This window comes from Oryzias latipes, chromosome 7 (assembly GCF_002234675.1).
Source record: "Oryzias latipes chromosome 7, ASM223467v1".
In the NCBI taxonomy this organism is placed as follows: Eukaryota; Metazoa; Chordata; class Actinopteri; order Beloniformes; family Adrianichthyidae; genus Oryzias; species Oryzias latipes.
Window position 1 is genome coordinate 32,454,112 of NC_019865.2, and position 140,000 is coordinate 32,594,111.

General features: G+C 43.4%; 4 protein-coding genes and 3 long non-coding RNA genes across 9 annotated transcripts in view; 4 read left to right on the forward strand and 3 right to left on the reverse strand.

Moving 5' to 3' along the window:
- Nucleotides 1-15,170: 15,170 nt before the first annotated feature.
- Nucleotides 15,171-24,896, reverse strand: LOC111947633. The gene is made up of 3 exons (XM_023956259.1): nucleotides 24,718-24,896; nucleotides 20,222-21,572; nucleotides 15,171-15,843 (listed from the first exon to the last, which is right to left on the reverse strand). Exons 2-3 carry the CDS (start codon nucleotides 21,400-21,402, stop codon nucleotides 15,171-15,173), a joined length of 1,854 nt encoding a protein of 617 aa, XP_023812027.1. The 5' UTR covers nucleotides 21,403-21,572; nucleotides 24,718-24,896.
- A 1,696-nt stretch (nucleotides 24,897-26,592) lies between these two features.
- On the reverse strand, nucleotides 26,593-27,630 carry LOC110014344. Its single transcript, XR_002289448.2, has 3 exons — nucleotides 27,248-27,630; nucleotides 27,120-27,167; nucleotides 26,593-27,018 (listed from the first exon to the last, which is right to left on the reverse strand). It is a non-coding gene; the product is annotated as an uncharacterized LOC110014344 (long non-coding RNA).
- A 2,055-nt stretch (nucleotides 27,631-29,685) lies between these two features.
- mfn2 (mitofusin 2) lies at nucleotides 29,686-46,422 on the forward strand. 2 transcript variants are annotated; one of them, XM_023957069.1, is made up of 18 exons: nucleotides 29,686-30,109; nucleotides 30,757-30,935; nucleotides 31,132-31,267; nucleotides 35,455-35,617; nucleotides 35,690-35,814; nucleotides 35,884-35,992; nucleotides 36,061-36,168; nucleotides 39,349-39,502; nucleotides 39,758-39,825; nucleotides 39,935-40,056; nucleotides 40,148-40,274; nucleotides 40,367-40,471; nucleotides 41,731-41,833; nucleotides 43,101-43,321; nucleotides 44,185-44,340; nucleotides 44,491-44,687; nucleotides 44,760-44,894; nucleotides 45,501-45,650. In XM_023957069.1, exons 2-18 carry the CDS (start codon nucleotides 30,761-30,763, stop codon nucleotides 45,568-45,570), a joined length of 2,274 nt encoding a protein of 757 aa, XP_023812837.1. In that variant the 5' UTR covers nucleotides 29,686-30,109; nucleotides 30,757-30,760; the 3' UTR covers nucleotides 45,571-45,650. The 2 variants fall into 2 exon arrangements, with proteins under 2 accessions (XP_023812837.1, XP_023812836.1); XM_023957068.1 differs by lacking the exon at nucleotides 29,686-30,109 and having other exon boundaries at nucleotides 30,761-30,935; nucleotides 45,501-46,422.
- Nucleotides 46,423-56,212: 9,790 nt separating this feature from the next.
- Nucleotides 56,213-97,536, forward strand: LOC101170725 (paired box protein Pax-7-like). Of its 2 annotated transcripts, none has more exons than XM_023957070.1 (9): nucleotides 56,213-57,168; nucleotides 57,706-57,941; nucleotides 58,015-58,144; nucleotides 58,294-58,440; nucleotides 71,473-71,672; nucleotides 75,128-75,287; nucleotides 78,253-78,452; nucleotides 93,460-93,676; nucleotides 96,046-97,536. In XM_023957070.1, the coding sequence occupies exons 1-9, from the start codon at nucleotides 57,084-57,086 to the stop codon at nucleotides 96,159-96,161; spliced, it is 1,491 nt and encodes a 496-aa protein (XP_023812838.1). In that variant the 5' UTR covers nucleotides 56,213-57,083; the 3' UTR covers nucleotides 96,162-97,536. The 2 variants fall into 2 exon arrangements, with proteins under 2 accessions (XP_023812838.1, XP_023812839.1); XM_023957071.1 differs by having other exon boundaries at nucleotides 58,018-58,144.
- LOC111947687 lies at nucleotides 67,810-70,157 on the forward strand. The gene is made up of 2 exons (XR_002873567.1): nucleotides 67,810-68,520; nucleotides 69,229-70,157. It is a non-coding gene; the product is annotated as an uncharacterized LOC111947687 (long non-coding RNA).
- Nucleotides 97,537-102,953: 5,417 nt separating the features above from the next.
- Nucleotides 102,954-140,000, forward strand: part of LOC101170973 (voltage-gated potassium channel subunit beta-2-like) — a 41,432-nt gene continuing 4,385 nt past the window's right edge. The window contains exons 1-13 of the mRNA XM_023957072.1: nucleotides 102,954-103,147; nucleotides 115,694-116,028; nucleotides 116,837-116,880; nucleotides 117,900-117,937; nucleotides 118,811-118,890; nucleotides 119,304-119,348; nucleotides 119,993-120,037; nucleotides 120,313-120,356; nucleotides 120,428-120,514; nucleotides 121,027-121,112; nucleotides 123,559-123,679; nucleotides 125,296-125,390; nucleotides 139,170-139,290. Coding sequence (XP_023812840.1) covers nucleotides 103,097-103,147; nucleotides 115,694-116,028; nucleotides 116,837-116,880; nucleotides 117,900-117,937; nucleotides 118,811-118,890; nucleotides 119,304-119,348; nucleotides 119,993-120,037; nucleotides 120,313-120,356; nucleotides 120,428-120,514; nucleotides 121,027-121,112; nucleotides 123,559-123,679; nucleotides 125,296-125,390; nucleotides 139,170-139,290 — 1,192 coding nt within the window. The 5' untranslated portion in view covers nucleotides 102,954-103,096. The remainder of the gene's footprint in view (nucleotides 103,148-115,693; nucleotides 116,029-116,836; nucleotides 116,881-117,899; nucleotides 117,938-118,810; nucleotides 118,891-119,303; nucleotides 119,349-119,992; nucleotides 120,038-120,312; nucleotides 120,357-120,427; nucleotides 120,515-121,026; nucleotides 121,113-123,558; nucleotides 123,680-125,295; nucleotides 125,391-139,169; nucleotides 139,291-140,000) is intronic.
- Nucleotides 136,027-136,442, reverse strand: LOC111947688. Its single transcript, XR_002873568.1, has 2 exons — nucleotides 136,216-136,442; nucleotides 136,027-136,140 (listed from the first exon to the last, which is right to left on the reverse strand). It is a non-coding gene; the product is annotated as an uncharacterized LOC111947688 (long non-coding RNA).

Here is a 140,000-nt window from a genome sequence, read left to right on the forward strand (position 1 = left end):
GGGTTTTCTCTGAGGACTTCAGTTTCCCCCCACTAATCCAAATTCATTGTGTTGACAAACTAAATTTATCTACAGACAAAAAAAAATCAGTCACCCAAAATGATTGGTAACAAATTAAAAGAGGTTGAGCAGGCCTGTGGGTTTCCTCCGAGAACTTTGATTTTCCCACACAAATTATTAGTAATTAGCTAACAAACTAAATTTTCCCCTCCCTGAATCGCCACCTTATCGTGGTGGAGGGGTTTGAGTGCCTGAATGTACGCCCTGGAGCAATGTTGTCAGGTGCATTTGCCCTGCTCCTGCAGGACAAATGCCCCATCATGGCAGTGTCGCTCCTGGGAGACTTCAGGCAGGACTAAGGGCGATTCAAAAGATCCTCAGAAAAACAGAAACAGCAAAGATCCAGTTTCCATGTCCTAAACAAAAGTCATCACCAACTCAAAAGCTTCTTTTCATGTTTGGTCAAAAAATAAAGAGACTGATAATGGTATGCCTGCTTTAGCACGTTAGGGTTCGATTCCCTACGGTGCTCTGCCAAATTTTTGGACTTTGATACATGAAAAGATGAGCACTGCAACCAGAAAGCTGGATCAACGCTTATGTCAACCTAAGAATCTTCATGGCTTTTTGTAGCGCTTTGCTCTTGTATACCGTGATGTTGATTTCCTCCAGGAACTCTTGGCATATTAAAGGATATAAATGTTAGCTCCATTCTCCTTTAATCAGCTTTCTTGGATACATATTGGTCACTGAAACATTCAGTTCTCTCAAAAACAATTTCTCTTCTGCACCAATCCTGAACCACGCTGACCCTGAAAAGCCATTTGGTGTAGAAGTGGACGCATCAGAATCTGCTGTGGGTTCTGTGCTCTCATCATTTTCTGACTCTGATAACAGTCATGTGCTTTCTTCTCCAGCAAACTGACCTCATCTGTAAAAACTACAGCATAAGGGACAAGGAGCTACTAGCCAGTAAACTGATGCTTGAAGAAAGCAGGCTTTGGCTCTAGGCGTGGAACAGCCATTCACAATCTGGACTGATCATAAGAACCTCTCTTACCTGAAAGACGGGAAACGCCTAAATCCCCGGCAAGCCAGAGGGTCTTTGTTTCTCTACCGCTTCCCTTTCCCTGTTTCCTTCAGAACTGGAACCAAGAACCAGAAATCTGATGCCGTCTCTGGACAATATTCCATGGACTCTGACTTCCTTTGAACCCATCCAGCCTCTCTCCTGTGTCATTGCTGCATCACCTGGAACACAGAATCAGTGGTGAGAAAGTCAAAAACCACTGAACCCAAAGACCAACGCTGACTTCCAGAAGCTACACGCTCCCTGATGTTGAAGTTATTTTTTATGTCTTCCTGGATTTTTATAATGATGGTGTAATTGTTTGTACTAAAGACCAATTTTCCATAATCTTTATAAAAAATAAAGCAATTATTGGACTTTATTTTGTAAAAAGCTACTTCAATAAAGTGTCTGAGAACATATAACTGCAGAAAAACTATCCTAGATATCTGCCCAGCTCTGATTGTGGAGTTAAAGACATCTAAGCAGACGGGATGTGGGCCATGTGCTGCTGGTTTCATCGTAGAAGAGGAAGTTCATCGCTGTCTGCAGCTCCTCAAGCTCCAGGTTACTCAGGAAACTCCTCTGAAGCTCCGCCTCCTCTCCTTTTCCCATTGCAGCCCTTCAGGAGAACCACAGCAGACTGGCATAGTAATCAATCGGCCAGCTTTGTCATGAATCTATGGTGATGTAGTCTGTCATGTTCTCGATGCCTCTCAACATACTCTGGGGATTATTGGATGTAAAATGTTTCTGGATCCTCTGAGCACATGCAGCTTCCACCCTCTTCACTCCAGTGTGCAGCTCCCTTCTTGCTGCTCTAAATGCCACCTCCTCAAGAGACCGGAATGCAGCATTCCTGGCTTTCAGGAGAGAGCGCACCTCTGCATTCAGCCAGGGTTTCTGGTTAACCCTTGTACTATCCTAGGCACTTTAACGTTGGGAGTTGGGTCATCTAGACCCACTAGACAGTGCCCTGAACCTTTTTTCTTCAATGATTTGTGATCTTCACTGGTGTCCATGGATTACATGAAATCTTTCCACCTTTATCCACCTTTGTCGTGGTAGGAAGAACACGTCAATGGAAGGGGGGGCTCATCTAAGATAGAACAAGGGTTAAACAGGAAATACTGAAATACGAGGATTGAGGTCTGAATTTTCTGGAAGGGTTGATGGTTTTATGAAAGCTGTTGGGGACACACAAAGGCAAGTGACTGAATGCACGGTGCGAATGGACAAAGCAGAGGTGCGTCTCTCCTCTGTGGAGGATGTTCAAACAAGCATGAATGCTGAAGTAACGAAGCTGGTGAAAAATATTTGGAGGAGAAAATAATTGATTTGGAAACCAGATCACGGATGAATAATCTCCGACTTGTTAATCTACCCAAAGGTGCAAAAGGCTCCAACGCATGTGTGTTTTTGGAAAGCTGGCATCTACACCCGGGTCACCAAGTTCCGCTCCTGGATAAAGGAGAACTGTGGATTGTAGCAGCTCCAAGCTGGACTTACCATACGAACTCTGTGCATCCTGGACAACGGAAGGCTTTTGGGAGGAACAAAAGAAAAAAGTAAGAATACTGTCACTGATCAACTGTTTCAATTAAGTTCTATTTGTTCAAAGATGTTATTTTTGCACTCGAGTTGAAAATGTGATGAGTGAATCATTGCCCATTGTTGGAATGTTTGTCTTTCACTACTATGAGGTGCAGGTTTGGAGGTTGGGGGTGTGTGTGGTGTCATCACCATAACATTCAGATGGAGCAACTGTTTGGAGTCATGAGCCTCTTACTGAAGAAAGATGTTTGCTTGTTTGTCCCTAATAAATATGCTAACAGCCTTAATAAGTTGAGAGCCAGTGATGACCCATGGGTCAGCCAGGCTCCAGTCTCCCGCCGTCAGGGTCACGTCTGCTCCAGGTTGCAAGTGAGCTGCAGAAACACACAGGTGTGTTGAGCTTTGTGTCAGCAGGACAAACACACAAATGTCCTGGGACTCTGATCTGTAGGCTTCCTGTGGTTTAGATTCCACAGCAGAAATCTCCAGTTCTGCCCCAATTAAGCAAATGTTTACTATATAAATATTAACTATGTTTGATTCAATATTAATGATAAAAACACCTTTATTGTTGATGATCACTTTAACACAAGTGAAATAATTAACAAACCGCTGGACATTACCTGCTCAAAGGCAGTGTCTTCTTTACAGTTGTTTTTTTTATAAATAGCCAACATTCACTTTCTCTAAATAGTTCTGCTTGATTTAATACATACATTTTATTTAAAATATGTATAAGATAGGATATAGAAAAAAAATATAAGAACCATGTATAAAACAAGACTTTAAATTAAAATTTTAAAATAGGATAAATAAAAAATAAACTAAAGCATTATTAAATGATGTCATAACTACTGAGCTGAACTAGTGAATGATGTCATTGCTCCCAGAATATAAACCAGGGGACTCTGTTAACATGAATGATGTAATCATGATGTCATGATGTCATCAGATGTCATGATTTCATTTGACATGACATCTGATGACATCTGATGTCATCAGATGTCATTTGACATCACACAATGACATCATTTGAAGTCAGAAGGCTTCCAAGAAAACTCTTGTATACGTGTGCTTTCAAGCTTCTAACAGTTCTGAACGAGCACGTGAGAAATGAGCACAAAGATGTCCAACCACACAACAAAGACAGCCGCCAACGTTCCAACCCAGACAAAGAACGGAGAGGCAAAACAGAGTCTGGTCTTCACCAACACCCACTTTAAGACACCGTATCAAACACCAACAATGTCTGCGAACACAGATTTCAAAAAGGTGAACCCTAAGGTGTCCGTTCAAAAGACTGAAAGAGTGGAAAAACTGTCTCCAAAAAAGACAGACGCCAATGTTCCAACGCAGGTCAATAACGGAGAGGTCAAAAAGAAGAAAAAGGTCTTCAATAATGCCAATAAAGTAGTGTATAGTTTCATGTCAACATCTGAGAACAGGAACTTGCTCAGGACAGCCCCGGAGAGGAGCAATCCCTACACTAAAAACAACACTAAACATGTGGAATATTGGACCAAAAAAGAGGTATATCAGCCTCAGAAGAAAATGGAAACAGAGAGTGACCTCCAAAAACAGATCGAGACATTGAAAGAAAAGCTGCAGAAGAAGGAAATGTTTCTGGATCTGGAAGAAGAGAGGAGACGTTCAGCTCAGATAGATTTGGACCTGTACATCCCAGTATTGGCACAGATGGAAAAAGAGTTCCAGGTGGAGCATGAACGTGGGCAGGTTTTGGAGAAGGAAATCTCCAAACATAAACAGGTCATTGGTGATTTCCAGAGTCATGAGGTTGAATTTACCAAAGAAGTTCAACCTACTCAATCCAAACTCAAGAAAGGAAAGAAAATTCTGTGTTTGAATGAGCTCGATGACTTTGGGGAAGTTGAAGAATTAAAAAATCTCAATTCACAACTTGATGAGTTGGTGATCTCCAATCTGGACCTGAAAACCAAGTTGAAGCTGCAGGAAAAGGAAACAAAAAGGCTTCAAGAGCAAGTAACTGAGCTCACCAAACAACTGGATGGGTTCAGCTGTGAATAATTGGGTTGTGTTATGGGGGGTTAGAGTTGAAAGACTGTAGGTCATTCAGCTGTAAATGGTTGGGTTGTTATGGTTACAGGGGGTTAGTTAGAGTTGAAATGACTGTAGGTCATTCAGCTGTAAATGGTTGGGTTGTCATGGTTACAGGGGGTTAGAGTTGAAGTGACTGGAGGTCATTCATCTGTAAATAATTGGGTTGTCATGGTTACAACCCAACTATTGGTTAGGGTTTTAGACAGTTAGGGCAGCAAAGAAAGGTGTGTACTTTGAAAATACTGTAAATCAGGCCTGCTCAATCCAGGTCCACTGGATCACTTTTTAGATCATTATAGATGATAAAACACACAAAGGCAATTTTTTTTACAATTGAGGGAAAAAGAACTAAATAAGGGAAAAAAAGAAAGACTGTTCACTATGGGGGGGGGTTGAAAAAACAGGGCAGCACGTTGATTTGTTTAGTCGACTGAATCACTTGTCAGGTACAGATACATGTCACCACACTAAACATTGGGTTAGATTAAGGATTTCAGAAGCTAAGTACACAGAGATTTTGGCTGTGAATATATAATTGGCGCTTAAAAAAACAGGGCGGCACGTTGGTTTGTTGGGTCAACCTTATTACCTGACAGACCCGTGTCTGTGTGGGTTTTCTCTGAGGACTTCAGTTTCCCCCCACTAATCCAAATTCACTTGTGTTGACAAACTAAATTTATCTACAGACAAAAAAAAATCAGTCACCCAAAATGATTGGTAACAAATTAAAAGAGGTTGAGCAGGCCTGTGGGTTTCCTCCGAGAACTTTGATTTTCCCACACAAATTATTAGTAATTAGCTAACAAACTAAATTTTCCCCTCCCCGAATCGCCACCTTATCGTGGTGGAGGGGTTTGAGTGCCTGAATGTACCCCCTGGAGCAATGTTGTCAGGTGCATTTGCCCTGCTCCTGCAGGACAAATGCCCCATCATGGCAGTGTCGCTCCTGGGAGACTTCAGGCAGGACTAAGGGCGATTCAAAAGATCCTCAGAAAAACAGAAACAGCAAAGATCCAGTTTCCATGTCCTAAACAAAAGTCATCACCAACTCAAAAGCTTCTTTTCATGTTTGGTCAAAAAATAAAGAGACTGATAATGGTATGCCTGCTTTAGCACGTTAGGGTTCGATTCCCTATGGTGCTCTGCCAAATTTTTGGACTTTGATACATGAAAAGATGAGCACTGCAACCAGAAAGCTGGATCAACGCTTATGTCAACCTAAGAATCTTCATGGCTTCTTGTAGCGCTTTGTTCTTGTATACCTTGATGTTGATTTCCTCCAGGAACTCTTGGCATATTAAAGGATAAAAATGTGAGTTCCACTCTCCTTTAATCAGCTTTCTTGGATACATATTGGTCACTGAAACATTCAGTTCTCTCAAAAACAAGTTCTCTCCTGCACCAATTCTGACCCACGCTGACCCTGAAAAGCCATTTGGTGTAGAAGTGGACGCATCAGAATCTGCTGTGGGTTCTGTGCTCTCATCATTTTCTGACTCTGATAACAGTCATGTGCATTCTTCTCCAGCAAACTGACCTCATCTGTAAAAACTACAGCATAAGGGACAAGGAGCTACTAGCCAGTAAACTGATGCTTGAAGAAAGCAGGCTTTGGCTCTAGGCGTGGAACAGCCATTCACAATCTGGACTGATCATAAGAACCTCTCTTACCTGAAAGACGGGAAACGCCTAAATCCCCGGCAAGCCAGAGGGTCTTTGTTTCTCTACCGCTTCCCTTTCCCTGTTTCCTTCAGAACTGGAACCAAGAACCAGAAATCTGATGCCGTCTCTGGACAATATTCCATGGACTCTGACTTCCTTTGAACCCATCCAGCCTCTCTCCTGTGTCATTGCTGCATCACCTGGAACACAGAATCAGTGGTGAGAAAGTCAAAAACCACTGAACCCAAAGACCAACGCTGACTTCCAGAAGCTACACGCTCCCTGATGTTGAAGTTATTTTTTATGTCTTCCTGGATTTTTATAATGATGGTGTAATTGTTTGTACTAAAGACCAATTTTCCATAATCTTTATAAAAAATAAAGCAATTATTGGACTTTATTTTGTAAAAAGCTACTTCAATAAAGTGTCTGAGAACATATAACTGCAGAAAAACTATCCTAGATATCTGCCCAGCTCTGATTGTGGAGTTAAAGACATCTAAGCAGACGGGATGTGGGCCATGTGCTGCTGGTTTCATCGTAGAAGAGGAAGTTCATCGCTGTCTGCAGCTCCTCAAGCTCCAGGTTACTCAGGAAACTCCTCTGAAGCTCCGCCTCCTCTCCTTTTCCCATTGTAGCCCTTCAGGAGAACCACAGCAGACTGGCATAGTAATCAATCGGCCAGCTTTGTCATGAATCTATGGTGATGTAGTCTGTCATGTTCTCGATGCCTCTCAACATACTCTGGGGATTATTGGATGTAAAATGTTTCTGGATCCTCTGAGCACATGCAGCTTCCACCCTCTTCACTCCAGTGTGCAGCTCCCTTCTTGCTGCTCTAAATGCCACCTCCTCAAGAGACCGGAATGCAGCATTCCTGGCTTTCAGGAGAGAGCGCACCTCTGCATTCAGCCAGGGTTTCTGGTTAACCCTTGTACTATCCTAGGCACTTTAACGTTGGGAGTTGGGTCATCTAGACCCACTAGACAGTGCCCTGAACCTTTTTTCTTCAATGATTTGTGATCTTCACTGGTGTCCATGGATTACATGAAATCTTTCCACCTTTATCCACCTTTGTCGTGGTAGGAAGAACACGTCAATGGAAGGGGGGGCTCATCTAAGATAGAACAAGGGTTAAACAGGAAATACTGAAATACAAGGATTGAGGTCTGAATTTTCTGAATATTTGGAGGAGAAAACAATCGATTTGGAAACAAGATCACAGATGAATAATCTCCGATTTGTTAATCTACCCAAAGGTGCAGAAGGCTCCAACGCATGTATGTTTTTGGAAAGCTGGCTGCCTGAAGCACTGGATATCACTCAACTTCTGCAGCCCCTAACCATAGAAAGAGCACATTGGATGGGACCGAAAAGGAGTTCAGACGCGCCAACAAGAACACTGATCATGAGGTTTCATAACGTCAGTCAAAAGGATTTTGTGTCCATAGCAGCAAGATCCAAAAAGGTAATTCTATAAAAGAACCAGCGAGTGAGATTCGTAAACAGTTCGATACCGCATGCCAGCATCTGCGCCAACTTGGACTGGATATGTCCATATTTATGTTATGTTTAATTTTATGACCCACTCTTAACAAAAGTGTAAAGGAAACAGCAGGTTACAGTGATAATAAATACAGTTTGGTCTTAAATACTAGAGTGTGAATTAGGGTCTGAGGTTTATGTTCAGTACAGTGAAAAATATTACTACACAGGCTGTCATTTTATGTTAAACAATTTTTAACACTATTTTAAACACATTTAAGAGTTGTATCTACTTACTTTTTGTTACTATTAACATTGAAAATGGATACATTTACTTTATTTATATTTCATTTTTTACTTTTATTTTATTTTTTATTTATACCTCACACAAAACGGTAAACATAGCATCTGATTGCATTTCTAAAGGATAGAACGAGACTATCAAACTGGTGAATGTCTATGGGCCTAACATAGATGATGACAAATTTTTTACAAACCTTTTTTAACAATTTCTTCATTCCCAAGAAATAGTATCATAGGAGGAGAGTGGAATTGTGACTTGGATCCCTCTTTGGATAGATCACCTGGATCTGACCAAACTCACCACAGAAGCAGTGGCGCCTCCAGAAATTGTTCATGGGGGTGGCCGGTAGGGGGCCACATTAAATCTTGGGGTGGCAAACAAAAACCCTGACCCATATTTTTAAAATTCATTGTACTAAACGTAGTAAAACAACCTTTAGAAAACCAACAGAAAGTTAAATGCCGACTGATACTTTGTAGAACATTAACTTTTAGTAGATACTACTATAGATTCTAGTAGATATCATCAGATCAGTGTTTTTCAACCTTTTTGAGCCACTGCACACTTTAACCTTGACAAAAATCCTGTGTGTATGATCTGCAGCCCCTCCACAATCTCACATGCATTTTTGTGATAATTGTGGTAGAAAAAGATGGAAGTTGCAGCTGTTTTTCTAAAAGATGGAATAAAAGTTAAGTTAGAAGATTTAAAAAACGTTTGATGTGTGTTTGTTGTTTTTTCAAGACGTTACGAGGAGAGACTCATTGTGCGCCGAGATGCTGTCTCTTTAACCCAATGCATCATGGGAGATGTAGTGATGGCAGACAGACTAGCGCCTCTGAGCTTCTTTGTTTTATTCACTTGTTCCACGGTCTGACACCGGATTCTGTGGAAAGCTACACCGCTAAAGACGAGCTTTGGCTGGTATTTTTGTTAGAACTGAGAGACTTTATGAGCTTAATCGAATCAAGGGTGTGAAAACTTTAACCACTTCTGATTGGTCAGACTGAGGACATGTGATTAAGCCTCCAAGAATGATTGGTGGAGACAGTAAAAGGGGCGGGACTTTTCAGAAAACAGTTAATGCTGGAGTTAAATCGTGGTACCGTCATTCTTATCAAAATGTCTTTAATAGAATCAAAAAAACACTAAGAAAAAAGTATTTTACGATCTCTCATATTCCTAACTTCTCAGTGTTTTATCAGGGTTTGTTTGGATGAACACAGAGCTGAAATCCTGGAGATGGGAAATGTTTTTAGATCAGTTAATGAGGGCATCTCCCACGGCACACCTGACCACACTGGTTGAAAAACACTGCATTAGTAGATACTACTATACTGATATATTTTTATTTGTTTTGTTTCTATTTCATGCTTAGGTCTGTCTGCTTGGGGTGTTCGACTTTTGACAATTGAAATCAGTTGTTCTGAAATAAAAATAACAATACCCTTCCATGGTAATTATTAATTATTTCTGTAGACATTTCTTTTCAGGCTAATAAACATAAAGCAGTTTTATTAATAGGGCAACATAATTCTAACTTCACCAGTTGGTCCAGGAACAGGTGGAGCCCCTTTAGCTGAGTTCTGCCTTGCTTCTCTGACCAATGATGCTGACTGTCCCTCATCTGATGCCGTCTCATCTTTGTCTTCCTCATTGTCTTCTGTCATTCATGCTAGCTGAGGATCATGCTGCTCTGTCTCATCTTCTTCCTCCTCACTACTCCTCTGTTGTTCCCCTACAATCTCTTTCCTTCCTTCTGATGTACTTTTCTTCTTAAAATAAGAATACATGTTGAATTTCTCTTCATTCTCTGAAAATTGACTTACACAAGCATCAACTAATGTCTATATGTAACTATGTGGAAACAGGACAAAAACACATCAAAATGTTGCTGTAACACAACAACCAATAGTGCCATGAAATGAGAGGCGCATGTGACAGGGACATCCTCTTTTACGTATTTTTAAAAAGTAATGGCACTTCCACCACTGTTAATGATGTGGCGTATTTGCACCAAGTATTTGCACACAATAAAGATCAGGTGATCTAAAGAACAGTAAACAGATTGTTAAAAGACCCCACAAAAAATAGGTAACAGGCATGAAAAGAAATGTAGTGTTTTGGGATGTGTGATTGTGTGCCTGTATGCGTGCGTGCGCGCGCAAGTGTGCTTGCATTTGTGCTCAAACCGGTGTGGGTACCGGATGTTCTCGGGTTGCCGTATGTTCTCGGGGTCCTTCGGGGTCCTTCGACCAATGATGACGTCACACTATTTGATTGGCTGTAAGTTGCCACGACCAATGAGTTAACGTCGCTAAGTTTAAAAAAAAACTTTATTGACAATTGCGGTATCATACATTAACAATGACATTAACGTTAACAACGAACAATAACAATGTAATCAATATTGCCTAGAAGATCAGTCACCATTGCCAAACATAAAATATTAACATAGAAAATAAAGAATAGAGGGGGAAAAAAGAAACAATGAACATAACACACAAATAAATAAAAACATAAGTAAAATAAAATAAAGGAACATAGAAAAAATCGAAATAGTCTAATACTAGTTAAGTTAGGGGTACTCGTGAAGTTTGTACTTCTGAACAAAACTAAGCAATTTCAAGCCATTCTTCTTTTTCATATAATGAACTGATTGAAAGTAAAAACAGAGCTCTTTATTAAATGTTATAAAAAGTGGTTTGGTCTTCAAAACTTGACCTCACCAAGATGGCGGTGCTCTCCTCGTGATGTCTCCTCTAGTGATATAAGTCATTGGAAGGACCCCCGAAGGACCCGAGAACATCCGGCAACCCGAGAACATCCGGTACCCACACCGGTGCTCACGCGATGCAGGCAGGAAGAGTGGGGAGAGCGCTTTTTTTTTTTTTTTTTTTTTTTTTTTATTTATAGAACACAATACAAAACAATACCAGAACATTTACATAAAAATTACAAAATATGGCGAATACTAAAGAGAATACTATAATTGGAAAGGAAGCAAAAAGAAGAAAAATTCTTATCAGTATGCAAACATAAACCTATTTATATTCATAATCATAGAGAAATCAGGGAAAAGAATAACATAAGAGAACAACAATTTCAGAGTTAGATAGTGTTGCAAAAAGCAGGGGGATACAAAATATAAATAAACTGTCTTAGACATCAGGAATATCACTCAGGGTGTCATAAATTGTTATGGCTTTAGGTGAGTCGATTAACTTTATGGATTTTAAGTATAAATTGACCTCATTATTAAAGAAGTTAAAGCTGGGGTGGCATTTCTGTAACCTATTTTTGTGTATAAAAAACTTGGCTAAACATAACACAGTATTGATACATACATTATTTACATTGTTGTGTAGTGACAGGCCAAAGATTATGACTTCTTTGGAAAAGAAGTCCATGATGAATGGAAATTTATGTCTTAACCATTTGTAAACATCCAACCAAAACACTTGTACAACATCACACAGGAAAAATATGTGGTCGATGTCTTCAACAGCAGTTTGGCAGAAGGAACAGCTGTTGTCATCAATGTTGAAACGTAATCTAAGTAATTCTTTGGAAGGATAGATATCATTCATAATTTTGAAGTGTGTTTCTTTAACTTTTGGGGGAATAGGAAGTTTCATGAAATCGGTTCTTAATTTAATAACAACATTTTGTTCAAATTTCTGCAGTATATTATTTTTGTTTTGTCGACCAGGAAAAAACCTTTCAATGAACCAATTTCTGATAAATGAGTTATTACATTTTCTGTCCATTAGAGGGCATCCTTCAATTGACAATGTGGCTAACTGTGGTTTTATCCTTAAATGTGTCATTGTGTTCCTTGTTAGATATACAAATTCTCGAGGAAGAGAATTGCGTACTTTTAAAAATTCTGAAATAGGAGGATTAAAGTTATGTCTTAAACAAAATTGCTCATAATCTAATAAATTTCCCTCCGTATCCATCAGATCAGACACCGACCAGACACCTCTGTCAAACCATTCAGCACAAAACATAGATTTGTTTCTGTGGAGGATGTATCTGTTGTTCCAAATGATATTTGAGTGTGGTGAGAAATTATGCACATACAAGATTTTCCAGTATAGCAGAATTTGTTTGTGGAACTCTGATAATGCTATAGGGAGCTTATTAATGTCAAAATCACTAATAAGCACCAACTTTAACCCGCCTAATTTGTTAAATAAATAATTTGGGATACAAAACCAGAAGGATTGGTTGTGTTTGATCCACGATTTCAACCAGTTTATTTTCAGGGTTCCGTTAAGACAGTCAAAGTCAATAACTTTGAGACCCCCATCCTTAAATTCTTTGACCATATAGTTTTTTTTCATGTAATGAGGCTTGTTTCTCCAAATAAAGTTAAACGTCATTTGGTTGATGGATTTTATCATTTTGTTTGGGATGGCATTAGAGTAAGATGGATAAATACATCTAGACAAACCCTCCATCTTTGTCAGACAGATGCAGCAGCCATGTGTCTCTTTGGAGCCACATATTCAACCTCGTCTTACATTCATCAAGTTTTTCACCCACATTCCTTGATTGGCTTATTTTTTGGTCTTTGTTGATATAGATGCCCAAGTATTTAATTTCTGATTTAATGGGAATCTGATTGATTTCTTTTAAGGGTGTGTCATGAATAGCCAACAGTTCACATTTCTTTAAGTTTAAGTTTAACCCTGATGCTTTGGAAAAGTGTTTGACTTTTTCAATAGCTGCTTTAATTTGATGCTCATCTTTTAAAAACAGTGTTGTGTCGTCTGCTAACTGGCTAATAATGATCTCTGTGCCCAAGACATTTAACTTTTTGATTTCACTACAATTCTTAATATAAATAGCCAACATTTCAGTAGCTAATAAGAACAGATATGGAGAGATGGGACAACCTTGAGGGATTCCTACATCAACTTTGAAACTTGGGGTGGTGCCATTAGAAAGGATAATACAGCTATTGATATTCTGATATAGACCATAGATCAGGTTTCTAAATTTAGTACCAAAACCAAAATTTTCCAGTGCTGTCATTATAAACGGATGCTCCACTGAATCAAAGGCCTTGTAAAAATCCAGAAAGAGAATAAATCCATTATCTTTTATAAGGTGTCGGTATTCAATGATGTCCATAACCAGTCTTATATTATTATGAATTGAACGGCCCTTCAGAAAACCAGATTGTGTTTCCGCAATAAGTTCTGAAAGTCCCGTCTGGAGACGAGAAGCGAAAATGTACGTTAATAATTTGTAGTCTGAATTTCTTAAGGTGATAGGTCTTCTGTTGTCTATAAGTCTAGGATCCTTGTCAGGTTTTGGGATAGAAACTATAACCCCATGTTTCATTGTGGTTGGAAGTGTGCACGTTTCAAAGATTTCCAAAAAGACTTGATGCAGTAAATTTCTGATATCTTCCCAAAAGTGTCTATAAAAGTCGCCTGTGAGCCCATCTGAACCAGGAGATTTATTGAGAGAGAGTCGACTAATGACAGCATCAAGCTCACAGATTAAAAGTTGTTTATCGCATGTTTGTTTAAAATTGTCGTCTATTTTGGGGATGTGTTGCGTAATCTCTTTTATAAAGTTGTCACAGTCTGTCCTTGAAAATTTAGAGCTGTAAAGGTGGCTATAAAATCTGTAAATTTCTGAGGATATAGCCTTTTCATCAGTAATTTCTATATCATTCACTAGAAGTGACTTTAGGCTGTTCCTTTTTTGCCTTCTTTTCTCCAGGCTGCAAAAATATGCTGAATTTTTTTCGCCTTCTTCTATCCATCTTGCTCTGGATCTGATGTATGCTCCTCGGGCTCTCTGAGTATAAAGCTCATCTAATTTAGATTGTAGGTTTAATATCTGTTGTCTATCATCCTCAGACGGGTTAGGTTTACAACAAAGATCATTCAGCTGTTTTATTATGTCCAGCTCTTTTTTATCCAGATTTGATTTTAACTTTTTACTAAATGAAATTGAGAGTTTACGAATTCTGTATTTAAGGTATTCCCATTTTCTGACCGGGGAATCAAGTTCTTCAGATGTCTCTATTTCTGAAATCAGTGATTTAATTTCTTGGCAATAATCAATATTTTTAATAAGGCTGGAGTTGAATTTCCAGTACTTATTCAAGTACTTTATACTGTTTTTGGGTTTAATGTACAATATTACGCTACAATGGTCTGTTAGCGGTGCTGCTGATATGTTACATTTAACTTCATGACATAACAAGTGATTTGAAATTAACCAATGATCAATTCTTGATTTTAACTTATAATTGGAATTGAACCATGTGAACTGAATTATACCTGGATTAAGGTGTCTCCATGTGTCAGTTAAGCCTTGACCGTCGCAGAAATTGTTAAATGTTCCATTAGGGTGACTAGAATCAAAATTAGAGGGAAATCTGTCCATCCAGTCATCTTGCACTAGATTCAAGTCCCCTCCCACAATGATATTATTAAATGAATATGCTAATCTGAGTTGGTCCAACTGTAATGAAATTTGCTCCAATAAATTTTTATTCTCTTTGATGTTATTGTAGCCATATATGTTAACCAGGATGAATTTTAAATTATCAATATCTATTATGATGATCAGCCAGTGACCGTGTGCATCTGCTATATGGGAAACAATTTTGCCTTGGAAGTTTTTGAGAAGTATAGCGACTCCTGCCGATCTGGAATTGCCATGGCTGAAAAAAACCTTGTCCCCCCATTGCTGAGACCAAAATGATTTATCTTCATTTGTAGAGTGCGTTTCTTGTAAAAAAAAAAAAATCAACATTTTTCCCTTTACAAAACAAAAAAAAACTTTTTCTCTTTGTTAGATCTCTTAGACCTCTGGCATTTAAAGAAAGTAAAGAAATACCTGTTTTAAGGTGCAACATGTAACAAAAAGGTAAACTTAACAGACCTAAATAAGGCTGAAAGTATTACTGAACAAAAACTTTTAAGCAACAAAACCTTGAATTTACAATAACCATCTTAACTAAATAAATCACAAGACTAACTGAAGTCATGGTGTGACTCTCTGACCATTAATGAAAGCATAAGGACCTCGAAACATTGTCTTACAACCATTCTTTCTCGCCTGCTCAACTTTAGGCCACACAGCTTTCCTTGCCTCTCTGTCTTCTTTGATGAGGTCTTCTGCAAAGCGGATGTTGAGGTCTCGACAGACTGGATGGTGTTTAGTCATTCGCCACAGCTCGTCTCTGTATCTCCTTCCTGTGAACTGAATGATGATTTGACGAGGGCGGTTGACGTCGGTTGGGCCCAGCCGGTGTACCGTGTCCAGAATGTTGTCCACTTTCTCTGTCCAGGGTGGTGCGATCTTTGTGATGATATCTGCCACAATTCCTCGAGTGTCTTCCCCTTTCTCTTCTTTAACACCATTCAGTCTCAAGTTCCATCTTCTCTTGTATCTTTCTGACTCCAACGTTTTCTTTTCCATCTCTGATGTTCTCTGCTCCAACTCCACATTTTTCTCTTTCAGATGTTTCACTTCTTCTTCCAACTTTTTATTTTTGTCTTTACATTCTTTGATTTCAGCAGAGTTAAACTCCACGGCTTTGGCGATAGCGGATATAGTCAGAGTGTTTTGCTGCAGCTCCGACTTAAAGTCCGTCATCATGCTTTTGAGGCTTTCAATTGCAGCCAAGATTGCGGCGTTTGAGGCTTCTCCTGGTCTGAGAGAGCAGGTTTCATCTGGTTTTGGCTTCTTTTGTGGCGCTGCTGGTTTCAAAGGTGATGCCACGCTGTTTTTTGTCCCCTTTGCATTTGTTTCCATGTCCTCAGGCGTGCAGTAATCATGTGGAAAAAGCATTTTAGCTCTAGCAGCATTAGCTGTAGCTTTAGCATTGGGTTTACTAGCCATGCTTGTATAGTTGTTGGGCGTTTTAAGGATCTTCAGTTGGCTCAAAGCTTGCTTTATTTTATCTTGACATCCAGTGGAGAGTCGGTTTTAAAAGTATTCCGTCTTAAAGTAACGTTTTCGAGGTTTTGTTGCGCAGGACGCTTACCGGACGTTTGCTCCCATCGCCATCTTGCCGGGACCAGTGGGGAGAGCGCGTGTGAGTGTTTGGAGCGCATACACGCGCACTTCAGTCGCCGTTTTGGACTTAAAGAAAAAGTAATAAAGAAAGTTCATCTTTAGCAACTGATACTGGCTCCTGTGTCTAACCGGCTCGGTGGTTCTGAGGGTTCGAACGCGGAAGTGAACCCCGCGTTGTATTGGTGTTCTGCGTCTAGCGGCACGTCTTTAGATGTATGCCCACTCAAAGACAACAGGGAGGGGAGGGGATGTAGGCCGATTTAGATGATCAGAGCGACTTGCCCGCTTGCTGGCTGTGCATTTGGGATGAAACGCACAACTGATGCTACCACAGCTTATCAGCTTATAGTGACCGTGGGGTGGCCACTGAGGTGGCGCCACTGCACAGAAGTAGGAACGCTGCACAGAAATTCATGAAGGAATTAAATGGTAGATATCTAGCGCCACACAAGACCCAAATATATTGAGTATTCTTGTTATTCTAATACCTATGGCTCATACTCTCGCATAATGTAGATTGCTTTTTAATTTTAGCAGAGTTAATATTCAAGTTAAAACAATGTTTTTGAACAGTATAACAATCTCGGACCATGCCCCCATGTAGCATTTTGTACTCGAATATTAATCTTAAAATGGATCCACCCAGGTGGCGTCTGCATCTAAAATGACTAAGAAATGAAAATTTTGTTGAATTTGTAGGGAATAAAATAGATGAATATTTTAATATAAACACTACTCAAACTTCAGCCAGAGTAAGATGGGAGGCATTTAAAGCTGTTTTAAGAGGGCATAATTTCCTATACTTCATCAAAATCAAGAGAATTGCGCAAAAAAAGAATACAATTAGAAGATAGAATAAGAACAACCAATGAGAAAGTGTATGAAAATGAAAATCAGCAAACTGAAAAAGAACTAGAAATTTTGAGAGCTGAGTATGATAAGGAATCAATAGGTTGTGTTGAGGTTAAATCAAACTTTCTATGAACACAGAGACAAACCTGGAAAGGCCTTAGCCTGGCAAATTACCGTAAACAATTGGAGGCCCAAAAAACATAACTTCAATAATTAACGAAAATGGCATGACTTTAGTGGAACCAAAGGAAATAAATACTCAATTTCAAAACTTCTACTGCAATCTTTATGACTTTTTTGACCATGTAAATAATGAAGCTCATTTCTTGACAGACTGTCTATACCCAGAGGATTTCAAACTGAAGTTAGAGGATGATTTAACTGCAGAGGAAATGAAAAAGGCCATAGAAAATACAAGTTCTGGAAAGAGGGCTGGACGGGTTTCCAATAGACTTTTATACAAAATTAATGTTAGACATGCTTCAAGAATCATTTCATGGTTGTGCCCTTCCTAATTCAATGACGGGTGCCCTAATCATTCTACTGCCTAGGCCTGGAAAGCCAAGTGACAAATGTGAAAACATGAGACCTATAAGTTTACTAAACTCTGACCTAAAAATAGTCTGCAAAATTTTGGCTTTGCATCTGCAGAATACTCTCCCTCGTGTCGTTCATAGGGATCAGAATGGTTTTGTTTTAGGTCGTCAGGGCTTGCACTATGTTCGCAGAGTGTTAAATATCATCCATGCTGGAAGACACTGCAGATCAGGTCCTGCTTTCTATGGATGCAGAGAAGGCCTTTGATAAGGTCGAATGGCCTTTTCTTTTCAGCATTTTAGCAAGCTTTGCTTTGGGGAAACATTTCCCAAATGGGTTCAGTTACTTTACACAAATCCAACTGCTGAAATTTTAACAAATAAAAATGTTTCTGCTCCTATTGAAATTAAAAGTGGGTGTCGGCAGGGATGCCCTTTGTCACCTCTGCTGTTCACTCTAGCAATAGAGCCACTTGCCATGGCGGTACATGCTCATCCAACCATCTCTGGGATTACGATTAGACTCGTGGAACATAGATTGTCATTGTACGCAGATGATATTATTTTATATCTTTCCAACTTAGACTCATCATTGCTCTTCTGCAATTAATTGAAGAGTGTGGTCACATATCCGGCTATGCCATAATTAAATCTAAATCGTCCATATTACTGCTGAACGAGAATCAAAGAGAAACCAGCAGTAATAATGCATTTCAACTCAGTCCAATCGTTTACATATTTAGGTATAAAAAAATTCCAAAAATAGCTCTAACCGTTCAAAATTATGATTCTATAACAAAAGAAATAAATGACAGTATTAATAGATGGATGCATCACTGATCGGTCCAATTAATGTCTACAAAATAAGTTTTTTACCAAAACTACTGTATGTTTTCCAAAATATCCCCCTCCCACCTGACGGTTGGTTCAAAACTATAAAACAAATGATTCTGGATTTATATGTAAAAATAAAAAATCTAGGATACAGCGATCGTTCCTCCATCTGCCTTACAGTGAAGGAGGACTAAAATGTCCTGATATAATGTGGTATTACTGGGCTGCACAGCTTGGGTCAATAAGATACTATTTTACAAAAAAAGATGCCCCACAATGGGCAGAAATGGAAAATAAAACTTTAATCCCATCTTTACATATTTTCCGACTTGGAAGCTAACTTGAACAAGAACACTAATAATCCAATGTTTAAAAACATGATCAATGTTTGGTATAGTGTAAAAGAAAATAATGAAAGAACAAAATAAGCTATTACAGCTAAGCCCCATTTGGGCAAACCAGCATTTTAAAGCAGGCAAAGCAGATGCAGTGTTCAAACAATGGGCAATGAAGGGTTTGGAAAAAAATCAAGATCTGTATCCAGTAGGAGCCTTAGACATGATGTCATTCGAAAAACTACAATCAAAATATAATATTAATAGAAAACACTTTTACAAATACCTACAATTAAGAAACTATAGTAGAGCAGAACAAAAATCTCTTTTAAAACCACAAAAGTCTAAACTAGAAGAACTGGTTGCCAAAGACAGTAGGAGAGGAGCTATCTCAGAATTTTATTATTTGTTCCTTACAAGAAAAAGAAAATGCAAATAAAGTTGATGCATGGAGAAAAGACCTAGGAACAGACATATCAGTGGAATAATGGTCAGAAGCCTGCACAAAGGCACAAAACCAAACAATAAACTCAAGATCGAGGCTTTTACAGTCTAAGTGGTTGATGCGAGTTAACATTATGCCTGTTTCAACATTCCAGATACTTGCTCAAAATGCAATGAAGAAAAAGGAACACTTTTTCACTGTATGGGACTGTAGAATAATAAGACAGTTCTGGTCTGTAATCAGAGAAACTATCAAACAAATTAACTCAAAAGAAATAACCCTGGAACCAGTCTTTTTTATTTTGAGAATCTATCCCAAAAACTATAGATATACTAAATCAGAGCAATCTCTTATAGACATGTGTTTATTGCAGGCTAAAAGGTCAATAGCAATTAACTGGAAAAACTGCACAGGACCAACACTGAAACAATGGACTAAGCTGATGTTAACTGTACTGCCGATGGAATGTAGAAAATTTTTGTTTAAAGGGAAAACTAACGTGTTTGAAGCTGTTTGGAGATCATTTCTAGCATTCGTTGAAGGCATGGATCTGTCCGACAGTGATGATGTTGGAAACTTCAGCCTGAACTGAACTGTATTCTGTATCTCTACCCATTTATCAAAGAAAAAAAAAGTCTCTGCAGAAAGCATTCAAACTCATATTGAGTATTTTATAAGACCAGCAACTTATGGTGTCTGAGAAAAAATCAATATTTATATGTTTTTACATTTTTAAGTTCTTGCTTGTTTGTGAAAGTGTGTTGTAATGCAAAATAAATAAATAAATAAACATATTGTTTGTTTGATGTTATTTGTTTTCTTGGGGGAAACACAGACACTTTTTTTTTTAAACTTTATTAATCAACACAAATAGAACAAATATGTATGACAGGAACAATAGTCATAACAACAACAACAATGTCAGGGGATGGTACATGTATTACAAAAAGATTACATATGCTATGCATTGAAAATATTAAGAGACAGAGAGTTTTCATAAATATGTATAGCTTTTTTTTTAAACTATTAGAAATAGTATGTAAATAAGATTCTAATTCTTTAATTATTAAAGGGAAAAAAAGTTGTGATGAAGAAAATTTTGATTTGTGAATATGAAATTTACCAAATATTATAATTAGATTAATTGCCAATTTTACGTTTGATCTTATATTCTTTTCGTGTAGGCCAAATATGATATGTTCAAATTTTATCTGATATTGTGAGTCTAATTTATAATTTATAAAACGTGCACAATCTTTCCAAAGTTTTTTAGTAGTATTACAGTTCCAAAATAGGTGACTGATTGTTTCTGGGTGTTCTTTACAAAAGGTACAGTTGGGGTCAATTGTCTTCTTATATCTGAGCATGTATTGATTAGTGGGATAGATTCTATGTAGGAGTTTGAAGGACACGTCTCTCATCATGTTATTAATTAATAATTTCTGATGCAGGGTCCAAACATTTTTCCAGGGCAAGTCAGGAATAAATTTTCTCCAATAAAAAACAGCAGAGGAACAGAAATAACATTTTGCTGAAACACGTATGATCTTGTTATTTTTTCTGGCACAGTTGAAACAGGATTTTCCAATAGTGGTGTCACTTAGAGATATGAAGGGAATATTTGCATCAAGTACAGTATTTATAAAGAGTTCACAGATTTCATTAGTGACAGCATCAAAAACAATGGCATACTCTTTAGGAGGAACAGCAAGGTTGTATTTAAGGTTAAATTCTTCATATCTGAGTAATTGACCATTGTGGTTAAAGAGCTGACCCACCAGTAGGATATTATTGTCAAACCAATTATTGTAAAATAAAGAATTGTTCTTGTAAAGGATATATCTATTATTCCAAATAAAAAACTTATGAGGGGAAAAATTGTGTTTATAGATAAGTGCCCATGAACGAAGAGTTTGTCTGTGAAAAGCAGAAAGTTTCACTGGGATTTTGTCGATATTATAATGACAAAGCAGAAGAAAATGGAAACCACCTACTTTAGCAAACATGTGATGAGGGAAAATATTCCAAATGGAGAGTGGATTTTTTAAATATGACTTAATCCAGTTTATTTTAAAAGTATTATTTAAAGTAGTAAAATCAAGAAAATTTAGGCCTCCTTTTTCATAGGAGTTCATTAATACAGATTTTTTTAAATAATGAAAACGGTTTTTCCAGATGAAGTTTAGCAGCATTTGATCAATAGATTTAAGAGTCTGATTGTCCAGGTGCAGAGAAAGAGCAGAGTAAGTTAGTCTAGAAATCCCTTCTGCTTTGGAGAGTAAAATCCTTCCTCTCAGACTCAGGTCTCTCTGAAGCCATTGGTTAAAACATTTCTTGGCTTTATCAATGAGGGGAGTGAAATCTAGCCACAGGGGTTGCAAGCCAGTTGCCTCTGTGCCGGTCCCAAGCCCGGATAAATAGAGAGGGTTGCGTCAGGAAGGGCATCCGGCGTAAAAATTGCCAAAATAACCATGCGAATCATCCACAACACTTTAGACATACCGGATCGGTCGAGGCCCGGGTTAACAACGACCGCCACCGATGCTGTTAACCTACAGGGTGTCGGTGGAAATTTGACTACTGTTGGTCGAAGAAAGAGGGGAGGCAGAAGGGTCCGTTGCCAGAGAGAGAAGGGAAAAGGCAGGAACATAGGTTTGAGAATAGGGACTCTTAACGTTGGCACAATGACAGGGAAAGGCAGAGAGCTGGCAGACATGATGGAGAGAAGGAAGGTAGATGTACTGTGTGTGCAGGAGACAAGGTGGAAGGGCAGCAAGGCACGTAGTATTGGAGGAGGATACAAACTGTTCTATCATGGTGTTGATAGGAAGAGAAATGGGGTAGGTGTGATTCTGAAGGGGGAGTTTGTAAACAGTGTTCTAGAGGTGAAAAGAGTCTCAGACAGGATGATGAGCTTAAAGTTAGAAATTGAAGGGGTGATGGTGAATGTAGTCAGTGGGTATGCGCCACAGGTTGGCTGTGAGTTAGAAGTGAAGGAGAGATTCTGGAGTGAGTTGGATGAGGTCATAGAGAGTTTCCCCAGAGGAGAGAGAGTTGTTATTGGAGCAGACTTTAATGGGCATGTTGGTGAGGGCAATAGAGGTGATGAGGAGGTGATGGGCAGGTTTGGTGTGAAGGAAAGGAATCTGGAGGGACAGATGGTGGTGGACTTTGCGAAGAGGATGGAAATGGCTGTAGTCAACACTTACTTCCAGAAGAGAGAGGAACATAGAGTGACATACAGAAGTGGAGGTAGGAGTACCCAGGTGGACTACATCCTATGTAGACGAGGTCATTTGAGAGAGGTTATTGACTGCAAAGTGGTGGTAGGAGAGAGTGTAGCCAGACAGCACCGCATGGTGGTGTGTAAGATGACTCTGGAGGCCAGGAAGAAGAAGAGAGGGAAAACAGAAAAGAAGACCAAGTGGTGGAAGCTACAGAATGAAGAAACTTGTGAGGAATTTAGGCAGAAGTTGAGACAGGTTCTGGGTGGTCAGGATGAGCTTCCAGAGGACTGGGAAACTACAGCAGAGATTATCAGGGAAACAGGTAGGAAGGTGCTAGGTGTGTCATCTGGAAAGAGGAAAGACGGTAAAGAGACTTGGTGGTGGAATGAGGAAGTACAGGAATGCGTCCAGAGGAAGAGGTTGGCTAAAAGGAAGTGGGATGTAGAAAGGACTGAGGAAGGTAGACAGGAGTACAAGGAAGCGCAGCGTAAAGTGAAGAGAGAGGTGGCAAAGGCCAAACAGAAAGCTTACGATGAGCTATATGACAGGTTAGACACAAAGGAAGGAGAGAAGGACTTGTACAGGCTAGCCAGACAGAGAGACAGAGATGGGAAGGACGTGCAACAGATAAGGGTGATTAAGGACAGAGATGGAAAGGTGCTAACAACCCAGGAGAGTGTACAGAAAAGATGGAAGGAGTATTTTGAGGAGCTGATGAACGTGGAAAATGACAGGGAAAGAAGGGAGGAAGATGTGGTTGTTGTGGAGCAGGAAGTAGCAGAGATTGGAAAGGAGGAGGTTAGGAAGGCTCTGAAAAGGATGAAGAGCGGAAAGGCCGTTGGTCCTGATGACGTACCTGTGGAGGTATGGAAGTGCCTAGGAGAGACAGCAGTGGAATTTCTAACAAGGTTGTTCAATAGGATTTTAGAGAGTGAGAAGATGCCTGAGGAATGGAGGAGAAGCGTTCTGGTTCCGATCTTTAAGAACAAGGGTGACACGCAGAACTGCAGCAACTATAGAGGAATAAAGTTGATGAGCCACACAATGAAGCTGTGGGAAAGAGTAGTGGAAGCCAGGCTTAGGAAGAAGGTGGAGATCTGTGAGCAGCAGTATGGTTTCATGCCCCGTAAGAGCACCACTGATGCCATTTTTGCTTTGAGAATGTTGATGGAAAAGTACAGAGAAGGTCAGAAGGAGCTGCATTGTGTGTTCGTAGATTTAGAGAAGGCGTATGACAGGGTGCCGAGGGAGGAGCTGTGGTACTGTATGAGGTCGTCTGGAGTGGCAGAGAAGTATGTCAGAGTAGTTCAGGACATGTATGAGAGAAGTATGACGGTGGTGAGATGTGCTGTAGGTCAGACAGAGGAGTTCAAGGTGGAGGTGGGACTACACCAAGGATCAGCTTTGAGTCCTTTTTTGTTTGCTATGCTGATGGACAGGCTGACAGACGAGGTAAGACAGGAATCTCCCTGGACAATGATGTTTGCGGATGACATTGTAATTTGCAGTGAGAGTAGAGAGCAGGTGGAGGAACAGCTAGAGAGGTGGAGGTTTGCTCTGGAAAGAAGAGGCATGAAGGTCAGTCGTAGTAAGACAGAATACATGTGTCTGAACGAGAGGGATCAAGGTAGAAGCGCTAGGTTACAGGGGGCTGAGGTGAAGAAGGTGCAGGAGTTTAAGTACTTGGGGTCAACAGTTCAGTGTGATGGGGAGTGTGGAAAAGAGGTGAAGAGGCGAGTGCAGGCAGGTTGGAGCGGGTGGAGGAAAGTGTCAGGAGTGTTGTGTGACAGAAGAGTGCCAGCAAGACTCAAAGGAAAGGTGTACAAGACAGTGGTGAGACCAGCTCTGCTCTATGGGTTAGAGACGGTAGCAGTGAGACAGAGACAAGAGGCTGAGATGGAGGTAGCGGAGATGAAGATGTTGAGGTTCTCCTTAGGAGTGACCAGGTTAGACAGGATAAGGAACGAGTACATCAGAGGGACGGCTCAGGTTGCCTGTGTTAGCGACAAAGTCAGAGAAGCCAGACTGAGATGGTTTGGACATGTTCAGAGGAGGGATAGTGGATATATTGGTAGAAGGATGTTGGAGATGGAGCTGCCTGGCAGGAGGGCAAGAGGACGGCCAAAGAGGAGATACATGGATGTCTTAACAGAGGACATGAAGTTGGCTAATGTTAGGGTAGAAGATGTCCATGATAGAGTGAGGTGGAAAAGGATGATTCGCTGTGGCGACCCCTGATGGGAAAAGCCGAAAGAGAAAGATCAATGAGGGGAGTGAAATTTAATGAGCATCTTTCTAAATTATTTTTGGAAATAATAATGCCTAAATATGTTACATTTTCTTTTACAGGAATGTTGCAGATAGATTCTAAAGCACAATCTTTAACAGGAAGAAGTTCACATTTGTTTAGGTTGAGACGTAGACCTGAGACATCAGAGAAAGACTGAATAAGGCTCAGAGATCAGGAGACTTGACTGCTGTCTCTTAAGAAAAGAGTAGTGTCATCAGCTAGCTGACTTATTAAAATTTCTTTATTAAGAACTGAGATGCCTTTTAACTTATGAATAGTAATATAATCAGCAAGAGTTTGGGTAACTAAAAGAAAAAGATACAGTGAAATAGGACACCCCTGTCTGATTCCTCTATTAAGATTGAATCTAGGGGAGGTGCCATGTTTAAGTTTGACAGAACAATTAGCATTATTATACAGAGTTTTAACTGTATTACAGAAGAAAGGGCCAAAACCAAATTTATGAAGACAGCTGAAGATAAAATGATGATTAACAGAGTCAAACGCTTTGTAAAAGTCTAAAAAAAGTATAAAACTATCATCAGAGATCAGGTCTGAGTAATCTAAAATATCAAGAACAAGACGAATGTTATTGGAGATGTGTCTGTTTTGCATGAATCCTGATTGTGTCTCTGCAATAACTGAGTTTAGAACAGATTTAAGTCTTTTTGCAAAGACACACACAAACACAGACACGCTGTCGAGGTCGGCTCTAGGATGACATCATGAAATGGGCGACACCCACAACGAGAGAAAGGCGGTGTCTCAGAGAACAGGTCGTCTTACTTTTTTAAGTAAGTTATTACTTTTATAAGCTGCTTTCACTGTGGGGCGAGACGAAAGTAATTTAATCAGTGCGATGTCATGTGTATGCAGCATATTTGACAATAAAGCTGACTTTGACTTGACTTTTGGGTTGGAAACAAACTATATATTTGATTTGAAACTATACTTGATAATCATACTTTTTTGTCCAAAGGTAATATATTATCATTCATCAATTCATTCATCTTCTATCTTCTAATCTTCTAATCCATCTGTTTCCTTTCGGGGGGGGGGGGGGGGGGGGGGGGGGGGGTCCTGGACAGGTTGCCAGTCTGTCGCAGGGCCACGATCCTCACCCATGCACACTCACACCTAGGAGCAATTTAGATTGACCAATGAACCTATGAAGCATGTTTTTGATCCAATGTATTTCTTCCATATATGTTATCATTTACATGGATATTGTTTACTATAACAGACTTAAGGACAGCCTGGTATAGATCTAGTCACACTAGTCACAGTCTAGTGGGTCTAGATGACCCAACTCCCAACGTTAAAGTGCCTAGGATAGCACAAGGGTTCAAATGAGGCCCATAGTTTAACAAAAAATGCGCTATAAACTGAGTTTCTGACGGGAACCACAAGAGGGCGACAGAGGGCCACTTTAGGGTCTAGGGTTTAGGCCGGGGGCCTGTTTCAGAAAGGAGGTTAACCAGGGAAACCCTGGGTTTTCCGTTTCAGAATGGGAGGTTTGTTAAACCAGAGAAAGCAGAGTAAGTCAAACCCGTTTCTGAAAGAGAGGTAACTTCTACTCGGAGTCAGTGTCCATGGTTACTTATGGTGTGAACCTAACCTGGTCGGGAGCAGGTTTTATTCTCTAAACTCAAGGTTTCTGCCGGTCCCCTCCCCTTTTTAAAGACGAAGCGGTATTTTTCGCTTTAACCTTCATTGCCCACATTTCCGTCACACAGAGACGGCCTAAGTGACAAGAATGGCTTGTTCTTTTTTGAGGACCCAATAGACGAGGAGGCTGCATTAATTCCTAGAGAATTACCACAACAAGAAAAAAAAGATAAATAAAAAAAGAATCCCACAATGAATAAATTCAAGTCACAATGTATTTGGTCTTCCTTATTTCCTACAAATTGAAAAGCAACAGTAAGAATTCAATATTCATCCAAAACCTTTATAGAATTCACCAATCACAATACACACCATACCTGTAGCTTGTGTTTTAGGATCTCAATTTCCAGATCTGACTTAAGGATCTGTCGATCTAAGTAGGACATCTCTTTATCAGTTTTCTCTATTTCTTTAATAAGATGACGTCTATATAACTCCTTAACTGGTAACTGAAAATACAGTAGTGTGGGGTTAAATCCTGTTCATTCAACATGAATACCATAGAATAACACTCTGGCATTTACTGTACGTCACTGAACTGTGTTCATCCGTGCAGAGGAGTTTGATGGACCTTCCTCCTCCTCGTCCTCATCCTCATCCTGCGGCGGTTGTTCCTCCACACTCTGGAGGGTGGGGACGGGGGGGGGGACAAAAATAGGTTAGTCGACACATTAATGTGAATGTGATTGTGAAGATTGTTTGACATGTACAAACATAAGATTACCTCTATAGGTCTGTCGGTATAAGCAGACAGTGTGTCATCCTCTACATCCTGAGAAGATGAGCGTTTGGTTGAGCACACTTTATAATACTACCTCTGCTAATTTCTGCTGTGTTATGTAGGCTACTTACAACTGCCTGGGGTTCAGTTGTGACAGGAGAGTCTAAAAGGAAGATGTTGCCATCAGAATCTGTTGAGACCAATGCAAAACCCAATGCAATGTTAAAATATTATATATATATTTATCCAAGTACTGGTGCTTCTGAGTGGCTTGAGGCTGGCATTTTGCACATTTGAAGTGAAAATATATATAATGTGTGTGTGGGTGGGTGGGGGGAGGCCTCTTATATTTTATGAAGGCACTTGTGTCCTGGGGAGTGACTGGCTCTGATGAACTCCCTGCAGGAATTCCCTCAGCCACCGGCCTTCCACTGTTCAGACTCAGGGCCATCTCCTCAGCATTTGTCAGAGGTGGGGGTGCAGGGCCTCCCCCTGTTTTGCAAGCCTCTGCCTTCTTTCTGTTGAATGAAGACAAATCAAATGACAGTGAACAATGGAAACAACATTAGATATGTATTGCTATGTAGATGTTTCATATGTCAAATATTGTCAACAAAGCCTACATCCACGACATGCTTAAATTTGACCTGATTGAATTATGCTTTTATACTTCATTTTTAGCTGCTGCCATGTTCTTTTAATTCCTGCAGGATTGTATCTACATGAAAATGAAATCAGGGACATTGAATTAGATTAATGTAACAATTACTTTTTGGAAACACAATTTGCTAGCACTGCTTACTTTCTTAATCCCATAAAAACCTATACCACTTGATCAATACAACAGTAGACAAAAGTTCACTTTTAGAAACACAATTGCATGTATTAATATTAAACTGACCAACGTTTGCAAGAGGGGAAGGTTAACAAAAAGTCCTCTAAACATTACCGACGTTAAATGCATTTTTCCCCAGATTGGTTCTGTACATTATGCAGCATTTCATGCATTTACACCAGGAATAACACTTCAAAAGTACTCCTAAATATCGCCATTTTTTATTTCACACCTTACGCTATTTAAAAAGTTATTACAGCCAATATTTTATAACAATGATTTAAAAGCAAACTTAGGCATTAACTTGAGCAGCTATGTTTTCTACGCTAACTGTCTCTGTTTTGCAGATGCAACGGTGTTGCTTGTCTTCTGGAATATGTGCTCATATTCACTGTAACTCTGCAGCAGCACGTCAAGTTCAGCTGGCGAAAAATACGCAGACCTCTTTTTTCCACGGTTGCCATGGTGACTCGTAATATCTGCGCTCCATTGATAATGGCTTCTTATAGTCGCGGTGCGCACGCTTACCTCCGAATCAGTCCACTCAGAGTTGATTGACCTAACTCGGATCAGCTTCTCTGAAACAGAAAACTCAGAGTTGTTAATCTCCCGATTGACCAACTCAGAGTTCAAGTTTAACCTCAGAGTTGGTTGAACCTCCTTTCTGAAACAGGCCCCTGGTCTACTTTATCATGGTAAAACAGAGCTTCGTCACTTTCAAGGAAAAGTACGGGGTTGCTGGACAAACAGAAAAAAAAATGTCTGGGGAACATAAAAAAACAAAAGAACAACAAAAACATTTTTTTTTTTATAAAAAGAGCGGTAAGTTGCTATTCTGCACATTTAAAAAATTCCAAGGTGTCAAAAGTTCTTATAGCTTTGGGGTTAGAAGAAGATTTTATTGTTTTGGTATATTGGTTTAACTCAATCATAAAAAGTTTGAACATGGGCTTTTTTCCCCCAGAAAAATTGCATTTATCAATATGAAATTTGGATATTATTATTAAAAGATTAATTAAGTAGTATTCCCTTATTAGTGATCTTTTTAACATTATAAAAACCAAATAAAATATCTTCTTATACCAGATTAAATTTTTACTTTTTACATTGAACAAAAGAGGTGAAGTCATTCCAAAAAGTTGCTGTTTGGGGCATTTCCAGAATAGATGTGTGATTGTTTCAGTGTCTGATTTACAAAAGGAGCAGTTTCTATCAATGTCAATGTGTAGTGAGGAAGTGTGATGTATTTTTTTTTTTTTACTTTATTGTTCAAAACAAATATGTATGACAAGAACAATAGTCATAACAACAACAACAGTCCTAACAACGAGAATGCCAGGGGATGGTACATGTATTACAAAAGAAAAATTACAGAATCAGATTGCTATGCATTGAAAATGTTCAACAACAGACAGTTTTCATAAATATGTATGGCCTTTTTGTTTAAGCTATTAGAAATAGTGTGCAAATAAGATTCGAAATCTTTAATTATTACAGGGGGAAAAAGTAGTGATGAGGAAAACTTTGATTTGTGAATATGAAATTTACCAAATATTATAATTAGATTAATTGCCAATTTTAATTTTGATCTCATGTTCTTTTCGTGTAGGCCAAATATGATATGTTCAAATTTAATCTGATATTGAGGAAGTGTGATGTAATGCTGGTTTTCATCGATACGTGACGTCATCACGTCAGGGTTTCGCGACCGAAACGGTGGCCGTTAGCCGGAAACATTTATTCAACTGTTTTGTTTTAAAATAATAATAGGGTTACATTTGTGTAGCAACATCTCCTGTGGCTATACAACAATTTGGATTACATTTCACAGAAAAAAAAGAAGAAAAAAACTAATCAGCTGGACTCATGTACTTCCGGGTCATCTGACGCGCAACCGGATCCGGTTCTTTTCGGGACAATTCCGTGTTTGGACCCCTCGGTGACAGAACCGATTCGGTCTGGAGCTGACTGCTAACCTCTGCGCTTCCGCCACAGACGGAGCTCCAACAGCCGGCTGGCTTTGGTGTAGCGGACCGAACGAGGACTTCCGGGCGTGCTTGACATCACCTTGACTGTGCGGAGGCCCGGCACGACCTCCGACACACGCGCGCCAGAATGCAGTTCGAGCCCCGGCCCTGGAAGACGCTCCAAACTTAAGGTAACTGTCGGTTCAGACCGCCAGAGAAGTCCGAACCGGGTCCAAGGCAGACAGCCCGCTGAGTCAGGGGCGGCTGAAGCTGAGAGTGCCCGGCCCGTGTGCATCATCATGTCGGCCCGGCCGGTACCACCCGCAGGTGCTGCCGGTGACCTCCAACTGCAGTCGGTTTGTAGCGTCCGATACCGGAAAACCGGGAAGCGGGTGTTGCTTCGGTCTTCAGAGTCACCCGGACCTCTGAGTCCAGGCTCCCCAGCGAACCCGGACAGTCGCTGCCAGGCAGAACCAAAGCACAGGGCTTCCTGTCTGATCCGGGTCCATCAGGACAGACCTGTCTGTCCCGGGTTTGCTGTGAGGCTGAGACAGAAGCAGAGGAAGACCCGGTCCAGAGCAGAGACGGTCTCCTCCACATCCGCTTTACAGCCTGACTGACTGACATGTTTTAGCTCTGCTGGTGCTGGTGCTGGTTCTGGTTCTGCTCAGCTTCAGCACCAGCACCCAGGGGAGCTGTCATTAAGAGGGCGTGGCTTCATGCTCCAGGTAAACGTAAACCCTGTCACCACAAGGTCACACGTTGGTTGATGCGTTCGCGGTCACCGCTGCTGTCCGTGGCGTGCTCAGCGCTGTCCGCTGTGCTTTTCCCTGAACAGTGCCATGTCGGTGGCGTTCCCACGAGTCAGCCCCGCCCCGTTTCACTGCAAGGAGAAGAGGACGATGGCGGAAGTCAACGCCTCGCCGCTCAAGCATTTCGTCACAGCCAAGAAGAAGATCAATGGAATATTTGAGCAGCTGGGGGCCTACATCAGGGAGAGCGCGTCCTTCCTGGAAGGTGGGGGTTCACTCTACAACACCTCCCACTGCAGACACACTGAACAAACACTCAGGAACACTTTCTGACAGACAGCCGGTAGTCCCAGCACCAACAGGTGTGGTCTGACACTGATGGGTCAGTCCTGGTCTGATCCAGAGCTGGAGGTCCTCAGATCATCCTCTTGGGTTCACCTGTTTCTCTGTTTACGTCTCAGATGCTCACAGAAACGAGGACCTGGACCCGGTTACCGCAGAGGAGCAGGTCCAGGAGGTGCGGGGTTTCCTCAGCAAGGTGGCAGGGATCGGAGAAGTGCTCGCCCGTCGCCACATGAAGGTGGTCTTCTTTGGAAGGTAAATTCTGCCCCAGTCTAGCGGCTGGAGGGGTTGGGGGTGCCATCACACAGTTCTTGGGTGTTTTACAGACGATCATTGTGTCCCTCAGTGAACCAGCCGCACACTCCACCATCAGACCCACAGCTGTCAGGGTTGACTCCCGGTTCTGTTCTGTTCAAAGTTGTTCATGTTCTTTAAAGATGTAGCCCTGAGGGGGCCCAAGCCAGGGTCTCATTGTTCCGGTCCCAAGCCCGTATAAACATGCTAATCAGACCTCTGATGTCCATAGCGATGGGTCGAGGCCTGGGTTAACAGCGACCGCCATCGGTACCGTTCACCACAAGGGTGCCGTGGGAATTGGACTACTGCTGGTGGAAGGAGGAGAGAAGGAAGGTGTGATTGTAGGAAGAGAGAAGAGGAACGTCTTGAGTGTTGGACTGACAGGAGGGATTTTGAATGTTGGAACTATGACAGGAAAAGGTAGAGCGTTAGTGGACATGAAGCAGAGGACGGTGGACGTACTGTGTGTCCAGCAGACCAGCTGGAACAGCAGAAGACTAAGCTGAGGAGCAGGTTCATGTTGTTCAATCATGGTGGAGATGAGAGGAGAATGGAGGAGGAGTTATCTTAACGGAGGAGTTTGTTAGGAGTGTTGTGGAGGTATAAAGTGAGTCAGATAGAGTGATGAGGTCAAAGATAGAAATAGAAGGTGTGGTGGTTAATATTAGTGGGTTTGCCCCACAGGGAGGATGTTTGCTGGAGGAGGAGACATTCTGGTTGGACCTTGATGAAGTGATGGTGAGGATCACTGGAAGTGAGAGAGTTGTCATTGGTGCAGATTTCAATGGAATGTGATGGACAGGTGTGGTATTCAGGAGAGGAATGTTGAAGGACAGATGGTGGTTGGTTTTTAAAGAAAGGTGGAAACACCTTCCAGGGTTAGATGGAGGAGGCTGGTTCGCTGTGGCAACCTCGACGGAAAAAAGCTGTAAAAGCCAACGGTTTCCTGATGCTGTGGTTGAAGACCAGCTCACTGTGGCGCTCACTTAGGAGACATTTGCTCCAGTTTATGGGCTCAGGTGTGCCTGTGCTGAAGACATGCTTCTTCCTTCCTCTGCTGCCCTCTCCTGTCTTCGTCTGATGAAAAGCTGAAAGTCATTCTCACCCTCTGACACCTCCCTCCCCCACCTACCAGCTCCCTCACCAGGGAGGCGGGACTATGTCAGGAGAAGGTGAGGAAATACCAATGAGTTAAGTCGCTAGAGGAGACACAACCGCTTGGGAAGCCTGGCCACCGGTGGCGGAGCGTGACGCCATCTTGGTGAGGTCGACGGCGCCCACATGACAATGATTTCTATAGCCTTTGGTGGCATCTTAGTAGCTTTTATCTAATTTATATATATATATGTAGGTTTATACATATATAAATAAATTATATATTATACATATAATATTTATACATATACATCATTTGTTGTTGTTAAAGAAGAGAAACTGTCAGCCTTATAAGCTCCAACTTTAATGAAAAATGCATATTTGCAGGACTTATTGAAAAAAACATTATTACAAAGAATGTTTAAAAATGATTTTTAAACATTTAGAAGTTTTAGACCTCTTTGACATGCAACTTAAATTATTTAGAAAAGCCCAACAATAAGTCAATAATAATACATAATAATAATAAATTAATAAAACGTCAAATAATAATAATAAATCAATAATAAGTCAACAATAGGGCAAAATGTCAACAACAGGTTTACCCTAAAAAAGAAAAAGAAAAACAATAGATTTACTGATTCATGTGAGTCATCAATTTGGTGTAACACAGATGTTATGGTGTCGGGTTTCAAGCCAACAGTCTGGCCTCTTATCAAAATCTGTTTCCACCAAATCTTTTGAACATAACCAGACTGTATTACTAGTTGGTACCACAGTGATCCATCTGGGTTAACTCTTTTTATTGCTAAGGCCAACTTTTTCCTGAAGTCTGAATCCATTGGAAACCTGCAAGAAAAGTTCAGTCACTGAGTCAGAAATGTATATTTCTATATTACTGTAATAGCCTAGTCCTAGTATACTGTATAAAGGTTTAACAAAATAAAGTTTACTTTTATGTTGACAGCAAATTATCCGTACATCATGCAGCATGTTGATAAAGGCCCTGCAGCATCATGCATGTCAGCATGTGTAATATTAATGAAGCCCCTGCAGCATTAAAAGAAAACAATTATCGTACCTACATGTGAAATGTTATGCCTTCCTCCTTCGTGGACTCATTTCTCTGATTTTGTCAGTTGGAATTTTGCATTAAATGTGTTCACATGCAATGAACTGCAGCAGTGACTTGACCTCACCAAGATGGCGGTGCTCTCCTCCCATGAGGAACCACGTGATGTCTCCTCTAGCGATAGAACTCCTTGGGTAATACAAATAAAACCAGCAAGATGGTTTTATTTTAAAGCCACAGCCCGCTTTAAAGACCCACTCCAGTGAAAATGATGTTTTTGGACTTTTTAGCATGTTGTGGTATTTTTCTGATAACTGATGCTTGAAAGAAAGAAAGTTCACATTAAAATGGCATTTCTGAGTATTTCTCCATGATTGTCAATCAGGAGCAGAGGAAAAAAGGCCGTTTGAAAAGCATTGTATTTGTGACGTAGTTAATCATTGGGGTACCACAGCGTACTACAGTTTTTAATGTTGATTTCACTCTGAAATAAAAATCTACACACAATTTGCAAAATTCTACTCCAAAGAGCAAAACACTGCCATAGATTAGCACAACATTACACACAATGTCTGCGTCACTCTTCTTGCACAACATTACACACAGTAATCTGTGAAACTAAACAAACATTTCAACACAGATAAGGATTGTGTGCTTACTTCCTGGACATTACAAAGCCCAGGATTGCCAATGACCACACAAATGAATGAATTGGATCCTCACATCCACAAGGTGGGAAAGCACACGTGCTAATTTGAACACACAATCGTCAATGTGCCGGGGCAGCAAGGGGGTAACAACACCTTCTGTGCTGCTACCACACAAAATGGGTCATCCACCACCGCGCAAATCTGGAACCCTATCATGCAGATCTAGTGCTTGTATTTCTTGACAGATTGTACACGAATGTCACAGCATTAAACCAAGTGGACCAGATGCAGGACATTGTCGTTCCGTCAGCTGCTCTGGTCCACAATTGGTTCCATCCTCTCCCTGAATTTGGAGTCCTCTACCTTCCCCCATACCCCCCCCCCCCCTTCCTGAATCCAATGGAAGAGGTTTTTCAACATGGCAGTGAAAGGTATACGACCTGCAGCCATAAGACCGTTTGCCCCTCATTCAGGCCATGGAGCAGGCATGTGATTCTTCACTATGTGAGGGATCATTCTACCAGGTCGGTGAAATGATCCCTTACGTCTGACCAAATTTCCTAAAATGGTTTTTTTTTACAGTTGTGTTTTTTATTTATCACAGCAGTGTGAAACTGTCAGCAATAGTGTTTGATCCCTGAGGACCGTCATGGTTAAATAAAAACTAGCGACATTTTCACAAACATGTATGTTTTACTGAAATGTGTCATTTTGCAAACAGTCTAGGAATTCTGCAAATTGAGTGTTCTGTTTGGATCATTGTGATTTATATTTTGAGAAATGGAACCTGGTTTGCAAAATTGTGTGTAAACAATTGAAAAAACTGTAATTACGTCTCAAATACGTCTTTGTTTTCCTGGTCTGAGCTGGAATCTGGATGTAAACTGAGGAGCTGGATAGCTCTGATATTGCTGCCATTGTTGTTGCACCATCAATGTCAGCTTTGGGGTGTGAGGGCTGTAAGCTAGTAAACTCATATTCAAACTCAACTTTATTTGTTAGGCACTTCTCCTGGTACAAAGCATCTCAAAGTGCTCCCCATAATAAAATAGATATTAGTAAGATCAAATGTAGTAGGGGTCTGGAATCACCCCCGTTTCTACAGACCAGATTAACAGCTAACATTCCAGAAGAGGTTAAAATAGTCGAGAAAACTGATCCACTCTGATCAAAAGATGATCATTGAAAGTTACTCCTGCTCTCAGATCCAGGTACCGTTGTTTTAGCTGGAGGGAGGGGTCTCCTGCTCACACTTTGACCTCTAAGGTGAAAGGAGAAGCAGGCGAGGGGATGCACTGCAGCTAAGCTGTCTCATTTCCGCTCTTTAGGACCAGTAATGGGAAAAGCACAGTCATCAATGCCATGCTGTGTGACAAAGTCCTGCCATCTGGAATCGGACATACCACCAACTGCTTCCTGAGGGTGGAGGGCACAGACGGCAGTGAGGGCTTTCTCCTCACCGAGGGCTCGGAGGAAAAGAAGAGCATTAAGGTGAGTCTGTTGGCGTCATTCATGCTGGCTGCCATGGTGGGGCCTTCCCAGTGACACTCCTGTCTGTGTCAGACGGTCAACCAGCTGGCCCACGCTCTCCATCAGGACCAGGACCTGGACGCTGGCAGCCTGGTATGCGTCATGTGGCCCAAAGTCAAGTGTGCCCTGCTCAGAGATGACCTGGTACTGGTTGACAGGTCAGTTGTTGGCTTGTGGAATGTGACAGGAGGTGGTCTGAGCTGACCCGTCTGCCCTCACCCCCCCAGCCCAGGGATCGACGTGACCACCGAATTGGACAGCTGGATCGACAAGTTCTGCCTGGATGCGGACGTGTTTGTTCTAGTGGCAAACTCTGAGTCCACCCTGATGCAGACGGTGAGACGGTCAGACCCTCTGCCAAATGGCCCATGGTCCCACGGAGCTAACTGTGTGTCTGTCTGCAGGAGAAGTCTTTCTTCCACAAGGTCAACGAGCGTCTCTCCAGCCCCAACATTTTCATTCTCAACAACCGCTGGGACGCCTCAGCCTCTGAGCCCGAGTACATGGACGAGGTTAGTTCCCCTCATGGAAGCCTTTGTTGCCTGGCAACTGACTCCAGCTTTAACTATAGAGGTGGAGAGAAAGTTAAGTTTGAAGCAGATTTCGTCCCGTGTAGATTAAGTGGACGGAGAATCAATGTATGCAACAACAAAAATGACATTTCAAAAGTGTGTGTGTGTGTGTGGATGGATGCATGGATGGATGGATGAGTGGATGGGTGGATGGATGGATGGAAGGGACGATGCATGGGTGGATGGATGGGTGGATGCATAGATGGATTGATGGATGCATGGATGGATGGATGCATGGGTGGATGCATAGGTGGATGGGTGGATGGATGGATGGATGGATGGATGGGTGGATGAATGGATGGATGGGACGATGCATGGGTGGATGGATGGGTGGATGGATGGATGGGTGGATGAATGGATGGATGGGTGGATGCCTGGGTGGATGGATGAATGCATGGGTGGATGGATGGATGGATGAGTGGATGGATGGATGCATGGCTGGATGCATGGCTGGATGGATGGATGGATGAATGGGTGGATGTATGGATGGATGCATGGGTGGTTGAACGGTTGGATGCATGAGTGGATATTAGGGCTGGGCGATATGGCCTAAAAATAAAATCTCCGATTTTATTTTCTTTAATTCGATTTCCGATTTTTTCCCGATTCCCCCCCCCCCCCCCCCCCCACCCTACTTAAGGAAAGCAATAAGTACAAACAGACAAGTTCAAGCAAATGTTGCTTTTTATTTAATCAAATGCAAGACAAATGTAACCCCCATTTCTGAGATGAATAATAAATAAATGAACACGCTCTTGGAATCAAAGTTAAGTATAAGATTTTTCTTCTTACTCCCTTTTTGGACTTGTGTTTAAATAATTGTGTCTTGTTTTATATAACTTTTGTCTTGTTTTTGTCTTATTTCGTTATTCTAAACTTGTTTTCACTTGTCCAAAATAAAAAGGCTACTTCCTTACTTAAAGTCCCAGCTGGGTTTTGAGTCACACTTTGTAGTCTAGACTTAAAGGAGACAAACATTCACCTTGACAGCAGCACCATTTTCTAAAGCAGTGTTTTTCAACCAGTGTGCCGCGGCACACTAGTGGGAGATGGTCAAGTGTGCCGTGGGAAATTGCCCTCATTAACTGATTTAACAACATTTTCCATCTCCAGGATTTCAGTTCTTTGTTCATCCCTACATGATAAAACACTAAGAAATTGGGAATATGAAAGATCGTAAAATACTTTTTTCTTTGTGTTTATTTGATTCTATTAAATACATTTTCATAAGAATGACTGTACCACGATTTAGCCGCAGCTTCAGCTGCGTTAGGAAAAGTTCCGCCCCTTTAACTGTCTCCACCAATCATTCTTGGGATCTTAATCACATGTCATCAGTCTGACCAATCAGAAGTGGTTAAAGTCACCACTTCCTTGTTCTGAATTCTGCTGAAAAAGTCGCTCAGTTCTAAGAAAAATACCAGCCAAAGCTCGTCTTTAGCGGTGTAGCTTTCCACAGAATCCGGTGTCAGACCGAGGAACAAGTGAACAAAACCATGAAGCTCAGAGACGCTAGTCTCTCTGCGTTCGGCGGATAATTGAACTACATCTCCCATGATGCATTGGGGTAAAGCGACAGTGAGCGTCTGGGCGCACGACTCTCTCCTCTTAACGTCCTGAAACCACAACGACCACAAATCAAACAGTTTTTAAATCGTTTGACTTAACTTTTATTACATCTTAAAAAAACAGCTGCAGCTTCCAGCTTTTTCTGCCACAATTATCACAAAAATGCACTGAGATTATGGAGGGACTGTAGATCAATACAGACCGAGTTTCTCCTTTTTTTTTTTTTGAACGCCGGTGTGCCGCGGGATTTTTGTCAAGGTTGAAGTGTGCCGTGGCTCAGAAAAGGTTGAAAAACACTGTTCTAAAGGATAAACAATACAGCTCATATATGGGCTCTAAGGTTCTAACTAAATTAAGAAACCCAGTCTTATCCACGGAGAAGATGATAAGCAGCAGGAGTCACGGGCAAACCCCCCCCCCTCCCCCTCCCCCCCTCGCGGCCACCTCCTCCGAAAACAAAATCCTACGGTGGCCGCGTCGCAAATAAATATACCGGTACAAGTAATAATTACAACGCAGTATTCTTTTATTAACAAATAACAGTAACAACTAACTAACTAATGAACTAACTATACAGGCGTTGTAGAATGAGTATGTGTTTCTGTGTCAGGGCGCGTGCGTGTTTAAGAAGACTGAGCGCGTGCCACGCGAGCGCGCGTAAGAGCCTTTGACTCCGATGGGCTTTAGGCAGCGTGGGGGGGGAGGGGGGTCTCTTCATCCACGTATATGGCAGTAAACCCAGAACAGTTCCAAACAACAGATGATTTTATTCCTTTCTTGGGAACAAACGTCCCACTGTCACCGGTAGCCATGCTGTCGCTAGCTGCTTCGTGTGTCGATTGTCGCGTGTCGCCGTGATACTAACGCTACGGAAGCTCTGGGGAGCAAAAAAGGCGCCACATAAAAACTCGATTTAGTTATTTTTGAAATCGCCCGTAACAAAAAATTCGAATTAATTCATTTGATCGATTTATCGCCCAGGCCTAGTGGATATATGGATGGATGGATGCATGGATGGATGGGTGGATGCATAGATGGATGCATTGGTGGATGGGTGCATGGGTGGATGGATGGATGGAAGGGACGATGCATGGGTGGATGGATGGGTGGATGCATCCGTGGATGCATGGGTGGATGCATAGATGGATTGATGGATGCATGGATGGATGGATGCATGGGTAGATGGATGCATGGGTGGATGCATTGGTGGATGGGTGCATGGCTGGATGGATGGGTGGATGCATGGGTGGATGGGAGGATGAATGGGTCGATGCATGGATTGATGGATGGATGGATGGATGGATGGATGGAGTTATTTGTCATTGTCACTAGTACTAAGTGTGTGTTCTAGAGATAATAATTAGTCAAAGTTTAGTCAAACTGGCTTTAGTAAAGCACCGCCCCCTCCTGTTTGTGAGTCTTGTGACCAGAACCTGCCTTCAGCCTCTGCAATGAGGTCACATTTTAGCACTTTCATGTAGATGAAGGTTTGTTTAAGCCTGCCCTCATCTTCCTCATCTTCATTAGTCTCAACTCTCTCTGCTGGATCAGGTTCGCCGGCAGCACATGGACCGCTGCAGCAACTTCCTGGTGGAGGAGCTGGGTGTGGTTGACCGGGCCCAGGCCAGTGACCGCATCTTCTTTGTTTCTGCCAAAGAGGTGCTGCAGGCCCGCATGCAGAGGGTGCAGGGCATGCCTGAAGCAGGTGAGGTCCGTGTCTGTGTGGATCCTTTTGTGTTCTGGATCATCTCAGTCCAACTGTCAACCAGCGGGACCAGCAGAAGTCTGAGAAGCAGCTTCAAACAGCTGGAAATAACAAAGGATCCCACATCCCCGTCTGTCGGCTGTTGAAAGATGTCCGTTCTGTTCTGAATGAACATCGTTCTCGTCCAGACTCTGCTTGTCTCATCAGATGGGGTGGTTGGTCCTCTCATGAGTGTCTGTTCCGGTTCTGCTGCAGGTGGAGCTCTTGCTGAAGGATTTCAAGCCAGAATGTTTGAGTTCCAGAACTTTGAAAGGCGATTTGAGGTAAGATGTGCTGCTGTGGACCAGTGGCCAGAGCTTTTGGTCTGAACTGGCTACCGTAGTCCTGCATAACATGTGTGTGCTGACTGCTATGCTCGTGGGCTGTGTTCAGGAGTGCATTTCTCAGTCGGCGGTAAAGACCAAGTTTGAGCAACACACAGTGAGGGCCAAGCAGATCTCTGAAGCTCTGCGCCGAATCATGGACTCTGTGCACGTGGCTGCCCAGGAACAGAGGTGGGTCTGTTGTGAATGTAGTATGGGATGCAAACTACACCCCCCATCTATGAATTCCTGAAGCGTCCTGATGACCCGTGTCTGTGTGCAGAGTCTACTGCCTGGAGACTAAAGAGGACCGACAGGACCGGCTGGAGTTCATAGACAAGCAACTTGACTTGTTGACAACGGACTGTAAGAGCAAGATCAAGAAGATCACAGAGGAGGTGGAGAGGCAGGTGAGATCTTCACTGCTGCAGTGTTTGTGAAGTATCATGCTGCCACCTTCAGCATGAAACACGGTCCTGAAGCCTGTTGTTTCTGCATCCAGGTCTCCAATGCCATGGCAGAGGAGATCCGGAAGCTCTACGTTCTGGTGGATGACTTCCACATGGACTTCCATCCATCTGCAGTGGTGCTGAAGGTCTACAAAAATGTGAGTGTGGCTCTTTGAGCCCCCCTCCTTTTGAAGGCTGACTCCACGGAAACAGCGTTGTCGATAGTTAACAACAAAAACCACAAATATGCAGTGATGTCACAGTTTTATTCCACAAAACAGCTCTAAGGCTGTGTCTGAATTCCTTCCCCCCTCACTACATAGTACACTATATAGCGCGTTGCTCCATTTTGTAGTTCTGTCCGAATCTACAATTTCAACATCGAGTGCCCTACAAATGTGCATCGCTGCCATTGGTTATATCCGAATTTCCTTCCCAACTACAAAAAACGTATACGGTCTGGAACTATCTAGTGCCCTGGATTTAGAAAAGATATTCAGGAATTATGCTCACTACATGTTTTTTTTAAACAGTGGATATGACGTCATCTATTTCACAAAGTGAAATTCTAATCAAAATGAGCGTTTTACAATGATTATATATTAATCCACTGTGTTCTGATGATGAATACGTGGATGGTTTATTAACAAACACATTAATGGATGACCAATGCATTAAATACATTTTCTTTGAAAACATTGTTCAGATGCAATGCATTGTGGTCTATATTTAACAATCTAGTGAGCATGGATGCACACTGGATTTGGGAATTATATAACATATATAATTATAGCTTGTGTCCAAATTCCTTCACTACTCTCTAAATAGTGCACTACATAGTGAGTTATCCTGTTCATAGTGCTGTCAAATCTACAATTCAATCTACTAAAAAAAGATGTAGTGAGCGTGGAGTCTGAATTGCTTTTAAAATCCAAGGCACCACATAGAGCCGCACTATATGCATTATAACGTTTTTTAATAGGGAGTAGGGTGGGATTCGGACACAGCCCATGTTTTGAATAAAAGTCCATCCTTGAATCATTTTAATGAGATTACATCCACAGTCAAAGCAAAACATGGGCTGTGTCCGAATCCCACCCTACTCCCTATTAAAAAACGTTATAATGCATATAGTGCGGCTCTATGTGGTGCCTTGGATTTTAAAAGCAATTCAGACTCCACGCTCACTCCTTTTTCTTTTTTAATGGCGGATATGACATCATCGATGAAAGCATTAGATTTAGGCTTTCAGATATTTGGGGTTGCTAAGTAGTTGCTTTTCCAAATCTTGCAGTTGCAATAGCAACCCCTAGCTACCCCCTGTTTGTGAATGAGGTCCCCTACCCCCGTTGAGGATTAGAGGGACACATCTGTTAGCAGTCTTGCTGACTTTGCTCCTTGTCTTTGCTGGTTTCAGGAGCTCCATCGACACATAGAGGAGGGTCTGGGGAAGAACATGTCTGAGAGATGCTCCTCCTCCATCAGCAGCGCCCTGCAGGCCACACAGGCCGACATGATCGGTAAGACCCCCACCTGCTGTCACCTGTCAGTCTCCTTGATGATGTGAGATCTAAAAAACCAGGACCAGAGCTGTGGGGCAGAGGGGAGAAGCCTGGAAAAGCCTGGAATCTGCAGCAGGTTCTGTTGTCCTGCAGATAAAACAGCACGAGGGCCCTGAAAGACTGCAGTTTAAACTGATGCACTATAGCAGTGGTCCCCCACCCCGAGATTGCAGACCGGAACCGGTCCGTGGGACAGTTGGTATCGAACCGCTAAACCAAAACCCCCAAGCTAACAGTTAACAAAAAACAAATGTATTTGGAACTTTTCTTTTGGCAGAAAAGAGCCAGTGAGGAAATGGAAATCAAAGAAATGTTACGAGGATGCTGCTAATGAATTGATGGATTGACCTTTATGATTATATTTAGGAAATAACATTTTTAGTGACTGTTTTGTATTTATTCGTCTCTCCATAGAAGGAAGCTGAAGTCTCCGTCTGATTGTTTAGCTTCTATGTTGATGAGTTCAGTGACAATCTAGATCACATTTCAATGGTTTCCTACATGAAATCTAGAGAACAAATACAGTTTAAAGCAACTGCAGATAGTTTACAGAGGATAAAGATAAACTTTACCCTCAAAATGAGGAACTGGAAGCTTAAAATAATCCCATTAGACACCTCAGCCTCACATAGAACGGTCTGTCTTTCTTTGCTATGTCGCACTTCACCTTTCGCTTTTTCACAGATTATCTTCCAGCGGTGTCTTTCATGCTTTTTTCCTAATTGGCTTTTGATCTTGTCAATCAATCCCTTCCATACCGCGTCTTTGTGCAGTTTGCCAGAGTAACACTAATCCTTGATCGTGATCAGGTCTTTGTCTAAAATACTGGACCTCTTTATCTGGAAGGTTTAAACTTTGAGAGTTTAAACAAGATAGAAAAGTGTGAAAATGTTCTTGTCTGTCTGAGAAAAGTGGATAGTGTGTAGTGAAGAGTTTTGCAGCCTTAAAACATCTGTAATTCTACTTCACAGGTTTCACCTATTGCCAGTTATTTATGGAACGTTTTCCCCGCGATACACAAGGGAACTCTGTATTGACATAAAAGTGGTTTGTGGCCTGAAAAAGGCTGGAGACTAACTGCACTAAGGAACAACAGCAGATAAAGCAGCAAAGATCTGCAGCAGGACTTCAGCTCATCTTGTTCCACAGTGTGGTGTGCACTGGTCCACACTGGTACATAACCCAGGACACCACCCTCCTAAAGAGGTCTCTACTCTTTCCTCAGAGGGTCTGAAGCCTCTGCTGCCTTCCACGCTCAGAGACCAGGTGGAAAAGATGGTTCCTCGGCAGTGTTTCAGCCTCACCTACGACCTGGCCTGTGACAAACTCTGCAGTGACTTCCAGGAGGACATCAGCTTCCACTTCTCTCTGGGCTGGACCATGCTGGTGAACCGTTTCTTGGGCCCTAAGAACACACGGCGGGCCCTCATGGGCTACAGCGACCAGGTACTTGCATCTGGATCAAAGTCTTCTTTGACGCTGCAGGATTCTGTCTCTCAGTGAAGTCAGATGGTCACTCTGGACTGGTGGCTTGCTAACCCGACCAGCCTGTTTGATAACCTGAAGAAGGTTGTCTGGAATCAGTTGATCCAAGTAATGATGCAGCACTGCTGGAGACTAGCGACACTGCAGACCAGGCGGACCAGTTGAAGTTCTCCACCTGCAGGGACTCGAATCCCAAAGCCAAAGAGAGGGCCGATTCAGATCCTCAACCCAGCCCCTGTTCAAAACCAATAATCTCAAAGAAAAAGAAAATTACATCCATGAGCTAATGGCTTGTAGCTAAACAGTTTAGGATGCAGCCCCTTCACTGCTGCAGAAGTAGATCCTAACAGATCTTCTCAGTGCTGCAGAAGTAGACCCTGACAGATCTTTTCCCTACTGCAGATGTAGATCCTGACAGATCTTCTTTCGTGTTGCTTCTGCAGTTCTCCAACATTGACAGCTGCTGCTTTTGTCTGCTGTCCTGCAGAATTCCTTCATCTCCTCACTTACAGATGAGCTCATCTGGATGTTTGCATCGGTTGGTTGGTTTGTCTGAATGGTTTGAAAATGACCTGCAGGTTGATTCTCTGCTCAGGTTCTGCTTACTCCTGTCCATAAACAGGCTCATGTCTCTTCTGACCAAATGACATGGCTCTATACCTCCTTTGAGGGTTCTTTGGTTTGTATTTTTTGCTGTAAATAGAAGGACCGTAACCTCTCTAAACAAACTGCTTTCCTGTTTCATATTCTGATAGCTCAGACTCTCGAGCTGTAGATCACAACCAAAGCAGATGTGTGACCCGACTCTATGCCGCCCCTTCTAGGTTCCTCGGCCCATGGCTCTGACTCCAGTCAGCAGCAGCATGCCGCCGTTTCCACAGAGTGCCATGACTCAGGAAGAGCTAATGGTTTCTATGGTAACCGGGCTGGCTTCACTGACATCTCGTACCTCAATGGGCGTCCTCGTGGTTGGTGGTGTGGTGAGTGTCCCGACCCAAATGCAGGAGGCCGGCTTGTGAACCCAGTGTGATAAAAAAACCAGCTGAAACATGACAGAAAACAAAGCAGAGGATCTGACGATGACGAGCTGAACTCACTCACACACCAACTCTGTATCTTCCTGTATGCAGATCTGGAAGGCAGTGGGCTGGCGGCTGATCGCTCTGTCACTCGGTCTGTACGGCCTGCTGTACGTCTATGAGCGGCTGACCTGGACCACCAAAGCCAAAGAGAGGGCCTTCAAGAGGCAGTTCGTAGACTACGCCAGTGAGAAGCTGCAGCTGATTGTCAGCTACACCGGTTCCAACTGCAGCCACCAAGTCCAGCAGTGAGTCTCAAGCGGGTCGGGGGGTCTCTGCGGCTGACATGAGCTAACCGTGTCTCCTCTTGTGGTCGGCAGGGAGCTGGCGGGCGTATTTGCACAGCTCTGCCAACAGGTGGACATCACCCGCCAGAACCTGGAAGATGAGATCCAAGACATGAACAGCAAGATTGAACTGCTGGACAACCTTCAGAGCAGGGCCAAGCTGCTGCGGTGAGAACCCAAGGCCCGCGTGCAGATTAATGCAGATTATTGGTTAATGTGAACAACAGACGAGTTTTTGAACAGTTCTACTTTCCCAGACATCAGTGTAGGAAACTGGTGATGGGGGGTCTCCCACGGTTTATTCTGACTGCAGACCCCATAAGGTGTTAAGATCCTCTGGGTAGAATCCAAATCTGAATCCTTTGTCGTCATTGTACATATTCATGCAATGAAAGTGTAGCAGCCTTGGAGGCCGTGCTGTAGGTTTTTGTTTGTTTGTCAAATGGTGAACCTGAGGTGAACAAAGACTTTGGGGTTGATGAAGTGTCCTTCTGAAGAGCAGATGTCAGAGGACAGGGGGTCAAAGGGAGAAAATACATCAGTGCTTTTGAGAAACTCACAGAACAAAAGACTGGCATCAGCATAGACATTAATGGATTCAATCTGGTTTCCAATATTCTGACGGCTAAAACATGTCACTGATAAAGAACTACAGGAAAATATGAAGCATAAAAAAGCCCAAACTTCCTTCAGTGATGGTAAAAAGGTTGAGGGTTAAAGCTGTTTGCCATCAGACAGCGCTGTGACTGCTGCTCTGTTTTTGTGCTTTTGCAGGAACAAGGCCGGCTGGTTGGACAGCGAGCTGAACATGTTCACTCAGCAGTACCTGCAGCACAGCAAGTGATGCACCTGACCCGCCTGTGGAGGGGGGCAGAGCTTATTCTGCCCCATCCAGCTTCTGACTTTTGCTCTAATGTAATGCCTCTGATTGGTCGTCTCGATTTCAAAAATAAAGAACCACGATGGGAAAGGTGTATCTGTGCTGGTGTTCCGCCTCACACAAACCATCCTCCTCTGCCGCTGATGTCCTCTAAGGCTCTCAGGTAAAGCCTTAGTCACATGCTAAGGCGTGTGAGAGTGGACCCGTACGGGAGCTGTGGGTTTTTGGGGTGTCTGGGCCTGTGGGGGGGTCATAGAGAGGGGCAGCTGCACCTTAAGGGGAGCGCAGGTGTGTCTTGCAGTTCTCTTCAGGCTCGTACGGCCACCTAGGGACGACATGAAAACGGAACGTACCATTGTTGTGTGTTAAGTGTATTGTGAGGTGTTTGTAAGAATAGTGTGCCTCTATGCCACACTAGTCGTTAGCAAGCTCAATTAGCACCCGCACAGGGTGTGCACGTCATACACAAGTGTATAGGATGCCCACGCTAACTGTACTCTAAGTTGTTTTCTCAGCAATCAAGTAGGAGACCACGCTAATCACATGAAAGCAATCACTTGCATGGTGAGCAAATAGGATCATAAAGCACCAGAAAATTACTGTAAACAATGTAATAAAAGTTGTAGATTTATGAGCATCTTTTGTTCTTCAGAGACTGACAAAGAGCTTTACCTACTAGAACTTGAGCAATATGCTGTGTTCTATCTTATGAATTGCATGTCATAAATGGCATTCTTGCGTGTTCTTCAATGCTGTTCTGTTGCATTAATGTATGAAAATCAACATTTTGTTTGAATTAAAAAGTGAAACCCATGAGTTCTCCTTTGCATAGTCTGTTGGCCTTAAACATAAAACTGACCTCGAGATACTCTTTACAGCTCCACTCTATCATCTTTTGATCCATTGAAAAGCATTCCCATTGGTTTTTGATTTTGCCGTTTTTGGCATTTTATTTAAGCTTTATTTAATAGGGACAGTGCTCATTAATGAACATCTACCAAACAATGATAGGCGTAAACATGCTGGATTATAGCAATGATGCTAATTTGCATCCATAGTCCCTAGGCAGGAAACATAAAACAGGATAAAACAAAAGAGAGTCACAGATACAATAAGAACACAAGAAAGTGGTACATTATGAGAGTTAAGTCAGTGGCTACAGGACTGGTAGGGTTGTGTATCTTTCAATTTGATTTGCATCTCATACAGTGGTGGACAAAGTTGTTGGTACCCCTCAGTTAAAGAAAGTCCACAATGCTCACTGAAATGACTTGAAACGTTCAAAAGTAACAATAAGTTAAAATGTATTGAAAATTAAATCATCAAAATCAGCCATTACTTTTGAGTTGTTGATTAACAGAATTATTTTAAAAAAAAACTAATGAAATAGGGCTGGACAAAAATGATGGTTCCCATAACTTAATATTTTGTTGCACAACCTTTTGAGGCAATCACTGCAATGAAACGGTTTCTGTATTTGTCAATGAGCCTTCTGCACCTGTCCACAGGTATTTTGGCCCACTCCTCATGAGCAAACTGCTCCAGTTGTCTCAGGTTTGATGGGTGTCTTCTCCAAATAGCATGTTTCAGCTCCTTCCACTGATGTTCAATGGGATTCAGATCTGGGCTCATAGAAGGCCACTTCAGAATAGTCCAACGCTTTTCTCTGAGCCATTCTTGGGGGTTTTTGGCTGGGTGTTTTGGATCGTTGTCCTGTTGGAAGACCCATGACCTGTGACTGAGACCAAGCTTTCTGACACTAGGCAGCACATTTCTACCCAGAATGCCTTCATAATCTGGAGATTTCATTTGACCTTGTACAACTTCAAGACACCCTGTGCCAGATGCAGCAGAGCAGACCCAAAACAGAACTGAGCTTCCTCCATGTTTCACAGTAGGGAAAGTGTTCTTTTGGTTGGATGCTTCATTTTTGAGTCTACCAACATAGAGCTGATGTGCCTTACTAAAAAGCTCCAGTTTTGTCTCATCTGTCCTAAGGACATTTCCCAGAAGCTTTGTGGCTTGTTAACATGCATTTTTGTAAATTCCAGTCTGGCTTTTTTATGATTCCCTTTCAACAGTGGTGTCCTCCTTGGTCGTCTCCCATGAAGTCCACTCTGGCTCAAACAAAGACGAATGGTGCGATCGGACAATGAAGTACCTTGATCTCGGAGTTCACCTTTAATGTCTTTGGAGGTTGTTCTGGGCTCTTTGGATTCAGTTCCAACTCTCCGTCTCCTCCATTTGTCATCCATTTTCCTCTTCCGACCACGTCCAGGGAGGTTGGCTACTGTCCGGTGGGTCTTAAACTTCTGAATAATATGTCCCACTGTGGTCACAGGAACTTCAAGCTGCTTAGAGATGGTTTTATAGCCTTTACCTTCACCATGTTTGTCTATCATTTTGTTTCTAATGTCCTGGGACAATTCTCTCCTTGGCTTTCTGTTGTCCATGTTCAGTGTGGTTCACACCTTTTCACCAAACAGCAACATGACTATTTGTCTCCCTTTAAATAGGCAGACTGACTGATTATGGGTTTGAAAACAGCTGTGATGTCAATTAAAGGACATACCTGAGTTCATCATGACCCCCTGGACAATTAGTTCTCAGTCTTTTATGGAGGTCCCATCATTTTTGTCCAGCCCTATTTCATTACTTTGTTTTTTGAAATAATTCTGTTAATCAACAACTCAAAAGTAATGGCTGATTTTGATGATTTAATTTTCAATAAATTTTAATTATTGTTACTTTTCAACGTTTCAAGTCATTTCAGTGACCATTGTGGACTTTCTTTCTTTAACTGAGGGGTACCAAATATCTTGTCCACCACTGTACAAGCTCCACAAATCGATACACAAACGATTTAACTAACTTTGTGGTGATACGATACAGTCCACTTCTACCTGAATGGAAATAATCTACCGTACATATTAATCAATCATTTGGCATTTGAAACTATAAATAATAATTCATACCTTTCATAAGTTTTATTTACTGGCACTTTTTATTTTAATCAGCAAAACTAAAATGTCTTTGACATAACGGCTTCAAACATTAAACATTGTCATTTTGTGCCTTTTAGACTGTTTTGTCCTTTGCGTTTAACAAAAGTGTCAAATGAATATATTTAGATATTGTTTGACGTGCTGAGAAAAAAAGGGTTAACGTTTGTTTAATGAGCACAGCATGGTGTTTTTAGGATGCTCAGCAGATGCATTTTAACACCACCAGATGGTGACCATCCCTTTCCTTTGCATTATTGGTTTTGCCCAGTACCCTTCAGTCAGTAGTTGGATTATGAAAACTATGTAAAACTATACAATGAATTACCTAAGTAGGGATGTGTTTATATGAGCTTGCTTCTTCCCGCTCCTTTTTAAGCAACAAATTAAACTCTACTTGACTTTAGTTAATGATCGCTATATTTAAAGTGAAGTGACTTTTTTATTTTTTGTTTTTTTATCTATGCATTTCATCATTTCTGTAATGAGTTTGATAAATCTGTGTAAATTCTTTATTGCTTTGACTACAATGCTTGAAATAAATCGATCAGTCAATCCATCCTTAGGAAGAAGAGACTTTTGCCGGCACTCCTCCCTTAAGGAGCCCAAGGAGACAAAATTCGTGACAAAGCACATACAGAGCATGAAAACAACATGCAAAGTACTTGCTAAAATTAAATTTATTTGGGGTTTTATTTTCGAAACAAGCTGTGTTTTTCGTTTGAAGTAAAGAAGCGACTTGTAGCTGCGACTTTCCTCTCTGTGTTGGATTATGGAGACCTGTTTTACATGAATGCTTCAGCTCAATGTCTTCGAATGATTGACACAGTTTATCATTCTTCTCTGAGGTTCATTACTAACTGTAAAACAATGACACATCACTGTGAGGTGGATTCTCAAGTGGGATGGCCTGCCCTGGCAATACGGAGGAGGATTCATTGGTACACTTTCATTTATAAGGCACTACATCTGTTCCTTACTGTCACAGAGGAGCGCAGATTCTTATTCTCCTCGTTCACATGATCGTGTGTTGCTCTCTGTTCCATTTGCTTGCACCGAACTGGGCAAAAAGGCTTTTGTCCACTCTGCACCTTATGCATGGAACATGTTGCAGAAGGACTGGATCTTGATAGAGTTGATTTCCTTGAATGCTTTTAAATTTAAACTGAGAGGTCTCGAGGCTGACTCCTTAACATGCACTTGTTTTTCATAATCGGTTTGTTATTTCCTGTTATTTTGATCTTTGTGATTATGTAACAGTATTTTAGTCGCTGCTGCCAATTGGCCAGGACTCCCTTGAAAAAGAGGTTTTTAATCTCAATGGGACTTTCCTGGTTAAATAAAGGTTAAATACAATAAAAAAACACGTAAGCAATGAACACGTTGAGAGCGTGTTCTGTGTGGAGCAAAGCATGTGATGAGAATACATCAGGAACAGGCTCAGACCATGGAAGGCCACGCCTCTCCCGTGGCCTTTCATGGTCCCTGATTGGTTGACATGACTCATCGTCTTTGCCAAAAGTCCGATTTTTTAACTCTAGACACGCTGCAATGCCCAAATTGTGCTGCTGCCCCACTGATGTGCTGCACCTGACGCTGGAGTCACGCTTCAGGACCGCAGATCATGTCTGTACATTGACTTAACATTGAAACTGGATGCATCTGTTGGGATGTGCAGCAGTTTGGTTTTCTACTGTTCACTGGCGCATGTTCACCACCTGCATTTGGAAAAGCTCGGTGTGAAATGTCACAGTGGTGTAAATCTGGTGAATCTTGTGCCAGACTTTTTCTTTCACAGCTCTATTCTGATAGATGAAAAACTTGGTGTCATAGAATTCCATCCAGGCACAAACTGCAGTTAGTCATTTCTCCTCCATGATCAATTTTTTTTAACCGAATGGCACTTCAGTGTTTTGAAAAACGCCCCATCCACACATCACTTCCAGATCCATGTCCCTGATTGGTCAAAGTTTCTACTGTTTGACCTACAACTATTTGAAAGTTCAGGTGGTTGAACTTTCTGGGTACGTTTACTGAAACCTGGTTTGTTAGTAGAGCCTGAGAACGGACGTAAAAACTCGCGTAGCGTCGCATGAACGGTTTTGAACGCAGAAGCCAGAACTGTGGCTTAATGGTCGTTTACATAGACTTTACATTGAAAGTGGCTGCTTGAACGCAAGTTGACACGGCAGGTGGAAGTGTAGCTTCAGAGTTTGTGTATTTTGGAGAGTTTTCCTCTTGGAAAAATTCATTAAGGAGGTAACTAGTTCTGGTGGCTTCAGATCAGGTTCATTGTATTTAAACATTTAGCTGTTTATAGATTTAAGTTGCTGGTCCATGTTTTTCCTTTAGTTCCTGGAGTATTATGACGCTTCTGTCATTATCTATACGTCTTATATGTTTTATGTTTCATGCTCTTCCTGACACTACCCACTGATTTTACCGGGCTTGATGCCGGCACAAGCAGGACTCTGTTGAGGCTGCATTTATTTATTTATTTTATGTAATGCCTGTCTATTTGTCTGTCTGTCCATCCTTATGTTTTTGTCTTTTCTTCAATACATTTATTTTATTTTTTTGTTTAATGAGTATTATTTTTTTGTAGGGGAGGGGTGTAATTTGGGTTCCTTTGGATTGTTGTGGGCCATCACATTTGGGGGGGTAATCTCTTGGACGGGCACGGACACATCTATTAGACATCATGACTGACATCATGTGCTATGCATCTGTTGGACATCGGTTCATAGCGGTATGTTTCACATCGCCGTTTAGATCTCCAGCAGACAACTTTCCCACATCTAATCGTGTCACCATCCCATCATGCCCCGCGTGTTGTAAACAAGCCATGTTGGTAGTTCCTTCCCACCGGACACAAGATTTCTATTAGATAACTATTACACATCTATTGTAGGTGTCTACTGGACATGTCAGACATCTCTATACGGCCTTTCCCAACCCTGGTCCTCAGAAAAAACTGCCCTTCATTTTTAGAAAACAACTCAAACACACCTGCCCTTCATCGACAGATGAGCTGAATCAGGTGTGCATCGGCAGGGCAGCATGGAAAACGTCCAGGACAGTATTCCCCGAGGACCAGGGTTCGGAAACACTCCTCTGTTAGATGTCTACCAATAGCGCCCTGCATACAGAGGTCTCCTACACATCTACCTGTCAACATCTTGTTGTTGGTCACCCTTCGGCATATCCCTTCAGGAGTCGCCACAGTGAATCAGCTTTCACTAATTTGCACTGGAGGTTTGGCAGAGATTTTTATGCCGGACGTCCTGCCTGACACTCTCCTGTATCTCATCCAGGCTGGGGACCGGTACAGGAGGACCCAGACTTGGGCCCCCTTGTGGCTACCTAGTGAGGCAGAAGCGTGAAGGGCTGAAGCTCATCGAGTCCCCTAGGAATTGAACCCTGATTTCCCATGTGCCAGTCCCTGACTGGCCAACTGAGCTATCCAGCCGCTATAATTATTAGATGTCTATAGTGTTCTGCGTATACAGGTCTCTTGCACATTTACCTGTAGACATCTAATCTTTGGATACTTTTAGTTGTCATTTAGAGAACTTTGCGGGACTGTTGTTCCCTGTTTCTGTTGCTCCCAGAAAGAGACATTTGGGTTCCTTTCTAACTGACCAAAACCCACTGAGAGCCAGAAAGTCCCACTTCTCTGTTTAGAAAAACATATAATTTGTTTCTCTGGCCGTTATTCCATCCATCCATCCTCCATCCATCCATCCATCCATCCATGCATCCATCCATGCATCCATCCATCCATCCATCCATCCATCCATGCATCCATCCATCCAACCCTCCATCCATCCATCCATCCATCCAACCCTCCATCCATCCATCCATCCATCCATCTATCCATCCATCCATCCATCCATCCAACCCTCCATCCATCCATCCATCCATCCATGCATCCATGCATCCATCCATCCAACCCTCCATCTATCCATCCATCCATCCATCCTTCTATCCATCCATCCATCCAACCCTCCATCTATCCATCCATCCATCCATCCATCCATCCATCCATCCATCCAACCCTCCATCCATCCATCCATCCATCCATCCATCCATCCATCCATCCATCCATCCATCCATCCATCCATCCATCCATGCATCCATGCATCCATCCATCCAACCCTCCATCTATCCATCCATACATCCATCCATTCATCCATTTTCTATTCATCTGGGACCGGGTCACGGGGGCAGCCGTCTAAGCAGAGATGCCCAGACTTCTCTCTCCCCGGCCACTTCCTCCAGCTCCTCTGGGGGGACCCTGAGGCGTTACCAGGCCAGCAGAGAGACTTAGTCTCTCCAGGGTGTCCTGGGTCTTCCACGGGGCCTCTACCCAGTGGGACATGCCCAGAACTCCTCCCCAGGGAGGCGTCCAGGAGGCATGATTCCATGTATTTATAAAATGTAGTTTATATATATTTACAAAACTAAAGTATTGTTTTATACTTTTTCTATAACAATTTTAACTTTTTTAGCTTATTTTAACAGCAACACATACACGTTCCTTTCAAAATAAAATAGACGCAAATAAGTGAGTCAAATAAGATGTTCCTGCTGCTGCAGATTTGCTTGAAAAAAACAGAAAAGTTCAACGTGTTTCTGTCATTGTGATTTTCATCACAGTCTTCCTTTTTCTCCTTTAACTATCAAATATAAACATGAAAAGAGTGATGCAGAGTCCACTTTTTTCTGTAGACCTTTAGTTGTCTGATTAGGCTATACTCATCCTTGCCCAACAGTAGCTGGATTGGAACCAGCAAACCTGTGAATTTCAGTTTGTTGTTCCACTACTGTTTTAAAAAGTCCTCTAATAAGCATCTTAAAAATTTATAATTTGCTATTTTTCATTTTAAATTTCAAAAAGTAAAAAGAAACGTCTGGAAAAAAAAGTAATCAGCATCATTCTGATCATTTATTCTAAAAAATTAATAAAAAAAATCATCTTCTTGTGGAAGAGTGAATAAAATAGTATACTCTGTATTTTCACCAGCCTTTGACTGCTTTGCTTTCTGATTGGTTAACTGTGTTTTTTTCTCCATTTTCAACTTTAAGCTCCAGGAAAATATTATCTCTTCTGAAACGCTGACAAGTGTAGTTCAGGGCGTGGAGAACATTTCCACCTGCAGGGGGCAGAGCTGCGCACGTGGGTTCTGCATATGTGCATGCTTTTCTCGCAGGTGAGCTTTTGCTGCAGGTTCCCAAGTTTTTTTCTTTTCTTTGTGTGCAAAAGAACACGCATACATGTGCGTGACACATAAACCACCGATGTGTGTCCAAACAGCTCGCAGGATGACAACCACGCATGGGGGGGGGGGTAACAAATCACGCATGTGCACACACTCGAACAGATGCAATCACAGAAACACGCGCTAAAATATGGAAGCGACTCTGTAGCATAATTCAAAATAAAAGTCAAAACCAGAAATGCTTTTTCATTTTCAAAAGGAAGCTGCATCAAATGACTCAAAATTAAAATGAAAAAGCAATCCACCAAAATGCTTTTTCATTTTCTTCTTCAACACAGCTTATTCTGTCACTTAATTAAAATGATAAAGAAAATGGTATTTGACATTTCATTTTCAAAAAATTCTCTGGTAAATGTGTAGCAAAGTACATTTAGAAATGACTAATTTGACCATTAAAATGGATTCACAGACATGCTTTTTAATTTTCAAAATGTAACTGCATCAAATAACTCAAAATTAAAATGAAAAATCAAAACTTCAAAATGCTTTTTCATTTTCTACTTTTAAACCACTCATTCTGTGTTATAATGAAAACGAAAATGCAAAGAGGGGATTGCATTTTCATTTTAACGTCCACCCTGCGAACATTGTTGCTTTGTTCAATTCTAATTAGCATTTCCAGCGGGGAGGCGGGGCGATGAAATCAGTGCTCTCCATGTGTCCGTCTGCTAACAGACACATGCTAGGAGCAGTGTAGCTTTGTGTTAGCGGCAGATGAGACGGCTTTGTGACGATTGTGCACTCCTGATGATTTTACACAGCTTCTCTGGACTACGTAGCAGCATTTCCGCCTTCTGCGGTCCTCCTGACGCACAGCGGTTGGTCGAAACCCCCCCCCCCGGACAAGCTTTTTTTCTTCGGATCGGCAGCTGCCTTCGCATAGCAGAGCGCAAATTCCCGTGACCCAAAACTCCCGATCGGCGAAGGCAGAAGTGCTGCTACTATCTGAGAAACCATCATATGAATTTGTGTTTCCAGTGGTGTCCAGAACAAAATAAAGGATGATGTAATTCCCACATATTTACATCCAAGATGCTCATTGCCCGTTCAGAGTTTTAAGTACCTCCATGGCTAATGTTTTTAGCACATATTAGCCTAATGCTAACCCGTCTTTCGGGTCCTGCTTGCAGCGAAGAAAAAGCACTGACCGCACGGATTTAAAAAAAAATGAGTGAGCAGGCCCTTAATAATAATCACAACAATAAAAGCACATTTAGAAGATAGATGGTTGGACCAACACGCACTCAGCTTCGCGCAAACGTTTAACATGGCGAAATCTGCTATAGCTATTAATGGGACTCCAGCTGTCATCGAACAGCAAAATCAGCGCGAAGCTGCAGGAGACTATCTTCTGAATGTGCTGTTATTACTGTTATGATTATGTGGCTAACACAAATGTACAATGCTCCTAGCATGTATCTCTTAGACGGACTCACGGAGATAGCACTGACGTCATCGCCCCGCCTCCCCGCTGGAAATGCTAAGTCGAATTGAATAATGAGACAATGTTCGCAGGGTGGATGTTAAAATGAAAATGCAATCCCCTCTTTGCATTTTCGTTTTAATTATAACACAGAATAAGCAGTTTTTAAGTAGAAATGAAAAAGCATTTTGAAAATAAAAAATCATTTCTGTGAATCCATTTTAATTGTCAAATTAGACATTTCTAAATGAATTTTGCTACACATTTAACAGAGAACTTTTTGAAAATGAAATGTCAAATACCATTTTCATTATCATTTTAAATAAGTGAAATAATAAGCAGTGTTGAAGAAGAAAATGGAAAAAGTATTTTGCTGGATTGCTTTTTCATTTTAATTTTGAGTCAAAAAATGCAGCTTCATTTTGAAAATGAAAAAGCGTTTCTGGTTTTGACTTTTATTTTGAATCATGCTACAGAATCGCTTCCATACTAAAACGTCAGCGCGAAATAATAGTCAGTCTAAACCATTTGAAGCTTCATCCATACATCTAGTCCATCGGGGGAGGAAGCGTCATCATCTTCATCATCACTTCCAGCTGCAGCATCTGAAGGCCTTCAGCGTCTGCGTCGATGCGGCCCAGAGCAGCTTTACCGGCGCGCATCTCTGTTTCATGGGCCTATTGAAACAGAAACGCTATACAGCCCCCCCCCCACACACACACACACACACGCTCGCATACACGCACGCACACAGATCTTTGAAAGATTTTTTAAAACACTCTTTAGAAATAGAAAAATACTTTTTGCACAACGTTTTTTTTTAAATAGTAACGCAGAAAAATGTGATTAAAATGTTCAATCAGATGGAAACAAAAAGTTCAAGTTCAAAAATATGTATTTTGGACAAGTGAAAACAAGTTTAGGATAACAAAATTATATCAGACAAGAAAAGTGTATAAAACAAGACCAGACAAAATTATATAAACCACCAAAGTCCAAAGGGAGTGAGAAAAGAAGAATCTTATAAACTCTCACCCCTTTTACCTGAGCTCCTTACTTTTCAGTATACCCACCTGTTCCCTAAGTGGACATCCGGTCACAGCTGCACATGTAAGTCTTATTTCCAAAAACACACAAATGAAAAACACAATCTTATTTTCTAAGTACGCAGATTTACAAATGCTGATATCAATGATCATATTTCTATATTTATACTTAAATTCTTTCATGTTCGGACATTGGAAACCTTTATCATCACGCACGAAAAAAAAGGTTTACCACAGAAACAAAGAAAAACCAACACGCACCCTCCCAGGTAACATGCAGTGCAGAGTTTAAAGGACAGCAGATTTGTACTCAGGTTGTCATCATTTTACTCATTCTTAAATATTTACGCAAAAACAGAAGGAAGGAAATGTTTTATGATGACATTGAGCAGGTTTGTCTTTTTTTTTTACAGACTCGCACGTTAAAAGGTTCTTTCTTTGGGCTCGTGTGACAGAAGGTGCACGCGCAGCACAGTTGGAAAGGACCAGGTCAATGTGACCCACATGAAGCGCGTGCACGACTGCGTCAGGGCTCCGCGTGTTCGTGGCCCGCTCTCCTATTGGCTGCTCCAACTTTTCTCACGCGGTTTAGTGGCGCGCGCGGTGCGCTCGTGTGAGGATGAGGTCCGCAGCAGAGTGACAGCTCGTCCTGCTCCTCCTCCTCCTCCCGTGGAGCTGCTCCTCACCTTCAGTCAGCTGGAACATCTGCAGGATTTCTGCCCTCATGTCTTCTCTGCAGGGACCCGAGCCGCGGATGATGCGCGCAGCTCCCGGACACAATTACCCCCGCGCTGGATTCCCCCTGGAAGGTAGGCTTCAGGAGCCGCCGGGCCCCCGCCGGGTCCCCGCCGGGCCCTCGCGCTCACAGGGACGCATCTGTGAGAAGACTAGAAACTTTCACGGTCAGGAGGAGAGGGGGCTGCGGGTGTCTGGGTCTCCGCCCGTCTCTAATTTATTTTATGCAAATGTATTGATTTATTTCTTCATCTGTGAGATTTCAGTCTAATTTGCGTTTATGTAGCTTCAATTTCCTGCTTTAAAGTTTATAGAAATATATATTTAAAATAATGATAAATTTTAGAGGTATTTTGTTCTTGTCTATCATTCTTTATTTTACCCCTTTTCTGTTTGTTGGATTTATGCTTCGTGTTGCTGCGTTTGAAATGTTCAGCAGAATTCGAACATTTTAGAAAAAACGTGAATTTAAGAAGTATCTGCGGAAATATTCCAAACCATGAGGCCTTCCAAGAGGAAACATCTGCTGCGCTCACACTAGTATTTTGTTAGAAATTCCTTTTTGGATTGATTTATTCGTAATAACCACATCTTTCCCCGGAACCCCCCAGTCTCCACTCCTCTGGGCCAGGGTCGGGTCAACCAGCTTGGCGGCGTCTTCATCAACGGCCGGCCTCTCCCCAACCACATTCGGCACAAGATCGTGGAGATGGCGCACCACGGGGTCCGGCCGTGCGTCATCTCCCGCCAGCTGCGCGTGTCCCACGGCTGCGTGTCCAAGATTCTGTGCCGCTACCAGGAGACCGGCTCCATCCGCCCGGGGGCGATCGGCGGCAGCAAGCCCAGGGTGGGTTCCCGTTAATAACACAATGACTCATGATGAGGATGAGGATGATGATGATGGCTCGCGCCTCGCGCAGCAGGTGGCCTCTCTGGACGTGGAGAAGCGGATCGAGGAGTACAGGCGGGACAACCCCGGCATGTTCAGCTGGGAGATCCGGGACAGGCTGCTCAAAGACGGCGTGTGTGAGAGGAGCACGGCCCCCTCAGGTGCGCTCATGCCGGCGTCTGAATGTAGATTTAGAAACAAAAAAACAAAAACAATTTTAGGTTAGACTTTTTTTAAGATAGACATCAAAATGACCGTGAAACGAATGAATAAAAAATAGTAATAATAATAATATCTGCAATACTGACAGTGAGTTCCATCAGCCGCGTGCTCCGGGCTCGGTTCGGGAGTAAATTCGAGGAGTCTGACTTTGACAAGAAGAAGCACGAGGAGGAAGAGGAGGAGGAGCAGCAGCGGAGGACGAAGCACAGCATCGACGGCATCCTGGCGGACAAAGGTGAGAGCCCCGCGCAGCGCGCAGCGCGCAGCGCACAGCGCGCAGCTCCGTCAGGCCTAAACGCTGACAAATTGGGGGTAAACGGTCTGATGCGGAGGACGGTCCTTTGGGACGCGCGCGCGCCCGTGTGTGTGTGGGGGGTGTCAGCTATGTCCCTAAATGTTGGGGTGGAGTGTGCTTGCGCGACACCAAAGAGCCCGAACGCATAGGATCCAGACAGAAAAAAACAGTAGGGATGTAGACAAATAAGAGCCCCCATGAGAAACGGAATGAAGTCTAAAAACGCTCCAGTCTTTCCTAGAACAAATTCCTTCTTTTTTTGTTCAGGAAACTTTCAGCTCCACGTTGAACTGTCAGGTACGCGCGTGCTCAGGTGCGCCATTCTGCGCTCCAGCAGGTCAGGCCTGACTCCAAGGCCTCAGTTTAGATCCAGGCTTTCCTCTCACTGTGAGTGTGTGTGTGTGTGTGTGGGGGGGGGGGGGTGTCTGTGGGTATGAGCCCCCCACAGAATTCTTGCCGGAAAGCTGATCTTGCAGATGAAGCTTGGTGTCTGGCTTCTGGACTTGGCTGAAGAACCCCAGCATGTCCCGGCCTTGTGATTGTGTGAAAGTCGTACGGCTGGTACCACTGGGAGGATTTCAGTGTTTCCTGCTGTTCCCAGGCTTCTCTGGCCATCATATCGAACGACTCACACAAACCACTTTTCTATTTTAATTACAATAAGTAAAAAAATAATCAACTTGCAGCATATTTGGATCTCTTCTAGCTGAAGGACAGACTGCAGAGCGAAGAGATAACTTGGTTTTGATGAAGAAAACTCGTGCATTTCTTCATTTCAAATATGGTAATAGGAGCCCGTAGAAATCCTCTTTAGGTTTTCTATTAAAGCTGCAGACCTGCAGAACAGGTGGACGCATTCTGAACAAACACTGGAGCAGGAGACCTGCAGCTCAGCAGGCAGCAGGAACTTAGTTATTAATAATCATTGTCTCCGGGCATCATCCTCACTTTCTCTGAGTTTTTGTCAGGTTGAAATTGGGGGAAGCTCAAATGTTGGGAGCAGATAACGCAATCCTCACAGGCTTGGTCCGGGGCTGTGCACGGCTTTATTAAACCGGGATTAACCTCCCCCCTCTTCCCCCCGGCGGGAACCAAAAATGACTACATGTAAGAAAAAATACAAAAACTAAAATGAAAACCGGCAGTGGAGGCCTCCACATCAGCGGCTAAGGCGCTCTCTGGAAACAGACAAGCAGCATCAGGACCAGCTGTTGACCGTTCAGGCTCCGTCTTCCTCATCACGCTGCAGGATTTGTTCTCAACGTGTCCACAAATGTGTGCTGATAATTTTAGCAGAGGAAATAAAAGAATATAAAAATCTATAAACTGTTTTTTTAATAAATTGCAATAGAAAAGATTGAATAAATTCAAACAACTGGTGAAAACGCAGAACATGAAAATGTGAGGTTATGGGAGCCGATCACCTAGAACGTTCCAGCGGGGCCTCTGTAGTGACAGGGATTCTTCTCACGTCTCTGTAAGAGAAATGTACGGTGGCCCTGAGGGGCAAATCTCATCAACCAATCACTCCGCGCAAAAACATTTTAAAGATCACAACGGCGATTAAAAAAGCAAAACGAATTTAAAAAAAACAGCATTTTAGAAAGCAAAATGAAATTCCAGAAACCAAAACTTAAAAACCAAAAACGATGCAAACAGTTGAAAAAACAAAATGAAAGGTTAGAAAACCAAAACACAAAGAGAAAGCAGAAAAGGTGTGTGGGGCACATCGCTGATTGGATGATGACGTTTGTCATCATTTCAAACCAGTTATTTGACATGAAGCAATACTGGACATCATCATCCAATCAGCTTTGCTTGTTCAAGTCACTTCAGGGGGACAGGCGGTTGGGGAAATCTCAGCTGATGAACCACAAACCTGCTTCTGAGTCAGAGTTCTTTATTTAGGCAGGAAACTGCTGAAAAATGTGTCTGATGAACAGAAGATGCTTTAATGAAGGAACGATGGTTACTTGCTGAACTGACCTGTTAGTTATTTTTTCTTCAAATGTGCTTCAATCTGGAAGTCAGTGGGCTTTAGTCTTAACCCCCACAGAGTGATGTTCTTGTCTTAGTTTTGGTGAAGCCTGTTACTTTACCAAACTCACAACAGAAAACCATGTGCAGGAAGCTCATGTGATCCTAAAAGTGGATATGGATGCCAGATGGATAGATGAAAGGAAAGATAGATGGATGGAGAAAGGAAGGAGGTTTATTGTAAATGATTTAACGTCTTCACAAATACAAATTAGAATTTAATTCTGGGACTGACATGTAAGAATTCCTCCCATATCGATGACATTTGGATCAAAGGAACAAACCTGCTGGAAGAGGTTCTTGTTTCCACTCTTGCATGAAGACAACGAGCAGAAACGTGAAGCTGAGTGTGAATAATTGGCTATTCTTGTAAGCGCTTCCCCTCTGAATTATTGTTGTATTGCTTCTCTTGCATTTTCCGTCAAATTTCCATAAAGCGGTTGGTGTGGCGGGATTCATCCGATGGCTCGGTCATGGTTCTCCTCATCAGGAAATCACGCTCACATTATGGCAGAAAATGACAAGATCAGTGATGCATGCCGGCCAGCAGTGATGGAGGGGGCCGCAGCTTCTGGGAGGGGGGGTGAGTTCATCCCTTTGAACACAGGCTGCAGCCGTGAATAAAGCCTGCTCAGGAGGGGGGGTCTGCAGACGAGCTGCGGGGCTGCAGCAGTGCTTTCTGGAGGTTTGTGTTCTCCACATCTGGAAGGTTCTGGGCGTGAGCTCCTCTGAGGAACTGTGGCTCTCTGCAGATGCTCTCATAGAAAGAGTCGGGGCTTTCCCTCCCCGCCTGCAGACGAGCAGACAGGAACGGAGCTGGGGGTGTACTTTCACACGTCCATCTGCAACACAAACAGCAGCAAAAAGAGCAGTGAGGAGAATGGAGACTGCACTTGTTTTGTGGTGACATTCAGCGTTCCGGGAGGTGATGAACTCCTCCAGGTTCGCTCTTAAATAAAGAAGAGGATCTGAGGTGGGGGCTCGGGGGGGTTGGACTGACAGTGTGTGAAGTGTGAGCATTGTGGGCTGAAGGCCTGTGTGTGAATAGCTGTGAATAGACTGCTTCAAAGTGACACAAATGAAGCAGACAACAGCAGAACGCCCAAAGGAAAGCCTCTCTCTGGAGCTGCAGAGTTCCTGCTCAGAATGCAAATGGACCTGGGGTGGGGGGGCTCCAGAAGCTGTGCTCCCCTCTCCCCATCAGCGCAGCAGCAAGTCCTGGTTTCTGGAGTTGTCCACTAGAAGAGGTCTGATTAGCGGCTCTTACTCGTGAGTTTATGAAACTCTGGAAACACCTGCTTCAGTCCTCCTTTGCTCCCGTCTGCTGAAGCGGAGCTGAAAGCTCTCAGCCGCCACATGTCAGCTCCTGCTCTGAATTTACTGCAGTCCATCAGCTAAGATCTCAGTATTTGTCTTACACCTGAGATTTTAACTGGGGGGGGGGGGGGGGGGGGGGGGGGGGGGCTTTGTCGGACCCTCTGCTGGAGAACTGAGATTTGTTAAGGAAAGAACTCCTTTCTGGGACCGTCATGTTGTAAACACCAGAGGAGTGGAGGGTCAAACTGAGCATCTGGAACCAAAAGTTCCTCACCAGGGGGGGCTGGGAGAGTTTGAGACACCCTGTGGGATGTGACCTGGGCGTCTTTAGGGTCAGAGTAAGACATGATTTGAACAGAAGTGTTTTTGAGCTGCATTAACACTGATGTCAGCGTAAACCTTAAACATAGATCTGTGGATTGAAGGCGTTTTCCTTTTTTAAAAATTTGTATTTAATTTATTTTTTCTAACGTGTTCTGTCCGTTTTCTGGAGTGAAAATCTCTCCTGCATATTTTTACTGCATGGACAGAATTCAGCTCCATAACTGTCAGTGATGTTGGTTTCTGCATCATCAGATGTTCCTGCTGGACCTGCTCCTCCTCTGCTCCTCCTCTGCTCCTCCTCTGGTTCTCCTCTGGTTCTCCTCTCAGACCTCCTCTGGAGGATCAAGAGCAGAAACTGAAACTGAAGCTTTCATGGAGCGCTGCGGTGCACGGGACAGCGTGTTTGGGAGGTGTTAACTGAGACGAAGGCTGAGTCACAACAATGCCGAGAGTCTGAGAAAGCGATGTGGGGGGGTTGGGGTGCTCGGCTCTCAGTTATCATTTTCCTGTATTTCCCAAGAATCTGGGCAGCTGGAAAGCAGGCGCAGATCACTTTATTTTGCCTCTGGTTTTTAATACCCCCCTCTCCCCCCACAAAGATTATAGCGACGTCTTAAAACTTTTGCAATGGCTGTTCTTAAGCCTGAAGCTGTCCACTTAGGGCTTGGCTGTGTCAACTGGAGCTTAAGAAGGCCTGTTTTTACTGTGTTTGTTCCCACTCTAATCTCTGCAGCACTCACACACTGCTCACACACTGCACACACACTGCACACACACTGCACACACACTGCTCACACACTGCACACACACTGCACACAAACACCCACTGCACACACACACTGTACTCACACACTGCACAAACACTGCTCACACACTTCTCACACACTTCTCACACACTGCACACAAACACTGCACACACACTGCTCACACACTGCTCACACACACTGCACAAACACTGCACACACACTGCACACACACTGCTCACACACTTCTCACACACTTCTCACACTCTGCTCACACACTGCACACACAAACTGCTCACACACTGCTCACACACTTCTCACACACCTCTCACACACTGCACACAAACACTGCACACACACTGCACACACTGCACACACACTGTTCACACTCTGCTCACACACACTGTACACACACTGCTCACACACTTCTCACACGCTTCACACACACTGCTCACACACACTGCACACACACACTGCACACACACACTGCTCACACACTTCTCACACACTGCTCACACAGTTCCATATTTACTCTCATGACAGTGGGTGGTGTTTTCTCATCCTGTGGATAAAGTGGTGCATCTCATTGGCGGATGGAGCAGAGATAAAGGCTGCGTGTTCAGACTGATAAAGCTCTTTGTGGCTTGGTGGAGCTGCAGGGTTCAGTCTGCTGCTTCCTGCCAGAGCACGCCGTTCTGGGTGCTTCCAGCCTTTCGGTGTTTTTGTTTGGGGTCACCTCACTTACCAGCCTTTCAGCTCCGTTTTCCACAGACTTTCTGAATCTTTAGCAAATATTGAGCTCTCAACTTAAATAGTGCCTGCACAGCACTCTTCAACTTCCTCTGTGTTTGCCGTGCCCAAATGCTCTTTTGAGGAGCTGAAAGCCACAAAGGCAGAACAATGGTGGGCTTTGTGAATGGGACAGCATGAAGCCGCAGCTCTTCCCTGCCAGAACCTGAGGCTTTACTGACACCACAGCTCCGGGTGCCAACTGGAACCTCTGTGTCTTCCTCCTGTTCTGCTCCATCAACAGTTTCAAACTCCGTAGATCGGACGTTCAGGGAGGACCCTCAGCTTCCAGCAAGTGTTTGCTGCAGTGAGGATGAGGACGAGGAAGATCCTCTGAAGAGGCCCTGCCGCAGAAACCCTCCGGCTGCTCAGGTGAAACCATGTAGCTGGAGGGAAGGTCATCCTCTGAAAACGACATCGTGTCAGAATCAGAAAGAAAGAAATGTAGAACACCACCCAACAGCAGGATGGGGTGGGGGGGGGGGGGGGGGTAACTGCTCAGCTCCTTTATCAGATATGAAGAGGAGCAGATATTGTTCCTGTAAGTCTCAGTCCTCCTCCACCCTGAATCTTCTCTTGAGGTGGAGCAGGAAGGCAGCCTCCAGCAGGAGGCAGCAGTGAGCTCTGCTGCTCTGATTCTGGCTTGTCCTCCAGTGACTGATGTTTTGGATCTGAAGCAGCAGAACTTTCCGTCTTTCTGAGCCTTTGACTGACAGGCCTGAAAGTGACATGAAATAGTGACACGACCATCCTGAAAACATAAACCTTCAGACCCACTTGGAACCAAACACAGATTTCTAAATCGTTGTTTTTAATGTTTTCAGGAGAGAAACAGCAGATTCACGTTTTATAAAAACATTTTAAGAATAAGTTAAAAAAGTTCCATAAAACTGCAAATTTTGTAAAGAAGAAGTTAAAACAAGAGGATGGAAATAAAATGCAGATCCAAGACAGATAAACATGACGTTTTGATCACGGACTGAAGATGACATGATGAAGGTGATTCTGCTTGCTGGAACTTCAGACTGGTGGTGCGTTTGGCGTCTTCTTCCAGAAACACAAATCAGCTGCGAAAAGACAAGCAAACGCTTGAAAAATGATCTGAAGCCTATTTTTCAATGCAGACATTTCTATAGTTTTCTTGTTTTTGCTTAGAAATCCTAACATCATGTTAATTATTTGACTGCAGTTTTATGACCTGAATGAAGCTTTTTCCAGAACAGGTGACTGACTGTTCTGCAGCTTCACAGGAGCCTCACAACAAAAGGGTCACAGTAACAGCAAGGAATGTCTTTAGTGAAGCAGCACAGATAGAAAACCATGTGCAGGAAGGATGCCTCTATTCCCATGCATCCCTGTAGTGCCCCCCTCCATCCCCCAACCCTAAATCCAGCAGTTTGTGGAAACAAATGGAGTCCATTCTTTGGCAGCAGCACCCCCAGGAATATGAGGTGCCTTTTGGAAACTGATTCCAGCTCACAGCAGCTGCCTGAAAAGTTTTCACGCTGCATTACAGAGAAATTGCTTTGCCACAATCCCTTATCCCCCTCCCTCCACCCTGCACTACAACACCCCCCCCCCCATACACTGAGCAGCAGCGTGCAGGCAAAAACCAGACCGGTGCTCCTGACGAATAGCTGCATACAAATGTGAGTTTTTCTTTAGTTTGAGCAGAAAAATTTCTTTGTGTGGAAAAAAAATACATTTAAAATTAACATGTTAACTGGAGGGGGGGGGGGGGGGGCGTTTTATTCCCATAATTCCTGGTTTCATTAGACCTAAGGGCCGGCAGTGCAGACTGACAGTTTGATGACTTCCTTCTCCCTTCTCTTCTTTAGGAGATGGTGGGGGTGTCCACAGAGCCCCCCTCTGAGGACACCCCCACTCTGAAGCCTGATATAAGAGGGTGTCTGACAGGATGAACTCATGTCATCGTGCCAATGGTGAAGCGCTGGTTCAGGACCATTTTCTTTTCTAACGTGTGCATTTAGACTGAGCGGGTTCCAAGAAAATTTTTCTGGGGGTGGACTGTGGTTCTCCTTTAATCTCCTTAACCTCACACAACCATTTGTATCATATGTGATACATGCATTTATGAGACTCCTATCTCATTAGCATGATCTAAAATATCATTTTAAAAAAACATAGTTTTTCACCTGGTCTACTGTATGTTCTCTGCCCTGCAGTTCATCATCATTCCACTAGAGGCAACAGAAGGGCTTTTCCTGCTCATTTCAAAATGGCTGCTTCCATGAAACCAGAAAAACACTTTTGGCAGAAAAAGGTTTAGCTAATTTTCAAATTTCTATAGTAAAAATAATTCATCTGTCGTTTTTATTTTTTTTAAACAGCTACTTGCTGTATTGAAGAATGCAACATTAGTTTGTAATTACTTCTTTATAATACAGCAGCACCATGATAAAAATGTGTGGTTCAAATTTGTTACAGTGTAACAAAAAATAGGTATTTTTACTGATCACTCATTTCAATGTTTTTTTAATCTTAAACTAGCATTGTTGTTAGTACAAAATTACAAAATCAGCCAACCTATCATCATTGAAACTATCTAAGAAAATGATATTGTAAATGTTTTGCTGATTTTGTTAAAGTGTTATAAAACATCTTACTTACGAAAAAAAAGTGTTTTCCTCCAATTATATGATGTAGTGGGCTTTACAGGGTTAAGACACCATTTAAAGTTTGGTGTTTTTATTCTGAAACAGTTTTTTTCATCATACATGTTTCAGAATTTCAGAATACATCAGTGTTTTTCAACCAGTGTGCCGCGGCACACTAGTGTGCCGTGGGAGATGGTCAAGTGTGCCGTGGAAAATTGCCCTCATTAACTGATCTAAAAACCTTTAACATCTCCAGGAAATCAGCTCTTTGTTCATTCAAACAGGCCCTGATAAAACACTGAGTAGTTAGGAATATGAAATATCATAAAATTATTTTTTCTTTGTGTTTATATGATTCTATTAAAGACACTTTGATAAGAATCACGGTACCGCGATTTAGCTGCAGCTATAACTGTGTAAGGAAAAGTCCCGCCCCTTTAACTGTCTCCACCAATCATTCTTGAAGGCTTAATCACATGGCATCAGTCTGACCAATCAGAAGTGGTTAAAGTATTCACTTCCTTGTTTCGATTTAGCGCCAAAAAGTCTCTCTGTTCTAACAAAAATACCAGCTAAAGCTCGTCTTTAGCGGTGTAGCTTTCCACAGAATCTGGTATCAGACTGTGGAACAAGTGAACAAAACCATGAAGCTCAAAGACGCTGGTCTTTCTGCGGTCGGCGCATTATCGGCACTACATCTCCCATGATGCATTAAAGTGACTGTCTTAGCGGACAATGAGTCTCTCCTCTTAACGTCTTAAAACAACGAACACACATCAAACAGTTTTTGAATCATTTTGACTTAATTTTTAATACATCTTTTAGAAAAAAACAGCTGCAGCTTCCAGCTTTTTTTGCAACAATTATCACAAAAATGCATGTGAGATTGCAGAGCGGCTGTAGATCAATACAGACTATGAGCTTTTGCTTTCTTTTTTTATTTATCTTTTTTTTTTGGATGCTGGTGTGCCGCGGGATTTTTGTCAAGGTTAAAGTGTGCCGTGGCTCAGAAAAGGTTGAAAAACACTGACATAGATACACTATATTACTAAAAGTATTGGCTCACCTGCCTTGACTCCCATATGAACTGAAGTGGCGTCATTATGTAGTCCACCTTTTGCAGCTATTACAGCTTCAACTCTTTTGGAAAGGCTGTCCTCAAGGTTGAGGAGTGTTTATAGGAATTTCTGACCATTCTTCGAAAAGGTCATTGTTGAGGTCACACACTGATGTTGGTGGAGAAGACCTTGATCTCAGTCTCTGCTCTAATTCATCCCAAAGGTGTTCTATGGGGTTCAGGTCAGGACTCTGTGCAGGCCAGTCCAGTTCATCCACACCAGACTCTGACGCAAAGTCATGCTGGAAGAGGAAGGGGCCGCTCCCAACTGTTCCCACAAGGTTTGGAGCATGGAATTGTTTTGGTATCCTGAAGCATTCAGAGTTCCTTTGACTGGAACTTCGGGGTCAAGTCCTGAAAAACAAGCCCACACCATAATTCCTTCTCCACCAAATTTCACACTTGGCACAATGCAGTCCCAAATGTACCGTTGCCCTGGCAACCTCCAAACCCAGACTCGTCTATCAGATTTCCAGATGTAACAGTGTAATTCATCACTCCAGAGATGGCGTCTCCACTGCTCTAGAGTCCAGTGGCGGCGTGCTTTCCTCCACTGCATCCGACGCTTTGCGTTGCACTTGGTGATGTGTGGCTTGGATGCAGCTGCTCGGCCATGGACACCCATTCCATGACTAGGGTTGCGTACAGAAACTGTACCATACAAAACCGCAGTGGCGTTGCAATAGCGTGGACCCAGCATACACTGCTTTGTTTTGATGTGGTCTAATAAGACCATCTGTCTTTTCTCACTGCTTTTCGTGCGCCAGTGTGCAGGGGAGGGCCATAGACATATGTATTACTGGACAGAGCATCTCAGTCGTCACCCATTGACCTCTACAGTCCCCTGCTTGAAGCCTGAATTGTCCCCTCCATATTGGCTGGAGTTTACTCCGCCTGACCTGACGTTCCAAATATCGTGAAAAGAGGCCGGACTGAATACTTTTGTTTTGTTTTTGTTTACGTCCACGGTATATGCCGATCCGTGGTCCCTCCATGCTAACACAGCTAACCGCTTCAGCCAAAGGTCTGCAGCAACGCAGCGGTGGACCAATATTTACATCATGAGTCTTTATCAGTAAGTACTTTACACTTTATATGTTAAGTGGTGCACACAACAATAAAAACATATTTTCTGTATTATGTGTTTAGTAAGAACACCGTCCTCAGAACAAGTTTGAATATGTTATGTCTGTGGTCCTAATATATAATATCAAAGTGTTTTATTTTATTGTAGCCTTTATATTTTTCAAACAATAAATCATAACAGTAATAGATAAAGATAGATAGAATATGTAAACCTCATTTTTTCTCTCACGTTAAATATAAACGTGATATAAAATAAATTTAATAAAAGTTAAATAAAACTGTTGGCATATAATCATATATGATACGGTTTTTAAAGTAAGGAGTTTTTCTTTTTCCTCCTTAGTTGAGTTCCAAATACTGTCATTAACCTCTTTATACCGGAGCTACTATTTGAGCTATCCCTCTACACAAACAGTCACAGGGTCCCAGAATGAACTACTGTGGTAATAGAACCCAAAATGTGATGTCCATGTATGTGGACACCAGGTCTGAGGAGGTGAAACACGACTGATGCTGCTCTGCTGCTGACAGTCCAAGGAAAAATAAATACTGGGATATTCTTTCAAACTCATTCTCTCTAAAGATGTTTGCATTGGAATCTTCAGCATAAACCAGATTAAATATTTTCCTTTGTGTTTTTTGAATACATCTTTGCAAGAACAGCATGTGACCAAAATCTGTTCTGATTTCCTCACAGTTACAGTTTGGATTACCGTTGATGGTCATGTCTGTCGGGCATCAGAAAGTGAAGCTCAACAAACCGTCACAGCCACTTGGACTCGGCATCTCCTGGTTCAGCTGGGCGGACGGCAGTGAAGCGGCCTTTTCCCATTTTTATTTTCAAGCCTACGAGGAAGAGCAGCTTCTCATTATTCCCTCTGGAGGAAGTCACATGGTCCACGTCAGGAGTCTGGAACTGTCAGGATGAAAGAAAGTCCAGCGGGTGCACGTTGCTCACCCCGGCACTTAAATTCTCTCTTTTTTGTTGACATTTTTACTGGAAGTTTTTTTAGTGGGTAGAAATGTACTCTTTAGGATCAATTATTAGGTTTTTAAAATGTCAAGATTAGGCAGTGTAACCATACATGATGCTTTGTAACTATGACAATGGTCACAATAAGCTTTTCCTCTTTTATTCTTTTTACATTTTGCATAATTTTTTACTCAACATTATTGAAAAACAATTCCATCACACCTTTGCTCTGTGGGAGACAGCCAGCATGTCGGGTGATTGTTTCACCCTTGTTCTATCCTAGGCACTTTACCATTAGGAGTTGGGTCATCTAGACCCACTAGACAGTGCTCTGAACCTTTTTTCTTCAATGATTTGTGATCTTCACTGGTGTCCATGGATTACATTAAATCTTTCCACCTTTATCCACCTTTGTCATGGTAGGGAGAACACGTCAAAGTAAGGGGGGGGTCATCTAAGGGTTAAAGAAGTCCCTACTTTCTATAAATGTAGGATAAAATGTGCAGCGCTGTCAGTGATTAATGCTTGTGATGTTTTAACTTATTTGATCTGTTTCAAATAAATACATCTTGTACAGATCTGACTTCGATCCATATTTCCTTTTGTTTTTCGTCCATATTAAAACACAATGTGAATAAACAGAAGGTGACTGAAATGTGCTCAGCTTTCTTTGTATTGAATCACGCACTTCAGCAGGAGTCACCACGACAAGACACAGGCCTAGAGAGGAACATAGAAATAAGCACAAAAAAGAAAAATGACAAGAAAGTAAAGGAGAACAATAAGCAAAAAATAAGTGTGTAAAACTTAATTAAATGTATAAATTAAACTAAATGTTCCTGTTGGAGTAGACTAAACATTTTCTGTGTGATCTGGATCACCTGTGTGATGTCAGTCACCTTACATGAAGAGATTAAGGTGTTGCTGTAGCAAATCTGAATCCTGTCCTTATACACTGACCAAAAATATAAACTTAACACTTTTGTTATTGCTCCCATTTTCTATGGTATGAACTCAAAGATGTGAAACATTTTCCACAAACACAAAATAACCAGTTCTCTGAAATATTGTTCACAAATCTGTCTAAATCTGTGATTGTGAGCACTTCTCCTTTGCCAAGACAATCCATCCCACCTCACAGGTGTGCCATATCAAGATGCTGATTAGACAGCATGATTATTGCACAGGTGTGCCTCATGCTAGGAATAACACGTCAATGTGAGGGTGGGTAGTCCATGGAAAATTGCTCATTCTAAGCACCAGCCTCTCTGGTCAATTGAGGTCCTGCAACAGTTCTGCTTCTTCCTGGTTGTCTTCACCTCCTGCCTGCTAGAGTCAACGCTTGGGGAGGGCCGGCTCCTGCGCCGTGTATTCTGACACATGGAAAACATTAGATGAGCCGTTTTACCGACTGTTCTTTTGGCTCATCCAGTGTTTTCAGACAGCAGGTTGGACGTGTCAGTAAAAAAAGGAAAGCACAAGGACACGATGGACAACAAGTCTGACAAGAATCAGTTCAGAGGAAGAGCAAATTCCAGCTTTTATTTTGGTAGTCCACTATCTTAAGGGGGGGTCATCTAAGATAGCACAAGGGTTAAAGAAATATTTAATTTGGACTTAAAGATTTATTTAACAAATAAGTAAATATTTGTTAAATAACAAATAAATATTTTAGTTACAAAACTTAAGTGTTTAGTTTGTAAATTAAATATTTAGGTCAGATCGAAATATTTCATTAATTAAACTAAACATTTAGTTCGCAAACTAAACATATAATTATAAATAGATATTTAGCTTGCTAACTAAATATTTAGTTAATAAATATAACATTTATAAATACATGAATTAAAAGGTGAAAATATGCATTTGAAAAACCTGTTTTTTTCTCCAAAAATATTGCTGTTCATATTTGACTGCCTCTTTGTACAAGCGGCACCCAGTGAGTGTGATTCCCTGACCTGTGTGCAGGCAGCCAGGCGGATGAGGTGTCAGACGTGGAATCTGAGCCAGACCTCCCCCTGAAGAGGAAGCAGCGCCGCAGTCGGACCACATTCACAGCCGAGCAGCTGGAGGAGCTGGAGAAGGCCTTTGAAAGAACCCACTACCCAGACATTTACACCAGAGAGGAGCTGGCCCAGCGCACCAAACTGACTGAGGCCAGGGTGCAGGTAACACCAGCCCGCCGTCAACCCGTCCATCCGTCTGGAATCTCTGGTTGTGCATGATTCCTTTGTGATCCAACACGAACCCTGAAAGAGAACTAAACTGTTGACCTTTGATCCATCAAGAAGACTGAAAAACTGTTAGAGCAGACTGTTGAACGTTTGCTGTGGTTCATGACCGTTAACAGTAGCGCAGTAAGAGATGCTTTTACATTAACCCAATGCATCATGGGAGATGTGCAAAAATGGGGGACATTAATGTCAGTCATTTACAGATCATCTTTCCGTGGGGAGCTACACTGCTAAACACAATCGTTAGCTGTTGTTTTGTGGGAACAGAGACTTTCTGGGTCATGTTAGCACCAGGAAGTGAGGACGTTTGCCATGTCTGATTGTTGACCTATGATTATTCCTCCAAGAATAATTGAGATAGTTCAAGGGGTGGAACTTTCCAAAATAAGAGCAATCAACCAAAGTTGCCGCAAAATGGCAGTATAGTCATTCTGATCAAACTGTCTTGAACAAGAACCAAATAAACCCAAATAAAGAAGTATTTTATGACTTTTCATATTTCTAACAACTCGTGTGAAACCTTGACCTGTTAAGACGAACACAGAGCTCATATGCTGGACATGGTTAATGTTTTTAGACCAGTTTGGTGAAATTAAATCATTTCCCACAGCAAACAGTGAACCGTGGCCCACTGGTAGAAAAACACTGCTGTGGATAATGAAAACCTAAAGTTCAGTGTCAATGTATGGACTGCTCTGCAGAGGAAGATGAGACACCAGACCCCACCATACAGATGACCTGAAGAAGCAACCTGGGCGTCCCTTCCACATCTGCAGAGCCACAGCATCCATGCCATGAAGCACCGATGCAGTCATTCATGCAAAAGGAGGCCCAACCAAGAAAAAAGTGCAAAGACATAAAGAAACCTAACATTTTTGCTAAAAATGTTCTTTTTCGTTGCAATTTTCAAATTCAAATTACCGGTAAACTTTATTTATATAGTGCTTCTCATACTACAGAGCATCTCAAAGTGCTTCCCAGAGAAAAAACAAGATAAAAAATAGTAGTTAAAATAATAAACATAGTAAAAATAATAAGAATAATGATAAAAATAAATGAATTAATCAAAACGCATAAAAACCCAACGCATTCCACACATTCCACCATTGTAATAAAAAAAATCAAATTAGTTGTTAAAATTTTATAAAGTCAAATAAAATCACGTGGACAAGTAAAAACTATGTAAAAGCTTTACTAAAAAGATGTGTCCTAAGTTTTTTCTTAAAAACCTCCACAGTGGCTGAAGCCTCACGTCCACAGACAGGCTGTTCCACAGGCGAGGCCCACAGTGCTGAAAGGAGGCCTAACCGTGGGTTTTAGTTCTGACCTTTGGGACCACCAGCAGACCTGCACCTGTGTACCTGAGGGCTCTGGGAGGGTAATAAACTAAAAGTAAATCTCATAAAATTGAGGGTATAGTTCTATTTAAACTTTTACAAACTAATTAAAGAACCTTAAAAGCTGACTGGGAGCCAGTGCAAACACTTCAAAATTAGATTAATGTGCTCCTTCTTTCTGGTTCTACTTAAGAGGCGTGCAGTCAAATTTTGCACGAGCTGCAGCCGATTGATAGTATTTTTCTTAATACCAGAAAGAAGAGCATTACAAAAATCTATCCTAGATGTTATAAAAGCGTGGATTTATATTTCAGCACCAGCTTTGGAGAGAAAAGGTCTCACTCTGGCAATATTTCCAGTAACTTGGTTTGCGTCTGCTTCAAAGTTAAGATCTGCATCTAAGATCACACATAGGTTTCTGACTTTACTGCACACATTCAGATTAAAAGTTGATCAATAGGACTGGACCTTTTCTCTCTCAGCTTCAGGACCAACTATTAAAATGTCAGTTTTGTCTTAATGGAACTTTTAGAAGTTCTCTCCCATCATGGTTTTATCAACAGGTTGGGCTCACTAGGAACATGGAAGCTTAACACTTTCCTCTTTTGCTTTTGGCCAAGGAGGCCCTCCACTTGTCCTGTGCTTTAGGACCAAATCACTGAAACATCATCAGAGATGTCAGGACTCGGAGTTGTTCTGACAGTCTGTGGTGCTCAGAGTGTGGGAGCTCTGTGTAATCCTCTTAAAGTCATCCTTTGCAATCCAATCATTTCCAAGCATCAGGTGACAAGGCATCAAAAAAAAATCAAATGAAAATGAAATGAACAACCTGCTCTGTGGAATCAGAAGCTCCAGAGAACAGCTGACAGACAGACCATCTGAGAAGAGGACCTTAGGACAGAAGCCCCTCACAGGACTGAAATCCCCCGTTCCTTCTCATCTGAAGAGTGAAAATAGTGGGCGTGTGTCTTCTTTAGTCCAGAATGACTGGGAGCAGTATGATGAGCTGATAGTTTTACTGTTGTCAAAGCAAGGCAGTATTTCTGACACTTACACACAGGACCATACAATGAACAGAAAAGCAGGAATAAGAGTCGCCCCCTTTTTTTCTTTTCTTTTTTTTAACTTGTCCTTTCCAACAGCTGAGCAGACAGGTAGGAGCTGAAGGTCTCTTGTGTTGGACAGATTTTACTGTTACAACAGGGGGTTGTGGATCTTCTGACACACTAGGTGTGTATTTGTATAAACCCCCTTTTGTAATTTAGGCTAAACTCTATTTAAATTGATCTTATTTGTAACCTTTTTTTGTTGTTGGACTAGACGGAAAAGAAGAAGAGGAAAGAAGGGAGGGATGTTGGAGACGGGGGTAAGGGCACTGAAGAAAGGGGGGGAAGGGGAGTTAAGAAGATCAGGAGGATGTTTACAGAGACCAGGGACAGCAGGTCGGCCCCCCAACGCCAAAGAGCAGGGAGGCACAGGGGCACGGACAGCCCCAGACGAGCCGCCCACCCCCACGTGGGAGTCCCCCCCCCAACCCAGGCACGAGCCAGGGCCCCCCATGCTCCAGGCAACCAACCTCCCACCACAGGGGAAGTTGGGAGAGAGCAAGGCAGGGGCCACCCACCAGGAAGTGGGGGTCCCCGGGGAGCGTAGTAAACATTTCCCGACCAGGTTCACCCAGATTTGCTTTTTGAAGGCAGGACTGCAGCAGCCAAACCAGAGAGGTTGCCTGACTCATGCTCCCTATCTTCATCTGTGTCAGAATCCCATTATCAGTGCGGGGATGGAGGTCGTGTGAGCAACCTTATGCTGACGTTTTTACTTCTACTTGAGAAATAATTTTCAAAGTAAACTTGCTGTCCTTTTTACTTGTGTGACCTTTTTGGAAACTCCACTTACCTCTGACGGCTTCCTGAATGGACATGCATGGCAGGAAAAAAACACATTTCTGTAATAAATTACATCCATTTAAAGATAAGACTGCAAACTAGCTGTCCCTAAGAGTGTGTTTCAAATGTGACTATTCTGATTTTGATTTGTCTTTTTTCAAAGGTTTGGTTTAGCAATCGAAGGGCCAGATGGAGAAAGCAAGCAGGAGCCCATCAACTATCAGCGTTCAACCACCTTCTTCCCAGTGGATTTCCTACAACAGGGATGCCGGCACTTCCTGGATATCAGCTGCCAGAAGCCAGCTACCCATCTTTGGTGCAAGGTAGAACTGATGCATTCTACATCATTGTTGCCAGTACTGGTAGTATCATTACCGCCAGTAAATACTGGCAGAAAACTCAAAGACAGGGTTTCCAATCCAAGACTCCAAGGGTCAATAAACTGCATGCTTGGCTGTAAAATGTTCATTATAAATTTTTAATGTGCTATAGCCCACAAGTTCACCAAATGCTCCATCAACTTTGCCTTTTTATACCCAATCAAGACTAAATTAATTAAAAATGTCTTCCTGCTTCTTATTGCCTTGGGAGAGTAAAACACTTTTTTTAAAATTATGTTTTCTAGGTATGCCCTTCCATTTAATAGGGCATGTAACCCTTGTGCTATCCTAGGCACTTTACCATTGGGAGTTGGGTCATCTAGACCCACTAGACAGTGCTCTGAACCTTTTTTCTTCAATGATTTGTGATCTTCACTGGTGTCCATGCATTACATGTAATCTTTCCACCTTTATTCACCTTTGTCATGGTAGTGAGAACACCTCAATGTAAGGGTGGGGTCATCTAAGATAGCACAAGGGTTAAAGGGTTTTAACAACACCTCAACACTGCAAAGACCATTAATTTAAAAAAGTTCCATCATTTGACAACACAGCAGAGCAACAAAATTTTACCGACATGTCACCACTGCAGGGACGTCATGACGTAGCAACCATGCAACACGTTTTACAACAGGGCAGCGCTCAAAGGTAGAGTGGTAGTCTCTCTACTAAAGGGTTGGCCTTCCAACACTCCAGTTACATTTCAGTGTCCTTAGGCCTTGAGTTCTTAGTTTCCACTGGTGGGTTGAATTAGGTGCCGCAGCCACTCTTCCACAAGTGTTTAAATGTTTAGGTGGATGAGAAACAACATACAGTGGGGCAAGGAATATTTAGTGTACCACCAATTGTTCAAGTTCTACAACTTAAAAAGATAAGAGCAGTCTGTAATTTTCATCATAGACAAAACCTCAACTATGAGACAAAGTGAGAAAAAAAATCCAGAAAATCACATTGTGTGATTTTTAAAGAATTTATTAAAATGATTTAAATGATGGTGGAAAATAAGTATTTGGTCACAGAGAAACAAGCAAGATTTCTGTCTCTCACAGACCTGTAACTTCTTCTGTAGAGGATTCTCTGTCCTCCACTGGTTACCTGTATTAATGACACCTGTTTGAACTGGTTATATATATAAAGACACCTGTACACAACCTCAAACAGTCACTCTCCAAACTCCACTATGGAGACCAAAGAGCTGTCTAAGGACACCAGAAATCAAACTGTTGACCTGCAGCAGGCTGAAAGACTGAATCTGCAACAGGTGTGAAGAAATCAACTGTGGGAGCAATTATGAGGAAATGGAAGACATGCAAGACCACTGATAATCTCCCTCCATCTGGGGCTCCCCCCAAGATCTCACCCCGTGGGGTCAAAGTGATCACAAGAACGGTGAGCAAAGATCCCAGAACCACACAGGGGACCTTGTGAATGACCTGCAGAGAGCTGGGATCAAAATAACAAAGGCTGCCATCAGTAACACACGACGCTGCCAGAGACTCAAACCCTGCAGGACCAGACGTGTCCCCCTGCTAAAGCCAGTACATGTGCAGGCCCGTCTAAAGTTTGCTAGAGAGCATTTTGGATGATCCAGAAGAGGATTGGGAGAATGTCCAATGGTCAGATGAAACCAGAATAGAACTTTTTGTAAGAACTCTACTCGTCGTGTTTGAAGGAGAAAGAATGCTGAGCTGCATCCAAAGACCACCAGACCTACTGTAAAGCATGGGGGTGGAAACATCATGATTTGGAGCTGTTTTTCAGCAAAGGGACCAGAACGACTGATCTGTGTAAAGGAAAGAATGAATGGGGTCATGTATGGTCAGATTTGGAGTGAAAACCTCCTTCCATCAGCACTGAAGATTAAACGTGGCTGGGTCTTTCACCATGACAACGATCCCAAACACACGTTGCCCTGGTAATGAAGGAGTGGCTTCATAAGAAGCATTTCAAGGTCCTGATGTGGTCTAGCCAGTCTCCAGATCTCAACCCCATAGACAATCTGGAAAGTGTGTTGCCTAGCTACACCAATAAAAAAATCTCTGCTCTAGAGGAGATCTGCATGGAGGAATGGGCCAAAATACCAGCAACAGTTTGTGAAAACCTAGTGAAGACTTACAGAGTACGTTTGACCGCTGTCATTGCCAACAAAGGGTATATAACGAAGGATTGAGTTGAACTTTTGACCAAATACTTTTTTTCCACCATAATTTACAAATAAATTCTTTAAAAATCAGACAATGAGATTTTCTGGAGTTTTTTTTTCTCATTTTCTGAATCAGAATCAGAAGCCTTTATTGTCATTGTAACAGTACAAGTACAGGTACAATGAAATTGCTGTGTTTGTAGATGGAGAGACAGGGGGGAGGTAAAATACATAAGGGGGTCAGTATTGGCAAAGAAAAGAGCAAACATCTGTACTCCGCTCTTGAGGGGAGCATAGATGAAGAAAAAAAAAGACCCTGCTATACAAGAGAAAGCACAAAACGAGATCAGTACACGTGATATGAGCTGTTAGGACAGGATATGGGGGAGGGGACCGCTCCAGACTTGCACTAGAGTAGCATGAGTGGGTATGCTGTCAAGACAGGCATGAGCGGGCAAGAGACAACTGATGTTGACCCTTACATCCAACCACATTTCATTCGGGAAGCAGAATTGTTTAGCGGGGGGCCAAGGCCAAAGCGCTGAGTCTCATAGTTGAGGTATACCTATGATGAATCAATCTTTTAAGTGGGAGAACTTGCACTATTGGTGGCTGACTGAATACTTCTTTGCCCCACTGTATGAGAATCACTAAAAGTGTTATAGCCTTAGTGGGGTTGAGAACTTATAAGAGGAGAAAACATGGCTGCAGACAGCTTTCATTGTTGCACTTGGTGCTCAAACATGATCTGCTGTATGCTTACAGATGGTGGCGGAACAGTTCATCGTCCACAACCTTTACCTCAGTCCACAGTGCACCAGGGCGGACTCTGTGGTCCTGACAGCAGCTCTACCTACACCCTGTCCTCAAATCGTCATGGTTTCTCCAACTATCCTGATTCCTTCATGGGCTCTGCTGTTCCCAGCAGTCACATCAACCCCGTCAGCAATGGACTTGCCCCCCAGGTAAAACCCCCAGGATTTCTCACTTTTACTGTGCTCACTGAAATGTGTTAGGAAACTACCAGTCCATTTTCTGGGTTCTGAGCTGCTTCTGTCCTTGCTGACTCAGAGAGTTAAGGACAGAGACAGAAGCTGCTGTCCACGGAGAACTGAAGAGACGTGACACTGAAGGAACTTGATCCCAGAGTTCTGGTCTAACTAGTTGCTGTCCACTGACTGAAAAAGCTTAATTTCATTAATTTTCTGCCGTTTTGTCCCTTATGGGGTCATTTGGCTGCTGGAGCTTATCCCGGCCACTTGTGGGCGAAGGCAGGGTACACCCTGGACTGTTTCCCTGTCTGTCACAGGGCCATAATCACACACCCATGCTCACTCACACCTGGAGACAATTTAGAGTTTCCAATTGACCTATGAAGCATGTTTTTGGAGAGTGGGAAGAAGCCGGAGAGAGAGAACCCACCCATGCACGGGGAGAACATGCAAATTCCACACAGAAAGGTCCCCCATTGATGTTCTGTTTCAAGTCCCCCAGCCGGGACTTGAACCAGGGGCCTTCTTGCTGTGAGGCAAGGACGCCAACCACTGTGCCACCATGCAGCCCTGAATAAGCTTAAATATGGTTCATATTTTAGAAAAAGGCTCTATATTAGTCAAGGAATCACTTTTTACTTTAGCCTGGCATCTGAGCGGCTCATCAATTCAACACAGATGGTTCCGGGGTAAGGAAACAAAAAACAAAACACCGGGGGAATTTTCAGAATAAATGAACAGTATTCATGGAGAGTTCATAGCTTCCTCACTACAGGTCTGACACTACATTTATCTTCTTCTTTCTCTTTCGGCTTTTCCCATCAGGGGTCGCCACAGCGAATCATCCTTTTCCACCTCACTCTATCATGAACATCTTCTATCCTAACATTAGCCAACTTCATGTCCTCTGTTAAGACATCCATATATCTCCTCTTTGGCCGTCCTCTTGCCCTCCGGCCAGGCAGCTCCATCTCCAACATCCTTCTACCAATGTATCCACTATCCCTCCTCTGAACATGTCCAAACCATCTCAGTCTGGCTTCTCTGACTTTGTCGCTAACACAGGCAACATGAGCCGTCCCTCTGATGTACTCGTTCCTTATCCTGTCTAACCTGGTCACTCCTAAGGAGAACCTCAACATCTTCATCTCTGCTACCTCCATCTCAGCCTCTTGTCTCTGTCTCACTGCTACCGTCTCTAACCCATAGAGCAGAGCTGGTCTCACCACTGTCTTGTACACCTTTCCTTTGAGTCTTGCTGGCACTCTTCTGTCACACAACACTCCTGACACTTTCCTCCACCCGCTCCAACCTGCCTGCACTCGCCTCTTCACCTCTTTTCCACAATCCCCATCACACTGAACTGTTGACCCCAAGTACTTAAACTCCTGCACCTTCTTCACCTCAGCCCCCTGTAACCTAACGCTTCTACCTTGATCCCTCTCGTTCAGACACATGTATTCTGTCTTACTACGACTGACCTTCATACCTCTTCTTTCCAGAGCAAACCTCCACCTCTCTAGCTGTTCCTCCACCTGCTCTCTACTCTCACTGCAAATTACAATGTCATCCGCAAACATCATTGTCCAGGGAGATTCCTGTCTTACCTCGTCTGTCAGCCTGTCCATCAGCATAGCAAACAAAAAAGGACTCAAAGCTGATCCTTGGTGTAGTCCCACCTCCACCTTGAACTCCTCTGTCTGACCTACAGCACATCTCACCACCGTCATACTTCTCTCATACATGTCCTGAACTACTCTGACATACTTCTCTGCCACTCCAGACGACCTCATACAGTACCACAGCTCCTCCCTCGGCACCCTGTCATACGCCTTCTCTAAATCTACGAACACACAATGCAGCTCCTTCTGACCTTCTCTGTACTTTTCCATCAACATTCTCAAAGCAAAAATGGCATCAGTGGTGCTCTTACGGGGCATGAAACCATACTGCTGCTCACAAATCTCCACCTTCTTCCTAAGCCTGGCTTCCACTACTCTTTCCCACAGCTTCATTGTGTGGCTCATCAACTTTATTCCTCTATAGTTGCTGCAGTTCTGCGTGTCACCCTTGTTCTTAAAGATCGGGACCAGAACGCTTCTCCTCCATTCCTCAGGCATCTTCTCACTCTCTAAAATCCTATTGAACAACCTTGTTAGAAATTCCACTGCTGTCTCTCCTAGGCACTTCCATACCTCCACAGGTACGTCATCAGGACCAACGGCCTTTCCGCTCTTCATCCTTTTCAGAGCCTTCCTAACCTCATCCTTTCCAATCTCTGCTACTTCCTGCTCCACAACAACCACATCTTCCTCCCTTCTTTCCCTGTCATTTTCCTCGTTCATCAGCTCCTCAAAATACTCCTTCCATCTTTTCTGTACACTCTCCTGGGTTGTTAGCACCTTTCCATCTCTGTCCTTAATCACCCTTATCTGTTGCACGTCCTTCCCATCTCTGTCTCTCTGTCTGGCTAGCCTGTACAAGTCCTTCTCTCCTTCCTTTGTGTCTAACCTGTCATATAGCTCATCGTAAGCTTTCTGTTTGGCCTTTGCCACCTCTCTCTTCACTCTACGCTGCGCTTCCTTGTACTCCTGTCTACCTTCCTCAGTCCTTTCTACATCCCACTTCTTTTTAGCCAACCTCTTCCTCTGGACGCATTCCTGTACTTCCTCATTCCACCACCAAGTCTCTTTACCGTCTTTCCTCTTTCCAGATGACACACCTAGCACCTTCCTACCTGTTTCCCTGATAATTTCTGCTGTAGTTTCCCAGTCATCTGGAAGCTCATCCTGACCACCCAGGACCTGTCTCAACTTCTGCCTAAATTCCTCACAAGTTTCTTCATTCTGTAGCTTCCACCACTTGGTCTTCTTTTCTGTTTTCCCTCTCTTCTTCTTCCTGACCTCCAGAGTCATCTTACACACCACCATGCGGTGCTGTCTGGCTACACTCTCTCCTACCACCACTTTGCAGTCAATAACCTCTCTCAAATGACCTCGTCTACATAGGATGTAGTCCACCTGGGTACTCCTACCTCCACTTCTGTATGTCACTCTATGTTCCTCTCTCTTCTGGAAGTAAGTGTTGACTACAGCCATTTCCATCCTCTTCGCAAAGTCCACCACCATCTGTCCCTCCAGATTCCTTTCCTTCACACCAAACCTGCCCATCACCTCCTCATCACCTCTATTGCCCTCACCAACATGCCCATTAAAGTCTGCTCCAATAACAACTCTCTCTCCTCTGGGGGAACTCTCTATGACCTCATCCAACTCACTCCAGAATCTCTCCTTCACTTCTAACTCACAGCCAACCTGTGGCGCATACCCACTGACTACATTCACCATCACCCCTTCAATTTCTAACTTTAGGCTCATAATCCTGTCTGAGACTCTTTTCACCTCTACAACACTGTTTACAAACTCCCCCTTCAGAATCACACCTACCCCGTTTCTCTTCCTATCAACACCATGATAGAACAGTTTGTATCCTCCTCCAATACTACGTGCCTTGCTGCCCTTCCACCTTGTCTCCTGCACACACAGTACATCTACCTTCCTTCTCTCCATCCTGTCTGCCAGCTCTCTGCCTTTCCCTGTCATTGTGCCAACGTTAAGAGTCCCTATTCTCAAACCTATGTTCCTGCCTTTTCCCTTCTCTCTCTGGCCACGGGCCCTTCTGCCTCCCCTCTTTCTTCGACCAACAGTAGTCAAATTTCCACCGACACCCTGTAGGTTAACAGCATCGGTGGCGGTCGTTGTTAACCCGGGCCTCGACCGATCCGGTATGTCTAAAGTGTTGTGGATGATTCGCATGGTTATTTTGGCAATTTTTACGCCGGATGCCCTTCCTGACGCAACCCTCTCTATTTATCCGGGCTTGGGACCGGCACAGAGGCAACTGGCTTGCGACCCCTGTGGCTAGATTTGACCCCTGTGGCTAGATTTCTGACACTACATTTATCTGTTTAACGTAATATTTTCTGATTAGATTCGCCTTTCTTTAAACTCCGTCATTCAGTTTCACAATCCTCTGTGTTAAAATCTTGCCAGTCACAACAAAAACCTGTGTTTGGAGGATAAGATGCAAAAGAGAATTTAGCGGTGAATCCCAATCTAGAACCAGAGTCACACTGGATCCAGATGTCAGGAACTGGAGGTGTAGCCACCAAAATGCAGGAAACTGGGCTTGGAGGCAGAAACAAACATTTAATCAATAAACAGGAGAAAAAGCAGATGATCTGACAATGAAGAACTGAAAACCAGACACTTCTACTACCTGAAGACAATGAACAGAAATGAAGACAGATGTGGATGATTGACATGAAACTGGGGGGTATTCCAGGAAGCATGTTTAAACTAGCCTGAGTCCTGAACTCTGGCTGAAATCCGCCTGAACTTGCTTACTCTGGGTATGTTGGTTCCAAAAGACCAGATATGAGTTGGCGTAATTACACTCCACTTGGTAACCCTGGGTTAATGCACGTGCACAGCAAGTACATAAAGACATTCTCAATGGATCGCCGATTTCCAGAGTCACCATGGAAACGTGTGGTGAAAAAAAAGAAAGCGCTATACTTCAGTGAGACGGAGTCTGAGATTTTAATGACGGCGTATGAAGATTATACGTTTATCAAAAAAGTAATATGGCTGCATCATCAAAAGAAAGAGTTTCTGCTTGTAGTAGAACAGGCAAAGTAAACGCAAGAGTTCCTGATCTCATTTCTATTTTCCTTGTGACGCATATAGATAGATAGATAGATAGATAGATAGATAGATAGATAGATAGATAGATAGATAGATAGATAGATAGATAGATAGATAGATAGATAGATAGATAGATAGATAGATAGATAGATAGATAGATCTTATCCAATTTCGCCAACTTAAATGAATTACTTCCATTGACAAGTAATTGAGTTAAATTTATTCAACCTAATTTCTTACTTCTATAAAACTTAATTAGTGTTTATACAACTCAAATTTACATACACTGACCAAAAATGTCAATCCAACACTTTTGTTATTGCTCCCATTTTTTATGGTATGAACCATAAACCACCATTTGCCTCATGAAGTGCGACACATCTCCTTCGCATAGAGTTGATCAGGTTGTCTATTGTGGCCTGTGAAATGTTGGTCCACTCTTCTTCAATGGCTGTGCGAAGTTGCTGGATATTGGCAGGAACTGGAACACGCTGTCGAATACGCCGATCCAGAGCATCCCAAACATGCTCAATGGGTGACATGTCTGGTGAGTATGCTGACCATGCAAGAACTGGGATGTTTTCAGCTTCCAAGAATTATGTACAGATCCTTGCAACATGGGGCCGTGCATTAACAAGCTGCAACATGAGCTGATGTTGTTGGATGTACAGGATCTCGTCACGGTATCTCTGTGCATTCCAAATGCCATCAATGAAATGCACCTGTGTTCTTCGCCCATAACATACAGCTGCCCATACCATAACCCCACCACCACCATGGGCTACTCGATCCACAACATTGACATCAGAAAACCGCTCACCCACACAACGCCACACACGCTGTCTGCCATCTGCCCTGAACAGTGTAAACCGGGATTCATCCGTGAAGAGAACACCTCTCCAACGTGCCAGACGCCATCGCATGTGAGCATTTGCCCACTCAAGTCGGTTACGACGATGAACTGGAGTGAGGTCAAGACCTCGATGAGGACGACGAGCATGCAGACGAGCATGCAGATGAGCTTCCCTGAGACGGTTTCTGACAGTTTGTGCAGAAATTCTGTGGTTATGCAAACCGATTGTTTCAGCAGCTCTCCGAGTGGCTGGTCTCAGACGATCTTGGAGGTGGACATGCTGGATGTGGAGGTCTTGGGCTGGTGTGGTTATACGTGGTCTGCGGTTGTGAGGCCGGTTGGATGTGCTGCCAAATTCTCGGAAACGCCTTTGGAGACGGCTTATGGTGGAGAAATGGACATTCAATTCCCTAGCAACAGCTCTGGTGGACATTCCTGCTATCAGCATGCCAATTGCACGCTCCCTCAAAACTTGCAACATCTGTGGCATTGTGCTGTGTGATACAACTGAAGATTTCAGAGTGGCCTTTTCTTGTGGCCAGTCTAAGGCACACCTGTGCAATAATCATGCTGTCTAATCAGCATCTTGATATGGCACACCTGCGAGGTGGGATGGCTTGTCTTGGCAAAGGAGAAGTGCTCACTATCACAGATTTAGACAGATTTGTGAACAATACTTCAGAGAACTGGTTATTTTGTGTATGTGGAAAATGTTTCACATCTTTGAGTTCAAACCATAAAAAATGGGAGCAATAACAAAAGTGTTGCGTTTATATTTTTGATCAGTGTATTTACTTAACTAAATGTCATATTACTCAAATTCAATTAATCTTTTTTCCATCCTAATTTAATATAATTCTTGATCTCTCATATGTCTAAGTTTGAGCTGGCAGATATCCTCATTTTTTTAACAATAAAAAGAAAGAAACAATTCACATGGAAAGCTTACATTCATTTACCAATTTTCCAACATTTTCACTATAGCAGTAGGGGTGTTATATAAACTCATCATTCTCTCCTTCCCTCTCATGGTGCAGAGACTTAAGCAAATTAGGACAAAATAAACACATTTGGTCAAAAACCAACACTTTAACCCAAATCCGTCCAGACAGGCAAAGGGAATGCTATCCCACAATACCTTGCGGTGCCGATCTAACAGCAGCACCAAAGTTACACCTACTTAATTGAATTAATTTGAATGAAAGGAAAATAAATGTCTGAAAACTATGTGTTATTTTTAAACTGACTTAACTAAAAAAATGATTTATCTTAACTGAAGCAATTAATTAAGTTAGATTAATGTAAAAAGTTTCTCTTTCCAACATCCATATGTGGTCTTATCACCCTCTCATGGTGGAGCTTCTTCATCCACTAAATCATCTTGAAATGGACACGCCATGCTGCTTCACCTCTCTGAAAACAAACTAACCTTCAACTAAACCTGCTCCAGACCAGGTTATGTTCAGAGCATGAGTTACTATGGCAACTTGATATACCCTGAAACATACCTCCATTTCTGGAACAGAAAGCTGAGGTTATCAACTTCCTTAGCCTCAAACTTACCGTGGGAGCTAGCATAACCTGCTTTCTGGAATACCTCCCTGGAGTGACTGACAGGACAGAATTTTTGTGTTGCGAGGTTGGTGCAGGATCCAAATGCAGAGACGGGAGGCAGGGTGTTCCAAAAAACAAGGGATTTTTAATTTAACAAAAGGGGCTGCCAAGCAGGAAGACTAGGAAAAACCAACTGACATGTTACACAGAGGACCAGAATAGCAGACAGTATGGACCAGCACAGAGGAAGGTAGTGACAAGACTTGTATACAAACAGGACTGACAAGACACAGGTGAGATCAATCAGGGGAGATCGGGACCAGGGAAGTAAAAATCAAACTAAAACAGGCAGAAAGAAACTTTCAAAATAAGACAGGAAGTTAAATGAACACTAACAAAACCCAAACCACAACAGCACCCCCCTGTCAAGGAACCGCACCACGGGTCCAAAAGGCCAGTCCAGGAAGGGAGGAGGGACCCCGGAGGACGACTTTTGACGGGCAACAGAGTCCATTGAGGCCGGGCTCACTGGCGAGGCAGACAAGATGAGTCTGGAGGATGGCCAGGAGGCCGCGCAGTCCGGCGAGGCGGGTCCGGAGGACAGCTGGCAAGCTAGGCTGGCGGGAGAGGCCATCCTAGCTGTATTTATTTATAAATAAATCAATAAAAAAATTAATCTCAAAAATTATCCTTGGGAAACCACCTTTGTTATGGAGGAAAAAACGCTTTTACCTAATCAATGGAGTCATAGTTAATGTATCAATCTCCCAACTTTAGACTTTTCGTCCCATCAGAAGGGATTTTACAACAACGAGGAATGGTCCAGGATAGTCTAGGTCACTTGGCTTCTAGAGTGGTTGAGTCACCTCTTTAACCCAGCCTTTGGGGCGTTTGTGACCAACTAAGAAGCTTCTTCACCTACCCAGCATTACAACTTTCTTTTGATTTTTGGTCACAAACGCCTAATTAACCAGCTCTTGCAGACTGTTTGTGTTCTCATGCAATCTTGTGTTCTTTATTATTGTGGAATCAGTGTAGCTAAATTCCTGCATCTGCAACAGTGCAAACATGTGCATGCAACATTTGAAAATAAAGCGTCTAGAACAGTAGAATAAAAAAAATGGTCATTTGAATGATTCCAAGAGAGAATATTGGTGTGTGAGCTGGTCTGTTTTTGGGGTTTTGCATTTGCTGTGCAAAAGGAGTTCAGCTCTGCCATCAGAATCACATCTGCCTGCTGTGAATGAGGGTCTATGCCAGGGGTCGGCAACCCAAAATGTTGAAAGAGCCAAATTGGACGAAAAAAACAAACATGTCTGGACCCGCAAAATATTAAAAGCCCTATTTAAGCCTTATAATGAAGGCAACACATGGAATGTGTATCTATATTAGCCTGCTATCTAAATGACTAATTTGCTTCAAACACATAATGAGCATTAACGATTAAATGTTTATTTGCCCTGCATTGCATTCTGCGGAGAACGACGTCATGTGACTGCTCTGTTGTGCAGTTTAACTTCATTACAATATTGTGACGACCCAGCCGGGCCGTCGCCTTAGCGGGGAAGATAAAGCCAAACTGCTAGCATAGTGACTGCATTAGAGAACTGTCCGTGCCCCATTACCAAACGACACCGGACAGACTCAAGCAGAAACAAGCAGGAAATGCACTGTAAATTATTTTCAGCATCAAGCCCGTTTTATTCAAACATGCATAATCAGCCAAAACAGCATGGACCTGACTTCAATTCACAAGACTCTCACTCAAGGTTTTACCCCAAAACTTCCCAATTCCCATGAGCCTTAAGGGCTGAAGGCGGGGCTACCCCCAGGTCGCTGCAATATCAATGAATTATGTTTCATTGCTTTGATAAAATTAAAGAAATGTAATAAAGAAATCCGATTTTTGATGTCACTTTTATTTTGAGGATTCGAACAAAAGAATGCTCCCCTGGCATATCTGAAGTTTAATTTGTAAACTTGTGTTTTGTATTGTACTTTCATTTTGTACAATAACGTTTTAAAAAAAGTAATATTTTAGTGGTGGTCATGTGCATTTTAGGTCTGTTAGCAACAGGGGATTCTGGGAAGCGGTCTCCTGATCTAATTAGGGCTCAGCATGAGCGTTTCTGTTTGCCCACATTTCTTTTCATGTGGCAGTTTTGTTGTTCCACCTTAGTTCATTCTTCCTCTTATGTTGCACCATAAGTGTGGGAGGGGGAGTGGTTGATGACCACTGTGCAATGTTCAATGTGGTGCGTGTTTTAAGTAAAGGGACTTGCAATGCCAGAAAGGAGACTATGATCTTAGCAAAGCTCTCTGCCTGCTCCTCTCTGAAACTATTCAGAGACGTGCTTTGTATGAGACACGGACATTTCTCCAGCACAGCCAATTGATTGACTGCTTAACTCCCAGACAGCTTGGCTACCGTTTTGCTCTCTGCAAGTGACGTACCTGCTTGGCGTTACAAAGTTTTTCTACACATTCTTACAGCATTGGTAAACGTTAAGAATGCTTGTGTCTTTTTTTTCCTCCTACAGAAACCATATTAAAACAAAAAATATATTTCTCTCCCCCATCTTTTTACATTTTCAAACATTTTTGAAAATGCTCCAGAGAGCCACTAGGACAGCACTAAAGAGGCTCCTGAGCCGCGGGTTGCCGACCCCCGGTCTATGCTGTCAATAAGAATGTGTGTGGTGTCTGTGTGGATGTTTGTTTGTGTGTTTGTGCACAATCGACAAAAAAAAAAAAACTAGCCTTGTACTGAGTGTGTGAGTAGGTGCTAAATGAGTGTTTTGTGCGTAAAATAAAACCAGTTAGGCTAAGTGATGAGTTGCTGACGATTCCTCAAAGAGAGGCTTCCCTTTGATAGAATTAATAATGAAAAACCTAAAACAACTTTTTGCTGGGGGGGACTCGTTTTGTGTTTCGCACAAATAAGGTGTTGTAATTAGTCTCACCATCAAAGGGGGCTTAGAAATATGAACTTTGGGTTTCCAAAAAAGACTTTTATGACAAAAACAACGTTCAACACAAGAGACCATCAGCTGCTGCCTGCTCTGCTGCTGCACGAGACATTTCTGCATGTCTAGTGCGGTTTGATTCGACCTGTGGTTGATGATGCTCAACTTTAGTGAGGACATGACTTCTTGCAAGTGCAGAGGTTGACCTCTGATCCTGAATCTTCTTTACAAGGACGTCTACTCTATCCGTATGTGCCCTCCAACCTCCCAAGATGTTCATGCTGTTTCTGCTCACCCACCAGCCTCCAGGTCTCCTTTACATTTCTGACCTGTCTACTGTTTCGGAAAACAGCCTTGGGCTGGGTATGCAGTACTGGACTTCTATGTCCAGGATTCTTGAATCTGTCACTCTCATTTGGAGAGAAGTGGGCGTTACCTCAATGTCTGTTGTTTCAAGAGAAGAAAACCTTCTTATGAAGAGCTGCTGCAGAACCACCGCCTGCTCTGTGGCTGCACGAAGCCTCATGTCTGACTTTAGATAATCCTAAGTCACAAAGGTGCATGCAAACTGTTCCAACTCTTTCAGATCTTTGTGTCCACCCTCTTGTGTGATGAACTGAAGTCAGCTTTTGTGTTGTTGTTTATGAACTTGAACACAGCGTGTCTTGATTAGCTTGAGGCAGACCAGTTTCATTGGGAAGATTGTTCGTTTCCAGAATCGATCAGAGCAGAGCAGCTTTCATTCTTCTGCCTGTCGTCTAGAGTCTGTCCTCGGGCTTTTCCATTACGGGTTCACAGAGGTTGACCCTTTCATCATGTTCTCAGAAATTTACATGAGATAACAATGTAGGTGGATTTCATAAGATCCCACTTCCAAACGGCAGGACACCTGCTGTATGTCTGCCAGCCAATAATTCAATTTGAAACGGCTTTATTGCATTTGCAATGTAATTCATAAGAGGTTCCTCTCTGCTTCGCCTTCACAAATTGAAGGAGAATAAAACTGCAGTTGACTGCAGTGGGGATATGGCACGCAGTCCCGTCCAGCATGACTGACAAAAAGCCGGACTGACAGTTGGAGACGCCTCCATCTCTCAGACTGCAGCAGTCTGTTAGCACGCTCCTGAAATAAAGCGTCTCTGAATACATTTCTATAAATCCAGTTTGCTGCTGGACTGTCAGGTCACACAGCGCTGCTTCATGTGCGACCCCAGCCCATCAGCACATGCCCCCCTCATTCTGACGCTCCTCCAGTTTGCTGGAGAGGAAGATTTAGGCTTGGTGTTGTGGCGGGGTTCTTGGACTCCCTGTTTGATGTAGCAGGGAGAGGATAAAGCAGAGTGGCTTTCAGTGGCGGGGATCAGAGCTGCTTTGCTGCTGCAGCTCCGTCTCTTTGATCCCTATCCCCAGGCCTGCCCGCCTGCCTCGCTCACTCAGGCCTGCGCTCCTGATTCCTGACAACTGTCGGCCTGAGATAAGGAGGTGGAGAAGGGGATTGGGGGGAGGGGGTCTCCTCAACCCCCCCCCCAACCTCCATATGATGCCACACTGCTGCTCTCCTTTGGTTCATAATTAAGATTTTGAAATCAGGGTGAAAATGTGACATGTTGTGTTCAACAACCATGAGGAGGTGCAGAAACAGAAGCCACCCCCTCACTTTTTGAGGGGGGGGGGGGGGGGGGGCTTGACTGTTTTACTGAACTGCTCTTAAATTTTACAACATTAAGCCCTCTGACTGGGGGTGGGGGGGGGTGGGGGGGCATCAGAGTGTCAGAATGAATGCAGAGATGTGCCTCTGTCCCTGGATAAAAAGAAGCCCTGAATGGCGGGGTGGGGGGTGGCAGTTTATCAGAAAACTCTTGATGAAGCCTCATGTAAAATACATCATTATAATAATCATAAATGAACTTTTAATAGATCAAATGTTGTCTCAAAAGTCTGTGTGGATCCAGAGAGATGCTGAGGACGTCCTCAGGGACGGTCCCACAAAACGCCTCAGACCCCCCCAGTGGAGAGAAAGAGCTCACAGCACGCAGCAAGGGGTCAGCTTTTGAAGGTGGTTGGGGGAAAGTGAAGACGTTACTCCTCTGACAGTTTTGAAACGGACACCATTCTGCTTTATATTAGAAATGAGGCACAGGACTCTTAACTTCCATTTAGTTTTCTGATATATGTACGCTTTATGATTTGTTCAAAAGATTTTTAAGAGTCACTCCAATGAAAATCATGTTTTGGGTGTTTTTAACATGTTCTAGAAGCATTTTTCTCATGAAACTGCTTGTCTGAGTATTTCTTTTTTTAAAATTGTTGTGCATCAGAAGCAGAAAAAATGCTGCTGGAAAAAGCTTGTAGTTACGACGTAGAAACTGCGATGGGCGGGCCAAAGTCTCACTGCTCCACTCCGTTATGATGCATCCACTTGTAGACGACTAGATTCATGTACGTCTCTGTTTTCTTCTGCACGGCTGGATAGCTCCAACATTGTTCACTTGAGGTTGTGAGGGGCTGTAAGCTAGTGGGAGACAGTGTAGACAAGGTTATCATGGAAAATAAACAGCCTTGCTTCCACACCACAACAGTCCCGCCCACGGACGCTCAGCGTCTCTGGGGGTGAATGGGGAGTGGGCTGGCCCGAACTCCGAGCTTCTGCGTGATGATTGGAGGGTCTGTGTCGAAAGACTGCATCTCCTTTTGACTGACAGAGATTCTGTACTATAAGGAATCACTGAAGCTATTCTCAGTCCCATCGCGGATTTCTCAAGTTCAGTTGAAATAAAAACTGCTGCAACCTATTTCTTTGATATTTGCTTGGCAAAATTGCTTGATTTTCATTATAAATTTTACACAATTATACACAACATTCCTTTTTTCAGTTTTACAGAGTTTAATTTTTTTTTAAATCTTTCATTCTTCACTTTGATTCAGGAAGACTGAGGTCAGAACTTCAAGTCCTGTATTCAGATCAGGACCTGCAGGGTAACAGGGGAAAGCTGTGTGATAACTTGGTGTTCCGTAAAGACATGGAGTTGGACAGTGCAATGCCTCAGCTTTACAAACTGTTCCCATTAGTGGCAACAATTGGAGCTATATCTGCAGGTGTAGAAAGAAGCTTCCCCTGTTTAGAGCGACTCAAGTTCTACACCCGAGACACAATGGGCCAAGGCCGTTTAAGCAGCCTAGCTCTGCTGGCCATTGAGAGGACACTGGTCAAGTCACTTGAAAAGACTCCTAGTTGGTAAAACAGGGTCACAGACCATTTTCTTGAAAAGGGACGTAGGGCAGAATTTACTTTTAAATAAATAGACAATTTTATGATGTAGGCCGAAAATGAGCTTCCCCTCTCTGACAGACCAGTAGCCGCCACTGATCCACAGGTGTGTTACTAATTAACTCCAATGCTGTCAATAAATGTATCAGGAACTTCCAAAGAGATTCAATTCTATTCAATTTTATTCAATTCTATTCAAAGCCCAAAATCACAACGACAGTCGTCTCGATGGGCTTTGTGCAGATAAATGTAGGGTAAAACATAAAATCAAAAGGATCATGAACACACAATTCAATAGAAAGATTCTAATCTAAACTGACTAAACTAAACAGGCAGAACTTTTTCTTTTAACCCTTGTGCTATCTTAGATGACATGACCTTTCTATGTGGAGTTTGTATGTTCTCTCATACATGTGCAGGTTTTCTCAGAGCACTCAGCCTTCCGTGTGTGTGTGTGTGCATGTGTGTGGGACTGATTGTGTGGCTCTGTGACAGACTGGCGACCTGTCCAAGGTGTAGAGCAGCCGGGACAGGCTCCAGCAACCCTACGGACCCCACAAGGGATACAGAGGGTTAAGAAAACGGAAGGATGGATGGAAGGATGGATGGATGGATGGATGGATGGATGGATGGATGGATGGATGGATGGATGGATGGATGGATGGAGAGATGGATGGATGGATGGATGGATGGATGGATGGATGGATGGATGGATGGATGGAGAGATGGATGGATGGATGGATGGATGGATGGATGGATGGACGGATGGAGAGATGGATGGATGGAAGGATGGATGGATGGATGGATAGAAGGATGGATGGATGGATGGATGGATGGATGGAAGGATGGATGGAAGGATGGATGGAGAGATGGATGGATGGATGGATGGATGGATGGATGGACGGATGGAGAGATGGATGGATGGAAGGATGGATGGATGGATGGATAGAAGGATGGATGGATGGATGGATGGATGGAAGGATGGATGGAAGGATGGATGGAGAGATGGATGGATGGAAGGATGGATGGATGGATGGATGGATGGATGGATGGATGGATGGATGGATGGATGGATGGATGGATGGATGGATGGAAGGATGGATGGAAGGATGGATGGAGAGATGGATGGATGGAAGGATGGATGGATGGATGGATGGATAGAAGGATGGATGGATGGATAGAAGGATGGATGGAAGGATGGATGGAGAGATGGATGGATGGAAGGATGGATGGATGGATAGAAGGATGGATGGAAGGATGGATGGATGGATGGATGGATGGATGGATGGATGGATGGATGGAAGGATGGATGGAAGGATGGATGGAGAGATGGATGGATGGAAGGATGGATGGATGGATGGATGGATGGATAGAAGGATGGATGGATAGAAGGATGGATGGATGGATGGATGGATAGAAGGATGGATGGATGGATAGAAGGATGGATGGAAGGATGGATGGAGAGATGGATGGATGGAAGGATGGATGGATGGATGGCATCAGAAATGTGTTGTAATATAACATGATGGTCATAATGGAGGACTGGAGTCCCTGCTGCAGCGATGATAGGATTCTTCTCAGCTGGTGGGCAACAGCTGGCAGCAGCTGCTTCATCTCTTCCATGTGTTTGCAGGTCATGAGCCTTCTGACCCCCAACGCAGTCTCCTCTCAACTTCAGCAGGACTTCTCCTCCTCGCCGCTCCACGGTGCGCTGGACTCCTCCTCGTCCAGCAGTACCTCAGCCGACGCCGCTGTCAGGACGGGAGACACCCAGCCCTATTGCCCCCCCACGTACAGCAGCAGCAGCTACAGCATGGACCCTGCTGTGGCCAGCTACCAGTACAGCCAGAGTGAGTCCCAGCTGCCTGAAAACACACCAATGTTCAGCTTCTCAGTGTGCTCAGAGCCCAAACTGTTCAGATGAGATCCGTTTCCCAGTTTAAAAGACAATGACAGTAAGTGTGTGTTGTGTGTTTTTGTGTGTGTGTGTATGGGGGGCTTATGCTCCTCTAACAATCCCCACAGACATCACAGAGATGTATGCTACCTGTGGTATATCAGCCTCATCCAGACTGGTGAGTGTGGGGCACACTCAGATCTCCAAACAGGTAGTGATGAACCTGGGCGTAACCCCCCACCCCCACAGCCTTTACCAGAGGGTAGTCTACTCTTCAAGTTTGAGGACCACAGATGGGTTTTACTCTGGAAATCAGCTGCTGACAGGAAAATGCTTCTTTTGAGGCTCATGTCTGTCATATAATGCACCACAAATGCAGCACGAGTCCAGCTCAGGCTGATGAAGAGGAAGAGTCATCCTCTCCAACTCCAACAGGTGAAGAGGGAGTCGTGCGGGTTTGGTGAGCTTCTGCAGCTCAGTCAGACACAGATGCACACCTTGTTTTTCTATCCGCCCTCAGTCAGGTCAGTCAGGCCGTTCCTCACTTGTTCTGGTTACCTGCGGATCTCCTGTCGCTCAGTGCTGTGCTCGCAGTGCATCTGACGGGGGTGCTCACGGGCGCTGGTTATAGCCCCCCCCGGCCCCTGCCCCCAATGCACTTGCTGAGCTGCAGATAACAGCTGACAGTGTGACTGACATTGGTGTCATGAACAGTGTGTGCACGGAGAGCAGCGATCATGTCTGGGCTGAAAAATAAATAAGAGCATCTTTGGGTGGGCAGGTCTGTCTGCCAAGATGCCAGTTACCCCGACAGCTGGGGGAGGGGGGTGTGCATGCGTGTGCATGTGAGCAGAGCTTAGTGTGGCCCTTTGAAGGAAGCTGTTTTTCCTGTCAGCCAGGTTTAACCTTAAATCCGCAGTAAGCAGTCAAAGTGAAAGACGTCTGCCTCTGAGATAGAGCCTGATTACACATGCCAGCCCACGTGCACAAACACGAGCGCACTTACACATGCCACTTCTTCTAAAGGTAGATCCTTTCATCTGTCAGCAGCCTCTGCTTCACAACAACAGAGGAGTCAAGTGTTGGAAGTGAGGAGCTAATTCTGTCTGCAGGAGGAGTTCAGCTCCGCCGTCAGAATCACAAACAGACGTCTGCTTTGCAGCAGGAAAAACAGGACCTTTCCTCTCTGAAAAGACGGACAAAGGTGCATGCAGGGCATCCGAATCCATGCTGGGTCACAGATGGACACAAAGACAGCAGCTCAGTTCAGATTTCACAGAATAAACATTTCATCAGACAGTTGCACCGTTTAGGCCACAGACCGCCCCACGCTTAAATGCACAAAGTCAAACTACATTATTGTGCCCGCACTTCCGTTCATTTACAGAGTCAGTGACAGAAACCAGATCTTAATGTGTGCCGCCCACTGTAATCCAGTTCACTCCAGTTTTGTCCAACTCTCTGTCCAAATTAAATAAACAATAAAACTATTGACTTTTAAAGAGGTGTGAAGAAACAACAGAGAAACTACTAGAAACAACTAGAAAATTTAACAGTGATGTGTGGTTATGACAGCATTATGTCTCTCTGCATGTCATTCCTATTTTTTACTCCTCTTTTCTAAGATTTTGTTCATCATTTTTATTAATGATCCTTGTTAGTTTTTGTTGTCCTTCTGTAATTCACCCTGACTTGAGAGCTGCCAAAGAAAAATTCCATATACTTGATTGGATGAATGGATAGATGGATGGATGGATGGATGGATGGATGGATGGATGGATGGATGGATGGATGGATGGGTGGATGGATGGTTGGATGGATGGATGGATGGATGGATGGATGGATGGATGGATGGATGGATGGATGGGTGGATGGGTGGATGGATGGATGGATGGATGGATGGATGGATGGATGGATGGATGGATGGATAGATGGATGGATGGATGGATGGGTGGATGGATGGTTGGATGGATGGATGGATGGATGGTTGGATGGATGGATGGATGGATGGATGGATGGATGGATGGATGGATGGATGGATGGATGGATGGATGGATGGATGGATGGATGGATGGATGGATGGATGGATGGATGGATGGGTGGATGGATGGATGGATGGATGGATGGATGGATGGAGGGATGGATGGGTGGTGAAAGAACCAGGAATCCTGCAGACTGAGAGAGAGGAATTCTGTTTGAAAATACAGAATTATGAGCTTTTTGAGGAAGATGGCGGTTGAACTTTTAAAGTTTCAATATTGGTAAAAAATGCAAATCTGCATTGAATATCACACTAATTATTGTCTTTCTGTGTTCTCTCAGCTGCTGTGGATTATTTGGCCAAGAACGTGAGCCTGTCCAGCCCCCGCAGGATGAAGCTGGCAGACCCCTCAGCTGTGCTGGGACTGCTGCACATTGAACCGGGGCAGGCCTACTAAAACTGTGGGGACTCTGGCACCTTATCGGGACACCAGGACACTGCAGTGGAGCTCTTACAGAGCAGTGTGCACGCATGTGTGTGAGTGTGTCTGTGAGTGTGCACGAGTACATGTATGTGTGTGTTTGTGCAGGTTCATGGCACGTCTGGCTGCTCTGATCATAGAGGAAGCTGCGTGTGTTGTTATGGCATCTGTGGTCCTCAAACTTTCTTCTGGCTGTAGCTTTAAATCAGAGGGGGTGGGGTCAAACACATCTAGGCCCGCCCCTCCTCAGAGGACTTGAGTGATTGACAGACAGGAATCTGAGTAACTGATCCTGGTGGAGCAAACTTGGGGAAGATGTTTGCTCAAACAGGTCTAGAACAGGGCTATTGGTGTCTGTGTGGTGGGGGGTGGGGGGGGCGCTGTGGTGGGCTTGCACGCCCTGATCCAGGCTGCTTTCACTCACCTACAATCATCTCTGTCTCCGTGCCAATTTTTCCCAGTGCTCAGCGCACTGTGATGGGAGGAGCTTATGGGGATTACACAGAAGTTCTTCTTTTGAGTTTCCTATTGAAGCCGCTTTAAGAGTGACGGCCCTCCAAACAAGGTGAGGGAGCCCTGAAGACATAAGTGTGTGTGTGGATGATTGTGTCAGTGACTGAGTGTGAAGACTGCACAGATGAAATCCAGCGCCTCCCTGACGTCAACGCTGTGTGTGCATCTCCCAGCACCGACCCGCCAGGCCATCGACCTCAAGATGTCCACACCTAATGGACTTTTTCTGAACTTAGAGATGTTTACTTCACCTGAAGCTTCCTTGTCTGACAAACGTAGGTGCTGGTCATCTACAGCACTTTGGTTTGTCCCAGTGCATGGTGAAGAATCATCAGAGTGATCCTTCCGTGCAGCCCTGATGTCTCCAGGAGCCGCCTCTGACAGCACCAAACACACGAAGACGCAGCACAGCAAAGCAGCCGCCTCAGCACAGTTTAACCAATCTAGTTTGATGACTGAGCTCAGCAGCTGGATCACAGCAGCAAACCAGCCAGACTCTGGACTGAGGTCCACTTCTGTTGTGGGGGGTCAGGCCTTGGTCACAAAGCAGGTCTCTGTTTGTGTTCTGGATCTCGAGGGAGAAAACAACGTGACACGAACAGTTCCCTCAGTTTTCCTCCTTCTCTTTGGGTGTTTCAGAATGCTTTAGTGTGACACAGGGGTCTAACGGTCAGCCACTTGTTCTGTTCTAAGTCAGTTCCCGGGAAGACGCTTGAGGTTATGCAAATGTGTGTGTGCGTGATGCTACGGTTTGTGTTGTGTTAGTCTAGTGAGGAGTTTGTGCATTGAACAATAAAACACTGATGTGGTTTTTCAAATAAAACTCTTTAAAAATGTCTTTATTACTCTGAGGTAAATGATAAGGAGCTTCAGATCTAAAGGAAACACGTCAGTTCAAATAAGGTTAATCTGCATGCATTAACCATGAAAAGTCCATCCAGGGAGGCACACCTCCATCAGGCTGATCAGCCTTTATTCTGACCTGATTTGGATGAGAAAAGGGTTTTAACTTTGAAAAAGTGACAAGAGTTTCAATGTTTTAACAAACCTCTGGTAAAAAAAGGATTTGAGAGAAGACCTTTTCTAAACTAAGCTTTGTAAAATCCACTGAGCGCAGAAATTTAGGTTTGGATTTATTTAATTAAGCTTTGCAATTTTAGTGATTAATGAACACTTATCTTTATCATTCAGATTTTTCAATCAGATCCTTCATGTCTAAATTACGTTTTTGCCTCAAGCCTTTATAAAGTATCATAAAGATGCTTTTGTGTCCTTTTTAAAATCATAAGTATACATCTCATTAAGCGTTATCTTACTTTTCATGTTTTTTTCCACTTAAAGCTGCTTTAGCTGCACATTTGGATTATTCCTTGTTACATTAAAACGATTTAGACAATCTCCACTCAAAGCTACAACCATGTTAGTATTGTGAGAAACTCCATTTTTTAAACTGTAAATTGCATTTTCTTACATAGCACTTTACTATCTACCTTAAAGGCCCAAAGTGCCTTACAGTCTCAGTCCCATTAACCCATGAACACACACATTCACACACTGATGGTGGCTCTGCTGCCAAACACTGGCGCCGACCTTTAACCACCAGGAACAATGTGGGGTTCAGTGTCTTGCCCAAAAACACTTCGACACATGGGCAGGCAACCTTGTGATCCTTTGAAAATCAGCAGTCAGCTAATGCAACAAAGCCAGACACACCTGCTTAATCACTTTGGTAGTCAGGGGCAACCTGATAACTACCCCAGCTACTGTCAGGCGGAAGAGGGACAGGTCACCAGTTTGAGAAGCTCTCTTCATCACAAAGTCCATCCATCCATCTTCTGAACCAACTAAACCCTGTCAGGATCAAGGGGTTGCTGGAGCCTATTCCAGATACTGCTGGGGGAAGGCAGGGTACACCGTGAACAGGTCGCCAGTCTGTTGCATGGCGCACAATGTAGTGTATATATATATATATATGAAGAAAAAAAAACTCTCCTCCAAGCTGGGGTCCTCTACCAGAGGCCTGGGAGCTTGAGGGTCCTGCGGTATCTTAGCTGTTCCTGTTCTTTTCTGGACTGAGAGGTCTGAGGTCTTTCCAGGTATCTGTTGTAGCCACTCCTCCAGCTTGGGGGTTACTGCCCCGAGTGCTCCAATTACCACAGGCACCACTGTCACCTTCACTTTCCAGGCTTTCTCCAGTTCTTCTCTGAGTCCCTGGTATTTCTCCAGTTTCTCATGTTCCTTCTTCCTGATGTTCCCATCGCTTGGTACTGCCACATCCACCACAACGGCTTTCCTCTGTTCTTTATCCACCACTACAATGTCTGGTTGGTTCTTTGCCCTCTCATTCTCTACCACCTTCAGAGGTGTTTCCCATTTTGACCTTGGGGTTTCCAGTCCATATTCTGCACACATGTTCCTGTATATTATTCCAGCCACTTGATTGTGGCACTCCATGTATGCTTTACCTGCCAGCATCTTACATCCTGCAGTTATGTGCTGGATTTTTTCAGGCGCCTCTTTGCACAGCCTACACCTTGGGTCTTGTCATGTGTGGTGAATCTACACCTTGGGTCTTGTCTGGTGTGGTAGATCTACACCTTGGGTCTTGTCTGGTGTGGTAGATCTGAGCCTCTATCGCTCTATTGCTCAGGGCTTGTTCCTGAGCAGCCAGGATGAGCGCTTCAGTGCTGTCCTGTAGGCCAGCCCTTTCTAGCCATTGGTAGGACTTCTTGATATCAGCCACTTCAGTTATGGTCCGGTGGTACACACCATGCAGGGGTTTGTCCTCCCATGAGGATCTGTCCTCCAGCACTGTATCCTCTGCTCTCCATTGCCTGAGACATTCACTGAGCACATTGTCAGTTGGGGCCTTGAGCTTGATGTACTCATGGATCTTGGATGTTTCATCCTGGATAGTGGCTTCTACACTCACTAGTCCTCGGCCTCCTTCCTTGCGGCTAGCATACAGTCTCAGGGTGCTGGATTTGGGATGGAACCCTCCATGCATGGTGAGGAACTTTCGTGTCTTAACATCCGTGGTCTGTATCTCTTCCTTTGGCCATCTTATTATTCCTGCAGGGTATCTGATAACTGGCAGTGCGTAGCTGTTTATTGCCCGGGTCTTGTTCTTGCCATTGAGCTGACTTCTCAGGACTTGCCTTACTCGTTGGAGGTATTTAGCTGTTGCAGCTTTCCTTGTTGCCTGCTCCAGGTTGCCATTTGCCTGTGGAATTCCAAGGTACTTGTAACTGTCCTCAATGTCTGCTAATGTTCCTTCTGGGAGTGAGACCCCTCCTGTGTGGACTACCTTGCCTCTCTTTGTCACCATCCGGTTGCATTTCTCGAGCCCGAATGACATCCCAATGTCAGTACTGTAGATCCTGGTGGTGTGGATCAGGGAGTCCATGTCACGCTCGCTCTTAGCATAGGAGGCGACTGATGTTGGCCCTATTTTTTGTAGTTTTCTGATAATATGCCTAAAATGACTGTAACACAATTGAACATATGACTACATTACCCTGAAGCCATCAGTGTTTCTAGTCACGGTTTCTCCCCTAAATCTAAAGTCCTGTGATCAAATATCAATGGCAGGGATGGAGAGAATTACAACCCCCAGCGAGTTCACTGTCAGAAAAAAAGGACATTCAGCGAAGAGTCAGGATGAAAGACTCTTCTGCTAAGTTCAGAGAGCTGCTAGGGAAGTCAGATGGAATAAAAACAAACATGAGAGTTGAGTGTGATGGGGATGCAAAGTCAAATGCAGCTTGTAATTAAAAATTACATTGTAACTTGCCTTGAAGAACCCCAAAATGTCACATTATTATTACAGTTCATTTTTTACATTATGACAGAAATATAAGGCAGCAGGACAGAAGTGGCATCATTTTGAAAAGGAGAGGGACGGGAGTGGGAGTCAGGTTACCAGGAGCAAGACGGGACAGGATTCTTTTTTTAACTTTGGTCTGGGAGTGGGACAGGACACTTTTGACTCACAGCAAGTAATATTACATTCAAATACTTATCGAACTATGCCCAACGCTTTGTTCTTGAACTTGAAGTAAACATGTTGGACTTCCCCAAAAGACCACTAGAGGTGGTTTCAATTTCTCATTCAATTCTACGTTTAGGTTACCAAAATAAACATATGCACAATGTAATGTAAAAACATATCAAATATGTATGTGTATGTTTGTAATGCTCAGAATTGTTGTTGTGGAAAGCATGGAAAGCATAAAAAAACTAATGCCATCTCTCTTTCTTTGGCTGAATTTCACATTCCGACACAAGTGAAAGGAAACTCTTCCTCATCACGGAGGACGGGGACTGCGTCTGTCTGCAGTCGGCATGCATGAGCGATGAACAGGGCCACCTGCCTTTGAGAAAGGAGGGCAATTACAACGGGATTTCATCAACGCTGCGGCTCGGGATTACACGGCTTTGTGCGCCTGATGCTGGGACTCCTCCCTTCATTGTAGTCCCTTGTTGGTGTGTCTACCATCAGCAGCTCGGAAGAGGGGGGCTCCAATTGAATTAAAAGATCATAGGCCTTCACGACAATCACGGCCTCTGCAGCAGCAGATTTGATGTGAAGGGATTATCATAGTTAGTACCAGGGTGGTGACTTAATCTCAGAAATGGAAGAGAGCACTTTCTGGGTGTAAATGTATTATTACACGTATTACATTTTGACAATAGACGGCACTGAGCTGTCAGCTTATGCTGCTCAGCATATTTCTACTAAATCTTTTCCTCAACACTGAAACCAGATAAAGGAATTGGCCAAAAGATCAATGGGATTTTTATCATCTGCATTATAAAAGCTTTATTTGTGTGTTTCCACTATAGGAGTAAACATTTTTTCAAAGATTTGTTTCTTGTTTTTTCATAAGGGGACGGAACTTCTATCAGTTGAAAAAAATAACATAAAATATATATTTTTAGCAAGTTACTTTGATTTATTCTTAATTAATTCTCTGATTGATTCATTCTCATCATAAATGTGGACTAAACATATCAGGCAGACCGGATTCATAATGGTGCAAAACAGTGCAGAACTTCCCCAAAGAATGAAAAAACATGTTGCTCTTGTTTTAGCGACTGAAAAAATGAAAAAATGGTTGAAATGAAAGCCATTTAACACTGTTCCCAACAGACTTTGCTGAATTTAGGCTGAAATTTAGAAAAATGATTAATAAATAAAAAGCTCTAAAAAAATTAGAAGTAAAACTTCTTCCTCATGTGGTGGAAAAAGTGAAATCGAGTTCGTGGGAATAATTATGGACCACAAAATAAGCTGGAAGCCACAAAATCTAGCAGGTCAGAGCTAAGCTTGCTAAAAGCATTGCAGTGTTGGGAAAAACACGTCATACACTCAAAAAGCTCGCCTACTAATATATTCATTGATAATACTTCCTTATTTACGACTAATTAGTACATGTTACAGAAAAAAGCTATTGGAATAGTTCATGTTGTGGATTATGGGACACATACAAATGCACTGTTTTGAAAGTCGGGTTTATTGAAATTATGGGAACTAGTGACACTTAAAACAAAGCCAGAAATAACTAAGGCGGGGTGTGGGGGGGGGGGTCCAGGATTTAAGAAATCAGCTGAACTTCAAAAAAGACAGCGTTCACACTACAAAACAGAAAATGTGCTTTTTAATTTGTGGATTTATGGAATGGACTGGATGAAGGTGTAAAACAAACCAAACGTTTACATGCATTTAAAAAAAACCTACAGGAGGCCACTGCAGGAACTCTAGATGGTTGAAATGAACAGAGGGAATGGGCAAATGTGTGTTTTGCATAGGTGTTATACAGAGGGTTGATGGCAGGTTTTGAATGAATTACTGTAAACGGATTTATGTACAATATAAGGTGTTGTAAAATGGGGGTGGGAACATACAAGATTTTCTCTTCTGCCCACTCCTTTTTAAGCACTGTTTGTTTTATTTGTCTATTTATTTGTAACTCTTGTGTTTACTTTCATTTTGGGTTTGAAAAAAAAAGAAAAAAATCTGGTTGCATGGAACAAATGTAAAAAGCAGAGAGAGGAAGCTGAATGTTCTGGAGGCTTCAGGATCACAGGAGACAAACAGCAGACTGCGATGGTCATCATCACAGCTGATGCAGAGCTGAGCAGATGAATCAGCAGAAGGTCTGCAGACTGTTGGCATGTTTAGGGTTGTTACAAAAGGCAAGCTTCTTCTGCAAATGCCACTCAGTGCAGCTAAATAATTCATCTCTCAGTGTATTTTTGCCCTGTGCAGAGCGAGGGGAGCTTTCTTAGTGCCATGTGACCAAAAACAGGAGCAGACAGTTGTCTTCATACATCCTGCTCATTCATTGCTCCAAAGACTGAGTCAAAGCAGAGTTTTACCGCCAGGAAGCTCCACCATGAGCAGCATGGTCCAGAACCCTTACATCGGCCGGACGCCGAACACTCGGGTGAGTACCGAAAATCACAAGTGCTTGATGCACTTCCTCAAATTTCTTCTCACAAGTGCTTTTTGAAGATGATAATTCTCACCATCAGGAAGGACGGACCTACTTTATTGAGCATGGGGGGTTTCTCTCAGACCTCAGGAGGAGAAGAAAGACTGCTCCTGAATAATTTGCAGCACGAGATCACAAGTTTAATTTTTAAAATCTAAATGTGTGGTAGACAAAGTTAAAGGAAAGAAAAACAGCCGTTTTTTTTCAAACACCTTCAGGGGTCAGTAACCCTTGTGCTATCCTAGGCACTTTAACGTTGGGAGTTGGGTCATCTAGACCCACTAGACAGAGCTCTGAACCTTTTTTCTTCAATGATTTGTGATCTTCACTGGTGTCCATGGATTACATGAAATCTTTCCACCTTTATCCACCTTTGTCATGGTAGGGAGAACACGTCAATGTAAGGGGGGGTCATCTAAGATAGCACAAGGGTTTTAAGGAAAGCTTTATGAGATCTTTGACCGTTAGATGAGAGAAAAAATGTTCAAAAACATTTTTCCTGCATTCATGTTGCGGATGGGTTAGGGTTAACCCAGGTCGTGGTGAACACTTATACAACATGTAAGGGTCAGTGTAGGTCAGGGGTGGCGAACAAGTTTGACACCAAGAGCCGAATTTTTTCACTGTGAGAGTCAAAGAGCCACATCACACACTGACCTGCCAAGACGCACACACACACACACGCAATTAAAGCCGTATTATTGTCCATAACACACTCCTCTCCCTACAACAGGACAGCAAGTATTGTACTGGTGTTTATTTCAAGGAAAGAGTCCACCCTCAATACACACATCAATGCAGCTTAGCCAGAGTTAACACAGAGACTACCCTGGAGGTCAGATACCCCCTCCACACACACAGGCACCTCTCTCTCATTTCATGCACACACTCTCTCTCTCTTCATCTCACTCTTTTCTCTGCCTCTCTCTGACACACAACTACTCAGTGACGGGCAGTAAGGTTTATGCTGGTGAGAATGTGACTCCTCTGAAGTCAGATTTATGATGATAAAACTGAATATTTCATCGTTTATCCAACAGCATTTAACTGGTAATTCTTTGTGTCTTAACATTCCCTTTTCAATGATACTTACACCAACAAATACACAAACATCTGGACAGAGCCTCCTTCTGGTGTCTGAGTCATTCATATTCACAATAAACGTATTAAATACATTACATTTCGGTTGTGTGCAACTTAAATTAATTTTGACCCTCATTAGAATATCTTGCTTTTATGTTTTTTATTCAAAATTGAATGACTGACATTTGCATCAAAAGCAAATAATTTATTAAATATTAATACATTGCAATGAATCAGTTTATACTAAGGAGTAATATTCCAACAAGTGCTGATTTATAATTTAACTGACTGCGTCATTCACGTCCCCTCCTTTCTGCTCACATTAGGAACCCGGTAACTTCGACACACACTCATTCAGCCAAACGGCATGCAGCTCAACTCTGCTAACAGCTACCTGGCTCATGGTTTTACACTGAAAATCCCCCCCCCCCCCCCTTCCCATGAGTCTTAGGGGCTGAAGGCGGGGCTAAGCCCCAGGCCAGTTGTAGCCTCTCTGATCAGCTCCATTTGTGCCAAAAATCTGTTTTTGTGTCCACTGCTATGTCTTTGGTCGTCTCAGTTTGTCGTCAGGACTTAGCAACCGTTGCTACTGTCGTTAGCTACTGTCGATAGCTACTGTCGATAGCTGCTGTCGTTAGCTACCGTGTTTGCTACTGTCGTTAGCTACGACGTTTCCCCGTGTTTTGTCGTTAGATGTTCTCGTTTTTCAAATTTTGCCAAAGTCGTCAGAAAAGTCCTTTGTACGGCCGGTAAATTTTTTCCTGTACTACCACAGAACGAAAAAGAAATGTTTACCAAAGCAGACGTCAGGGTTAACCATGACAACACGTTTTTAAGATGAACTTTATTTATTTATTTATTTATTTTTTTTCTTTTTTTAACTTGTCCTGTCCAACAGCTGGGCAGACAGATGAGAGCTGAGGGCCTCTTGGGTTGGACATATTTTACTTTAACAAGAGGGGTTATTAATCTTCAGACAAACCAAAGGTATGTCTGAATAAACCCCTTTTGTAATTGAGGCCAAACTTTATTAATTTCAAACATGTCTGAAAATCTTTGGTGTTGGACCGGACGGAAAAGGAAAGAGGGGAAGAAGAGAGAGGGATGTTAGAGAGAGGGGGGGTAGGGGGTGATAATAGGAGGGGAAGGGGGATAAGACCATGAAGCAGCATAGAGCAGACAGGTTTACTGGTTGTTAATCATTATGGTAAGGTTTAAATGTAAAAAAAAAAAAAGAGCGGAGCCTGTCCACACACACACTCAAATGTTATAAACACACCTGTTAGTTGCAAAAATGTCCACCTGTCGACATGTACACAAAACAGATAGTGTTCACACGCATACTTATGCCTTAAAACCAACTAGTGTGAAATATTTCAGTCATTCAGTCATGCAAACTGTTAGTGCAAAGGTGAGCTAACACCTGTGCTCAGGTGAGTGTTTATGTTCTTCTAAAATGGATGGTGGAACGTGAAAAGAAGGAGGGAGAGTGCCCAGCCATCCCCACCCCAAGACCCCCACCGCAGCAGCAGCCGGAATCCCCCCAACGCCACACGGGAACCGGCAGGGAACAACCGCCGCCCGGGCGACCAAGCCCGCCACCCAGGCCAGGGCCAGCAGGGCCGCCGCTAGGCCCCCAAAGCCAGAGAGCAGGGAGGCACGGAGGGAAAGAGAGCGCCGCCCCAGCCCAACCAGGAGAGCAGCCCCCCCGCCGCGCCGGGAGAACCCAATGCAGGGCCCCACCGGAGAAGGACGCCCACAGCCCCAGACGAGCACCCCACCACCACCCAGGAGTTCCGGGCATCCCCCCGCCCCAACCCCAGGTACGAGCCAGGACCCCCCAAGGGAGACCCGCTCCGCACTCCAGGCAGCCATCCGCCCGGCCCACGGTTGGTCCAGGGAGGAGCGAGGCAGGGGCCCGCTGCCCCCGCCCAGGAGGGGGGAACCCCGGGGAAAAAAGAGGGCCCACAAGGGGTGTTGTAAATATGGCCCGACCAGGCTCGGCCACAGTTGGAAATTTGGCGGGGCCCAGCACTCAGGAGCAAGGACAAGAACCCACCCCCCAGGGACACGAACACCCCCGGCTCAGATGTAATGTGAACCCCCCCACCGCGCGGAGAGAGCACCGCCGGGCCCAGGAAGCCGGCACCCCGGGGACACGGCCGCCGTTGCAAAGGGGCCCGTACCCCTCACCAGGGAAGAGGCAGGGGACAGATGGTCCTAGATCCCACCTTCCTTGCAAAATGTGTGTGCGTGTATGTGTGTTTGAGAGAGTGTGTGTGTGCATGTGTGTGTGTTTATGTTGGGATGTATATATTGAGGGGGGAGGGGTGTATGTACTAAGGGGCGTGCAGTTAAAATTGGCGGGTAGGGCACTAAGGGGAAATCTCCTGATTACTCACAGTGACGCCCCCTCACCCTCCCCACCAAGGGGCCCTAAATGTCTAAGGTGCGGTTAAAATTGGCGGGTAGGGTGCTAGGAGGACATCTGCTGCTTGCTGGCAGTGATGTCCAAGCACCCCCCCTACCAAGGGCCCTACATGTTTAAGGTGCAAATAAAACCGAAAGAGGGGGGGCCCACTCCATACGGCAACCATAGGAGGGGGGCCACTGCCTAGTAAACCCCCCCCCAAGGCTCATCGCAGGCTAAGCCCCCCACACCCTCACCCTATTATGAGGTTATATGAGGAAGGGGGTAAGTTGGGGACAGCTGATAGACTGTCCCCCGGTGGTCAAACAGCTGTCCCCCCCCCCCCCCCAACAAGAGGGCCAGGCCCACCCAGCCCAGGGGCCCCACCCCCCGAGGCGCCGACACCCCAGGCCCAGCACCACCCCCCCACACAGAGAGAGAGGAGCCAGAAAGCGTTGGCCCCCCCCCGGAGCAAGCCCAGGCCCCCACCCCCAAACGCCGGCCCTAGAAGAGCTCTGGTCAGGCCTCGACGGGACCGAGGCAGCCAACCGGCCGGGGAAACCGCCGATGGCCTCAGCGGAGACCCCGACCCGTCAACCCCCCCTGCCCCGTACCAATAGTGCCCCCCCCCCCCCCCCCCAGAATGCCCCCCCACAGGACAGGGCCGACAAGACCCACCACCCCCCCAGACCCCGCAGCTGAAGCGGATGACACCCAGAGCGACCGGGGGCCCCAAGAGGGTTGTCCCGTCCCGCCCCAGAGCCAGGGAAGGGCCGATCCCAGCCCCAGGTGTAGATGGGAAGCCCATCCAGCGCCGCTGGGCCCCCCCCGAGCAGCGCCCCCCGCCAACCCCCCCCAGCACAGGCAAAGGGACCACCCCCCAAGCCAAGCCAGACCACCACCCCACCCCCCCGCCACGCACCCCCACACCCAAGCCCAGAGGACCACGCAGCGCCCCAGCCCGCCCCACCCAGGCGCCGGACCCGACCCCCCGACCAACGGAGCCCCCACCACCCCCCGCCAGGCCCCGGAGGCCCCGACCCCCACCCCGCCCTACGGCAGAAGGGCAAGGAGCAGCGACGACCAGGCCCCCCCCACCCCCTAAGTCATGGAGTTAGCTATGGGAGACCAGAGAGACTGAATTCTTTCAAAGTTACTTGAACTTTGGGCTGACATTTTTTCCAAGCTGATATGATCAAGCAGCAGATTTCTGTGTTGACTTATATTTATATTTTTCTTGCTTTTCCAATTTATTAAAATAGTTTTTTAGCAATGCAAAAAGTTATGAAAATGATAGAGCCTAATCCTCCTTCTACATCGATGGCACGCATGTCACCAAGCACACAAAGTGACGGTGAAGCTGTGATTGAAACCTTAAGCCAGACTGATAGATCGGCACATACCTGCTGCCAGAGAGCCTGTACAGGCGTGCAGAACCACAGTGCATGCATGTAATTATCGGGTAGATTACTGTCACAGTGCTGACAAATGTCTGAGTTGCTGAGACCCATCTTGAACATCCTCTGTCCAGTGTAGTATATTCTGTGAAGAGTTTTGAAATGGATTAGCTGCAGATTTGGACTTTTTGTCATTTTAAAGGTGTTTAGACAAAGTTCTGACCAAAAGCTTTCATCTGTGCTGATGCTCAAATCCGCATCCCATTTTGTTGTCGGAAGTGAAATATTGTTATCTAAATTACATAAAAGTTTGTATATTTTGGAGAGAGTTTTATTCATTGAGAAATTGATCAGAGTGGTAACTACATCTGGTAGCTTTAAATCGTTGTCTCTGTATTTAAACTTTTTAGTAATAATTGATTTAAGTTGCTGATATTCCAAGAAGTTATATATTCCATGTTTGTCTTGAAGTTCCTGGGGAGTTATGAATCTTCTATCAATAATTATGTGCTCTAGTTGTTTTATGCCCCCTGCTTGCCAAGCTGGGAAGTGGATAATTTTTTTGTTTATGAGGATGTCTGGGTTGTTCCAGATGGGTGTCATTTTGCACGGTTGAATTGATGATTTTGATATTTTGAGAAATTCCCACCAGGCTGTTAAAGTGGCATTTATATTAATACTTTTGAAACAATCCTGTTTTTTAACTATTTGGCTAATAAATGGAAGATCTGACAGGTTGATCTTTCCACATAACGCCTGTTCCAAGTCTAACCATGAGTTGGTTTCTGGATTATTTTTTAACCATTTTAAGATGTATTGTAATCTATTTGCAAGAAAGTAATTGTGGAAGTTAGGTAATTCTAATCCTCCACAGCTTTTTGCAGATTTTAAAGTTTTTAGACTAATTCTTGCAGGTTTATTGTTCCATAGAAAGCTTGATATGGATGAGTCTAATGTTTTGAACCATTTTAATGGCGGTTGTGTGGGAATCATTGAGAAGAGATAATTAACTTTGGGTAAGATTTTCATTTTTACCGTGGCTACCTTGCACATAAGGGACAAAGGCAGGTTGGTCCAGCGTGTTAGATCGTCCTGTATGTTTTTCAGTAATGGGGTGTAGTTTAGCTGCACCAGTTCTGATATTTTGGGGGAAAAATAAATACCTAGATATTTTATATTGCCTGATTTAACTGGTATTGTGAGTCCTTGCTCCGCATTACTGTTCAGTGGTAATAAAACAGATTTATTCCAATTAATGAAATAGTCTGATATAGAAGAGAATTCATTAATGATTGTTGCCGTTTCATTTACAGAATGTATATTACTTAAAAACAGTAATATGTCATCTGCATAGAGACTAATTTTATGATGGCTGTGTTTGGTTTTAATTCCTTTAATACTCTCATTCTGTCTTATTGCTGCAGCTAGAGGCTCAATAAATATAGCAAAAAGAGAAGGAGAGAGTGGGCAACCCTTTCTAGTTCCTCTTCCAAGAAAAAACCTGTTGGAAGTTTGTTTATTAGTTCTAACTGATGCATTGGGGTTGTGATATAATATTTTGATCCAATTGATGAATGCTTCTCCAAACCCAAACTTATGGAGGGCAGCAATGAGGAACTTCCAATTTACTCTGTCAAAGGCTTTTTCAGCATCCAGTGATAGTATAGTCATTTCCTGGTTTTTGATGGTGGCAAAGTCTATTATGTTAACGAGTCTGCGGACATTGTCATCCGAGTGTCTGCCTTTGATGAATCCAGTTTGATCAAAGTGAATTATGTGAGGAGTGACTTTTTCTATTCTCTGTGCTAGTGCTTTGCAGATAATTTTTACATCTGCATTAATTAAAGAAATGGGGCGATAGCTTGAAGGACTCGTGGGGTCTTTATCTGGTTTTAGAAGAAGGATAATGTTGGCAGAGTTCATGTTAGGTGGTAGAGATTGGCTTTCATTGATAAATTTTACCGTTTTATTAAACGTTGGTGCCAGTTGTTCCCAGAATTCCTTATAAACTCTGCAGGAAAGCCGTCAGGCCCTGGTGCTTTGCTGTTAGGCATAAGTAACAGAGCTTCATGAAGCTCAGACAACGAGAGCGGAGAGTCTAAATTTGTGATTTGATCTTCGTTTAACTTGGGCAGGTTTATATTGTTGAGAAATGAGTTGATGCTTTGTTCTGATGGATTGATCTGTGGAGTGTATAAGTTTTGATAAAAGTCTTTAAACGCATTATTAATTTTTACCGGGTCATGGGTGACATTCCCTGTTTGGTCCATAATAGAAGTGATTGTTGATTTTTCTTTATTAATTTTAAGCTGATTAGCTAGAAATTTGCCAGATTTATTTGAGTTTTCATATCTTTCCAGTCGAAGCCTTTGTATCTGGAATTGTGTTTGTTTATTGATGATGTCATTAAACTGCAGCTTTAAATTTTTCAGAAGTCCCAGAATGTGTTTCTGTGAAGAAGCAGCATAAGCAGTCTCCAGAGTTTTGATTTTATTTTCTAATTCAATAATAAAAATAAGATGAACTTTATTTTGATATTCCCTCAAACGCGTATTGCTAGAAAGGGGGGGGGGGCATGCATACAACGCTTGACACGAAAACAAAGAGGCGCATTACCGCCACCACCTGATCTGGAGGCGAACTACTTCTATTTAACGCGGAGAATGACACATAATAAATATGAACATTTTACGAAGACTATTTATGAATGTGCTGTGTTCTGATCATGAAAAACGTGGCTGATTTATTAATAATAAAATTACAAACACATTGGTGTTGATTTAATGTATTTGTTCAGAAATAAACCCTCAAGTCATTAGTCCATGGCAATATTTATTTTTTTGCCGCTGAACGATTTACGGGGGCCTTGCAAGGAGGCCTTTAAAATATCTTCGATGAGTTACCTTCTCAAATTTTAGTGGGTCGAGTCACTAATTATGAATATAACAGTCGAATACTGACTGGTTTTTGAGCTTTTCTTTTTAATCTATTTATGTGACCATGAGATGGTGCACTCGGGACCAGTATAAGGCTCTTATTAGCCCGTCTGCTTCTCGTTTATCCATCAGATTTGTAACAACATATTTTATAAAGATCAGTCATTTTTCAAAATAATTTGAAATAATAGTTTCATCACAAGATTAAATTAAAGCCATACTCTAAATAACTTTAAACGGGAACGTGAAACCGTTGTACGCTGCACCCCCCTCCTCTTTCTGGCAGTGCGCGTTTGCAGGATTGTCAATAAAGGTTTTTTTTTTTAAGTGTTTTGTTCCGTAATAATACGGGAAACAATTTATCGACCGTACAAAAGACTTCTCTGACGACCTTTGCACAATTTGAAATACAGCAAGATCTAAGGACACGACATGGTGAGAAAACGTAGCAAACGACACTAGCAACGGTTGCTAAGGATCTTCCTGACGACATGGTGAGACGACGTAGCAAACGACACTAGCAACGGTTGCTAAGGATCTTCCTGACGACACGTGAAACGACATAGCAAACGACACTAGCAACGGTTGCTAAGGATCTTCCTGACGTCGTAGTTAGACGACATGGGATAAGGACAATGACAAAGATAAAGTTTAAGGATAAAGCAAGCATTTACATCACAAAGTTAATACAAAGTAATAATCAAAGAATCATGGGCATGCAGAAGATATTGCTTAGTAGTACATAGACATGAACCAATGTAAAATGAACTCATTCAATAGACATAGACAATGAGCCCAAAGCATAGACAGTGGACGCAAAAACACGATCAGTAGACATAGACAATGGACCAAAGACATAACAGTGGACGCAAAAACACATTTTGATATTTTTGGCACAAATGGAACCTCATACGATGTCTGTTCTCCAAATTATAACAGGGCCTTCTTTCAAAGAGATTTCTGCTCATTTATCTTCGGTTCTCTCGCTGCCTCATCAGTGACAAGCGGGGATCTCAGGCAGTCAGTCTCTGCATTAAAGGATCCATGAGAAAAGTGATCTGCGGTCGTTTCCGTCCAGTTGCGCAAGCAGCGTCACGTTCTGCGCTTCATTCATTCTGATTGCAGCTTTCTGCTGTGAGCTCCACAAAGAAGGAGAGTGGAATGATTGCCGTTTTGAATCAAGAAGTTTTTCATTTTCTCCGGGATACGTTTTGTTCTTTTCTGCCATGACCAATGTTACTGCTTCCAAAAGCTCATAATAATAAACACCGTGACGCCATTCTGTTCAGTAAAAAGTAAGAATCTTCCCGTTCTTCCAGAAACATCCTGTGTTTATCTGTATATTCTGAATTTCACCATTTTGACCATGAGGGTAACGGTCTGCACACTTATCAATCTTTATCTATGTGTTCCGGCAGTGGGCGTAACCTGCGCAAATGATTGGCGGTCACGTATGTGTCGGGAGCAGAATCAAACACACACACACTGCCAAATTACTTTTATTATTAATTATTTATTTTTAATACCCTCTGATGGTTTTAGTGTGGTTTAGGAGGGAAAAATTATGAAATGAGGCACAGGATATGGAAAATATGACGAGACGCAAGGAGCCGCACGCTCATTGTCCAAGAGCCACCCCTGGTGTAGGTGAAGTAGGTGAGGCGCAGGCTTGTCTTACAGATTCTTCATTTTATTCAACGTGACTCAGACCCTGCGCGCTGCACAAGGGAGCCTGATAGTACTGTTTATGTGATATATGTGTGCTTCTCTCCTGCAGCCTGACTGTTAGAAATGAGGAACTGAGAATGTGTGGACATCCTACGGGCACTTACGCATCACGTGCACACCCCATGCATGTGGCATTTGCACACGATCAGTAAACCAGTGAGCGCACTTAATAAACCCTTGTGCTATCCTAGGCATTTTAAAATACGGAGTTGGGTCATCTAGACCCACTAGACAGTGCTCTGAACCTTTTTTCTTCAATGATTTGTGATCCTCACTGGTGTCCATGGATTACATGAAATCTTTCCACCTTTATCCACCTTTGTCATGGTAAGGAGAACACGTCAATGAAAGGGGGGGTCATCTAAGATAGCACAAGGGTTAAAGACGAAAGTGTGGCTTTAGAGCACCATACAACAGCATCATCATAATAGCTTTTCACTTACATTATCCTTAAAAATACTCCACTATACACTTACCACACCCACAACAAGGGTGCGTTCCATTTTCATGATGTCCCATAACCCTTGTGCTATCTTGTGGGGTCCTGATGACCCCCCCCCCCCCCCCCTTCCATTGACATGTTCTCCCTACCATGACAAAGGTGGATAAAGGTGGAAAGATTTCATGTAATCCATGGACACCAGTGAAGATCCCACCCTCTATGGGTTCGTACATCCCAAAACCCCACAGCCCCCACATGGGTGCATGTGACTAAGACATTAGATTCATGTTGTGACATTGTCCATCAGGAGAAAACACACCTGTGCACTGCTTGGACCATCAGATGGACGATATCCATGTCGGAAAAAATAAATTCCACACAAAGGAGACCAGATGAAATGGTGGAAAAAAAACAGAAATATGGTTTGTGATGTATTTCATTACAACAGTTGTTGGTCACCTTTCTCACAAGCCATAAGAGTTAGCCACAGTGAATCAGTTTTCACTGATTTTCACAGAGTTGTATGGTGGGTGTTCGTCCTGACAACCCTGTTTTTAGTTAGGTGGAAGCATCACTGGCCTTGCCCAAGGAAACATGATGGATGAAACCCCTTGTGCCCCCCAGTCCTACACCCAGCCAACTATCCAAGACTAAACAAAAAGTGTTCACCATTATTAATGTCAGGAAATTCTGGTGATATCTTAAACCTTTTGAAGAAATATTTTGTTCTGTTTTGTTTGTTCTCCTGTTTATAGATAGACATGGAATGGGCTGGTCCAAGCAGCTCACCGATTGGGTGACAGTGAAAGGCTGTTGATTGGTTGATTCATTGAGAAGCAAAAGATTTTACTTGATTGTAGATCAATGCACATGCTTGTATGTGCACGTGACGTTTCACACACGGTGCAACAGCATTTTTGCGGCAGGACTAGTTATGAAACAGTTTTACAGACACACACGTTATTAATTACAAACACAAAACTTTTGCAATTGGACAATTTTTGTGGACAATTGCAGAATCTGTATGCAGATGAACACTTTACTTTCTACAGATACCAAATCCTTTAACAGTCACACAAATCTCTTGTTACATGTAAAATAAACTTCTTTATAGACTGACAATTTTTTTTTCAACAAGTACAAAATGTTTTTACAGACACTTAAAACTCTTATTAGAAATACGAAACCTTTTTACTGACGGATAATACTTGTGCAACAAATTTAACTTTGTGAAAGTATTTCTCTTAGTTTGAAAAGGTCAGGTAGAGGAATTGGTGATGGGAGACGTGTCAATCTTTAACCACAGCCTTTGCTAAAATAGCCATGGCCTTTCTCTGCACCCCCTCCCTCTATCCCTAAATATGAAGGTTGGTGGGAGGGGCTTAAAGTCTGTCATATGGATCCTAAAATGAGCCCCAGGATTCGGAGCCTTTAGCAGTAACACTGAAGCTGTGGCTCAACCCCCCCCCCCCCCCCCCCCCCCCACATTCTTACCTATAGACATTTAAAAAGAAGGTTTAATTTCTACAGACTAAACATCAAGATGTCTGACTCCAGAACTGAAACCAATAGTCCAGTCCATAAAAGAGAAGCTGGTAGCTGAAGACTTTTTTTGTCTGCGTCTGAAGCAGCTATGAAACCGCATCTTTTAAATTTTCTTTATCGAAGAATATCAGAATAATGCATGAAGATTAAAGATAAAGTTTTTAGGGGATGTATTTCACTTCCAATAACACACCAAACTATGTTTTAAAACAGTTGTCAAGGCTTTCTCACTCATTCATTTAAATCACTGAATTAAGATTAATTAGGCAATAAATTGGGTAAAGCCATTTCATACTATAAGAAGTAAAAGAAGTCCATTGCTAAAGCTTCTAAAAATATATGCCTTAGATCTGAACTCATGAAGTCTGTTAGTTTTCCTTTTCTGCTTCACTCAGTTTAACTCTGAACCCTAAAACTTTAATGTGCCCACAATATTCATCATTCATGAGAAAGCTGCAGCATTAAAAGCTTTATCAACCAATGGGGAAGTATTGTTCTCATGAGAAAACGTTAAAATGCTAGGAAGCAAATGTAATGCTATTACATAACTGACATCTGATGTAATCACAATTTACTTTTACTCTAAACTCAAAGCACTGAAGGTGCTTTTACTTTGAAACAAAGTAAATGCTCTGTCCTCTGTGGAGGATGAAAGTAACAGGAAACATTTTCCTCTGCTGCTCAAAGATTTTCTGAAACAACAGAGGAGAACATTTGTGTTAAGTAGAACTGCAGAAGTTTCCTTTAGACCAGAAAAGTTCAACCTGTCTTTTTCAATGTCAGCTCAGATCACAGTTCACACTTTCACAATGCCAATTCCAATTCACAGCATCTGCAGCTCAAATGAACTCAAAGTTCATTCATTGTTGGGAGACAACACAGACAACAGCCTTCAGCGGTTCTAATTTAAGGTTCATTCAGTTTGATTTTTCTCTGTGCTTGTGGGTGGATTTCCAGGTGCCTAAGCCTGGTGGAGTTGTTCCAGCTCCACCTGTGAGCCGTGACGGCAGCGGCAGTTTTCGCAGCAGTAGCATCAGTAGTGATGGGTCTGGAGGCAGGATCCTGTCCCTGTTATCCATGAGCGACAACGTTCATGGCGGCCTGAGCTGCTTCTTGCCAGAACAAGCCCTGGAGCACGAGGAGAGGCGTCAGCGTATTTGCCAGTTAGCAGAGATTCAGCGCCTGAAGGAGGTCCGTGCTGCCGCCCAGCTCAAAAACCTGGAGGACTTTCTCAAGATGAACCACGTTTCTTTAAAGGACACAGTGTCTTATACCACCGGCATGTATTACAGGTAAGGAGGTGCAGACATGAGTCATCCTCCTACAGACAAATACAGTTACAGACTGGGGTGAGTCAAGAGGAGGTTCACAGTAGAAGGTCAGTGCACGGCTGAATCAGTTTGACTCCCTGAGTCTAGACATTTAGGAAATGTGGTCAGTTATGATCAGCCTACAGGCTCATGTCAGCTCATCAGACCATAAACCCCCCAAAAACTGAGCTTAACTGGAATAGAAATATGACCAATCATAGACTTGTTTCCTCTCCAGGGATCGCCTTCTCAAGTCAAAATCTCACACAAACCCTTCCACGTGTTTTTACTGGTAAATCAATGAAAAGAGCTATACTGCCACCCACTGTACTGGAGGGTGTGTAACACCTGCCTCCAGCAGACAAAAGCAGGAGAAACAAACAAGAAAGATCAGGACTTCATTTTTGTTGACAGGGATTCTTGGGAATGCTGCTTGGTGTCAGGAGGCCCCCCTGATCTGCGTTTATCTCCCTCCAAAACAGAGTAGAACTGAAATGTAAAGAGGAGGATGCTGATTGGATCATGAAGGTGGAGATCTTAAGGTCTGCAGCACAGGAGGGTTGAGGGTTTGTGACAAAGACAGTTCATGTCTTTAGCCAAACAAACACAGCTGCAGAGATTGCAGGAGAGCCCTCCAGACTTTGCACGTGTTGCAGCACATTAACATGGATGAAACTGCCGAGTCCAGTGATCAAGTGCCCAGCTTGGGTTAATGCAGGTTCACACCTACTGATAGTAGAATATAGTTGTTTTTCTCCACGGCCTTAACTCATCATTTCTGTGCCAACAGAAACCTGGGAAGATCAGGGCTGAGGGTGTCCTGTCTTGGACTAGGCAAGTATGGGTTTAATGTGATTTGACAGATCCATTGTGATTGCAACTACAAAACCACAAATGTGTGAAGATAAATAAACAATCCTCTTCTGCTGTAGCCTCTGCTTTCCACACATACGTTTACAGTCCTGTTGTTCATTTTCTGTTGATCATCTGTCACTTTAACACAAAAGCATGAAACATGAACTGTGGTTTTTATGTGACAATGATTTCCATGATGGTCCTCAGGTTTAACAACAGGAGACTTAAACTAAAGACACATGGGTTCTCCTCTGACTGGCTCTGTCTTTTCTGTACTCTGTTCAGTGAGTTGATCCAGAATGGTGTAATGTTTGGTTCTTCTTCTGTTCCAACCGCAGCAGTAGTTCGGGTCAGAGGCAGAATGGGATCAGTTTTTTGGGGGACTGAACCCAGTCCTCTTATGTGGCTCAAATCCTGGCTGGGACCTTTCTGTGTGGAGCTTGCATGTTCCTGATTCTCCACATGTGGGTTTTTTCCTGACACTCAGTTTTCCTCCCACAGTTCAAAAACAGGCTTCATGGGGAAATTGGTGTGTGTGTGTGTATGTGTGTGTGTGTGTGTGTGTGTGTGTGTGTGTGTGTGTGTGTGTGTGTGTGTGTGTGTGTGTGTGTGTCTGTCTGTCTATGGTCCTGCAACAGACTGGACTCCTGTTAGGGGTGAACCCCGCCTTCACCTGACAGTAGCTGGGTTGGCTCCAGCAACTCTGTGACCCTGAAAGGGATCCAGCGGGATCTGAAGATGGATAGAGCAAACATAATAGTATATTATGTTATAATTTTGACCAACAGGAAAATAATTTAATTTGAAATGATCCAATCCCTTTAAGGCTTTTATATCTGCAAAACCTTTTAAGTTTTAATAGTGAAAGCTGCCGTGTAAAACATCAAAGTAGCAGACTTTAAAGCATGCGTAGTGTCTCTGTCCTTCATCAAATGTCTTCTTCCTCCTAACATCCTGTCCCGTCAGCGTGACAGTTTGTCCTCATTTGTCCTCTGCAGGGACCTGGATTACATTTGGAGGTCAGATCACAGAACAGGTAGCAGAACATTTTTCTTGGACCGGCTAGATTAGAGATGGCAGAAACAAACACATTGACAGAAAAAAAAACACCTTCACTGGAAATGAAGCAGCGTTTGATGATGCTCATGGAGATAAACAGAACAAAACAGAAAGAACTTTCCTTAGATGGCAGGATCACTTCACTTTCTAACTCTGTCAGTCTTATGCTACATTCACAGCGGGCATGTGACCTGGGTTTCAGGAGGCGTGTCACAGTGACACGCCTCCTGAAACGCAGCTTTAGCATATGATGTTCACACTGGACTATCCTTACCCAAAAGCCTGCCACCTACAGCCGGAAGAGGCTTGGTGAAAAATGTTGAAGCGTTGCAAATGCCGCATATCCTTTTCCAGCCTTTTTCTTTCACAGCTCTATTCCGATTAATGAAAGACCGAAATTATTAACTTCTCCTCCACGGTCAGTCTTTAAATGGTTGGCACTTTGTGAATTAGAAGGGACGCCATCCAAACGTCACCACCAAATCCGAGTCCCTGAATGGTCACCTGGTTTAACCTTCAACGCACATCCATTGAACGAGTGTTGAAATTCATAGAGCCCAAAAACAGTCGTAGAAACTTGCGTGGCTACGCACGAATGCAAGAGTTTTAAACATGGAAGCCTCCATCACTTTTCCAAGCATTTACACAGACTTTGCTTTTGAAAGTGGTCAACTGAACGCACGTCTTTGAGGGCAGTGTGAACGCAGGATTACAGGTTGCAGAGACACATATGTGCACGTGTGTGTATCGTGTATCACTGAGATAATGACAGAAATAATTTCTATATAAGGTGAAAAGATCACATGGTTATAAAGTAGTTATGTGTCTAATTTCTGATTTTCCTGCTTAGGTTGCAGAGGAAATGATGACCCTTGCATATGACAATGGAATTAATTTGTTTGATACAGCTGAAGTGTACAGTGGAGGAAGGTAAGCATCATATTTCAGACATTTCCTTCACTCCTTTAGCCTCGCAGAGATTCCAGAATAAAGAACTCTGTGACTTTACAACTTCTGATTTCCAGCCTCATTTGCTTTTGTAGCTTTGTAGAACAAACTGGAACCAAACTCCTGAATTCTTCCCAGTTTACTCGACTGTGTTACATGTTTTAATCCACTTTGTTGTTCAGTAAACATGTTTGAGGAAGAGGACACAGATGTATTGGAGCACAGCAGAAGAATTCACTTACAACTACATGTATATACACACATACACACACAAACACACAAATGCACCTGTGTATACACAAGCAAACCGTCATGCACACATACAATTTACACAGATGCACAGGTACACACATGGATACACATGTGTAACATGTGAAACTGTCTGCTGGTTTCAGGGCTGAAGTAATGCTGGGAAGAATGATCAAGAAGAAAGGATGGAGGTAAAGTAGAGTTTTCCCAAAATGTTCACCTTGTTTGTGTTAATGATCCTTTTTGACTGTAAAACCAGGAGTTCTGGTGCTTTGGCTTTTAGTTTGTCATTCATGGACCAGCTCAGCCATGTTTTGTTCCAGTTTGTGTCTCATGTGAAGTGATGTGGTAGAATGTTACCTCATTTTAACATAGGAGCCATCACACGCATGACCACAGTGGCGTGCTTCACAGGACTCTCAATCAGTCAGCAGGAAGACACATGAGTGCAGAGTGATAACAGGTCATCACTGTTGCAGGTATGAAGGATCTTTTGGGTTTGGGTTGAAGGTTAAGGACAGACCTGAAGAAGACTCAGACTGTAGGCTGTTTCATGGCTGTGAGCGACATTACCTTTAATGTTCAGCAGTTACGTGTTGGTCTGTTTGACTAGAACACCTCCACCTCCAATTCCTCCTCCACATCACCCAAAATGTTTCTTTTTTCCATATTGAAAGTCAGGGCCTGACATGAACCAGACTTTGCTTGATGCATGTGTGCAGCAGGAGACTTAAACCATGTCAGAGGTTTCTGGTTTGGTTTCAGTGACAGAGTTCCAGTTCAGTTCCACAGAGAAAGCCTGCAGAGGCTCATTTCTATTCTCATGTCTTTGTAGGCGATCCAGTTTGGTCATCACCACTAAAATCTTCTGGGGTGGAAAGTCTGTATATATTCTCTTCTAACTCACTCTTCTGATTTCATTGCCACACTGGATTTAGTGAACAATACTGATAATTGCATAATAATCAATTAATCTTTTTTGACACTAACCTATAGTGCAAAGGCAGAAGTGAACTTTGCTTTCAAAATGAATCTTTTTATTTAGTTGATGCTCGTCTTTAATGTTCCTCCTAATAGAAGCATGTATTGTGTATGATATACCGTAGATTCTGTAGCAGAAAAAGTCCTGCTGTGAACAAACTGTCTTGTTTTCAGAGCTGAAACTGAGAGGGGATTATCAAGAAAACACATTATTGAAGGTAGGACTTCAATAAGTCTCGAGTCTGCTTCTGTAATCAGATGTAATCATGCGGATGCATTTGTGAAAAAGGTTTGAAAGCTTCCCTTGACAGACTTCAGCTGCAGTATGTGGATGTGGTTTTTGCAAATCGTCCTGATCCGAACACGCCTATAGAAGGTGAGTGGAGTGTTCTTAGCAGACTGCTCCAATACTATATCACTCTTCATTATAGTACTCATTATTTAGTAAATGTGTCTTATTATTGTCTTAAAATTATTATTCTCTTATTGTTTTTTCATCATTATTGTTTTCTTATATCTTGGTTTTGTTCATTTAAACCACGGATTTGCTTGATCTATAAACTCCTGTTGATGTATTAACTGTTAGACTGCCAACATGTTTTTCTTCAGGCATCAGCTGCATACTGCTGATGACTTTAACACAGGGTCACTGAAAACACAGTGGTTTCTTAGTCATTAGTCATAGTCAAGTTTTAATGAAGTCATAGTTAGAGATCTGTTTCGACTAGAACAGAAGATTCTTTTGTTAAACTCATCTTCACAAGCTCCTATAATGTTTTTTTAATAAAAGGCCTTGGATTTGGGGCCTGGTGTTTCATTTTCTTTTGTGAAGAACGTTGTCTACCAGCAGACGACTCCGTCTGACAGCTGCTTTGGGCATTTTGTCAGAGACGGTGAGAGCAATGACCCATGTGATCAACCAGGGAATGGCTATGTATTGGGGCACATCTCGATGGACGTCAGTAGAAATTATGGTGAGATCTGAAATCTCATTATTGCACACAACTGACATTTTTCGGTTTGTTCTTTAGCCAGACCGAACTCAATTCAACGTTAAACTTAGGAACTCCTATTCTCAGTTCAATGCTTCTGCTGAATTCTGCCATAAAAATGAAATCCCTTTTAATTTTCCTTTGGAACCATGACCACATTTTTCCAAGGAGTAATGTCCACCTTCCATTCAGTACCCAATCTTGTACATGCTTTTAACCTGGTGGCCTTGCACCAAACCGATGACTGCACATGTGCCAGAACTGGACCAATCCTGATGAATCAGATGGTTTGTTTATTTATAGTTTATATAGTTTTGATCTTTTCGCTTATTTCCAAGTTAAATTAAATGTAAAGCAAACACAAAGCTGTGCAGCCAGTGACAGTAAAAAGGTGTTGGTCAACTATCAGACATTTTCTATCTTCCTCTGACTTTAACAGCCTCGTACTCTGAAGATTGACCCACAACACAGTCTGAGATGCGCTGACCTTCCGTAAAATAGGGCTAAATGCAAAAAGCACAAAAATGGGAAGAATGTATTCCTTACAAACATAACAGTTGCATTCTGTTTTGTCAAATATCACAAAGACAATAAAAAGTTTGTATTCCTACAGTCATGGCCAGACGTTCTAAGAATGACACAAATCTTCGTTTTCACAGAGTTTGCTGCTAAACTGCTTTTAGATCTTTGTTTCAGTTTTCTCTGTGATGTACTGAAATAGAATTACAAGCACTTCATTTGCTTCAAAAGCTTTTATCAACAATGACATCAGTATTTGCAGTGTTGGCCCTTCTTTTTCAGAACCTCTGCAGTTCCAGTGGACATGCTCTCTATCAACTTCCTGACTGATAGTAACCCATTCTTTCAGAATCACTTCTTGGAGTTTGTCCGAATTAGTGGGTTTTTGTTTGTCCACCCGCCTCTTGAGGATTGACCATAAGTTCTCAAATGGATTAAGATCTGAGGAGTTTCCAGGCCATGGACCCAAAATTTCAACGTTTTGGTCCCAGAGCCACTTAGTTGTCACTTTTGCCTTGTTGCCCGGTGCTCCATGGTTCTGGAAAATGCATGTTTGTCACCAAGCTGTTGTTGGAAGAAGTTATTGTTGGAGGGTGTCTTGGTACTATTCTTTATTCATGGCTGTGTTTTGGGGCTGAATTGTGAGTGAGCCCCCTCCCCTGGATGGGAAACAACCCCACACATGAATGGTCTCAGGATGCTTTACTGTTGGCGTCACACAGGACTGATGGTAGCGCTCACCTTTTCTTCTCCGGACAAGCCTTTTTCCAGATTCCCAAACAATCAGAAAGAGGCTTCATGGGAGAATATGACTTTGCCCCAGTCCTCAGCAGTCCATTCACCATACTCTTTGCAGGAGATCAATCTGTCCCTGATGTTTTTGGAGAGAAGTGGCTTCTTTGCTGTCCTTCTTCACACCAGGCCATCCTCCTAAAGTCTTGGCCTCACTGTGTGTGCAGATGCGCTCACACCTGCCTGATGCCGTTCCTGAGCAGCTCTGCACTGGTGGCACTCTGATCCCACAGCTGAATCCTCTTTAGGAGACCATCCTGGCGCTTGCTGGACTTTCCTAGACGCCCTGAAGCCTTCTAAACAAGAATTGAACCTCTTCCCTGGAAGTTCTTTATGATCCTATAAATTGTTGGTTGTGATACAATCTTAGTAGCAAAAATATCCTCCCCTTTGAAGCCATTTTTAAGCAATGCAATGATGGCTACACGCGTTTCTTTGCAGGTTATCATGGTTACCAATGGAAGCTCAATGATTCCAAGCATCACCCTCCTTTTAAGTCAAAGTCAAAGTCAGCTTGATTGTCAAATATGCTGCATCCATAAGACATACAGCACAGATGAAATAGCTTTCCTCTCACCCCACAGTGCAAGCAGCATTTAAAATAATAAATAAAAGACTTAAAAAAATTTTTTTTTTTAAACTTAACATGTCAAGTCTCCCATTCTAACCCCATCAGTCTGACAGAATGATCTCCAGCTTTGTGCTCGTCAACATTCTCACCTGAGTTAACAGGATGATGACTGATATGATCTCAGCAGGTTCTTTAATGACACCAATTAAATGCAGGGGAAAGTTTTTTTCATGGCAAAGAAGGACTACGCAATTCATCTGATCACTCTTCATAACATTCTGGAGTTTACGCAAATTACTATTATAAAAACTTAAGCAGCAACTTTTCTAATTTCCTATATTTGTGTCATTCTCAAAACGTTTGGACACAACTGTATTTTTTTTTCTTACTTCAAATCAGGTGAAAGTAGATGTGAACATCAGGGCAAGGCCCCTTCATTGATGTAAAATATAAAAACTGTAACTGTAGTAACATGATCTGATTTGATCTTAATTCAGACACAAAAACAACAGCGAGTGTTTGAATGTTTTTCTGGTGTTTTTGCAGGAAGCTTACTCTGTGGCACGGCAATTCAACCAGATCCCGCCCATCTGTGAGCAAGCAGAGTACCACATGTTTCAGAGGGAAAAGGTTGAGGTGCAACTCCCTGAACTCTTTCATAAAATAGGTGAAGATTGACTGTAACTGGTAAAAACTTCCTTTGGCTAAATGATCTTCACTTTTGCTTTAAGGAGGAGTATTTGTTTGATCAGAGTTAAGGCTCTCTGAGTAGCTTGATGTAGATCAGTTTGTTTCCTCAGATAGTTGGCTGTATTTGGCAGGTGTGAAGGTTCACCTGAGTTCTGGTGCGAAACACATAGAACTCGTATTTGTTCTGCTGCAGTTCACTGCAGTGTGAATGAAGGCGGCCTGTCTGAGAGACTGGTTAACCAAAGGCTGAAGGTCAAAGGGTTGTACATTTTGAGAAACAATCCATGCATGAACCTAAAGTGTTTCTTGGTGTTGGGGGAATGCAGGCTGCATTCAAAGTATATGATGGGAAAGGCACAAGCTCTAAGGATCTTCTTCTATTTTGGCCTTTTTATGCTTTCTGTCAAAAGTGCTATTTCCCCTGCTAAGGAAAGCTCACAGAGGATCCATTGGTGTAAGGAGAATCTCCTGAGGAGAGTTTCAGTCCAAGGCTGTTGGGATCTCGCTGTCCAAGCTCTACTTAGGTTCAAGTCTGGGCCTCTTGGGCCTCATAACTGCTGGAAGTCCAGGTGTGGCGTCCTCTGAAACAAACGTCAAACCAAATGAAGGACTGCTGGTCTGATTGAGGCCTCAGTCAAGCTGACAGCACTGCTGACTTCTGTTAGAGCTGATTACGAACAGCAAGAGAATGATAGGGTATGAGTATTAAGGTTCAGTTTGGACATTATTTGGTAATCACTACAATAAACAATTTCTTCACTATAGTTATTCTTCATTCTTCACGAGGCCCCCCCTGGTGGGGTGAAACTATCAGATAGCTCAGTATCTGAGTTATGATCAGGAGAGAATTAGTAAAATTACAAAGTAGGTTTTTTAGTTTCACTCCCACAGTTCAGTCCAAACACACAACCAAGGTGTTTTTTGGTTGTGCCTGCACCCCCCCCCCATCTTAGTTTATTAGTTACCTTAAAGGGACATTTATCCTGGCTCTCAGTTTTTCCTCATGGTGGTAACATTTAGCCTTTTTCAGATGGGTTGTTGTCTTTATACCCACTTGCCCTCGTCTTGCTTTGACATTCAGCAAGCTGCTGTAATCATGTAATATAGATCAACATTGTTCATCTTTTCAAGCATATGAAAGGTCTATGACTCTCAGAAGCAAGAAGTACCAGCAGGTTTTGTGTGGGTACAGCGCTGGCTGTGTACTTCAGAAGGCATCAGCTCCAGACTTCTAACAGGTTTGTGTCACAGTATCACTGAGCTGATTTCTAGCTGTCAGTCATCTGCACCGTGACTATCAGACACCATCTGATAAATGAGATCAACCATTTGCAGTCAGGACAATTGAACAGTCTTCTACTCAGCTTTACTCTGGACTCTGGGAAAACCCGTAGAGGTGCTGCCGCAGAAACACAACCCACTGAGCACGGGGCAGAACAAAGGCACTCTAGAGGGGCAGTGAAGTGCAAAAGGCTGTTGGCTGATACGAACATCTAATGTGAAAGTCTTCTTGGCTCCTTGTCTCCTTCTGCTCTGAATGAATGTCAGTACTTTGGCTAGCTTGACCATAACGTTACTTTTCTAATGACCTAGGTATTGGGGCAATGACATGGTCTCCACTGGCATGTGGAATCATCACAGGAAAATACAGCAACGGGATACCCCCCCAAGCACGGGCTTCACTGAAGGTACAGACCTTTTACTAAACATTGTTTGGATTGGGGGTTGCACGGTGGTGCAGTGAGAAGGCCCTGGTTTGAATCCTAGCTAGGTTATTTCTGTGTGGAGTTTCCATGTTCTCCCTGTACATGCATGGGTTTCTCTAGACACTCTAGCTTCCAAAAAACATGCTTCATAGGTGAATTGGTTACTTTAACCCTTGTACTATCCAAGGCACTTTAACATTGGGAGTTGGGTCATCTAGACCCACTAGACAGTGCTCTGAACCTTTTTTCTTCAATGATTTGTGATCTTCATTGGTGTCCATGGATTACATGAAATCTTTCCACCTTTATCCACCTTTGTCATGGTAGGGAGAACACGTCAATGGTCATCTTAAACCCCATAGGATAGCACAATGGTTAACCTGTGAACTGGCATTTCTCCACAATAGTCTGTCAGTCAGTGATGGGAATCATCCTCTGCTGCTGACCTCTTTTAGCTTTGACAGCGTATGATTGGGCCTTCTCCTTTCACCCTCCTCTGGACATCTGCGTTCCACCTTGATTGAAAGGTGGAATTCCTTCACAGTGGATCTCTTCGGGCTTTCTTCTTGAAAAATACTAAATCTACAATCTCTGTGTGTGACTTCTCATTGACACACCCCAACTATTGATCCCAGTGAGTAACTTGACCTTGCCAGGACCTTCAACCAAGGAGCATCTAGTACAGGGTCTCCTCTCTGACTGTAAACTAGATTTGCTCTGAATGATTAATTATGGCAGCATCCAAGTGACTTTGCTTCAATGAACAGCACGCACAGCTGGCCTCCACAGCTGGCTTACACATGTCAACCACCGGACTCTGGCAATTGAGGTGGTTTTGTAACATCTAGGGGCGACAGTGGCTCAGGTGGTTGAGCGGGTCGTCCAATGATCGAAGGGTTGGCGGTTCGATTCCCTGCTCCCACCAGCCAAATGTCGTTGTGTCCTTGGGCAAGACACTTCACCCTCCTTGCCTCCAGTGTGGCTCCACTGGTGTGTGAATGTGCATGTATGATCCCGGTGATGGTCAGAGGGGCCGTAGACGCGAACTGGCAGCCACACCTCTGTCAGTCTGCCCCAGGGCAGCTGTGGCTACAACCGTAGCTTACCATCACCAAGTATGAATGAGGAGTGAATGAATAATGGACACAATGTAAGCGCTTTGAGTGTCTTGAAAAGTGCAGAAAAATCTAATCCATTATTATTAATAAATTAATTAATAAAATTTTCTGGATTTTTGGACTGCAAGTTTTGAGGCAAGATATCACGCTTGTTAAAGTGACACTTGGATTGTGTTGTCGTGCCCTGACAAACAAAATAACAAACTTAATTCAAGTACGACTGCCTCCTCCTAACCGCGGCCTCCTCCCCCTCTCGGAGCCCCCAGTCTGACACTTCAGCGTCTGGCCTCCTACAACCACCTACAACCACCAGATATGTGGTCAACCAACCTGCTCATCTGGTCAGCTCTCACCTGGATTCTCCTCTGGCTCTCCCATCATCCAGTGGCTGGGATTATCCGGTATTCCTCATTTGAACTCCTTCGGCTTCGCCTCCACATCCCCGCTCCCCCGCCCCCGCTGAACACCTGCACGGATCCTCCGCTCCCACCGCGCCGGAGATACATTCACCGTGGTTCACGTCGGCACTTCAACAAGGACTCATCTGAACCCATCCGCTCCTTCTGGTCATCCACTCGTCGTCATCATCAAAACTCTGGACGCACCGTGGACCACAGCGTTCTGGCTAACCTGGTTAGACCGGCAGCCACGGATGGTGCCGCCGCTCATCTCAACACCGCTACAGTCAACTTCGGTCTCATTAACATCCGCTCACTTTCGAGCAAGAGTCATCTGATGCAGGACTTAATTTCTAACCGTAAGTTTGACTTTCTCTGTTTAACGGAAACCTGGCAGCATCCAAATGACTTCTCACAACTTAACGATTCCACCCCTCCCGGCTTTGTTTACATCTGCAAACCACGTTGCACTGGTCGCGGGGGAGGTCTCGCGATATTACACCACGAGAAGTGGAAAGTCCTGCCGGTTGAGATTCCGTCCTTCAGCTCCATGGAATGCATTGCCTGCATGCTTCCTGGCCCCACCCCAACTGTTCTGGCTGTGGTTTATCGCCCTCCCAAGACAAACTCTGACTTTTTAAATGAACTTGGAACTCTTCTCTCCCACCTCTCATCCCTCTCACCCAATGTCATAATGATGGGTGATTTTAATGTTCACTTTGACAATAGCCTTCTTCCTCTCACCAGAGACTTCAGCTCATGTTTAGATAGCCTTAACTTCACCCAGCACGTCAGTTCTCCTACCCACTCTAAAGGACATATCTTAGATTTAGTTTGCTGCTCTGGATTAACCCCAACTAACTGCTCTGCTGATGAAATTCTTGTAACCGATCATTTTCTTGTGTCATTTAACATCTCCATCACTCTATCTGGCACTAAACCCTCCCGTCTCATGTCTTTTCGTAATGTTAAAAATATCAATGTGAACGCACTTTCCTCACTCATACGTGATATTCCGATCCCTAACACATCAAACCCTGATCAACTCGTCTCCTCCTACAACAACCTTCTTTCGGACTCTCTCAACCATCTCGCTCCTGTCAAAACTCGCCCTGTCTCCTTTTCCAAATCTGCTCCCTGGTTCACCCCAGAGCTCCGTTACATGAAAGCCAAAGGTCGCCAGCTTGAGCGACTCTATAAAAGAACTGGCTTAACCGTTCACAAAGAAATCTATACATCACATATCACTCAGTATAAGGACCTGGTTTCTACCACAAAAACAAACTATTTTTCTGAACTCATCTCCACAAACAAAGGCAACTCAAAAACTCTCTTCTCTCTGATGAACACTATTTTCAACCCCCCTGACTCTCTCCCTCCCCATTTCTTTTCCATTGAAACCTGTAGTTCCCTCATGTCGTTCTTTAACAAGAAAATTCAAGTCATCCATCAACAGCTTAGCTCTTCTCTCCTCCCTCCCATCCCTGACTCTTTCTCTCTCAATCACGTTTTCCTCCTTTCAACTGCCTGACCACGAGGAAATTTCCTCTCTCATCCTTAAATCCAAACCGACCACCTGTTCTCTTGATCCCCTCCCAACATCTTTAGTTATAGCCTGCCTCCCCTCTCTCCTTCCGCTCATTGCTGCCATTATTCACTCCTCACTCTCATCTGGTACTGTCCCATCACTTTTTAAAACGGCAGCTGTTAAACCCATCCTGAAAAAACCCGGTTCAGATCCCAACGTATTCAATAATCTCCGTCCAATTTCCAACCTTCCCTTCATTTCCAAAATTCTAGAGAAAATAGTCGCCTCTCAACTCTATGATCATCTGAAACATAATAATCTTCTGGAACCTTTTCAGTCTGGCTCCCACAGCACTGAGACTGCTCTGCTCAAGATCACCAATGACCTCCTCACTGCAGCTGATTCTGGCCTCCTCACCATCCTCATCCTCCTTGACCTGAGTGCAGCCTTTGATACCATTTCTCATTCCATCCTCCTCCAAAGGCTTTCCTCCCTTGGTATCACGTCCATCCCCCTCCGTTGGTTTCAATCCTACCTCGCTGACCGCACCCAATTCATTCATCTTAAATCATTTAAATCTCAGCCTTCCTCTGTCTCTTCTGGTGTCCCCCAAGGTTCTGTCCTTGGTCCTCTTCTTTTCATTACTTATCTTCTTCCCCTTGGCAATATCTTCCGTAAATTTAATGTTAATTGTGACTCTTCTCATGACAACACAGGTCGGTTTACAACGGGCGTTTATTTGTACTTCTGCAGGTCATCACACTTCTTGTGGGACATTGCGTGCCTTCGCTTTCATTGCGCCTTCATTACGCCTTCATTACGCCGTGAAAACTATAACAAAACATTATACATGTTTGAGGAGAAAATAAACAATACAAAATAACACAAAACAAGCATAACAAATACCTCGTTTCCGCTTGTCAAGTAAAAAAGTCTCTTTGAGTCCAAGGTATTTCTTTTTGCAGCTCTTTCTCCCAGCTTGAACTCCTAATTGTTGCAACCTCGTGAGCAAAAGACCGTGCTCACCTGCGGCCAACATAAAAGGCTCAAATTCTCGCGAGAATAATACAATTCTTCTGAACAAAATCAAACAAAATTCACTGTACACTCCAAAGGAATAAAAATTAAATCACCAATTATTAAACGTTTCACAACCCATGAACTTCAATAAAATATATAAATTTCAGCTGCATTTACACTCCCACCAAAATCACTCCTATGAAGAATAAATGGGATTTTCATGCCAAACCACTACTGCTTTGGTTACTCACTCTGCTTCTACAAGCGTTACAACCTTATGAACAGGTCTATCTAAATGCAGTAGTCTAGTGTGTGAATTTCCTTTATTCTGTGTAGTCTCACTGACAAGTAGAGTTAACTTTCGTACGATGCCATCTTGACTAGGATAGGTTTTTAAGACTCTAGCAAGCTTCCACTCATTTCTTGGTGTGCTTTCATCTTGTAGAATCACAATATCATTCACTTTCAGGTTTCGTGTTGAGTTTTGCCATTTCTGACGTTGTTGAAGGTTTAGCAAATACTCTCGCTTCCATCTTTGCCAAAATTCATTGGCCAGGAATTGCACTCTTCTCCATCTTTTATGCAGATATAAATCTTCTCTGCAAAACTGTCCAGGAGGAGGCAGTATGACTGAAGATTTCATAGTCAGTATATGGTTTGGTGTAAGAGGCTCTGGTCCGGTGGGATCATGCAGGTGCTCCACAGTTAATGGTCTACTGTTGATTATAGCCATTGTTTCATAAAGAAAAGTTCTCAGAGATGTAGTGTCAAGTCTGGTTCCTGTCTTGTCAAGCATGACTGCAAGAATACTTCGGATCGTTCTTATTTGGCGCTCCCAAACTCCACCCATATGACTTGAAGATGGAAAATTTGCCACAAACTCACAACCAAGAGCTCTTTGACGTTCTGGTTCCACTTTCTTGAGCAACTCAGAAAACTCTTTCCTGGCTCCCATGAAATTGGTGCCTTGATCACACCTTAGTTGGCGAACTGGTCCTCTGATTGCCACAAAGGTTCGAAATGCATTTATGAAAGCATCAGTCGTCATATCATCCAGTGTCTCAATATGAACAGCTCTCGAGCACAAGCAAGTAAACAAGAGGCCATATCTTTTTAATTCTTTCCTTCCATCCTTTACTATAAAGGGACCAAAACAGTCAAGGCCACAATATGTAAAAGGAGGGGTTGTTTCCGTCCGCTCTCTTGGCAGATCAGCCATCTTCTGAACTTATGTATTTCTCCTGTATCTCCTACATTTCACACATTTGTAAATATGTGAGGAGACCATGTTTCCACATCCAATTATCCATATCCCATTTGCTCGCAGTTCATTCATGGTCATTCCTCTGCCCTGGTGACAAACACGCTCATGATAGTGTTTCACAAGCAAGGATGATACATGAGACCTTTTGGGAAGTATAGCTGGATGTTTTACACTAAAGTCCAGGGTTGATCTGCAAAGCCTTCCTCCAACTCTGAGGACTCCGTCGTCATCAAGAAAAACATTTAAACGGTATAACTGATTGTGTTTGTTAAGAGAGTTGACTTTTCCTTGTTTTAATTTCCTCATGTCTTCTGCGAAGGCTTCTCTTTGTTCCAACTTAATTATAAGCAGTTCGGCTTGTCGCCTTTCCTCAAGACTGCTTGTCTCATTTGATCTTGGTTGTACTCCCTTACGTTCTTGGACAAATCTTCTCAGCCTGGCAACAGCTTTCACAACTCTAGACCAGTCTGAAAACTTGGTGAAGCGGCTCAGAACTGAACCCGTTTCTGTTTTCACAGTGTTGACACAAGACTTGCGAAGCTCTGGGTCGGATATTTCCAAAACTCCCACCATCTCCTCTTCACCAACTTGCATTTCAAGTGTCTGTTGCCAGAGATAATCTGGACCCGTTAGCCAGTTAGATTCTCTTAACTGTGATGCAGTTAACCCCCTTGAGGCATGGTCAGCTGGATTGTTTTCTGAACTGACATAATGCCATTGCTTTGGTTCTGAGCTCGACCTTATGCGCTGAATGCGGTTGGCTACAAAGGTGTGGAACCTCTTTGCATCATTGTTCACATATGCAAGAACAACCTTTGAGTCTGTCCAGAAGTACACATCCAAATTTTCAATCTCAAGTTCCTCTTTGACAGTATCACTGTTCCGAACTGAGGTTACTGCCGCTGACAGCTCCAGTCTTGGTATGGTGATCTGCTTGGTGGGGGCCACCCTTGCCTTTCCCATTACAAGTGAACAACACACCTTTCCTGATTCACTTACTGCTCGGAGATATGAACAGGATCCGTATCCATTACAACTTGCATCTGAAAAGTTGTGGAGTTCATACTGTATGAACTTGCCAAAGCTTGAAGATATGTAGCACCTTGGTATCCTGATTGTTGGCAGTTGGGATAAGTCTCTCAGCCATGACTCCCATCGAGACTTGATTTGCTCTGGGAGGTCTTCGTCCCAGCTCACTTTCTCTTTACAGAGCTCTTGAAGAATTTGCTTCCCAAGCAATATGTAAGGAGCTACAAATCCCAAGGGATCAAAGACTGAAGCAACTGTTGAAAGAACTCCTCTTCTTGTCATGGGCTTGTCCTTGACAATAACTCTGAACTGGAATTCATCAACTTCAACACACCACTGGACACCTAAAGCACGCTCGATGTAAAGTTCACCAAGAGCCATGTTTATGTCTTCACTCTGTGCACGTTCTGCAGGTGGTATTGCAGCACAGACTTCTGGATGGTTAGAGACAAACTTGTGGAGACGAAGATTCCCAGTTCTACATAGAGCTCTTGCCTCATTCACCAGATGTATGGCTTCAGATGGAGTTTCACAGCTTATTAGGCCATCATCAACATAGAAGCTTCGTTGAATGAAATTGATAGCCTCTTTGCTAAAGGTTCCGTGGCCCTGTGATGCCAAATATTTGAGTCCAAAATTAGAACAGCCTGGCGATGAGGCAGCTCCAAACAGGTGTACTCTCATTCTATACACTGCAGGTTTCTGAGCTTAGATTTCCATTTTCCCACCACAAGAACCTGAGGTAGTCTTGATGGTCTCTTACAACATGAAATTGATGGAACATCCGTTCAACATCACACATGATAGCTATTGGACCTTTTCTGAACCGGCAAAGCACACCAACTAAGGTGTTTGTGAGATCTGGCCCAGTAAGAAGATGGTCATTTAGAAAGGCATCTTTGTATCTAGCTGAGCAGTCAAACACCACACGGATCTTACTTGGCTTGTGTGGATGGTAAACCCCATGGTGTGGAATGTACCATACAGGCTGGTTATCCAACTCAGAATGTGGAACCTTTTCAGCATCTCCTCTTGATATTATGTCATTCATAAAATGAACATAATCTTTGAAGTACTGTTCATTCTTTCGCAGCCGTCGCTCTAATGAGGCTAACCTGTGCAGTGCATAACCTTTGTTATCTGGAAGCTCAGGCTTGTCCTCCCTGAATGGCAGTGGGAGTTCATAGTGGCCATCTTCTTTCTGCCTGATGCCTGCCTTTACCTTTGACAAGAAGAGAAGGTCATCTTCAGAGACTTGATTAACATCTGATGCTTGATCTGAGAAATCTGACTCTAATGCTCTGATAATTTCTGTTGAAGTGATTTCTCTTATTTGAGTTTGACATACAAAGCTTACTTCTCTCCTGAGTTCAACTGATGACTGTGCAGACGGTGTTACTTGGCAGACTATTATTCTGTGGCTGACTCCTATAGAGTCAACGCAATCACTTGAGGATTGTGAGCAGCCAACAATGCTCCAGCCCAGATCAGTTCGTTGACCATATGGCTGAGTTTCTTTACCAGGCAGAATCTCCTTTGGTTGAAGGGCTTGGTGGCAGTTATACCCAATAAGAAGGCCGACTTCACAAGACAGCAAAGGTGGGATCTTGTCAGCCAACTTTTCCAGATGAGTCCACTTTAGAGCAGTAGCTGATGTTGGGATGTGTGATCTATTTGCTGGAATATATTCTCGTGTGAAGACTGGTGGCAGTGAGATTCTTCTTTCCAAGTTGTATCCTCTTACTTGTAGGTTTGTTAGCCTTTGACATGAAATACTTGCTAACTTGGATGACATTGTGGACAAACGCAGTCTTACATTTTCCTTGTGCGTGTTGAGATCTTGTGCTACTTCATCTAAAATGAAAGTAGTATCACTTTGGGTGTCTAATAACGCGTAAACAAGAATCTCTCGATCTGGTTCTTTTGAAGATGATACCCAAACTGGTACTATGGAGGAGGTTTGTGCAATGTGACTTTCTTGTATCACTCTGTTTGATGTTGCTGCTTCAATGGTTTTCTTTGTGTTTTCATCTTCTGTTATTTTATCCTTTGGATTTTGAAGTGTTGACCTTTGCTGCTCTTTAAAGTCATCATTGTGCAAACAGGTGGGATGCTTCTTCTGACATTTTCCACATGTACTTCTTTTGTAGCACCTTTTTGACTGGTGGCCAGCCTTCAAACAGCCAAAACAGAGCTTTTCTGCTTGCACAAACTTAACACGGTCTTGCAAATTCTTTTCACAGAACTTTTTACATTCTGCGATGAAATGTCCTGAATGTTTACAAAATGCACATGGTGGGTTACTTCTTTCTGTTGTGTTTGTGAACAGAGTCTTAGCTTGAACTGGTATATATTTTGGTTGTTTGGGTTTTTCTCCTTCCACACTCTTTAATGCTTGTACTGAAAATACAGGATCACAAGCAAGATCTGCTTCTCTTGAGAGGAAGTCCACTAGTTCTTTAAACCTTGGATACGTGTGAAAGTTTTCTCTGGTTTCCATAACCTTGCGGTTCCAACTGGAAACTAACCAATCTGGAAGTTTGAGCAAGATCTTTTGGCACTCATTGCAGTCATTGTGTCATGATTTGATTTTGTTGTCTTGTTTTTGGTCCTTGTTCTGTCTTGTTTCTGTTTCCTGTTTTATTTTGATAGTCTCCTGTCTTGTCTGTTTTCTTGAGTTTTACTTCCTTTGGTCCCCATCAGCCCTGATCGTGTCCACCTGTGTCTTGTCTGCCCTGTCTGTATATAAGTCTGGTCTCTGCCTTCCTCCAGTGTTGGTCCATTAGTATTCCTGTTCTGGTGTTCATGCCATGTCATGCCCTGTTCCTCGTTCCTTGTCCCTCGCCACGCCACAGTGAGTTTTCGTTTGGTTTTTGTCATCCTGCTCTGCAGCGCTTTTTGTTTGTTCTTTTTGTGCATTAAAACCCACTAGCCCTGATCCTTGCCTCCTGCCTCTGCATCTGGGTCTAACCGGTTCTCGAGCCACCCTGCACCATGACAGAATGGACCAACCCTACTTTCTGGACCCAGCAGAGCGGGACATGAAGCTCCTAGAGGCCTACTGCCAGGAAGCCGAGCGTACGAGGTCTTACTGGGTTTTTGACCAGGCCCAGTTTGCCTCGTATGCCTGGAGTGGGAGCCACCTGGACTTCACAGGGAGCCGTCTCGCCATGAGGGGGGGTCGTCGTCGCCGTCGTCCCCGCCGTCCCCTTCAACCTCCCCTTCCTGTTCCGGAGGTGGTCCGGCACGCACCACAACCCCTTCCAGTGGTGGTCCCGGATGCCCTCCAGCCCCTTCATGTTCCGGAGGTGGTCCCGGACGCACCACAACCCGCTCCAGTGGTGGTTATGGACGCACCCCGACCCGTCCCGGCTCCCAGGGGGTTGCCGCCTGCACCCCGACCCGTCCCGGCTCCCAGGGGGTTGCCGCCTGCACCCCGACCCGTCCCGGCTCCCAGGGGGTTGCCGCCTGCACCCCGACCCGTCCCGGCTCCCAGGGGGTTGCCGCCTGCACCCCGACCCGTCCCGGCTTCCAGGGGGTTGCCGCCTGCACCCCGACCCGTCCCGGCTTCCAGGGGGGTGCCGCCTGCGCCCCGACCCGTCCCGGCTTCCAGGGGGGTTCCGCCGGAACCCCGACCGGTCCCCACTTCCGGCTCCACGCCTGACCCGCCTGAGCTCGGCTCCACGCCTGACCCGCCTGAGCTCGGCTCCACGCCTGACCCGCCTGAGCTCGGCTCCACGCCTGACCCGCCTGAGCTCGACTGCTGGCCCGACCCGCCAGAGCCCGACTGCTGGCCCGACCCGCCAGAGCCCGACTGCTGGCCCGACCCGCCAGAGCCCGACTGCTGGCCCGACCCGCCAGAGCCCGACTGCTGGCCCGACCCGCCAGACTCCACGCCTGACGACTCCACGCCTGACGACTCCACGCCTGACGACTCCACGCCTGACGACTCCACGCCTGACGACTCCACGCCTGACGACTCCACGCCTGACGACTCCACGCCTGACGACCCCTCCACGCATCTCATGCCGGACCTGCCTCGCCGGACCGCTCTTTTTGGAAAATAACTTTCTGAGCTTCATTGGACGAGCTGAGCTTCCGACAGTCCTTTCATATGCTTGCCTGCACGCGGTAAGGAAATGGGCGTCGGCTTCCCCGTGGCTCTCGGCTCGGCTTAGCGGGCTTCACGCTGCAGTTTCCTCTCTCCTCCCCGTGTGGAGCAGTCGAGTTTTCACTGTGACTCTTCTCATGACAACACAGGTCGGTTTACAACGGGCGTTTATTTGTACTTCTGCAGGTCATCACACTTCTTGTGGGACATTGCGTGCCTTCGCTTTCATTGCGCCTTCATTACGCCTTCATTACGCCGTGAAAACTATAACAAAACATTATACATGTTTGAGGAGAAAATAAACAATACAAAATAACACAAAACAAGCATAACAAATACCTCGTTTCCGCTTGTCAAGTAAAAGAGTCTCTTTGAGTCCAAGGTATTTCTTTTTGCAGCTCTTTCTCCCAGCTTGAACTCCTAATTGTTGCAACCTCGTGAGCAAAAGACCGTGCTCACCTGCGGCCAACATAAAAGGCTCAAATTCTCGCGAGAATAATACAATTCTTCTGAACAAAATCAAACAAAATTCACTGTACACTCCAAAGGAATAAAAATTAAATCACCAATTATTGAACGTTTCACAACCCATGAACTTCAATAAAATATATAAATTTCAGCTGCATTTACATTAATTTTCACTGTTTTGCGGATGACACCCAGCTCTATGTATCCAGTAAACCTGACTCCTCTCTTCCACCCTCCTCTCTCCACTCCTGTCTATCTGAAATAAAAAACTGGTTCACCTTAAACCTTCTCAAACTCAATAGCGATAAAACTGAGCTACTTCTAGTAGGTTCCAAATCCACCCTCTCCAAAGCCACAAGTCTAACTCTTTCCATTGATTCATCCTCTGTCTCCCCCTCCCCTCAGGTAAAGAGTCTGGGTGTCATCCTAGATAGCACCTTATCTTTTCAGTCCCACATCAATAAAATTACTCGGTCAGCACATTTCCATCTACGCAACATTAATCGTCTACGCCCCTCCCTCACTGTCCCCTCTGCTTCTATCCTGGTTCACAGTCTGGTCACTTCCCGTTTAGATTATTGTAATTCTCTCCTCTTTGGCCTCCCACAAAAAACCCTCAATAAGCTTCAACTGGTCCAGAACTCAGCTGCCCGCATCATCTCCAGAACCCCCTCCTTCAGTCACATCACTCCAATTCTCCACCAGCTGCACTGGCTCCCCATAACCTCCAGGATCCAATTCAAACTCCTCCTGTTCACCTTTAAGGCCCTCCATAACCTGGCTCCTCCTTATCTCTCCGACCTCCTTCATCTCAAAACCCCCTCTCGTTATCTTCGATCCTCCTCCTCTGTTCAGCTCTCTGTCCCTCCCGCCCGACTCGTCACAATGGGAAGCAGAGCCTTCAGCTGCTCTGCTCCCAAACTCTGGAATTCCCTCCCTCCTGACCTCCATAACATAGACTCTCTGCCTACTTTCAGATCTAAACTCAAAACCTATCTGTTCATTTCTGCCTTCCCATCCTGATTCACTTTTTATTTTTTCTACTATTTTTATTGTGCTTTTAATGTCTATTTTTAACCTCTGTTTTGTAAAGTGTCCTTGGGTTTCTTGAAAGGCGCTTTAAATAAAATGTATTATTATTATTATTATTATTATTATTATCTATTGCAAGAAGTTGAAAAATCTAGCCACAGGGGTTGCAAGCCAGTTACTTCTGTGCCGGTCCCAAGCCCGGATAAATAGAGAGGGTTGCGTCAGGAAGGGCATCCGGCGTAAAAATTGCCAAAATAACCATGCGAATCATCCACAACACTTTAGACATACCGGATCGGTCGAGGCCCGGGTTAACAACGACCGCCACCGATGCTGTTAACCTACAGGGTGTCGGTGGAAATTTGACTACTGTTGGTCGAAGAAAGAGGGGAGGCAGAAGGGTCCGTGGCCAGAGAGAGAAGGGAAAAGGCAGGAACATAGGTTTGAGAATAGGGACTCTTAACGTTGGCACAATGACAGGGAAAGGCAGAGAGCTGGCAGACATGATGGAGAGAAGGAAGGTAGATGTACTGTGTGTGCAGGAGACAAGGTGGAAGGGCAGCAAGGCATGTAGTATTGGAGGAGGATAGAAGGTAGAAGGTAGAAGCGTTAGGTTACAGGGGGCTGAGGTGAAGAAGGTGCAGGAGTTTAAGTACTTGGGGTCAACAGTTCAGTGTGATGGGGAGTGTGGAAAAGAGGTGAAGAGGCGAGTGCAGGCAGGTTGGAGCGGTTGGAGGAAAGTGTCAGGAGTGTTGTGTGACAGAAGAGTGCCAGCAAGACTCAAAGGAAAGGTGTACAAGACAGTGGTGAGACCAGCTCTGCTCTATGGGTTAGAGACGGTAGCAGTGAGACACAGACAAAAGGCTGAGATGGAGGTAGCGGAGATGAAGATGTTGAGGTTCTCCTTAGGAGTGACCAGGTTAGACAGGATAAGGAACGAGTACATCAGAGGGACGGCACATGTTGCTTGTGTTAGCGACAAAGTCAGAGAAGCCAGACTGAGATGGTTTGGACATGTTCAGAGGAGGGATAGTGGATATATTGGTAGAAGGATGTTGGAGATGGAGCTGCCTGGCAGGAGGGCAAGAGGACGGCCAAAGAGGAGATATATGGATGTCTTAACAGAGGACATGAAGTTGGCTAATGTTAGGGTAGAAGATGTCCATGATAGAGTGAGGTGGAAAACGATGATTCGCTGTGGCGACCCCTGATGGGAAAAGCCGAAAGAGAAAGAAGATTGCAAGAAGTTGAAAATCTCATCAGTTTCTTTTCCTGCTTTACTGTCATTTCAACTAATGGTTTGTTGTTATTTGGTCACACAGTCACAGTCGTAGCTGTGGTGTATCGTAAATATAACAAGCATTTCTTCTGGTATTGTGAATAATTCTGACAAATTTGTTCATCTGTTTCCTTCAATATAACACTTTGTAAATTTAATAAAATAAAAAAATCCAGCAAATCACATTTTACAAGTTTTAAAGAATTTCTTTGTGTAATGGTGCAGAAAGTAAGTATTTGGCAATCAATGTGACTTCCAGGATTCTTTTTTTAAATTCTGAGTCTTAATTAGGTCAACTGACCCCCCCCACACACACACACACACATGCATACTGTGATATTGGAGCTGGAACTGTGCCTGAGGAGCTTTTTGTTCCATTCCTTTTTTGTATGAATCTGTCAGCAACGTATTTGTTTTTTGCAAAAGCAGATGAACAATGAAAAGTCCTTTTCTCTGGGTTCCCTGAGTCCAGAATATCCAGACTGTACATGTGTTTGTGTCTTGTTTGCAACAGGGATATGAATGGATCAAAGATAAGATCCAGGGTGAGGAGGGCCACCGTCAGCAGCTGAAGCTCAAAGACTTGGAGGCGGTTGCTGAGCGACTAGGATGCACTCTGCCTCAACTGGCCATTGGTAAATAATATGTGTGTTCCTTCTGCTAAATTGTTTTTTCTCTTGTTGGCAAGCCGGTGAGTGACATTATTCTTATTTATTTAGATGATGTTTTTCTGTACTGTCAAATGTTAATATTTAGACTACTCACTTTGTCTGTCAAATCATTGTCTCTGAAGGACATTTTTATGTTTACAAAAAAGTGAACATCAAAGGCCAATGCAATATGAAATAGACCCTCCCCACATCCAGCTCTACAGTCGCAGAAACATACTAAAAAACTGCCAAAAATGTGGTCCGTTAGAAACAGGAGTCAACTGGGAAATCCTGCACTGGAGGGTAATGGAGCAATTTTTATCTCCAAGGGCAAATCCATGAGATCCTTATCCATGATATCCTTTTCCATGAGATCCTTATCTATGAGATCCTTATCCATGAGATCCTTATCCATGATATCCTTTTCCATGAGATCCTTATCTATGAGATCCTTATCCATGTGATCCTTATCCATGAGATCTTTATCCATGAGATCCTTTTCCATGAGCTCCTTATCCATGGGATCCTTATCCATGTGATGTTTATCCGTGAAATCTTTATCCATGAGATCCTTAACCATTAGATCCTTTTCCATGAAATCCTTATCCATGAGATCCTTTTCCATGAGATCCTATTCCATGAGATCCTTTTCCATGAGATCCTTATCCATGAAATCCTTATCTATGAGCTCCTTA

Coding starts and splice junctions, on each gene's coding strand:
- LOC111947633 (XM_023956259.1), bottom strand. CDS start 21,402: ATGCTGCTAAACTTCATCTGGAAAAACCGTTTTCATTATTTAAAAAAA. Junction 15,844..20,221: donor TCTAATAGTTTAAAAAAAAA/GCTATACATATT, acceptor CTGCTCTCTCAG/ACCAGGAGAAGCCTCAAACG.
- mfn2 (XM_023957069.1), top strand. CDS start 30,761: ATGTCGGTGGCGTTCCCACGAGTCAGCCCCGCCCCGTTTCACTGCAAG. Junction 30,936..31,131: donor GAGCGCGTCCTTCCTGGAAG/GTGGGGGTTCAC, acceptor TTTACGTCTCAG/ATGCTCACAGAAACGAGGAC. Junction 44,895..45,500: donor AGCAGGGCCAAGCTGCTGCG/GTGAGAACCCAA, acceptor GTGCTTTTGCAG/GAACAAGGCCGGCTGGTTGG.
- LOC101170725 (XM_023957070.1), top strand. CDS start 57,084: ATGTCTTCTCTGCAGGGACCCGAGCCGCGGATGATGCGCGCAGCTCCC. Junction 58,441..71,472: donor CGGCATCCTGGCGGACAAAG/GTGAGAGCCCCG, acceptor ACCTGTGTGCAG/GCAGCCAGGCGGATGAGGTG. Junction 93,677..96,045: donor CAGCTACCAGTACAGCCAGA/GTGAGTCCCAGC, acceptor GTGTTCTCTCAG/CTGCTGTGGATTATTTGGCC.